Source organism: Cygnus atratus, chromosome 3, assembly GCF_013377495.2.
Source record: "Cygnus atratus isolate AKBS03 ecotype Queensland, Australia chromosome 3, CAtr_DNAZoo_HiC_assembly, whole genome shotgun sequence".
NCBI lineage: Eukaryota > Metazoa > Chordata > Aves > Anseriformes > Anatidae > Cygnus > Cygnus atratus.
This window is the reverse complement of record NC_066364.1, coordinates 60,419,200-60,563,378: the sequence shown is the minus strand read 5'-3', so window position 1 is coordinate 60,563,378 and position 144,179 is coordinate 60,419,200. Positions and strand designations below refer to the sequence as shown.

The 144,179-nt window shown below is 40.2% G+C and overlaps 2 long non-coding RNA genes across 3 annotated transcripts; one reads left to right on the top strand and one right to left on the bottom strand.

Annotated features, from left to right (window-relative positions):
- Nucleotides 1-38,005: 38,005 nt before the first annotated feature.
- On the top strand, nucleotides 38,006-132,166 carry LOC118244191 (uncharacterized). Its single transcript, XR_004777495.2, has 3 exons — nucleotides 38,006-38,303; nucleotides 85,342-85,456; nucleotides 131,405-132,166. It is a non-coding gene; the product is annotated as an uncharacterized LOC118244191 (long non-coding RNA).
- On the bottom strand, nucleotides 41,586-45,154 carry LOC118244190 (uncharacterized). Of its 2 annotated transcripts, none has more exons than XR_004777493.2 (3): nucleotides 43,992-45,154; nucleotides 43,238-43,882; nucleotides 41,586-43,040 (listed from the first exon to the last, which is right to left on the bottom strand). It is a non-coding gene; the product is annotated as an uncharacterized LOC118244190 (long non-coding RNA). The 2 variants fall into 2 exon arrangements; XR_004777494.2 differs by having other exon boundaries at nucleotides 43,403-43,882.
- Nucleotides 132,167-144,179: the final 12,013 nt, after the last annotated feature.

Below are 144,179 nucleotides of genomic sequence, written 5' to 3'. Positions count from 1 at the left end.
TTTGCAGGGAGCATTGATCTGAAGCTGTCAAATGAATGGCCAAACATGCAAACTCCATGCAAATTCTGGGACAACTCAGTTATACGTCTTCTGTTATGCAAGATGTGTCTGTTAGGTGTCATCTGGTATGTTAAAAAAAATGGCACCTGCTACCATTCATCAGGAACCTTTTATCCTAAATCTTGCTGCTGCTTTCAACACAGTGGCTAGTCACAGCTAAAAAGTGATAAACAATTTGTTTATCTTCTTTCTGAGAAACCTTCAGGCTTAATGAATTTTCTTTTGTGCTGCTCTGTGTCTGTACTATGTCAAGTGATCAGACAAGAAAGGGCTTACGTGAGATTATATGGGTACTGTGTAACATTAAGATACAATTTCTCTTAGTAAGACCTAGCAAGGTCTTCAGAAGGAAAAAAAATCTACATAATTGTATTTCAAATACATAAGACAATGACAAGACTGAAGGAGAGCATGAAGAGAACTAATTATGAGAACCTAACCTTCAGTGTGTGAGATTGGCCCGGTCTGACAATGCTCTTCTAAAATGTCATCTGTGGTATTTATCAACCTGAGTAGCTGTTAAATGACATTATAAATGGATATGATGGATTACATGGATGACCACACAACTACCTAAAGCTTGTGCTGCTGCTTCAGTGTTCACAGTAATATACCATATGGTTGTGTTGGTTTTTTTATTTGTTTGCCTTTTTTTTTTTTTTCTGCAATTTGTCCGGAAAGAGCTGCCAGTCATGGCAGAATTTTGTGGTTTAACACGTCCTGTATAGGTAATTTTTAAAGAATGAACAGTAAATTAGCTTTATTTTCTAAATCAATATTGCTTTACCATACCCAAATAATTTACACTACATGAAGAAAAGCTCTTGTAAATTTGAGACATTTAATTGCCCATCAGCATTACAAACTCATGTCAAGTGATTTATGAGTTAACAGTGATAGCTGAGTGTTGTCTTCATTTCTAGTCTGGGAGGTTATGCTTGGCAGACACCACTGTTCTGTTATGTTCAGCCAATGAATACTTACCAAACCAGTATAAGATAAAGTGGAGTAAGGAACTAATGTTTTGAAGTACGAAGTTCTGGCTAGAACTGTCTGATGTACATGGGGAGGTGAAAGAATACTTGGTCAAACTACACACTGTATCACAGACTGCTAGTTACCTCAGATTAATACAGTAGTACTTAATGATGAACACAAAGAGCAAATAACTTTCCTCAGTTCAACCACTCTGCATGAATTTCTAAACATCTACGGCAATGACCACATACACACATGGGCTCCTGTAACAACAAGCATTGAGGTTTATTTAAAAAACAAGGATGGATTCCTCAGGCCTGTGCCAAACCTCTAGTAAGGATCATATGAAAAGTTTCTAAGATACTTCACTCAGATCTTCCGGTGAAGAATTTCTAGGCAAACCTTCTCTCTGTCTTGCTTTTTGTCATGCTTCTGTTGACTTTTACTTAACCTCAAAGCCTTGATTTTCTCAAGGTATATTTGAATACCTGCTTCCATTGTTTTGTTATCCCTCGGGGATTACACACTGATGTCAAAAGAGGATTTGCAAGGTCAGACTTTTGGGAACTAAAACATGGGATCAACCAAGATATTTCGATGTACTGATCTCACTAGTTTGATATATCAAGTATAATCTTGAATGTGTGGGAACTGCGGGGCTTGTATTACTAACATGGGGCACAGCCATTTGAACTTTATTATCTCTTGGTTTTCACAAGCTGATTTTTTTGTTTGTTTGCTTAAAGGGAAGCATTATGTTTCAAGCTGGAATGTAAAACAGCAATTTCTATTCCCCGTTGGCTTCTTTTGCAACTGTTGGCATCTTTTCTACACTCTTGGCCACAGTTTGTTCATTTATAAAATAAGAGAAATGCAAAAGAATGGAACAGGCACCTGATACCATAGCTTTTATTGTTACTGTTATGTTGGGTTGGTTGTCTGTGAGCATTTCTGTGTACTGACAGGAATAATCATTAACATGTAGCATCAAACTTAACACATTCCGTAAGACTTTAAAGGTTCCAGATCCACAATTCCATTCATGACAATAGTAAAAACACAAATAAAAATAAAAACAGATTAAATCAAAATCCAGTTGAGATAAGCTTTTCTGTTTGCCACTAGGGAGGAGCCCTGAAGAAATCTGCCCCTGCTTTTACAAAACACCTGAGAAAGAGACTGTATGTTTTGGTAATCTTATTTACAGCATTTTCTTTTCAATTACAACAACAGCTAAATATACATAAAAGAAAGCTACATCTGCCAGATTTTTTTCTGGGTAAAATTTAGTACCAAGTATGCTATATTCCAAGCTCCCTGAGGTGATTCATGGGTGCTCGATTCTAGTCACACCAAAACCAACAGAGCTACAATATAACACAAAGTGAAAGCAGGATAAGAACGAAGCTGATCTGGCTTCTTCCTTCCATGCTGAGGGTTATCACCTTGTCCTTCTTCCTTGTGTTACCTTTCTCACATGGTCCTATACAGAAGATTCCCAAGACAAAGCTTTCAGTAGTTACAGTCATTGACTGAGTGTCTGTTATTTTCATAGGGTTGCTGTAGTCTTAACAAAGTATGCTTAAAAATAGTAATAATAACAATAATATTTTGTGTATGTGCCATAAACCCAAAGACATGAAAGCCCAGCACCTATTGTGCTGACTTAATGATTGTTATATAATGATTGGTATGAGAAAGAAACATCATAATTCCTTTGATAATTCAGGGAACAAAGGCAAGCTTTTCATCCCTGAGTTTACTTCCAAGACTTCAGGATGAGACGGAGCAATGCAAAGACTTGGCGGTGTCAGTCAGGAGCAGGGGGCAGGGAGGACCTATGCCTTTTATTTCCACAAATAAATTAGGCTTGTTTTTATTAATTCTTCCCTATGGATTGACCCATGTGCTGTAGCACTGTATTACTTCAGAGGATGTTGTTGCAACAGAAGAAGGTATTTTCCAACTCTTATCCACCCACAAAAGTATTACCAAGAAAGGTCCTTATAATATACATGCCTCAGGAAATAAACATTTCTGATCTCTGACGTTAGAAATGTGCCTACTAGTACTGGCAAGTTCTGCTTTCCCCTTTCTTTAGTTGGCCATTTTCCATTTTTGTTCTTCTTACAGTTACCACTGCAACCTTATACTCACACTGATCTGCTTTATCATGCCCCTTCAGCTGAACATGCAAGAGAGCTTCAAGTCTCAGCATGCTTCAGCCTTGGATTACACCAGCCTCCATTTGAATTTAGAGAGATTCACTGATGAATTAGGGCAGAGAGAATGTCACAAACTATAAAACTCCAAAAGATGTTAAAAGATGTAAGTGGAAGAAGTTGAGGGGGAGGTGGCAGGTCAGCTGTTGCAAAGAACGTAGCCAGGCTGGCTGATCAGCTTGTTTCAAAACATTGGGTTCCCCTTTCATAGTTGCAAAATAATTAGACACAGAAGTAATTTATGTTTTCTAGCAATGGGAAGGAACTGGCATATCAGTAAGTTTAGTGTTATTATTAAAGCATAATTTTTGTTATTTTGAGTAGAAGAAGTTAACTACAATATCTGTGTAGTGTTGTGTTTTTTTTTTTTTCCAAAAGACTAAGAAAAAAAACCCACATTTTAATTACAACAGTTACTTTCATATTTTACTGCATTTCTTTTTCAATTGCCTCTAGGTTTTATTCTTTACTAGTAGTTGTAGGGGATGGATGCTGGTAATTAGCCAAGTAGGTTACAAATCTATCACTGATTAAACATCTCAGAAAAAATATTATGGAGTGAAGATGCAGCATATTTTTTAATTATACTGACGTGGAATTGCTTCAATGAATCGCTAAGTGAATATACTATAGAACTTTTAAGTCAAAGCTATATAGTCATTTTCAATAGCTCTACTACACTCTCACACACAAACATCCAAATTTTTTAGAGCTTACAGTCCACCTATAACAGATTTGAATCACCTGAATATTTTGTTTACCCTCATTCAGCTGCTTATTTTAAGTCCAAGTACATCTCACTGATATTTAGTCATTAGACATGAAGGCAGCAGTTCTTCAATACGTGTCCTGAACAAGTAAAAAGACCACATTTGTTTTTACGTGTTAACTTCATAAACAAGAAGCACTAGCCATCTTCTGGTCATCAGCCAAGGTTAAGCCAATGGAACAGAGTTATTTCACAGGGGGCTGCTAGGCTGTCTATCCCTGCAAGCAGCAGTAAAAAGTATACCAGCATGTAGCTGTGTTTGTTTGTAAATTTACTTCCAAATTAGCTCACATAACTTGCATACCAATTTTCCATTTGTTTGGGTTATGGCTTCCAAAAAGCCATCACATAAATGCTATTTATTCCTAATATTTGAATGGTGATTTTTAGCATAGAGTGATTAAGGTATGACCTGTGGTATTTATTGCCATTTATGGTTACTCTTAAAAGAGAGTTATCTTTTGGACAGAAAACAATGTGAAAGAATGCTGTACCAAGACTTTTTTTCCTGCTTATCTATATTTCTAAAATTCCATGTGGCCATTCACTATAAGAGTCTGAACATGTTCATTACTGATTAAAATAATTAATATTTAATGCAAACATTTAAACTACATTCCATTTAATTTCCTGAAAAGAGGGGAGTGTAGGCTTGCAACAGACTGCTCTTTTATGTATTTATCTCTCTCTTCCATCTAGTGTTTGCTATCAAACATCTCAGAAGGAGAATGTAGAAAAAAAAGTTATGGAATAACCTGGCTGGAGACTAAACTTCTTATTAATGTTGCCTTAGAACATTTTGACATGGAATATAATGTCACAGAGTACCAGAAAGTTTTCTGCTCACCGAGAAGCGTAAATATCACTGCATATGTGAAATAGAAGTTGTGGTAAAAGATGTTGAGGAGATCTCCAGTGTCAGCAAGGCTGCACATTGATTCATTGGGCTTCTTAGCCTGTATCCACCTGACCTTGAGTTCCCAGGTAGCCCTTCATTTCCCTCCTGGATCTGTGAAATCATTTCTGCCGTCTTCTTCCTTTCCCTGTATGCTCATTTGGGGTAAGAAATAAACACTGCATTGTTCCAGAGACAGTAATTCAAAAAAAAAGCCATCCCAAATGAGATGCCTGGAGACAATTTAACACTGCAGAGTGGCCTGACAGCATCAGAAGGTGTTATTACTAACTCTCTCTCTATTACTAATGATCTCCCTGGAAGACAGGCATTTCTGTGATGACCAGTGAAGTGTATTATCAGGATGGAATCAGAAAAAGCCAGGCTGTATCTTCCACGCAGAAACTGGGGACTCCTTCCCAACCCCCACCTTTCCCTCACACTTGTCATTCCCTTTGTGCAAAGACTGATCACAATGGTGTGACGTGATACTAACCGGGAATAAAACAGAGTCTCTCCAAATGAAGGCTGGTGCTTTATTTTCCCAGTGTGTCATCGAGAGCCCACTTGCTACGAAGAAGCCCACAACAGTAATGTCAATTGCCTTCTCAGTGATGAGTAAGAGCAAAAGAGAAAACACGAAGATAAAAATGATTTGTAAGATGTAAGAGCTATGTAAAAAAGTCCAAGCCTACAGACCTTACTGAGCCAAACTCACGCAGGGTAATAAAAGCCTTATAAAAGCCTTACCATATGCTGTAAATAGCCTCCTTTTAACATTTGGAATGAATTATGAAAAAAAAAAATTATATCCATCAAATGCATAAAAATCATAACCATTTGCAAATTCTGTGGGTCAGAGAGGTTTCTCTGCTTGACATTTTGGGTTTCGCAGTTTGTGGGTTCATCTCGTGTTGACACTTGGAGCAACTAACATCGTCCGTCAGCATGGTGGGGTGCCAGGTTCCAAAGGTGCTCTGAGAGCGGCCAGGATTCAAGCATGCTGCCCGCTCATGCTGCCAGCAACTGGAGGAGTGGATCGGAGCCATCCCACTGGGAGGATTGGGGTCACTGGCTCCGGCTGTGCCTAGATGACCTCCCAAGCCTACAGTGGTCTGGGATTTGAAAGGCTAGGGGTTACTGCATGTCATGTTTGTAGTATCATGGTAACTTAGCCAAGATTTAGCCACTCAGGCAGCAATTGTGGCAGAAACACTCATAGGAGGTCATTACACTTGTAATTTGTGAGGCTTTCAGTTCAGCTTTTGCTGGGGAAAAAAAAATCTCTTGCCTTGAATATTACTGAACAAGATAAAAAACAGTGGTTGGTTAAAGATCACCCACAAGCATGGTTTATGAGATGGTTAGCAACACTGTGATATAGTTTCCATTCTAAGCTGACATTTAGTCCTGCCTGATACTGAAACAGCAAACCCCAGGAGATGAGGGTGGTGTAGCCTGACACCTCTGCTTTCCTTGTGGAATACTTTGCTTTACCTCTGCTCATTAGCACAACCCTGAACACCTTCTATTCTGCTGTTTATTGAGCTCAGAAGTGCTATCCTTATTGTTTTATGGCCTGAAATATAAAAGTATTCTCTGTCCATTCTTTTTCCACATGTTTTTTCTTCACCAGATGGAGTGATAGGTAGCAACCTGTTTACAGCCCCTCACTGCTCAGGTTTAATATTTCCAATTTATTTAATAAAAAATAACAGAACCTGCACCTACAGAAAGATGTTGACAAACTTAATGGTAGGTGACAAGAGCCACAGCTCTGAGTGGCATCACCTGGATCTGCCCCTTTTTGTTTGCAGACACCTGACAGATGAGATTTAAGAACACCCTTAAACTTAGAGCACACCAGGAGGTCACTGGGATACCTCCATCTCCATGAGACTCTGGTAGAAATAAAACCACGGGCCAGATCCTCTCCACCCTGCCAAGTAATGGAAGATATCTCTTCTATTAGGTTGCTCACCTGAGCAAATCTACCATGGTGACTCCTCCCCAAGAGCACCATCAGTGGAGGCCAGGAAGGGAGGCTAGAGAGGGACTCCACATCCCAGTATGTCCCACACCCCTACAGGACAGTGCAGGAGAAGTCTGCCCTATGCTTGGTCAGTCAGTCTGGAGAGTGGCTCCTAACATCATTCCTGATACTCCTCCCCTGTGGTCTATCATTTTTCCAACCTTTTGCATGTTGTAATGCCATCTTCCAGTGGTAGTGTCAGTTTTATAATCTACTTCCCACCTTTCCCACCATTTGTTGGGCATTGTCACCCACAAAAATGCTGGAAAAAAAGAAGGTCACAGTAGGCAGGGTGGAAGATTCCCCTGCTACTGGTAGCAGGAGGCATAGTAAGAATCTTGGCTATAACTTCTGCAGTACAGGACCTCAGCAGAGGAATACGCTGATATAGGACTGGTTTTAGTAGCCCAAGAATAGTTTGGCATGTAAGTTCATAAACTGCTTCCACACTTTTTGGTGTCGCTGAGAAGAAACTAGAGATGCACATGTGCTTTGTGTGACTTGGAGAAGATGGTGGGCACTGTGCAAGGAAGCAGCATTGGAGCTGGTGACTGCTGGAGCATGTTTGTTCTGAGGCCAGAGTTGCTGTGTTGCTCTGCTCACAAGCTGCAAACACAACCAACAGGCCTGTTCTTACAGTTATTGGGGAGGTTCAGAATATGGGTCCATTTCAGAGCTTAAAAACATTAACAATCTCCATGATGTGCTTTGGTGTTCCTGCTGACATAATCAGTTTTCAAAGGAGTGTGTATGATCACCAGATTTTGAAAATATCAGAAATTATTTCCCCAAAGTCTTCCTTTCCAAAATTGGTTGGTTAAAGTTTGTGTAAATTACAGTCCTGTTGTTTCAATAAACAGGCAATCATGGGACACTGGGATCTCACAACTAATGCTTTATACAGAGATTCAATTGATGTGTATACCACACTGTTTTACTACAAACTGAAATTATATATTTAATAGGAACATATATTGTTTTAATTAACTTGATGACACAGCCAGCTTTATAAAACTTGCTGCAGGTTCATCAACCCAGACACGGGTATAATTTATACTGGATTTATGCAGGAATATTGAAGATATAATGGCACCATTGGTAACTTTTTTTTTTTTTTGGTATGCTAAATGCAATGAAATAATCATGTAATATTTAAGACTGTCAGTAGCAGAGGACTTTCACTTTTCCAAAGTGTGTAGAGTAGTTTTGCGCACTTTCCCCTTGTCTCTGCTCAGCTCAACACCAGATAGCCTGCCTCTGCAGATGACAAGTTCACCTTCAAACCTGTTGCATGACATTCTACAGTCTTCTTTGTGAGCCTGTACAGGATTGTGATATATAGTTAAGTGCTGGGATAGTGAAGCTGGTTTAGCTAATAACCAAGAAAGACTGTTGAAACTCCATCTCTGGCAGCTCTGTGAACAGCTGGGACACCTCAGGAATGATATAAGTTGGTCTTTGGATAAGTGGTTGGGAATCCTGTCCCACTTTATATTCTGTGTTATTATAGTAATTGTATTGCTCTTGAACACCTGCTTGACTGGTAGATATGGACTGCTGAGATTTTTATTGTGGAGTCTGACGTTTTGGTGATTAATATGAGCTTGTTTAAATCTGAATGCAAACTGCAATATTCTATTAATTTACACCCGAAGTTGCGCATGTGTAGTGTTTTCTAAGGCCCTAGCTGCATTCATTAATTTTTCCAATCATCTTTTTTTTTTTTTTAATTGTTTTAATTGTAAAACCTTTACATGCAAAAGCTGCATGCAAATGTAGAGTACTGGCTGTACCCTAACTACAATATTATATAGAAATAAATCAGTGTAATCTATACTACTCTGTATCTAAAAATTTACATAGAACACCTGGAACACAATAATATAATTTCAATTTTAATGAGGCTGTAACTCAAGGGACAGATAATGAGAATAACTATAAACACAAGAGCAGAGCTTTAGTTTCCTGAATCTTAAAATAGATACGTGTCTTTAATGGATGTTCTTCTGAATATATGTCAAATAAAAGGCATGCTTGTTTTTATATTTCTTTTTGTGCCACATGCCTCATATCATTTTCTCATCCTCATCTGTTCTCTGGCTTTTGCCCTCCTTTTATGAGTTCCTCTCAAGCTCCCATATACTGGTTCAGAAAAGTTCACTCATAAAAATTTCAGTATTTATTTACCTTGAACAACATTCTTATTATACCCTCTCTGACTGTACTGTACATTTCTGATTCCTGAGTAGTACATGATGTTCAGAACACCTGGGTAACAAAGTGCATACATTTATCTGGGATTACACATAGACACTCACACACCCACAAAACAATTTATAGGATTCTTTTAACTTATTCTGACATACCAAACTGCTGAAATATTTTACCTTTTTCTTGTTTATCATAATTCTTTTAAACTAAATAAATGTGATTGTGAATAATGCCATGTTGCTTCTTATGTTCATCAGAATAATGTTTTGTAGTGAAATACTACCTTGCATTATTGCACTTGCTCATTTAAGGAATCCACTGAAGCTTTACTTGGTGATTCTCACCCTGATATTCAGCCCAGGGTATGTTACCTTGTTTTGTTCACTTACAAGTATGCTTTTTTTTTTCTTCCAGTATTTACAAAAAGGATACTTTTGTATGGTGTATGATCCTGTATGGTATATGTAGTCCTAAGTGCATTTTGGGTTTCTTCAGGATGGTGGAAGAAGAAGCAAATAAAATATGTTGCACATATCTAATATATAAGGTGTTACATATCGTAACATTTATCACAGTATCCTATGTTGTTATTAAATTAATATGCTTATAATATTATATTGCTTTTATTTCATAAATGGAGACATACCAAAAAAGTGAATAAATACATAAATAAATGCCTCATAAATTCAATGTAGTTGTGTGTCTGTAAGGTACCAGTGAGATCCTCAGTCCCTGTTGCTCTCTTCTATTGCACCAGAGATATTTTTATATCCTTTTTTGTTTGTTAGTTTGTTTTGTTGTAGGTCCAAACTTTCTTATTGTAGGTTAGAAAGAATTCTGTACTTTGTGGTATATGGCAGCAAGTGAGTTGAGGGCTCCTCTAAATGTTTACTGCCTGTGCCTGAGCAGGTGAGGACTGCTGAGGACTGGGATTTGCCTGTATCATACACTGTCATACAGATCTCTTCTAGTCCCACATCTGTCACTGGGTCACACATCTACTCCTGAGCACCATTCTCTCCAGTTCTTGATTCAGAGACATGCAAGTGATAGTTAAGCTACTGATAAAGTTCAACAACTTTACATTACACCTTTTATAACTTTTACCTTTTGTTATTTCAGGGTGTTTGGACCCCAGGCCCGAGGTCTGCATTGAAACAGACATAAATATATGATATTCCTTTGACGTTAGATTCTTCTAGTTTTGTTTTTCATCTGTTATTCTTTTGTGTGTGTATGTATTTTGTTAAACCTACTCTTTCTGTCCTCTTAAAATTCATGTGTTTCTAAAAGGTATCTGATTCACTATGGCATCACTTCAGCATAACGTCAGTGTCACTTGTACACTATAGTCAGTGTACATAGAATAGTCAGTTTTCACAGAAAAAAAAAGAAAAAAAAAGAAAAAAAAAGAAAAAAAAAAGAAAAAAAAAAGAAAAAAAAAAGAAAAAAAAAAAGGAGTAAAAGAGCCAGGAGAAAAATGAACTGTCACCTCTGTCAGACTACCTGCCTGATCTGGAGAAGGTAGGAAAGGATTTCCAGGAGTTTTTTTAAACCTAGCACAGTGGATACATCCAGATGAAAACACTTCACAATTCATTATGAAGGTCAGACCAGTTTGTCATCTTAGGTCATAAATATGATGTTGCCACTTAAAAAATCCACCTGCCAGCAACAATGAGTAATTAAATTCCTTTCCCTAGCTTCCTTGTGTGGCCTCCCTGTCATGCACTGAGGTCTGTCCATTCTCCCCTTCCATTTGCAAGGCAGTGAGAGCTTCCCCAGGGCCAGAGGCCATGAGAGCAGGCAGCAGCAGGTGGCTTGTGGTCAGAGACCAAAGGCCTGCACGATGCAGGGCACGGCAGAGGGGGCCCAAATGACACCAGTGGGATGCAGAAGCTGAGTCCCCTGACAGCTCCCCTCATCCATGTGCATCAGCCCTGGCAACATGACAGCCAGTTATTTTGCAGCTAATTCAGTTATCTCACTGCTGGCCTCCTGAACTTTGTCTCTTCCATATATCTTGGCTAGCTGATGGGGATTTAAACAATATTTGACTTGGAGGTACTACAAGGCAAATACACAAGCCATCAAAGACATGTTTTATAATCATGGGTTAACATGAGTCTTTTCTTTGGCATTTGACTGAAAGAAAAAAATAATTTAAAAAGCCTTATGATTTTAAGCATGCAGAATGTCCTGGCCTTCTATCACTGTGAATCTGTTTTCCCATGTTGAAGGGGGAAAGTTTACCAGGGAGCAAAAAGCAGGTCCCGTGGGATTGCAATGTGCTACTGCAGTCATGCACAAAGCGAGTCCGCCAGGAAAGGGATGTCAGCCAAGAGCCTGAGTTCCACACTTCAAAGGACACCTCATGGGCAACAAGCTTATTTTCTTTTTAAGAAAACGATCAGACAAGAAATTTTCTACATTGCTAATAGTGCTGCCTGGAAAGACTGTCCTATGCATGTGGAAATCCAGAGAGATGACTTGTATCTCCTCTACACATGCTGTGGTGACCCAAAAAGGTAGGTTACATCACGTAACAAATTTAAAATGACCATATGCTCTACCTCATTACCAGGCCTAATAAGCAACGAATGAGAATTGAGTTAGTGGGACACTGTCTCCTGAGGGGAGGTCATTGCTTATCTGCATCTCATCTCTTTGAGCTATTTATAGGTATTTAATCACTCAAGCACTTAGGGCAAAGCCTTCTTGAAGAAATCTAATTTGGAGTGGGTTACCTCCACATGAGGTAGGTCTTATTTAGCTTGGCAAACCTCAATAGCAGCTCTGGAGATTACCTGTGGATGGGAGGAATGCCTACAGGGATGACATGACAAACGTACCCTGCCAACCCCAATGCCTCCCCCAAACCAGGGTCACAGAGCTTACAGCGAACTTTTTGAGCTGTTTCAGAGTGCTGTATCTGCTTGGATAACTGCTCTGAATTGCTGCTCTGCCTCATGATCATTTTGCTAATCCCAATCCCAAGATCACATGTGAAAGAGTATTTTCACAGTGCATGGGCAGCAGGATGAAAGCAAGTCTGAGACTGAGTGACACAGTCTGCCCTCCTTATATGACGCTCAAGCTGAGGTGAATGCACTGACTCTGGGAGGTAGAATAGAGTTTAGTGCCTAATGCAAAGCCAACACTTCCTGATGCAAAGCAAGCAGTATGATCCCACCACAGTGGTCAGGGCTGAAATAGTTTGGCTCCTGATATAGAAAGTGTCAGCCTCACAACAGAAGCTGTAATTAACACCGGTTGGGCTGTGGCACCTCACAACTAATCTCAGAATCTGTTGTGGGTAAGGGTATAAAAAGCGTGGATCTGAGGGCATATGTGCTCAAGTGTGATCTTTATCACACTTATGTAGGACTTAGCTATACCTATAGCCACATTTCCTTCTTAGTCTTTTTCCTGCTGTTTGACAGGTATAACCCACTGGCCAAGAAATAGGACTCTGTCCTATCTACTGCTTTTTACCTTGCCCCTATCACTGTAAAACTCTATTTAAATTGTCATTGCCTACACTTTTTCATCAGAGACCCTGTGACATGGCATCCAGTTTTCTGAGCCATTGTATTACTTGGAAACCATATTCTGTTGTTTTCAATAAAAACAATTTCAAATGGGAGAATTAATTAATGTGAATCAATTAAATGATTAAATGTGATTAAATGATTAAATATTTAAAAATGGGTGGGCTTGAGCAAGTAAATCCCTTCACTGAGTAAGGCTCCAACTTTTTTGTTATTGTTGGGTTTTAAAGTTTGAAGAATCAGTAAGTCCAACATTTGAACACATTCAGCTGCTGCTTTCGTGACAATACCATGACCTGGTGACAGTTCTCCTTTCCAGTCTGAAGTGGAGAAGCCAGTGTGGGACAAACAGGTGATATATTCATCATGGTCTTGGAGCCAGGGAAAGGGAGGAAGTGGGGATTTTGCAATCCAAAGGTTACTGCATGACAACTCAAGAAAGCACACATAGGGCAACTGTGGAGTTGCCTGAAACAATGTTGCTTGAATTATTGGCAAAAAGCAACATCTTTTCATTAGAATTTGCTTGTTTCTTTACATTCTATGCTAAGCAACAACCACCCTCTGCTGCACTCCCAAAGTAGCAGGTTATCTGGCTCACAGGATGGGCTTCTAAGCTAAAACACATGCATTTACTTCCTAGCCCATGCGAACTCAGCTCACTTTCAACAGCTGAGTGCCAGCTAACACTCAGGCCTCATTACATCTTCATGCCAGCATTTCAGAAAGGTTACCACCTCAACAGCTGGTCTTGGATAGTACAGTGTATTGCTTTGTGGTTGAAAACAGGTACTACAAAGGCCATTTTTCCTATTGGTGGTTGATCTTACTCTACCCGGAGCCTTGGTTCAGCTGTTAGCAGTGTTTCCATAGTCTGACAAATGAAAATGAGTAGACAGTAAAACACTTCAGTAAAAAACATCTTCCAGTTTGGTAAACTCAATTGTTACTAAATATTTGTCTTGTGTTATACAATGCCCCTTGGATATTTTTATTTATTTATTTATTTATTTCATCTCAGAAAAGTCTTAGACCATTAGTCCCACGTATTTAGGAAAGGGACATTTTATTTTCTCATCAGAGTACATTGGCAGAGCTAGCTGGAGAAGACAGCAGACTTCTTAGATATTTCTAAGAGTATTTAAACTCTTTGTCTCAGTAATCCATTGCAGGTCCTCTTGACTGTTAAAACACAATAGATGGCTGCTGGCAGCAGGATGTTGCTCTTTAAAAGTCCCACATGCTCTGCAGTGGTAGTGATTCTCAGCCTTAGCATAACTATTATCAATGCTTTCTGCAGTGTGTGGAGCTAGGAGAACCTCCTCCTGCACACCAAAACAGGGGCTGGGGATGGGATGAGATATGCCTGGTAGTGAGAATAGGTTTAGAGAAATCTCCCAAATCCTCCTCCTCCAGTAGCAGAGCATGCCCCCCTTGAAGCATAATTGCAGCCTTGCCTTAACAGTGTGTCAGGTTAGGTGGTCCTTAGGCTGTGTGGGTAGCTCATCCCCAGTGCACAGCAGCTGTGGGCTTGAGTCCCAAGTGAGAATCCTGCAGAAACAGACTGCGCAATGCATGGAAGGAAACTTAACTGATTTATAGTGCATTATTTCCTGAAGAAGGAGTCTAGGGAACTTTCCCAGAGGGAAAAATATGAAGAGACCTCATCAAAGGCTCGGTTTTAACATTTTCATAGCTGAGCATGATTCACCATGTTTATGTCTCCACTTAAATGGGTGTGGGGTAAATGCTTACTAACCAGACAGAGGAAGCATCCAGCACACTATCTTTTCATCTTTCTTTATCAGGAGACAGTTCAAGTTAAAACAAAAATTTAACTTTCTTCCCTTAAAAAAAAAAAAGGGGGGGGGGGGGGGGGGGAATGATGCCACAGTGTGTGTTTTAAGCTGTGATCACATGTTTTGCTAGCGTTTCCAGGTGACCAAAAATGAATACAAGCCTACTTAAGTCTGAATGCCACGACCTGAGCAGCAGCTTCCCTGAATGACCCTGTGATGTAATCTATCTGACTTGGGCAGCTTACGTAAAATCATCAAGTATGTTATATTTATAGCTTGATTAGTAGTAAATGCAGAACTGGGCATTATTCAGGCCAGTTATATTGTGAACTTCACTGCTATTATACTGAAAGTTTACAAGGTGAGTTTTCTAGAGCAGTTCTCCCTTCTCTCATTGAGAGTGCTCAAGAGGGTGGAAGATGGATTATAATTTTTGTCTTGATGTAGAGCACAAAATAAGTAGTATCTTATTCCTCTGCTTTGTGGTAAATAATGCTTCTCTTTGTACTGAAAATGTTGTTCCTGAAGATATGATTGCTTCATAGAGAAAGCACTGCTGCAGTACATGCTTTAAAGCAACTTGATTTCCAGAGTTATCGCTGGGGCAGAGGGAGCAGCATGTTATAATAAGAAGTATGGTCCCCTAACTAAAGCAGAGAACTAGAATTACAAGTTCAGAGTGACATTCTTGCCTGTGCTGTAGCACCATATGAAGAAGGTTAAGTGAGCTCCTGCTGTCCTTGTTTTGCATCTACAAAATCAAGTTTATAATCTTTCTTAACTTCACAATAATAAACTAATGATGGCAACATATTTGAATAGCTAAAAGTGAGGCAATGACTTCTGAAGGGAAAGCCAGTGTTACTCAGTTTCGCTGATATGCAACATGACTGCTGGTGTTGGAGCTCCTTAGCCCCTTGCATGGATGGGGATGTGTTAAAGGGGATCTTGGCCCATTCTGCTCTGTATCATGACAGCATTCATATCTATTGATAAAGCATCGGAACATTTATTGTGACTTTATTGTTGTTGTTTTGTTTGTTTGTTTTTGTCAATTAAGTGTTCCAAGTGAGGACTGAAGGTGATTTGGAGACTTCTCTGAGTGTGCTGGTAATGACAAATTCAAAGGGAGAAGTTGAAAGATATTTATTTTGCAGAGAGAGGAGGGATTGCTCTTCCAGACAGCAGAAACACCACTGACCTGGTGAAGGACACTCTGAAGATCCCATACAGGCTTCTTGACCTTACCATAGTCTGAAATGCTTCCTCTGAGGAGAAAGACGTTAGTAGGATTCTGCTTTTCAAGTCACTCATTTCTTCTCAGATGCTCAAATCAAATCAACCTTGCTTTGTGCAAGAATGGCCTTATAGTTCCACTTGCCAAATTTTGTATTCTTTGGCATTCTCTTCTATGTTGGTCATCAAGTAGAAGGCAAACCAGGATTCACTCCCTATCTGTATTTCTTCTTGTTAGAAATATACCAGACATCTGTGGTCAAAGGGCTACTGAAATGTGAATGAGGACACATTCTAAATGTCTCTGTGAGAAAGGAGCCATACAAAAGGTATATATTCTGAATACCTCACCTTTATTCCCTAAAGAAAGTTGGAATGAATGTCCCTAGACGTACCAGGCTGACTTTCCTCTGCAGCCAATTTAGAGCAATGCCATCTTTAAAGGGTCATTTGGGGGTTATTTATCAAGAGCAGAATATGAGGCCTTACGACCTCATCTGGACTAGTCACCTCAAAATAATGCCTCACTGGGCCAATCATCCAGAATTGCTCAGAATTTCTTCAAACATTAAGAAAGCCACACTCAGCCCATCCTGGTAGATAGATATCCATCAAACAGAGAAAGCGGACAGGTTTTCTTTTGCAAAGTCAGTGGCCTTTGTAAGTGGGTATTTCAGCAAGAAAGTTCATGGAGAATGGTCTGGGGTTTTACAAACCCAGTCGAAGGAGACCAACAAAGAGCGTGGGCTGACCTGTTTGTTATTCTGGAGATAGGTGCTCCCTCGTGACTTCCTGGAGGGTATTATTAATGTTGCATGACTTGAGCACTTTGATCCAGCAGCAGAAGGCCTTGGAGCTGACAACAGCTGCCTCTAATCTTCCATCAGCGCTTCTCCAGGCTTTGGCTGTGGAGAATTTCCTTCTCAGAGGTGAAAGAAAAATGAAGTCAATGGGGGTGGGGGAAACAGCTAATTTACACCGGTCTCCAAAGCGTTGTTAGGCACTGATGTTTTAACACCTGGGAGACCTGGCTGGGAGCACATGCACGCTGACGCCTCACCTGTCCTTTTTGCTTAGCCTTGTGTCAGCGAGAAAGTGTGCTCTGCTCCCTGAGAGAAGGCTGGCTGTTCCTGGCGCAGGGACAAGTGTCTCAGACATGACTCACCTGTGCGGGAGGACCTGCCAGCAATGCTGGCACCGTCCTAGGTGGGGGCAGAAGTCCTCCCTGCAGCTCAGGCATGGGGAACCTCAGCCAGCCTTGCTCAGGTGATGCAGTGTGGTTCTCCAACAGCATGAACCTTGTAGAGCAAAGGAAGCCTAAAGGCTATGCGGGATGTCAACAAGACTTCGCAGAGCTAAGCAGACAAGATGCCTTATCCCGATTTTGCTTCAGCTCAGCAGGGCCGCCACTTCTGCAGGCTGGCTGGTTTTATCCTTGGGATAGTTTTTCTTGCTCTGCTTTGTTTTCCATGGCAGACAGTGCCACGGCCCTTGCATCCATCATGACTAGTGGGAGGCAGCTCCAGCCCATCTTCCCTGTGCAGCCCAGGGAGGGGCTGCAGAGATGAAGTATGATGTTACCCACAACAGCAGTCACAGCAGCTTCATCAGCATTCATCACCATTGCCTTCCCTGCAAAAGATGCTCAGCATAGGCCTTTCATGAGGCAGATCAAATGATCCTGGAACTCCTAGGACCAAGCTAAATACATTTACATGGGCTGGCATTTAATTCATTGAGTAGTCCCTGTAGCTGCTATGAACTGTGTAAAGAGTAAACCGTTACTCTTTGTAAGAGTTTCAGGCCTTGGCTTTTCCTGGCACAGGCTGTTGTGGTAGGTCCTTTTTCTCTGAGGTTAAAGGATTGTTTTCCCTCTTATTATTCTTCATGGATTTGCTACTTTTCTGATCTCTAATTGTCAGTCTTCACAGAGAATGTAAAATATCTAGAAACAACAATTAGATTAGAAACTGCCAATCATCTGAGGAGTACAGATGTAAGTAAATCCTTCACACTGATGTGAGATCAAGAATTATTAATATTCTTGCTTCAGATGGGATAACTGGCAACCAGAGAGATGAACTGATTTTTCTGATGTCACATGAGGAATCCCTGTCACTACTGGGGGAACAAGAATTTAGCCAAGTGAAAGCTGTAGACGTGCTTTCCTGCTTGGGATGTTGAGGGCCATGCTCACATGGTTAATATATGATCCCAGAGGAGGAAAGATTAAAGATAGCCTCTCTGTTGACCAGAGATGTCATCAGCTGATCTGAGGCTACAGTAGGTCATGTGAGGCAGTAACACTGCGTGCTGCTCTGCATGTTGTCTTTGTGATACCAGCACATCCCCCTGGGTGCTGCAAGTTGTCCCTTTGGTGTGTCACGTGTCCCTTGGCTAATGTGGCTGCCTGCTCCCAGAGCTGGAGTGATACGTGGTTCACTCCATGGTGCTGCCCAGGACTGGTGGGGAGACTAACATATGGTAGAGTGACTCTTCACAGAAGCCTCTTTGTTTTGCCTCTTTTCATTGTTCTCCACTTTCTGTGCATGTTGTATGTTGTCTTGTGCTAAGTCAAATTTTAATTTCAGGTGTAAAAAAGAAAAATCTGGTGGCAAGTTCCTCTTTGTAGGGATGTTGCTAGCCTCAGTGGTACTTCACAGGGGTAGAGTTTGGCTCCTGATCTTAGACATCAAGGGGTCTAGTTCTTGGATTTGAGTCTCTGTCAGACCAGCTTGACAGTTTTTTTCAGTGAAAGATGTGGAGGATATGGGAAAGGAAGCACACACTGTTTATCTGTATGTGAGGGATACTATGGATACAGAAGCACATTGGTAACTTAAAGAGACACCGGAGGAGCATTGTTTGTCAAACAGGATAAAAAACATGGATGATAAACTAGATGATATGTGTGATACAGCACGCAGTTAGCAATGGTGTTATATCAGAACAGGACTTGCAACAAGCAAGGCTCCCCTGAGATGAATATGCACTACTGTGAAGAAGATTATTCCGCCTAGTTATTAGCAAGCTGTGATAGCAGTGTCATTCAGCCATGGCTGAATGTGAAGCTGCTACAAGACACATCAAGTGCAGAGGCATACAAATAAGATATTATTGGATCAAAATAGTAAAGTGCTTTAAAGGAAGAAGAATGTGTATGAAATTAGATATTTAGGTAAGAAGTGTAAAATAAAAGTAAATAGCTTCATTATAGTCTTTCTCCCACTTCTGGTACAGCTTTGATGGTGGTCTAGGAAAGGCTTCAAGTCAGTGCTGCAAGAAGACTCAGATACCTGACTGGTACTGTTGGCTATTAAATCTAAAATTACATCCTCAAAACATGTTGTTGCTGTTCTTAGCCTTGTAAACCTGAAGTCCTTTGGCCCTTACACTTCCCTCTGTAACACCACTTGGGTGTCCAAGCTTACTCTATGCTCAATGCAGTCATAGGTAAAAGATCTCCAACCTGGCTTCAGATGATTGGCACACACACATGCCACAGCATGGTGCTGTGCAGAACTACCAGCCCAGATCCTAGAAGCTGCAAAGGGCTTGCTGGCATGATATTGCAGGCAGACAAACTTGCCAGGGCATGCTGCTGCACCATCATGGTTAGTAAACTGCAGATGGTCCAGAAAATTGTGCCAGATAGTTTAGATGCAACCTATGTGTCTGCTATGGGGGCTGAGCAGAGCTTACAACTGCCTTTGCAGTGCTGTGCAGCTGGGACCCCATCTCAACCCCATGCAGAAGGGCTTTCACAAGAGAAATGAATCTTTCCTGCCTTTGCTTGTCCATGAGATCTTAACTGGTAAGAATTTCCTGAAAATCATTACCAGATTAGGCTGCAGGCAAAACAAGGAAGACAATGACTATTTCCACCTGTTGAGAAATTCCTTAATGCTGTAAGCCTCCACTCATTAGGATGAGCAATCTTCAAGTCCTGTCTTGGTGGAAAGGATCCTGGACCTTAGCCAGCCTCCAGACAGTTGCCTCAAGTACAAAGTGGCAATATGTTCTGAGGCAGGGCTCCCCAGCTTCCCTGTGAAAAGTGGTGCAGCTTCTCAGGTGTAATTAAACATTCATCTATCCAGGGAGAGAATGTAAAAGGTACACTCTTGGAGCTGAAAATGCATCTCAAAATGTTTTGGACTTAATCTCTGTGCCAGAACCTAAGTCTTGATAGTGGATGTGCCACTAAAGACTATTTGGTTTAATGCTTAAGATTCCTCCTGGTATATACAGAAAACACAGAAAAGCTCTTTTATCAGACTTCCGTTCCCATGTAATTTCGAATACCTTGGATTGAGAGATGGTATAAAGGGTACTTTCAAATCCATAATTATGGATTTGCCTAACTTAATTATATGGGAAATTCTCAAATGAAGGAAAGGAAAACTGATCTTGTGACTGAAACACAGGGCTGGAATTCATGAGCTTGGTTCTCTATTCAGCTGTTCCCTGGACTTCCTGCCTGACCCTGGGCAAATCACAATCTCTCCATGCCAAAGTTTCCTCCTCTGTAATGTGCAGATAAGGGTACCTACTTCACAGGATTTGTGTGAAGATAAATTCATTATAATATTCTCATGTTTTCAGGGTTCTTTTTTTTTTTTTTTTTTTCATCTGAGTTTTGCATTCCTATTGGAAACACCAAGAATTATTTTAATTATTATTGCTAACAGTAATGATGAATGTACTTCAGTTTGGAATGTACTTGCTCTCACATGTTTGTTTATAACTCTGGAGTATAATAAATAATTCTGTAGATGCAATCTCCTCATCTTTTCCCCAGCCCTCTGCTCACCCTACATGAACCTGCAGTAACACTGGCAGTCCTAGACCAGAGCTTCAGGGTTAGCTTGGCCTGCCACATTCCCTCATGCTGTTTATTATCAGTAGGATCATCTCTAAGCCTAGCTTCCCTTAGCACAGTACTACCCTGCTGTGCTTCCTAGGCAGCAGTGTTTGAGGGGAAAGACAGGAACATGTATCTCCAGCAGGTCAGTGGTGGCCTACATAGCTCCATAAGGAACCCTTTTGCTCCAAGGCTTACAGTGGTCCTACGTCAATGATGGTAGCTTTGTCATTTCATGTTTCTGCAAGTGTGAAAAGTATTGCTCTCAGCATACTTCTGTGGTCGTGTGTCCTGATGGTCCCTCCCTTTCCCATTATATCACTCATAATTTTATGTTTCCTCCTTCTCTCTGTTTTCTCCTGTCACTCTCCCCTGTGATGTCCCAAATTATGTGGTTCATTGCTTAATTTTTCCCTTACTCTGGTGTATCATCCATCCTTTCTCCCTTCAACTTAGTGACACAGGTAGATTTGAACTCAGAAACCTGAGATTATAAGATTTTGGACTCAGAAACCTGAGATTATAAGGAATCCAAACATATTTCAAAATGTGCACATATCTTGGGTGTCCATCACCACATAAACTTAACATTTTTTAATTATTATATCATCTTTTCACTGGTCTCACAGTCTGTCACTTGATTAGTTTTGCTACCTGTTATTAATTGCACTAAGTTACTGTCCTATTTAAAACCAGAGCCCTGTTTCGTAAAAAAGTATACAACTGTTGCAGTGTTTACAGCCATCCATAGTTCGATGGTTGATTCCACCAGGGATGACTGCATCACTGCAAACACAAGCTCTGGTCCTCATTGTGTCCCTGCCTTGAAAGATCCCAGGGAAATGTGTCATGACAGTAAGTTGAGAAAGACAAGCTGCCAATATTCCCTTTAAAGGCTCTTGCAAACTATGATGGGGACAATCCAGCTGCAAGTTGGTTCTTTTTGAAAGAGGTGCACATGAAGACATGTTCACCCTCCTCTAATATGGCATGAAGGTGCACCTAGTGGGTATCAAGTGGCATAGAGTGGATGTGTCACAAGATATGAGTGACACCAGGGTCCGCAGACACTGACGTGTCCCACTAGCACAGAATTGTGTAGAGGAACATGGGAGTCATGTTTCCTATGCCACACACTTTGACTACTATATAAGAGAACTCACTGCCAAATAATTTTATTCCTCTTGGTACTTGATGAGGGTTTTGTTGTAGAGCTTTCTTAGGATGCCTGTGAGAAGAAGTGAACTATGAAGGCTGTAGCTCTCTGAAGCAGAGACAACATGAGCTAGTGAGAGTAGTAGTTAGCCTTCTCATTTTCCCTCATTAACATGGTGCCTGGAGAAAAGGAGAAATCTCTACAAAGTATGTGTGCCATGCTTTGTTATTCCTCTTCTTTTTTTAAAAATATATATAATATTTTCTACAATTTTCTCAGTGCTGAACAAGACACCATGGGGGTTGGTGTTTATTTATTTATTTATGGTTGGTTGGTTGTGTTTTTTTTGTTTGTTTGTTTCTTGAGGAAATTTGATTTCCCAGCCTTCTGTTTGAGTTGTTTAGTTATACCCATCACTATATTTTCACCCAAATCTTTCAGTTCTTCAGTTTTGTTTTTCTGCTAGTGTGTCAGCTGCTTTTAATCTCACCTTCCAACTAAAAGAATTACCTGTCCTTGAAGACCAAATCTTGGTAAATAGTTGTGAACTTTTTTGTTGTCTCAATCTGTCCTACAGCAAGTCTAGTCTTCATCTTGACTTGTCTACTTGGGAAATCCTAGAGTTGAGCTGTTATTTTGTGGACCTTTTTAAACAGCAATGTCAGCTACATTTGCTAGTTCCCTCAGTTAGCAGGACTTTGTGAAACTGACAATACTTACTTGCAAGTTAAGCAGAGACCATAGGGCAGAGAGTGCCTTCGTGTTACCCCAGTACCTATCCCCACAAACAAGATCTGCATGTTCTGGCCAGCTCAGCATGTTGGCTCCCCTTTCAAGATGCATCATAGATGGATTAAGCTTTCTTCCTCTTTTATGTAACAGTAAGGGAGCAAAGAAGCCATTTTTCAGAGCTTGTTTCAGAAGATCTCTCCTTCATTAAAGGAGCTATCTTCCTTGAACTAGCTTCATCCACAGCAATGATTTTAGGTAACTAAGTGTCTTGGAGGAACTGCACCATATATTTTCTCTCTCTTAGTTCCCTATGTACATAAATATAAAGTTTTTAAAAAAATAGCTAGTCAAATAAACAAAACTTTATTTATTTATTTAAGATCAAGAAATTTCTTAAGTGCAGCTTAGTTATCAAGTGGGAAATGTTGCTTAGACCTTAAATGTATAGTTTAAATACTTTTATTTAAAGTTTAAATACTTTTATACTGAATAAAGACAAATATATGCACTAGTAGAGCTATACTGCAAAATAAGGTGTCCATGAGTAAGTCTGTTTGCTGGCATATCTTTGAAAACAGGAAAATTTAAGTGTTAACAATGGAAAACATTAATATTGTACATTTATAACTGTGAAAGAAAAATACAGCCATAGTATTCATAATCAGTATGAAAGTAAGCACCCAATACTATAACATAGAGAAGAAACAGATTTCTAGAAAAATGTTTGGAAAGCATAGTTAACACAACTCAGTCTTAAGGTCTGATAGTAGTACTTGTATAATTCCAAACTTTCTAGTAGGTACCATGTACCTAGTTTACTTGTAAAGTACAATATTTCATCATTATAGGTAAAATGGCTTTTCCTTTTTAGCTGGAAGCAAAACTAGACATAGTATATACAAATACAATATATATTAGACACTTTATGTACTAAAATAACATTTATAATGCCTACATAACACAAGTTTTTCTTTGTAACTTTTCTAACCAGAATCAGATCTGGATATTCTGATCTTAATTTCTGTTCTGATCTTTATGTACTTCATCTGCAATACTGAAGACTTGAAACGGGTTTCCCACACTTTTCTCCACTTTTTTTTTTTTTTTTCTTTTCACATCAGGCCTTCAGATACCATTCCCTGAAGAAAAATCCCTCAAAACAGCAAGTCATCTAATCTGGGATTCACATTGTAACTGCTGCTACTGTGTAAATGACTGTTTTGAAACAGCTTGGCAGCATGTGACACTGTCATCAAAACCGAGCAAGCCTCAGCCACACAATTAGTGCCATTTCAGCATCTTCGTCTATAATAATTTGTCATGCCCTTCAGAAAAACAGAAGTCGTATTTTGAGAGTTTACATCTTATTCACAGAGGCGGTGAGTTTGTATCTTTTTCTCCTTAAGAGTACAGTTGAAACACTGTATAAGAAGACTTTGAGAAAGACCTATGCAGTTTAGGCAGCAAGGAATTCAGGCAACAGACAGTGAGGTCCTGAGTTCAGTAGTAGTAACAATGATAATAAAATAAAATTTTATTTGTTTTCACATAATTCAATTTTATAGTTTAATTTTGCAGTTATATATGTGAACTTGTGGTAAGTCCAACAGCACAAAAGCAAACTCAGTTTAATTAAGGCATATTAACACAGCAAGATCCCACTGTATAATTACACTAAGGCCTTGATAAGTAGCCAAATGAACCTGTTGCCCTTTCCCTTGTCCTTCTTTGGTGACCATCATATGTTGTGCAATTGCAGTTTTGCAAGGTGAGTGCCGTAGGCATACCCTCAGTGTTGTTCCTCAGATTTACAGCTGACTGATAGGCACTCTGTGCAGGTGACAGAAGAATACTTTGATGGTTGATGCAAAGGACAATTTATTGTATTCATTTCAGGACAGTGACTACTTTTTTTTTTTGTTTGTTTGTTTGTTAAATGCCTACATAAGGCAATTGAACCAAACAGTCCAAATAAAGGTTCTCATCATTTTCCTTCATTCACCGAGTAGATCTTACAGCAGAGCATTGGATACAATTATCTGGAGCATGCATCACCCTTGCTGTCAATTTCACTTAAAATATTTTGGGGTACTAAAAATGCTGTTATTGTTACAGTTCTCTTATTGTTTTATTGTAGTAAGTAAATCTGGGTAAAGTTTTAAAAATATTGAAGTAAGGAATTAATTCTTTCACAGCCACTGTTTGAAAAATGAAGTTCAAGATTTATGTACAAAAGGCACAAACTCCTAAATGTTCGTAATGCAAGCTGTCAGAGCCATAACTTCAAGGGGACAGCTTATTTGCTCCTAGGTTTCACATAGTGGGCTCAGCAAATTATGATTTGGTCCACACAAATAGAGGCAAAGCTGTAAGGGACTGAATTAAATAGTGACTTTTGCTGTGATCTCCTAATGCTGTGGAACACAAATAAAGAAAAGGTTAGTTTTCTTTCTTTAGTTTCTCACTTTAACTACACTGGATATTTTGAACGGTGTCTAAATCTTCATGATACTCTGCTGAAGACTATTACAAGCTTTGTATTCAACATTTATTTTTGGCTGATATTCACAGTCTTTTAGCCCTAGGTGACATGAAGATCCTGTCTTGCATAACCATTTTTTCGGAAGAGTTCAAGGATAGGTTTTGGGGATCTTACCAACCCCAGTCCTGAAGCCAGACTTTCCAGGTGCCAAAATGAAGGTCAGTAGTTAAAAGCCTACTCAAGCAAATAGTAAAATCATCCTGAACTTGAATAAATCTAAGATTTTGCATCAGGTTTTTATCTCAGTTCAGACGTAAGCTTCCTCCCAGAGACAGCTATATCTAGATTTTCCAGTTAACTTAGCACCTACTGTGGGTTAAAAATTTCTGAAATTATTTTCCACAGTTCCTTTGTAATGAAGGCATGGTCACAAGTTTGCCATTTCCCTTGTTGATACAGTGCTTTATGCAGTTTGACAGGAATATTACATTTTGCTATCTGGCAACTTCAGTTTTTATCATTTAACATTATACCGCTTTGCAATTCATTTTTAAATATCATTTTAATACAAACGTATTAAAGGTTATGTGGACAGTGATATAAACGTCTGAAACTTTAGAGAAAGCCAAAATACTCGGTCCCTTCTCAAAAGAACAGTGGGTATTCCATGAATCAATTCACAAATCTACATTCTCATCAATATCAACGTGTGCTGCTTCTTGATTTTAACCAGTTTACCTCATGATGATGTAAAGGGGATTATAAAAGACTGCAATCTCTGAGCTTGACTGATAGGGCTGAAAACCTTTTGAATTATTTGACAGAACATGTCTAAACATTTAGAGATTTAGCCCTATATCCTCATAGTCTCTTTTTTAGAGAGTTTTATAATTCCCAAGCTAAATGTAATTTTGTGGCAGAGCTTTCTCAATCTCTTCTGTCAAAGCTGCCCTGTTTTGTATCCTGCACATCAGTGCTCTTTGGAGTCATTTTAAGGACAAGGGGACTCTCCAGAGTATGCTGGTTTTTGGCAAGAAGATCAGACCACATCTGAACTTACTGACCCGGCTGCATCCCGGCTGCTGCCAGGCTGTTCACTCAAGGGCGTTGTGAAAGTTTTGGATATGGTGCAAACTTTCATCAACTTCCTATGCTAGAAGAATTATGGGTATAATGAACAAGGTGGAATTTTTCTTCGCCTTCAGTGGTAAGGTGCTGGAGGGACAAGCAACCAGAGTGGTGTTTGTTGTACCTTGTAATCAGACTGATCTGATCCAACTGAAGCATTATTTTTTTCCTTCAGTGTGCGTGTGAACACTCATATTGATATTTCATGGCATCTTCCATGTAATGTGTAAAGGATCTAAAACAGAGCATAATATTTGCCCTAAGCACTGGAAAAACAAGGCCTAAGCTCTGCAGAAACTGTATATGTATTGCCAAGAGACAGTTTCCTCTGCTTTGGTGATGGAATGTCTATGTTCATGTAAGATTTAAGGTCGCACTTCATTGTGCTGGTTGATGATTCACTGGTTGATTTTAAATATATAAAGCTCAAGAGGGTTGTAAGCTCACAGTAAGCAGAAACTCATTGACCAAGTCTTCAAAGGACATGCTTACAGTCTTCTCCTTTTTTTAGTGGCAGTCACCTGTGGCAGTCAAGTTCAGAGCTCTGACCTCTTTCCATAATTTGGAATCCATGACACATATATGCTGAGCTGCATTGGTAGATGCAGTACTTTCTAGCTGGTAGCTGTCCTAACAGAAAAATTTGTAGTAGAACTCTGTGTGTGTTTACATGTTGATATGTGCATGTAGGTTTTTAACACAACAAAGTTTTGAGAAAGTAATATTGTTTGAAACAACAGTATAGACTATGAACCATGAACATAATACTAACAAGACAGATTATTTACTTGTTGTATGTTACAAAAAGCTAGAATGGCCATCACAATTTAAAGGGCAATATAACTTTCTCTTATGTATTCTTCTTCATACTTCTTCATACTTCTTCATACTTAGCCTAAGTAAAATCTCTGGAAGAGTTCTGTGCAGATGCATGAAAGCTCTGAAACCATATTAGTACTAATTAAAAATATCTATGAAAACCCGTTGAACTTTGCAATAGGTAGTGACATGTTGTAACAAGTCTGTATGAAGTTTGTTGCCTCATTTCACCTATGCATATCACTATTAATGTAGAAAGATGACAGGTTTTAGCAATGCTCATGAAATTCTGTTGGGGATGGACTACAGTATCCCCAGGTAAAGTTAATATCTGTCTTGACACCTGTCAACAGCTGGAAGGCCACACAGATATTACTGTTGTATATGAGCTGACTGGAGAGGGTGCTTAGTAGGTTGCTGAAGAATACACTTAATAAGGCTGGCACTGATTTTGAGCTTGCTCTAGGTATGTTCAGGAATCTGTTTGTCCGTTGTGGCTCAATCCCTTTTTGCTGAGTATAAAAGGTAGTTTCTCTGCATCAGTTAATCTGGACCTGTGATAAAATATTGACCCAATTTTCACCGAGTGTTTGTAGTTTATGCAGCTTGGGCAATTGACTGTATACTGACAATGTGAGCATGACCCTGAGGGTCCTGAAAGCAAATTCTCAACCAGTGTAGTGTTGGTGGTGGTGTGTTATTTCAGTAACAGAGCTCATTGCAGCTTTATGTTTAGCTGCAGGATAATGGGAGAAAGGTCTACACTTAGAACATTTCCTCATCCTGTTCTGCAGAGACTGGGAGTGAATTACAAGAGACTTGAACTCACGGTATTGTGTTTGTGTGTAGTCTTCTACATTGGTTTGCTTCTCTTGTCTAATTAGGCTGTGAGCTCTTGCAAGTAGAAGGCGCTTTATGCTCAGTGTTTGAATAGCACATTAGGCTCCCAGACCTGACCGATGCCTCATGATGCTTTTAAAATCCCAGTGAATAGATTCATTGATATCCTTTGCATGTGAGCCATGTTCCTTAGGCTTGCTTGGCTAGGTAAGGCACATGGTTCTTTAACTGCTCCCTAACTGGATAAATGTACTCAGCTGGCCAGAGCAAATTCATTTCAGATGCAAGAAATATTCAAGGGTCTCTGTTGACCTGTTGGATTTTTTGTTTTGTTCAGCCATATGCTGTTCAATAGCCAATTTGGTTAAATAGAGATAATGCAGAAAGAAGGGAGAAAAGGTGTAGTCAAGCTGGTAAAACAGGCTTTTCTCTAGAATGTAAGCTCTTTTTATCTATCGAGAAGGTTTGAAAAGCTTGATTCTCTGATATCCTGTATCTTGTGATACTGATAACACTAAAGTAAATACCTTTTTCTAAGTTGGTAATTTTTTCCATCCATTTTGTATTCAGGAAAATACTGATCCAAGGAGCCAAGAAAAAGTCATCCTAAAAGACCATTCATAAGAGAATATAATATGACCGAAAAGGTAGGATAAAGAGGCAAAATGTACTCACCCACATGATTAATTCCTATCCCAGCTGAAAGATTATGTTTCATAATCATGTTATTTAGTGACCCCAGTTAATGTACAGTATTTCTAAACCATGGCTAGGTAAATGTCACTGCTCTCCACACATCTTTTAACCCATGATGTAAGAAAATTGCATAAAACGAGCACTGTGTGTAGGGCAAGCACACACTTCCGTTAAAATTATGCCATCAGAACTGCATCTATAGAAATTTATTTTGCTAATAACTAATCCATTTACTTAAAGCCTATGAACAGACATTTTTAAAAAGTCAGAAAACTGGGGAGAGTTCTGGCAAGAAAACAGCCAACAGTTCCATAGTTAATCTTGTTTTTCTGTTCAGGCAATGAAGAGGGCCTGGGAAAACTTTCCTGCGTTGAAATTACAGCTGTGTCACAGAAACGATGAGCACAGGAAATAGTTGCCTTATAACTGTTTGTTGGGGTCCCAGTTGACTTCAGTGACGTTTGCTGCAGCTTAAGTATGTGCATTGGGAACAGCAGAGGAATGTTCTGAAAAACAGTGCTCTTTAGGCCAGCAATGAGTTTTCTGTGCCCGATTCTGGCTTGCTATGAAGAGTCTGTTTGGAGAAAAATAATTTTACAGGGGCTCCTTTACCACTGCCTTACTCTTGCCAAAGAAAAATATCTAAAATGAGGGACACTTTCTATTGTCTTTGTCAAAGAGGAATATGAAATACTTATATCCCTTCCCAGTTAATTAGGCAATTATATAGTTTCTTGTCAAAAGAACTTCAAGTGATTAAACTGTTGAAAGTGGTAACCTCAATTATAGGAAGCCTTCAGGGACCACATTATAGCCACAATGCTAATAAATAATAGTTATCATCATTGCAATAGATAACACAGAGGCATGTTATTTCTGAGTTGTCCTAATGACTGCATAACTTGATAAGAAGAATACCATTGTTGGCAGATAAGAAACACTTGATACTTTACTAGGTCAAATTTAAATTACTCTTTTTGAAAAGGTTTTGTAGACAAAGCAATTCAGTTTACAGGTATGACAATTTTGAATGCTTCTCACTAGGAAAATGGATGTTCTGTGAATCAAGATGAGAATCACACAGGCTAAAGGAGTAACGACATTTCAATAAAAAATTACAAGTGATTCATGTACCATCAGCTCCTGTCAGAACTGATAGGAACAAACAAAGCGGTGATGTGCACAGTTTTCGTAATAACTTTGTAGTTCATTGTTAAGTCTACAATGAAAGTAAGCTCATATAAAACAGAGTAATAAAATAGACTGATATCTGTAAAGATCAGAGTATATGTATGTGCATATCTTTATTTTTCTACTTTGTTACTCTTTAAGGTTTAAGATGTTAAGAAGCGAGGTCGTTATTATCAATTCAAACATTGCAATCTCTTTTTTACTGTTACTCCTTTTATTTTTGTATTTTACTAACACTATAGCTAAACCCAAATCCCATTTTAAACATTCCACAAATAGACGGAATAAAATAATCACTTCTGAGGAATCTTAATGGACAGCTTGTGAAGCATATTGGGCAAATATAAACCAAACATCACTAGTATCTATCTTGCAAATTACTTTAATGCAAGTTTCATTTTCTTAATGATCCTGTAAGTCCTAAGCTGGCTATTAATATTTATGTGTGATAGTCTTTTCATTTCTAAATTTTGTAAGTTGGTGGCTTTTTTTTTGTTGTTTTTGGTTTGTTTGTTGGTTGTTTTTTTTTTTTTTGGTTTGTTTGTTGGTTCCTTTTTTGTGTTTGTTTGTTTTTGTTTTTGTTTTCCCAACTGCTCCAGTCTCTCTGTTTGGTAGTATGAATTCATCCTCCTGACAGCATCCTTTACAGATGGGGGACCTGAATGAGTAGGGAAGAGAACCTGCAGTACTCTCCCATCACTCTGAAGTTCAGTGGTTTCTCTGTGATAATGATGTAAAGGAATTTTAATTGACAGTTGTGTAACAGTTTGACAGCAAAATAGAAAATCATTGGAAAGTTTTTTCATCGCTCTGAACTGAGTTTCATGTCAATACTTTTTATTTCAAAGTATCCCAACCTTCCAGATGAGAAAGTTGTCACAGAGCAAAAATGGTGTCTTGTCTTTGAGGGTGCTTTCACAAACAGTTTCATCTTTGATTTTTATTATTATTGTTATTTTATTTTTTATTTTACTCTAACGAAGCTAGTTGCATGCCAGGAGTGGTGAAGCTAATGGTTTGTGGGTGGAAAGGAAAATGTAAGTGATATAGTGAGAAATAGAGAAAATGGCAGGTCCTCACTTCTTCAAACATACACACAGAAATGTTGCACTTCGCAAACACTCCATAATTATGGAGAGATTTTGTAACACAAAAATAAACCCTTTAATTATATGTAGTGCTGGCTGCAGATAATGATGGGGATTTAGCTGGGAATGGATTAAAGAGATGTGAACATATTTTTCATTCTGGCACTGGTTATTTTTCCCTGCCAAACCATTAGGATGAAGTAGGAGGCACACATGGAAAAAGAACCCTCTCAGCATCCGTCTTGAGAGTTGGGCAGATCTCTGTATCAGTCCTCTTCCCTCCCCTCTAAATGTCTTTCTCACATGACTTCTGCAGGCTGCATGTGCAGCTTGGTTTTTAGCTTTTTGATGTAAGCCTTGCCTAAACTTGCTCAGAGCAGGACAACACTATGAACAGGATCAAATGTTGGTTGTCAGTTAATCCTTGCTACCAGTGTGGTGCCTCCATTGCAAATTGTAGACCTGAAGAGGAACAATAATAATAATAATAATAATAATAATAATAATATGCCTGTACTGGCAAGAATAAATGCAATGGATAATTAGTTCTGCTGAGCCTGCAGAATAATTCATGAAGCAGAGAAGTCCATAAATACATTTTCCAGGACCCAGTGCAATCTGGAACTGCTCTTCTCCCCCTTCTATTTTTACTTCAGGATGACATAGCTGATTTCAGTGTGTAAGCATGAGCTTAACTCTCAGTTTAGTAACCAAGCTCATTCAAATATCCCCTTCAGCTGGAGATGTGTTTGAAACTGCTGAGAGCAGAGAGAACTATAACAACCTTCCTCAATGTCTGTGAAGCCACAGGTGGATTAAACACAGGACAGCGTAACTCACATCATCCCCTGAACTGCTGTGAGTCAAGCTAAGGCCAGATCCATGGCTGACACACAGAAGCTTATAAAATAATAAACCTGAAGAAACCCCCTGATGCCCACTCCCACTGCACCTCAAGCATGCTTATGCTCTTTTGTGCTCCACGTAGGTCAGGGTGGGAGGGATGAGATCTTTGCTTTATGGTAGCCTCCTTATCAAGTACCAGCCTCCTCCCATACCTTTCTAAGACTCATTTCACACACTTTACTGCTGTTGCTGTGTGCCATGGTGCTTGTCTTGCTGGCCACCTTCCACCAGAGCTGTTCCTCAGCAAGTGACCCCAGCCCTGCTGCCCTCCTCAACACAGGAGACCTGGAAAGTGAGGCTGAGGGTGTGTACTGAGGGAAAGCAAGAGCAGAAGGGCCAGGGCCTCCTGGCAGAGCAGCCACCACCACTTCCCAGCCCAGGCACCAGCACTTGTGGCAGAAAGTCTCTCCTCACAGATCTCTGCTGCAATGCTGCACCTCTTGTCTCCTTCCATTTCACTGGCAGGAGTCACACGGCCTGTGCCTCACCTCTGTCCTTGAGGTGCCACCTTTGTGCTCCTGACACGAAAATCCCTGGATCAGGCATTGCCTGGTGCCACTGCCCTCTCCTGACCCAGATCATGTCAGTGTTGAGCCAGTCTGCAAGGAGCCCCACGAGTTTTGTGTAGTACTCCACGAGCCCTGTGGAGGCCTGTTTTGACAAGGCTGTTATGACGTTAATAAAGTCTGGTCAGCCTTTTTAATCTACAGTGTAACTTAATTAGAATCACTATAATTGTGTCATTAACTTTGACTTATTTTGTCAACGACTGAATCTAGGGTTGACTCACAGTCACCAGAGGGAGAGGGCAGTCAGCAGAAATGTTCAGTTTGGACTGTTTTAACAAGCAAAATTAAGCCCTGCTTGGTTGCTGATTGAACAGTCTGTCCAGACACATTTTATACCTTCTTCTATACTATAATTCGTACTAGTATACTTCTATACTATCTTCAGTGAAGGTGATGCAGCAATTTCTACCTATATAAGCTGATAATTCACCAAAATCTAATTGCCACTTGGTGTACTTAAAATTATACAGCACCTTGTGCACTGGTACAGGTTAGAAGCATAACATAACATTATTTTATTTTGGCTAATTCCATATAGAAACTGAAAGGGTTGCTGGTTAGCCACAAACATGGTCATATTTATATGCTTGTACAGTGGCCTCTACCTGGATGCTTTTACTGCCACAGTTATTCCAATTAAAAATAAATCTCATCTCTAATCATAAGAGTTGGACCAGTAAAATGTTTGAAGTACAGAGCAGGCCTCAGTGGGTGTGCCTGTCCCTGCAGCCAATGCCAGTAAAATAGGAATGGTCAAGGCTATTTTAAACGCAGCCATTAGTTACTTTTCCTGCAACACCCCTGCTTACACATCTAGCCTGGTATGCACATAGCTCCAGAAGTGGTAGGTAGGAAGCTGACAGATTTTGTATGTGTTTAAAATTTCATAACGCCCTCATCTGATGTGCTGCAATCTCTGTGCAACTACAAAGGACTTCTCTCTCCCCACACACTGAAGAAATGGGTTCTCATTGCTTTTTCTAGAGCTAGGGATGAGAAAATGGTTTTCACTATTACTTGTCATTCTTTTTCTAACTGACCTTTGTGGACATCTTCAATTCATTGGACTGATTTTATTTCTTCTTTGAATATTACTTGGCTTATTACTTTTCTTAGCTCTCTCACACTGTCCTGGGGTCCCTATATTCACTCTGCTCTGTTCTGCTAATTCCTCCCCATTTCAGTGCCTGTTCTTGTTTCATACCTTCCTCTGGTTTTAGAATTTTTTTCAGACCTGTCCATTCCTGCAGACCAGGTTGGAGATTTGTTCTTTTGATTCCCACCTCATGCAATTTTGAATGCTCTCATGCTGAGGCATTACTTGAAGTCTCTTTTCTTTCCCCAGGAACAATTATTCCTTTCTTTGCAGTTTTGGTTAAGCAGTTCTGGAGCACATTGTTGCTGATGGAGGGAGAGCCAAGCTGGTGCTTAGTCTCTTGACAGCCCTCTGGGACACCAGGCCTCTGACTTACATACCAATTGACTTCAGCACATATTTCTCGACAACAGCGATGAGAAAGTCAGTTATCTACTTCACCCAAGTATCTTCATGTGCTGCCCATGCATGAATGAAGTATCAAAACACTTCTCTGGGCTGTGTAGGTGCACAGGAAGTGCCCAAGATGATGCACTGAATAACTATTCTAAGAAGTAAACATGAAGAATTTAAGTCACTGGCTAGCCATTTTTCCTCTTTCTGGTTCTTTCCTATGTGACCATGAACAAATGACAAATTTTCTGTGACTGAGTTTACACATCTTTAACAATGAAGTAACAATACCTAATTTCTAGGAATGCAGTGAGAGTAATTCTTCAGTCATCGTGTGGTGCTTTGAGATCATCACCTGGTAAGGTAACAGTCAACATTGAACTGTCCTCTTTTGTTTCAGTTCTCAGCCTGATGAACCTCATATAGAAGTTCACTGGCCTGGGCTCTGGTGATACACTTGTACTACCCATGTCTCAGTGAAGAAGGCAGAAAAAATAGTTTTCTGTATGAGTGTCTACACAAGGCTTCTGTATTGTAGTGTCTTCCACAGGCAATATATGTTGTGCAGTTACTAAAAGAAAAGAACCTGCAGGAACACAAAAGAGGAATTTAAGAAGTGGCTACCTGACAGCAAAATTGGAAGTCCTCTGTCTGCATTTGCAGAGATCAAGTGGCCTGCTATACAGAAATGCTGAGCAATTACCAGCGCCAAGCTATGGTAGGATGGAGTTGCAGTTTCTAATTTTATGTGAATGAGGATTTCATCTGTGATCTATATATCTGAATTCAGGGGAATCACTATTATGCCTTGGCCTGGGGTGGCTAATAAGCTTGTTCTCCACTGATGGGTGTGTGTAGATCTTGTCAGCAAGAACTGTAGTTGTATTTTGGTACCAACAGGGAAACCACACATGGTGCTTAAGCAGTGCTTCTGAAGTGAAGCGGAAAAGAGAAAGGCTGTCTATTTTATTTCTCATCTCCTTTGGGGAAGGAACTCACAGCAGCTCACTGAGGCTTAGTCAGTAAATCCCCAGCTGGGATTTGAAACTCATGACATCAGAGAACAAAGCATCTTTGCAGTGCTAATGTAGGCAGCAATGATGTGTCATTGGCTACCACGCACATGTTAGTGTATCATGAGGGTTCAGTGCTGTTTTGGTGACAAGGAGCAACCTTATACTTTGGTACTACGTAAACACTAAGTCTATTCACAGTCTCTCTCCTTCTGCAATAGTTCCCACATACAAAGTAGCAACATGCCAAAATCATTCTGCAGATGAATGAATCACTTTGATCAGTGTATTTTGTTAGTGTTCTTTCTTTAATTAGTGATAAACAAAACTTATTTTGTATCAAAGGTAGTCACAGGCCAAGAAAGAAAAAACTTGATGTGCATAAACTGTCCAAAGGAACTCACCCATGAAGGGTGAACCTTCATCCTAGAAGGTGGGGGTAGGAAGTGGCACCCAGAATATTCCTTTATGCTATAAGTATTTTTGAATGTCAAGACAAATAGAGCAGGAGCACAGAACCTGCTGCACAAGCTCATGACAGCAGTAAGCCTAGTTCTCACTTAAACGGTACCCAGCTACTGCAAGCTTAAAAATAATGGTCTTTAGGTAACAGCAACAAGAACAGCAACAAGAACCCCAGTCACTGTTGAGTACCTCCACATGCTAAATGCTAAAATGCATATACAGTTCTTATAGTCAATTACCTTTTATATGCAGGTGCCAGCTGCTCTGCAGCAACTGTGTGTTTGCACAGACAGACACAGTCACAAAGGCTCATCCCAGTTGCAGTGGGGGGAACTGGTCCACACCTCCTGTGTGCTGGCAGATGCTGCCCACCACAGAGCATCGGCTCAATAGAATCACAGAATGGTTTGGGTTGGAAGGGGCCTTAAAGCTCACCTACTTCCACTTCCCCTGCCACAGGCAGGGACACCTTCCACCAGACCAGGTTGCTCAAAGCCTCATCCAACCTGGCCTTGAACACCTCCAGGGATGGGGCATCCACAGCTTCTCTGGGCAGACTGTGCCAGTGCCTCACCACCCTCAGAGTAAAGAATTTCTTCCTTATACCACAGGCATGGAAACACACTGTGGTGTGGGCAACCTGCCTGGAAGTCCCCCTGCCTGATCTGCTGGTACAGCCACCCCCATCACCTGTGAGCTGTTTCCATCAGCGGCGTGGGAGCAATACCCTGCCTCGGCTCAGCCATGAGCCACATGCTCTGGGTCCCAGGTGACCAGTCACTGCTTATGGTTATTTCTGCTCTCCATGGAGATATGTTTACAAGTTTTTTTGAAGGCAAATATGTTGGTGTATTTTGATAGTTTAACTTGCATATGTTTTGTATTTCCTGTGTTATTGCTTCACGTGAGTTATCTCATTTCTCCACCCCCTTCTCCCCCTCCCTGTTGCCTTTGATAATTCAAAACAGACTGCATCTAAAGACTGATTTATACTCTTCTAAAAATCTTCTTACATTTTTTATGATAACTCTTAAGTATTCTTGTCATTACCCCAACTCTCCAGGAATCTGATTAACTACTTAAGGGATTTTTAAATGTCATACCATAGTCAATGTTCCAAGGGGCTTCACCTCCACAGCAGCAATTTTGAGAGTAAAGATGATCTAAGTAATCGGCAAAATTTTAATAAACTAAGTATTGAATCCTAGCAGGAAGGAATCATCTTCTTCAAAGATATAAACGAGATATAGGAAGAGAAGACAAACACAATAAGTGGTTAGAATATAGCTATTAACCCATCTGGGAAATATCTTACAGTGAAGGTGACGAAGTCAATCTGTCCATCTTTTTCAGAAAAAGTATTATGGCATATAACAATGTATGAGGGAACACTTCATCTTTAAGGAAAATAAACCCCCAAGTTAATCTTCTATTTCATCTCAAATTATTGCCATTTCATTGCCTCTTTCCTTGAGTACTTTATGTTTCAGTGCACCGCACAAATCTCCTGCATGATCATAAAGTTTTGGGGCTGCAGTATTATATATTATTAGCTATATTATTAGCTTGAAATGTGACATTGCCCTGGAACAAATTAACTTACAGAAATAATATTAAAAGAAACTAATTTTTAAACCTCAGTTAAGGATGGAGGTGATATTGACTCTGTTTCTTAGCAATTAATTTACAGATGTCCTAAGGTTGTTCTGCTCTAATTGCTTTGGTCTGTTTTGGTTTTAAACAATAAATATCATACCATTTTCTGCCATGGAGAAGAAAGAGAGGGAGGGATGGAAAGCACATTTAGAGAGGTGCAGCTCAGTCTGCAGGGCAGTCTGCTGAGTGATACTTGGGTGGTATAGCAAAGTGTCCAGGTTAAAAACCTAGTTAGAATAGGACTGCACAAATTAGTAGAGTAACATTTTCATTTTATTCTTAAAATTTTACTCATTTGTAAAAGAGAACAAAGAAGTTACAGTAACATTTCTCATAGTATTGCTAATTTTCTTTTTTTTTTATCCTTTTGCACTGAAGTGTTTAAGTACGTACATTCACTTTTTTTTTTTTTTCCCCCCGCCTCCTCATTAAAAATCAATGCCAAAGTAGTGCTGTGATATTGTTAACTGAAAGCTAGGACTACATTATTAAGAACTATTTTGCTCTGTGCCATTACTGTAGGGGCTGTAGAGAAAACTGTATAAAACCTTATTGTGGGCAGCCAAGGACTTAACAGTTTCTGGAAAACAGCAACAAATAGACTATACCCGTGCAGATATTCTGTGATGACAAAGAATACCATATTTCGAAGAAAATGTGTGGATATCTTGGTGTGGCTGTAAATATTAGACGTGAAAAATCATCCTTGAAAAGGAAAAGGTTTCTGTAGTTAAAATTTTAGGATAAATCTGAAAAAGGGACTTGAATTAAAAGCTCTGTGTAGTAGAAATAGATGCCAATATAGCAACATAATGATACAATCCCATTCGCACTTGACGTAATGCTGTAACAACAGCCACCGGGGAAAGGGTAAAAGAGCAGTGTACAAATGCCATACGTAAAAGCCTTTTGTGCTTAAGTTTCTGCCTGTCACTTGGAAACTCTGCTAACATGACAAATCACGGGTTTATAATCAAAACAACATATATATTTTTTTTAAATTATAAAAATCTATTCACAGAGGCTAAAAAACATAATTTACTTTGTGCCCTATATATAGTACACTGGTTTCACATTAAGCAGTTACTCACGCAGGATTTTCAAATGACACAGTCATCTGAGAGGGTTTTTGTGGTATCTTGCCTAATGGTAGAATGACAATCTACTCAGTAGCTAGAAATAGCCCCAAAGAAACTATTACAGAGGAATAATGTACTGGAAAAGAAAGAATCAGAGCCCATAGAACTTTGAAGAAACCTTCACATGAGTGTTTTAAAAGAGATTATTCCCAACAGAGCTGTGGATCCTGTTTGGTCATACCTTCTTCAGGAGGAATCTGAGAGGCACAGATATTCATGAATTTGGCTGGCAGCTGAGCAGCAGATTTCTGTGGAGGAGATTTCTGAGGAAACTTAAGAAGCAAAAACTATCCAAAAATCACCAAGAGAGAAATTAAGGGGTGAGTTACAAGTAATGATGGTTTATAGGTTCAAATAGTCTGTATATCCAGGCAAGTGCCCCTCTGTCTCGTGTCTCCCCACCCCACCCCACCCCCAAACCCAAAGCTGAACACAGAGCAGGGCACTGCTTGGCTTCAGAATCTTGCTAAACCTTGCTTGCTTCAGAATCAGTAGGAACCATCTTTTTTAACCAAACACACAGTTTTCAACTAACTTGACTTCTCTGTACGGTTGCATGTTAAATTACTGAGTTGTCCTAAATTTTGCGTAAACCACAGGCTGAGAAGCACAACTGCTTCATTAGCAGTAAGTGACATGAGAGACAAAGTTGTGAGACCACAATTACCAGTGAATTGAGGGGCCACCATCACATGCTGGAATCCTGGTGTTGGTATGTTAATATAGTGCTCCCATCTTCCATTCCTGAGCACCATGATAGCGGATAGGCCCTTCCTGAAATCCACATTCTTTTTTCCAGTTCCACTCAGTAAACCACATCAGCCCAAAAAGATTCACAGGGAATTCATCAAAGCTACTGAAAACTACAGGCTGGGCTATAGGTGGCATCAAACCTGCAAGGAACTAAACCTCCTTGCCTAAATGATATCAGCAGCAAGAGAAAAAGCTGTGATTTTTATAATTTGTTTAGTGTTGCTCAGGATCAGGTCTAGCCCCATGAAAGGGATTTTGAAGAATTTAGGAAAAACAGAGAAGCTGCCCAAAATGAATATTTGGCCATTTAGGACATCTGAATTGTGACGATTCAGGAATTTTGCTCAGCAGGTCTCAAAATAAACCAATGCAATGATGGCTCAAGAGTTTTTTAAGGCAAAATACTTCTTTTCATAACCTTTCCATCAGATAGGTTTAAAAGAGCAAGGTTTGTGTGTGAGTAAATAAATATTTCATAAAGGAACAATATCTAGGAACTGACGTGGCCTTGTTTCTCACTGTCTCAGAGGGCAATGACATGTGAATTCCTAGAAAAGCAAGTAGGAAAAAATATGTCAGATTTGTATTTGATTTTCATCTTCCACATAACACAGCGCAGATCAGTATTAGGCTTAAAAGCCTGAAGAAAATGTGGAGATAAGATGCACATCAGGCACAGGCACTGATGATGTGGAAAGAAGGAAAAGCCCTGAAAAGCCAAGTTAGCCAAGTTCAGGTCATTACCTAGTGCTGAACACTTCCACAACCATGAGAGGCAGACGTGAGTTTTCCAAGGTTAAAAAAAATAAATAAATTAAGAAAAAAAAGCATTATATACATAAAAGAGCACAGGAATTTTCCATGGGGGTGGGGAACAACAATAGAAAAGTGATGACCTTGGGATGGCGCCTAGAGACTGAACAGCTTGGCTATTGTATGGAAACAGCTGACTTCTGCACAGGAAGCAATCACTACTGATTAGGGACTTCAAACCCCTGCCTCTATTTTTTTCTGTCCTTTTTTTGTACGAAAAGCAAAGCTCCTGAGGCTTCTTTGGACTCTAACAACTTCACCCCCTTGCCTGCTGCTGCTGGCTGTGTGCGTCACCGGAGCGAGCTGGCAGGGACCCGGAGGGGCCGTTCTGTTCCTGCGCTGCAGCTCCCAGGGGACACAGGACTCAAGGCCACAGGGTCAGCCCAGAAGGAAATTTTGGGTTGAGGTTCACTGCTTAACAGCTTCGGAGCACCCAGAGCCTGGCTTTCTATTTCTCATTGACTCTGTGGGCTTATTCCCAGGTATCCCAGTTTAACATGGAGTTTTTATTCTTGGTGCTTTTAATGTTGATTTCCCCTCCAGCCTTTTGTTGTAGCAGTCAGGTTTTATTGATGAGTTAGATGCTAAATTAATGCTAGATGGAACATACTGTCAATCTGAGGATGAGCTCCTTAGCAAAAGCATACTGTGATGAAAAGCTTCTGCCTTTACTGACTCAAGGGTAGAGATGCAGGGAACATAATGAAGCATAAAAACAGCCTCATGGAGTGTAACAGAAATTGTAGGCTTAGTTGCACACCATCAATTTTGTTAAACCAATATACTCAGAATGCAGGGAGACAAAAAGACAAACACAAACACAACAGCCCAGTGGGAAGTGTCCGTAAATCTTGTTGAATCAGACAGGAAAACTGTCCCTTTCCAAAGATATGTGGGAGCACAGAGCAGAGGTAAAAGGGGAAGGACAGAAAGGGAGAGGACACTGAAACGCTGGTTGAAGTTTCCTCCACTACTTTCTTCCAGTGTGGCAACCGGGGGGGACAGCAAAGCTGCAGAGTCAAGTTACCTGGCTGGAAATGCTGCAGAGGAGAGCGAGACTTGCTGTGTGGTGTCTGCCTCCTCCTGGGAGCTCAGCTGTGTGCCGCTGTGCTCAGCCACACCACTCAGCAGTTTTGGCTCGTGCCCCAACGAGGAGTGATCATGCCAAATTTGGGCACCTCCAGTCCTGAACAATAGCAAAGCTAATGTTTTCAGATTTTAATGTTGGATTTGTGTGCCCATGGAGGCAGCTAGGGACTTGAGCTGCTTTAATCTATAGTTGTGCTGACACACTTCATCTAGTGACACCCCATTTGGTATTACACTGCTTCCACACTGCCTGCCTAGCCCAGGATGACTGAGAGATGCTGTGACCCCCCTGCCCCACCATGGTGCTTTACAGACCTTCTGCTACCTGATGGTCTCTGATGCAGCCGCCAGTTTCTAAAGATACTGCAGTGTGGCAAGCAGTTGAGTTCCATATCGATGAAATGTGGTCCTTAGTTACTGAATTTTACATTAAGTGACTCAGACTGATATCAGCTAAAAGAAAAGAGAGACCACGAGATAATAGTGCCTGGCTGATGAGACTTTTCTCAACATACTGTCTGACTAAAGCTGTAGGCAGTTCTCTGTGGAAAAAGAGAAAGAATACAAATAGTACCAGAAGTCGTGATATACTGTTTACTCTTTTGCTACTCTATTTGTCACTTTAGGCTTTTGGTTAATAAGCAGCTCTCATTTGTGATGGTTGTATGATTTAATTTCCACCATACTTTAAAGTATCATGTTAAGTGAAAGCAAGTAGAAACAGCTGTTGAGTCCCAGCAAGCTTGTGGGAGGGTGGCTAAAGCTGGAACTGCATAAATAAATATGACAACTGACATAAGAGGTTATGCACCTCCATATTCTCCCTTTAAATCATTCCCAGGACATCTCCCCTTACTCTGCTGACTCTCCCTCTGTTTCAGGTACTCTTAAGTGCTAGTGTAAATCTTTCAATCACTCACCTCCAGAAGAATGGAATTTGGATGTAAGCAAATGTCTCTTCAGAGATGCATTGAAAGTAATGAAAAGTCTCTGTATAGAGTCAGGAATCAAAGTATTATTAAATTAAATATCTCTGAGTTCTTCAGCTTTGTAATACATAGAGCTTTCTTTCAACACAGACAATCTGAGAAACAGCAAAAAAAATATTAGATATCTCTGGAAGTGACAAGCTGCTTTCTAACTAGTACTTAAAGATATGTACTACTTTGAAAAGACAGTCATACTAACATACTCTTTACTGCGCACTTTTTTCTGATTATCTCCCTTGATTTCTCTAGCGTGGGAGCAGTACATTTCAGCAGCACATAACTTGCAAAGGTATGTCTTAATCTAAAAAGTTTGGCAAGATAAAGGTTTGTTTTCTATTATATTCAATTCATCACAACTGTAATGTCATTTCCAATTTGATTGCTGTTCAGGTGAAAGACACTGGGGCTAGAATTTATTTCACCTAGCTTTAATTAACTAAAGTTAGGTGAATGGCTTCAGCCTCAGCCAGGATCCCTCTTCAGTCAACACAGATTAAGAGGCAAATTCACTGTCCGTTTTCAGGTCCATCAGTTCATTTTGAACCTCCCTGTGTGAGTCATTGTTGTTCTTCAATGTACCTAAGTGTCAGACATGGAAAATGTGTTGAATAGATGTCACAGTAAAGGTGACAGCATACGTAAGTCTACCTGGTAGCGGCTATCATATTTAGTTGCTCAACAAACAGTTGGTTGTTTAAGATGACTGTTATGCTGAAGCTTTGAAGGTGCTCTAGGGTAGATTTCTCTACAGCCTACGTCCTTGAACAGGCACTATGTACTTGTACAGCACTAAACACAGCATAGGCCTAACTTGACTGAAGTCTTTGGGCACCACTGTAATCCTCAGCATTATTACCAATGTTCTCACAGGCCATATTTTTTCCTAGAATTTTACCAAAGATTTCCTTTGGTCATAGGGATGAGTTGCTACAGTAAATTAATGTTGAAATAAATTGTCAGTTTTCTCATCTCTCTAATGCATATCCTGCTGCCTTTTATTTAGCACACCTGACCTGTTTCAGTAAGGACAACAAGAACAACAAAAATACAGATCATTATAAAAAATTAATTTCCCCCCTTTTTCAATAGTTTTTCGTGTTATATTCTTCAAAGTGATTTCTCTTGCAGTCTGCCTTTGCCCGAACTTCTGATTCCAGTGGTTCTTCAATATTATCATGCAGCAGGCAGTCTGCCCTCTTGCATGCCTGCTTTGCCTGCCTTGTTTGCCATGTCCCCTGCCCCAGCTCAGCCTCATGATGTCTTAGTCTGGACAGAGAAGTAATCAAGAGGGAAAAAAAAGCATTCTTCTCTCTTTCAGACTGGATGGCACTTACTCATTGGAGGCAGATGGGAGTAAGGGTCTTTTTTTAGAGTGCTTTTAAAGGTGGCACACAGGGGATCCAGCGAGAGTACCTGTAGATATGAAAATTTAAAGATAAGTTTTGTTTCCAAAGTGGACCATGAGGTGATGATGTTATTTTTTGTAATAATTTCCTCCTCCCATGCAACTCATCACCCATCCCCACATAAACACAATGAATTTTTGGTCTGGCATTTTCCTCCCTCCCTATAAGCCTCTCAGGGAGATTAAGTAGTGTACCAAAACATACTTGTGATCCATGAGCTGGGATCAGGCCTAATGCTCAGTAGTTTGTGAAAGACTGGTTATTTCCAGATTCTTCTTACCAATCTCATCTCATTTGAGCTTTCCTGAAATATTTCTGCTATGGAGATGCCAAATAAGTAAACCACATGTCTATCTCTTTCCACAGTACCTTATAGCAAAAAAGGTAAGTTATTCTATGGGATTGATGAGAACATTTACTCTTCAGAAAAGGCTACATTTTGTCCATATAATACTATACTGAATTCTCTCCTTGCCAACATGGCAGTCTCATATGATACTTGTACTTGCAACCAGCCTTGGCCTACATCTCTGCTGAAGAGCCTCTCTTCAGGTTAATTGCAAGACTTTACAGACCACCAAGAATCCTGCAAAAAGACATCCTGAAGCAGAAGTCCAATTCATAGCCATATGACGCTGTTGGGCTCTGTGGCTTGCTTTCACAGTGTCTCAGTGCATGGCTGAAGTGACAATCTCTTAGTGACAATGTCTTCAACTCTATTTCTTCTTTAGCCCAATCTCCAACAAATATGGTGAAGCATTGGTGTGTAACAATCCTTACTATACAGATCTCCAGAGTTTAAACTCTAGCATCTTAAGCGTATGTGGCCTTTTCTCATTGAAAGAAACTCTGAAAAACAAAGTGCATACCGTGTTCACTGTTAGATGTGAAATGCTTTTAAACCCTTCTATAACAAGCACGCTATTCATGCGGAGAGGGAAGGAGAAGGAGGAGGTACCTCCAAATGTCATCCACTTCCATCAGAGGCTCCTGAGGATACTGCTGTTGCTCAGGACTACAGATTTCCGACGTCCAGAATAATGCCCACCAGTTAGTACAATGTGTGTCTGCTTCAAGGTGCTGCCATCCATCCCTCTGGAACAAACAGAGGAAATGCATCAGGAGGCCTCGGCCGCAGATGGAAAGCACATCACCATGCGGCGCTTACGCTGCGAAAGCCCCCAGATGAAAGCCAATTTCAATGAGCATTGTGTTTCAAGGCCCACTTCCTCCTGGCTCTGGAAAGCTTAAGAAGGAACATCCCACTTGTGTCTGCCGACACAAAGGGCCGCTGTGGCTCGGGAGATGTTATCAGCCTTCCTGTGCCACGGCAGTCGCGTTCCAGTGGCGTCTCCCAAGAATTGCTCATTGTTCCAAGGGAGGCTTGACTCTTTTGGGTGGGATCTCGTGGCATCCAGCTCAGATGGAAGTAGGTGGTGCTGGGAGGCCAGCCAGGCTCATGACAAAGATCTCTGGTCACAGGGGAGCTACACTGGGAGACCCAGCTAACAAAGTCCTTAGTAATTACAGATGTGGAGACTGATTCACAAAATGCAGCCATTTTTTGTTGGTTGTAGTTAATAAGCACTGTTTGGAGCAATCAAGTCACTTAATCACGTGGGACTCAGCTCCTAGCTTTGGTGGAAAGAGAAACTGAGATATCCTTGTCCTTCTTTTCTGTTCATATTCACAGGCTCTCCTAATTTGTAAAAACTCTTTCCCATAACCGGCAATTTGGAACTTGATTCTGTCACAGCCACTTTAAATGGAGAAATCAGGAATGACTGATGTTTATAAAGCCCTTCATTTGAAATCCAGACCTTCAGTGAGACAAACATGACCCTTGAAAGGCTCCATTCAAGTTCAGTTTATAGAAACCTCTTGTAAGGTGGATGCATGTTCACATTATCCAAACCTCTTGTCTCTAAAATTAGAGCAGAGGTATAAAAAGCAGCTTCCCTGGGAGAATTCCTAGAACTGGTCCTTCCGGTGCCAACTGAAGATACTGGGAACAGCCATTTTTCTCACAATGGGTTGGCACCACGGCTCCCAGACGGAACCTTGAAACAGAGAAAAGGAAAAGGAAAAATGATCTGAACATTTCCGGATTTCAGTAATGCTTTAATTTGCAGTCTGGCAGGCTCACATTTGAACTGAGGTATTTATTTTTTTTTTTTTTATTTTTTTTTTCCCCCTCTCTTTCTCTTCCGTTATACCAGTAAATCCATGCCTGGCTTCTCTTCCTTTCTCTCTCTCTCTCCCTCCCTCTCTCTCTCTCTCTCTCTCTCTCTTCTTTTTTTTTTTTTTTCTTCAGGAGGTCAGTGGAAGATAAACTTCAAAGAAAAAAAATGTCTGCCGGCAGTGATTTCTTACATATAAATGAAAAAGATTGAAAACATATGTTTTGAAGAGGTACAAGAGAAAGGCAGCAGTGAGAGAAACAGATAGAGGCTTTCCAAAAAGCAAGCATTTGGACTGTCTTCCAAGCAATGGAAATTCCAATTTTAGAAATTGTGCTACAGGCTAATACCGTACAACATTGTTGGCTATGGCACATGGAAAAAAAAGAGAGAGAGAAAAAAAAAAAAAAAGCTTTTGTAATTCTGTCCCCCTTGCCAGAGGAATGACGTGAAGTCAGTCAAGCACATCGGGGGAAATGCTTATTTTCCACAAGTATAGCCTAAGAGCATTCAGCTAATATCTGTCATACATAACTATGTCCTGTGCCAGTGCTGTAGAGGTGTATCATATCATTTAGTAAAACATAAAATTGCAAATTTTCCATCAATGGCAACCCTGCAAGCTCCAGTTAGCATCCCGGCAATCAGTATGTAGGGAACCTGGTGGACTAAGGACAGAAGTTCATCGCATAGTTCTCCTAAAATAACATTGTTATTTTGTGTAGCATATGCCATAACTCCATGGCAACTCAGCCAGGGAAGATGATGACTGGATGGTGACAATGATGCTGAGTTATCTCCTGATAACCTCATTCACCCTGTTTCTGGACAAAGTGTCTTGCTAGTCAGCTGCTGATGGCATGTTTCCACCAGCCTCCACCAGTCAGAGGGAGATAGAGTTTTTGAAAGACCTGCTGACAAATGAGGCCAAATCTATGTCTGGACTAAGTCACTAATTTAGTGGCTACCTCAAGAACACATTTGGCCTACGGCTATGTTTAACCCACTTTCACAAGGATGCTGTGCTGTTTCTGTGGAGGCAGGGGAGATGATAACTTGTGACACATGGGCACAGTAATCAGTGCAGATATATCCTCTGTGGCTCCTGGAGTATACCATATGGTCATGGAGAAAGTATGGTATACTATTAACAGCTGGCATGAAGGCAACAGGATATCCTCAAAAAATGCATGGCACAGAGAAACTCAAGGTATCCCTAAATGAAATCCCCAGTTCACTTACAGGTCTGATCTACAAATGTTTGCACAGTTTAACAAGATAGAAAAGAACAAATCCATAACTGTGTTCCCTTGTTACAAACCAATTTGTGATGGGTACTTCCTAACTTATGTCAGAGCAGCCTGAAGAGCACCAATGATTATCATTTCATCGGCTATGATTGGTCAGTTCAATAGTTAGGGATTTGACAGGCAGCCCTGGATGTACCCACTAGTGCTTGGGTACACCTTCAGACAACCATAATACTCTAACAACATACAACAGTGAAAATTTCTATGGCCGGAAGAGCTGTCCTTCGTCAGAGTAGTCAGGATAGCCCATGACTGCTATTTGCACATATTGTTGAATAAAATTCCTATTTTATCCTATAATCCACTACAAAGCTGTAGTTGAAAGTGGGTTTTGAGCTTTTAATAAAGTTCAAATGAAAAAGAAATCTTTCACTTGCTAGTGGGGCAAGATTTTTAGATGCATTTAGGTGTCTTTGGAAGCACAGAAATAATAGTGTGGATAGAAGAAAATGGCAACACATAAAAACAATGAAAAGCTTAAGATGTGTGGCCAGACCCAGTACAAGATGTCACCATAATTACTATGATGGCCACTAATTTATAGCGGTCTGGTCATGCTACATCCCTGGACTGAGTTGTGTGAAGGCCAAGGGAAGGGTACAAGCAAGAGCAAATGTCTTCGCTCTGTCAGCTGTGTCACAAGGGAGCTGCTTCTGAGCATCTCTCTGAGAGCCTTGGGAAATTTGCTGCTTGCTCCTAGAGGTGGTAGCAGGCTGGAGCTTTTGAGACTTATGGGATTGTATTTAAGAACACCAAAATAGGGGTTAAGTAGAAGTTAAATATCTAAACTTTGCACCCCGAGCAGTGCTTTACTCCCACTGGTTTGTGAGCTGCACCATGAAGTGCTTTGAAGACTCCCAGTCTGTGTCTGTCTACATTCACATTTAGGTATCAGACTACATTGACATATTTAGCTGACAGTGATCAGCTTTAGCCCTGGTGCCAAAGGTGATGCTAAAGGCAAAGAGAAGCTATAATAATAATAATAATAATAATAATAATAATAATAATAATAAAAACAAGTTGGAAGCACCTCCAGGAAGGGAATTCTTTGGCTAACTACAGTAGCAAGCCCTTTTCCTAATTCTGGGAAAAGGCATTCATGTAGGCCTCCTGGAACCACCGTCAGGTGATATTAGCTGCTCACTTTGGATAATGAAGGAATGACAGCTGTGTTGCAAAAAACAAAGAGCTCCTTTGGGAGCAGTACAACTCTTCAGTCAGATGGTGATAAATATGGGTAGCTTCAGACCAGGCTGCCAGGGAAAGTGACTTGCTCAGAAAATTTATGTACTTTTGTCACTGTTCCTAGTCTGCAAGTTGAAAGTGACTTTAAGGCAATTTCAGACTAGAAAGATTCACAGAGCTGACAATAGGAGAAGATGGAAATGGTAGAAATCCTTAGTTAAAATGAGGGAAAAAAAAAAAAGGCTGAAAATCACTTGCCAAATGAGTGTGATAGCTACAAATTTCTTGGTTGTGTATTCCCTTTCTTCCCCACCCAATGGCATCCTGATGACATGAATATTTCTTATAGCTTCCTCATTCAGCATTTCTGTTGATAAACTGTAAAAGAGTTCTTTTGTCTGAATTATCTCTTTTCTGTCTCTTCTATTTGCTTCAAAGATACACATTCTGGACACTCAGCAGCTGTGAGGTTGTATGGATTGTCCTTCCCTAGTTGCCATTTGGGAACACAGTCAGTTGACAGCTACTGCTAAGGTTATTTATACTGCTTGGGCATTAAAAACATTTGAAATCTTAAAAAGATGTGTATATTCCAGGGAACAAACTAAGGTGATGTTTCCTCACAGTAAATGCCATCCATTCCTGCCTTCGAGGCACTTCACTTTGTTTCTGGACAGTTTGTGTTGTCAAGGAAAAATATGGAAGGACAGTTTGTTATTGGTGTTCCCTTAGGACAAATACAGATTCAGGAGCGCAGGAGTCTAGCTTTTCTGTTCTGATAGAAATCTATTTGGCAAAACAAAGGGGAACTGTTGTCTATATTTGGCACTGATGCCTCTCGGTTTGCTCTGACCCATGACACAGGGCAACAACTCTCTTGACCATGCACAGTGGAGATGTCAGTATCTGTCTGTAGAGATGTGCAGGAGGTCTGGCACGTATTCATTCATCTCATCTGATCAATAAATCTCCCACCAGCTCTATTTGCTCAGCTTTGTTCCCAACTGACTTGCTGCAATCATGACACCATAATTTACCTGGAAGTAAACTCCACACCTTGTTCCAAGAGTTTCTGAGAGACTGTTGCTTTCCACATGGTCAGTCAAGGCTTTCCATGATATTTTTAGAATATCACAGTATTAGAAAGTCCAGTAGTCCTAACCACTGCAAGCAAACTAAGATTAACAAGTACAAAACCAAAAAAAAAAATTAATGTCAGATTTTACAACAAAATACTGTATATAGCTTTGCAGGAGATAAGGCTAATTCAGCCTGATACTTGAAGGCATAAAGCCGTCAGCAGTGAGAGCTGGAAAGAAATGCTTCACTCCATGTGTAGCAATGCCTAATTGGGTAAGGACAGCACATTTTGTCTGTAATTCCATTTGATCACCACGTGCTACTTGTTACTACCCAGGCTGAATACCAGACAGGATTGACTAATAGCTTCACCCAGCAGGCCAAATCTATGTTCTGAAATGATAGTTATTTTTAGGAATACAATTCAGTACAGAGACCTACTGAATCGAATTCAGGCTTCTTGTCTTTTACATCAGGAAACCTTCTCAACTTTTTTATTTCTGTGATGAAATTAACTAAAAGCTCCTATCTTCTTTGTCTCATCTCTGTCAACACTTTGACCTTTGACTTCACCACCTTCTATTTACATAGCAAAAATTTGTTATTTCTTGCACGGTCTAACACACGAACTCTCTCTCTTCCCTGTAAATTCCCTTCCTGAAGCCCATATCTACTGTCAGTGTCTTAGGCAACATAAGCAGAACAACTTAGCTAAGCATTAAATTCAAAAGTTCTGTTCTTGATTCTGAGCAAGTCCATCACCCGTTTTGTATCTAATTTCCTTCATTTGTAATACTGGCTCTTTCTGACAACAGCTTTCAAATTTAGTAATGATCAGAGCACAATGAGAACTGCGTACTGCAGTGTGATGTCAAGATTGGGGTCTATTTGTCTATCACTCTATTGCAGACTAAAAGAAGTGGTTCTTAACTCAAAATACAAAAGCCGACAGAATGTCCTTCATCCATGCAGCCCTGTTCTAGTGCTCCTAGAGCAGGCTGGCTACATTCATGCTTTGTAGCTTTTGTCTCTGGGTCTCTTTGGGTCCCATGGGGATCTCTTAGGTTTTATGATATAATGATTATTATTTCTGTGTTGTTGGTGGTGGGTTTTGTTTGTTTGTTTGTTTTTCATTTCAAAATTATTGAAATAATGACAGGATTGCTTTGCAGCCCATCCAGCTGGTCTTCTTGTGTCCTCAAATTGAGGATGTACATTGCATGCAGTGGCTTGAGGCTAGAGGTCATGTGGAGTCATTGAAGGGGACCAAAGCATATTAGAGGACTATGTAATGCAGGGGGAGCCAACTCTAGAGAATCCATAAAAGTTTTGAGAGTGGTCCGTTGAGTGATCTGTCACTCAAACTGTGCTAGGAAATTGTCTTCAGGAAGGCCAGTTGCAGTGATCCAAACCACAGTAACACTTAAGCAATGTAGACACTTGATTGTGTGGCACTCAGATGGCCCTCTTCCTTGTAGCCATGTGTCTCTCACAGACACCAGTGAGTGGAGGGACTAAAGCTACAAGCAAAGGCTCAGAGCAGGAAGCTCTCCAGGTTTACAACTACAGCAAACAGGCAGAAGGAAAGCTCTGTAATATCTGCTCCCCTTTGAGGTATACCTTTGTGTCTGGTGGGTCACATACCAGCCAGTGCCAATCTGCTCCTACAACAGAAGAGCATCCAAAAATTGACTTGGGAGTAGCGTTTACTACTTCTGCAGTTACCTTCCCCTTCTGCCTCCTTATCCAGCCTTTGCCTCAACCTCTTTCAACACCAGCAGGGAGAGTATAACCTCTGAAGCTCAGGTGGGTAGCTGTACATGGGAGCTTGCAGCCTGACTATAAAGCATTTATCTTAGCTAATGTAGAGTTGAAGAAAGATGTGCTGTTCTCTCCTTAGTGTTTTCTGTTAGTTATGCCAAGAGCTGTTCATACCAGTCTGGGGACCAGACACATAATAGTTAGGAGCAGAGTGTTGCACACTAAGGCTCCTTCGTCCTTGATCCTGCCTCAGAGATCCAAGAGCCATACGTTCTTTCTGATTTACACGTATATCAACAGCAAGTATTCACACCACCCCCTTGGACCTTCTCCACTTCCCTAGCCATCTCAACAGAGACGCTGGGAGTATTAATTCCAGCTGGGCGCACGAGTTCAGAGAGCCCTTCTGAAAGAGAAGTAGCGAAACAAAAGGAAGAGAGACACTCTCTTTTGGTGCTGCTTTGTTGTGCTGCAGGAAGCAAAGAAACAGCAGTCCAGACAGCAGAGATGACAGGTCATGAAGAGGGCACTTCCTACGAGACAGGAAGCCATGCCGACCTTTATATGGAGCCCCATCTGGCTGCAGGCCTCCGTTCCCTGCTTTGTGCTTGGATTGCCATCCTCTGTGCATGGCTGAGCCAGGGGCTGCTGCAACTGGCAAGGCAACATGCTGTGGGAGAGGCTGGTCAAGAGGCTGGACACTTATTGTTGGGTGCTGCCACCAGGCAGAGAAATCCCTGGCTAGATTATGAAGAGGCTGGTGATGCCAGCTGGAGGACCTGGGGTGTAAGGCATGCAGTCATAGGATGCCAGAGACACGCGGCTGAATCTGCGTGAATGATGGTCCTGCAGAAACTTTTCAAGGAAAAAAGTAGCTCTCAATCAGCCAAACTACCTACTGTATCATTTAATATCTTAAAGGTCTAGTAAGGTTATAAATGTGATTTGTTAAGGGGTATTAGAAGAGAGTGCAACTCTTTTTTTTTTCTTTTTTTTTTTTTTTAATGAAACCAATTTTAAAAGAAATTACAACTCCACTTCCCAGAATTAGTTTGTAGGATATAGACTATATTTATTATTCTTATCATAGTTGTTTATATTTCACAAATGTGTGGAAGCTCCAGGCATGATCTGTAATAGTAGGCCATATCCAACTTAAGGCTCCTCCAAGTATTGATGAATTATGGTCGAAAGACTATGTGAGTGAGAACACATTAACAGATTGGAGAGGAAATTCTGGGCTCCTGGCGGGAAATGTTCACAAACACAATCTTATACCTATATGCTTTTATGTATATCTTGTTTGTACTGGTTGATTTGAAGGGGAAGCACAAGAGGGTCAGCTGTGACTCTGAATTAGGTGTCTCAGAAATTGAACAGATTGGCTTTCCTATTCTATGTTGGATAATGTACCTTTGCCACCTGTGCATTGCCCCAGAATGCTTCTAACTTTTAAGTCTTCTACAGGGTGGCATGACGTTACACCTACCAGCCCTTTAGAGCCAGTTTTGCTGCTGGTACAATTATCAGTGAGGGATCTCTGTCAGGCTTTTATCCTCATGAAAATGCAAGATGGTAATTTGGCTTCATATAGCACAACTCATTATAATTCAAGTGATGCTATCAGCTGCACTATCGTGATTAATGCTGTCAATACACAGACATTAATTAATACCATTAATATTTTGAAATCTGGAGTTAATTTTCTGTACCAGAACTATTAGGCTGTCTTGAGGTCAGGAACCAGATGTGGCACAGTGCTTCCAAGTTTAGGTTTTTAAATGATCTTCCCAAGACAAAATAAGCTAACATTTTGAATAACTAAAAGTGTGAAGCTAAAACATGCAAGATGATATAGGAACCCAGAGACCAAACTATGGAAGGACCCTGACCTCTTTTATCTTTCTGAAAAAGCTGAGCGGAATATGAAAAACAGGAGAGGCCAGTGAAGATCTGAAGGCCTCTACATTTTCAAACTGTTCTGAAAGTTAAGTTGTGGTAGTGCAGATAGAAGTCTGCTTTGCATTTGTGGTTTGTGCTGGAAAGTGTATAACTGTCAGGAAGAGGAAATGTGACTTAGTGAAGTGCTGAGTTACTCATACACCATTAGGAACCAGCTACCAAATGGAACAGACACTGTTTTCAGGACTATGGGAAGGAGGTGAAAACAGCACAAAGAGTTATATAAGGAAAGTACTGGAAATTGGCTAACTCCAGGAGCTGTGGAAGGTTATTTTATATGAGGATGCATGTATTCATTTATTTATTGAACTGTGCACTTCCAAATTAATGAATTTATTTTTTAAAAATCTCATCTTTATTTCATTTAAGCTGAGAGTACTGTAACAGCTTTTCTCATATTATGTTTCATGTAAATTCATCCAGTTCTGGATAAGCCCAAGGGGTACTAGATTACAAAGCAAAAGTACATAAAGGCATAAAGGTCATTCAGAATATTGTTTAAATCTGTCTAAGTTTGTTTCAAGATTTAATTGTTTCAATAAAATAAAATAAAATAACTGTCAGCAATGTTTTAGGAATTGTTTAGAAAAGTTTCTTTCTAAAAAGGTTTCACTTTATAAGTTGCTAAAAGATTTCAAATAATAAAGGATTCTTGTAATTTTTGAATTACCATAACTTTTCAAGATCTTTGCTCCTTTATTAAAAAAAAAAAAAAAAAAAAAAGAGCAAAAAGAACAACACTAATTTCTTGTATTTGGAAAAGGCTACAGAAATGCACCACTCTAATTTCATTCTGAACACAAGCACTCCGGTTCCATATCAGCTTGGCCTTTTGTAGTGTGGCAAAGTATCTAGGGAATTCCAAGTGAATTATTTCACCTTCTCCAGAACAGGAAACATATTGGAAAAATTCCTGTGACAAAGGCAAGCTGTTGTTCACTGCCCAGTCCCTGCTCTTACTGCTGCACAGAGCAAGGGGTCACCTATGGGAAAATAAAGCTTAGAAAGTCACATCCCTACATAAAAATGATCATTCTGGGTAGATCATGCTACTCCGACGAGTCACTTTTGTAACCATGTTTACCTGAGCCAAGAACATTTAAAGTGGTCACTTAAGTTCATAACTGCTTTGGGTTGCCAGACTGTCACAGAGCAGTAGGAGTAGATGGATTCATTTGATTCCAGTCAGTTGGCTTCAAAGGAAAGCTGGACGGAGTCCATCCACATGATGCTTGCATTTTAAGTGGGGTATCTGCTTCAATAAGCAATGTGCTGTGTTTGCTGAATAGGTTGAATTTCAGCTCAGGTGTCCTGGCGGAAGCGTGTTCTGAATTCAGCCCCAGTTTGGGGGAAAGGGCTGCAGCACAGAGACTGTGTTTGGGGTTGAACAGACAGTTTCTGCAAGAGATGAGACCTCTGCATTTCATCACAACAGTGATGGATCTGGTCCAAAGGTCAGTGAGGTGGGAGGAAAGGCTCCAGCTGAATTCAATAGTTCTGGAGCAGGCTAATGAATGCAATTTTTACTTCTCTCCTCCTGCCTCCCATTTTATTTTCTCAAAAACATTAGATATCCATTTTTCTGTATATAGCCACACCTTTCCTATTTCTTATTTTTTTGTTTGCATTTGATAAATATTTTAGAGCCCTTCACAGACCAGGCAAGAGTCAGACAGAGAGGAAGAGACCAAAGTTATTAGTCAGCTTTGGGGTATTTCTCAAGTACTAGGGAGCAAAAAAAGTCTAATTTGTATTTGTTGTTCCCATACTTCTGATCTATTGTCATCAAGCTAAAATATTTGCCTTTATATTGCTAAACAAGAGTCTTCAGAAGCTTTGCAAAAGTACATTTGTTAGTCACTGTTTGTTGAACTCTCTGAAAATGACAAATGTTAGCTTGTATTTGCTTGTATTAAAAGAGCAGAACTTTTTATCTCAAAAGAAGTTAAACATGTTGATTAAATTGATATTTCTGTGTTTGTCTTAAAATTGTTTCACTCGTGCCTTTCTTACTCCTCCTCACTATCTAGAATCTCTCTTCTTGGGCAAATCTAGAAATTTTCCACAGCCTTTTTAGTCTGCAAAAATGCTGTTTCCATGCCTGACAGCTGCTCTTTTTGTTGTAAAAAATATATATAAAAAAAAAGAGCATTCTCCTTTTCACCAAAACATGATGAAGAATAGATAAAATGGTGTAAAGATTGATGCTATCATGCTCTTTATCAGTCAATTATAGAAAGAATTTATGAAATATTAAACAAAATGCCAGAAACAGCAATTCAGAGAAAGCACACAGATATGAAACCCCAAAAATCTATCTGATTGTGAAAGTCAATTATTTCCTATGGCTTAAGGAAGTGGCCATCCAGAAATCAGCTTTTGCTTTGCTGTACCACTTAGCACCCTCTGAATGAGCACATTGACTCTATCTTACCATGATGACTGTGAATCCATTCAGCATTATCCAAAGATAAGGAAAGGTGTCAAATGATGAAAAGGGCAGATGTAAAATTCAGCAGCTGATGTATCCTTTTTCTTGGCTGTCCCTGTCACTGTGTAAGGTGCTGTGCTACCACATGATCATAGCAACTCCTCCACGTGGGAACAGTTTTTGCAGTCACTGGTCAGGGTCCATGTGCATGTCCACCTTGTTGGCTCTTTTGCAATGTTTTAGGGTTTGGTTTGTTCCAGTGAAGCATTGACTCACTCTGTCCTATACTTGCACACTATGTTGTCTTGGTGCACCATTCTGCCTGTGGTTTTGCATGGAGGACTCTGACCATGGAGTGCTATGCTTATACTTTGAAGGACCTGGGAATTTTGCTACAAATCTTTTTATTCTTTAGCCTTCTTGGTGTTTAGCTGAGAGATCATTTTGCTACTGTCACTTTCCCAGTTTGGGGAGATTATATTGTTTGCTGAACAAGTGCAGTAACAGAGGTCTGAAACTGGAACCATATGTAGAGTCTCCCCATCCCTTCTCATTAACATTATTTGTGGTCGGGCACAGAAGAGCCATGAGTAGAATATTGTAGGGCGGGGGAAGATGGGGTGAACAAGACAGGGAAGCTTTCTCATTCAGAAACTTCTTTTTTGCCCCAGGCTAAGAGTCTCTTTCCAACAGAGAAACAGAGAAACTGGGCATAGGTAAGATATGGAGTGCTCCTGGTTACTTTGATCCCTCCTATCTGAAGAGGTCTTATCCAACCTTTTGATGAGGAGAAAAAAAGCCTTCTGTTATCAAGGGCAGTTGCTCCCTATTAATGACCAAAAAAAAAGTAGAACTTGACAAAATAAGGGGTTTTATTTCAGTTCCTGAAACAATTATTTCTCTGTGGCGGCTGAAGATATGTGTTGCCAGAAAATGTTTTCCTTTATATGCATAAGAAATCATGATGCTTGGATAACAAAAAGACATGTTTAGCTTCCATTACATCAGATTTTCATCTACATTAAAATTTGAGTGAAAAATTACTACTATTTTCACAAATCTTGAAAAATATGAAGGAAATCAGAGTGCTTTTCTAACATAACAAACTGATTTAGTTGTGAAAGAGCATTCAAAAAAAAAAAAGAGCTTTCCTTTTAGGCTGATTTCCTCAGACAAGACAAGAATAAGAGACATCAGCATTTTAACTACCTTCAGTCCTTATCTATAACTCCACATATACGTTTCTTTTGGTTACTTGGAAATAAAACGGCAGCAATAGGAAGCAATTGCTTATTATATATAACATTTGTGGCAGTTTAATGAACAGTACAGTCTCTAATAACATTCTTGTTTAAGTGCCACTAAGAATGAATACACACGGGTACTCCTTTCACAGGCAGAGCTGCAGTCATCCATCAACAGTTGTTTAATGAGGAGGGAATAAAGCTTTTCTGAGTGTAGCTATTTAATTTTTAAACTTTCTTTTTTTCCCCCAATCAAATGAAAACACATTTCAAACTCTCTGTCTGTTTTCTTGTTATTCCCACTGGCAAGCTTAGCGCTGAATAATTCAGCAGATTGAGTAGCCTAAGCCAAGTATAACCCCAAATCTCCAGACTTACAAAACTCAATTTCAGGTTTCTCACCTTAAGCAATACATTTAATAAATTATGTATTTTTCCCCTCTAGTATACACTTTCCAATGGATTGCAAATAGCCGAGACACTATCCCCTTGATACTATTCATTTTCATATTAGAGGAAGAAAAAAAGCCGAATGTTATAAACATTCCCCTAGCTAAAAGCCTTACTGTTGGTGTGTTTTTTTTGTGTGTTGTCTTTTTTTTTTTTTTCCATTGAATCTAACCCTGGGAAAATGTGGCCATACAGAAAAATTATTCTGAGTTCCTGTAATCTGCACTAGTTACTATTACATGAAGAAAATGAGAGGTAAACATCCAATTAAATGTATAATCATCTCTTTGTGTAATTTGCCAAAGATATAATTTATTCTAAATTTGCTGAGAAAAGTACAGAAGAAGGAATAATCAGCAGAGCCTGGTAATTAGGTATGTGTCCTCTGGCACGTGGCCTGGCAGATTTCAGACCAAAAGTCGATCTGAGCTGCACATTTTTGATGCAGATCTTGACTGATTATGAACTCTCCAAAACTCAGGGTGTTTGGCATAGGGTCCTGGCAGAGCCCAGCGGAAAGGGTGCAGCTGCACCCTGCATCCTGCTCAGATTCTCACATCTGTTGACACTCAATGGGATGTCAGATTGAATTTTAGCTTCGCACTCCCATCTGTATCACCAAAAGCAATTAAGACGTTGGGCAATCTAAGACATTGTGAAGCTTCAGGGCTTGTTAAAATTGCTTGTTATTCTCCTCAGGAGAAGTGGGGAGAAAAAAAAAAAACATAAGGAGCTACTATGACCTTTCCTGACCTCTCATCTTTTGCCTCTGAAAGAGAAGAGAGAAGAAACGTACAAGTGCCTGTGTTAGTAACAGACACACGTCCTTGTAGGTGGATCAATTCATTTCTATTAGCGTCACCAGTGGAAGTGGAGCAGTGATCTAATCTACAGAGCTTATTATCAAACAGCTTTCCTTATTCTCCTCCACTGAGCTTGCTGCTTTATTCCCTTGCCAAATTAACCTTGAAGGTATAACATGACTTTCTAGACTCTACCTTATGTCTGCAGAGAAGTTGTTTTTCATTGTTAAATGCTGTAATAGCAGGAGTCAAGGACAACAGCATTTTGACATCATTAATGAAATAACACTATTATTTAGAATAACCTTCAGATAAACAAGGGCCTGATCTTTATGCTGCATGCTTTGTAGCCGTATACACAGAATGAGTAAAAATTATAATAACTAGCTTCAAGCTCCTGTACACAGTCTATAAGAGGCAGATTCTCTCACTTATTGTGAGCATTATTTACATATTGGACACAACAAGACTACTGCCAAGGCAAAATACTACATTGCATATGTCCACACCCCCATCCCAGGGATGAGAAAAGACCCCCAGTAAAGTGAGTAGGACCAGTTGTATGGGAGGTAGCTTTTGAAGGGGCAGGAGATCACAGTCCTGCCAAGTGAGAACAAAGGTTTTTGAGTCTGTCTGTTAATGGAATGGGATTGGAAATGTGCCTTTGGCAATGGGCATAAAAGAAATCTAGAATTATAGAAACTACAGAAAAAAATTGGAAGGTCTCTAATGGGGAAACATTCTCTAGAAAGACCAAGAGCAAAGCCTGCATCATATCTTCTATTTGACAGATTGACTGGGCACTAGAAACGTGTTTCAGAATTTTGCACAGTTTTAATTTTCCTTGAAAGGCATTTTATGGACTCCGACTTTTTTGTGTTTGTTCCACAGCACTAACAATTGCAACTTCGTCCCATCTGAAGAAAATAAAAAGAAAATTCTTCTCTGTCCTTTGTCTTTATTTATAATTTTCAGGTACATTTGAGAAACACTTTATGTGGCAATGGAAAATAAGTGGCCACTTATCTTTTCTGGGAAGAGCCACTCGAGTTGACTCAGCTGATTCAGTCCTGTGGAGATTAAGGAAATATGAAAGAAATCTTTCCATCCAGTGCATACAACCATGATAATTTTCTGCTTGTTTTGAAATAGCTGCTATCTTTCCTAAACTAGCTTTGTAATGTCATGAATCATTCTCTGCTCTCTTGAAAAATGAGCAAATAAACTGCAAAACAAAAGGCTGTATAAATCCCTTTTTGGTGGAAGAAACTTTATGCCTGAAATAACAAAGGTTTCCACGTCTTCAGGACAAGAAGCATTTAGAGATGGACATTAGAAGAAGAAACATTGGCGGGGGGGGGGGGGGGGGGGGGGAAGGATCAGAAATCCAAGGTTCAGAATCTACCGAGGCTTTTCCTGGCTGTACACAGTGACACAGGTCTCTGTTCCATCAGCTGGACCCTCTCTATTTTTGTCCTCTGTCAATTGCTAAGGCCCAAAAACCTGCTGAACCAAGTCCCAGTCTCAGCCAGAAGAGCTGGCTGGTTCATTCCCAGCTACATGGATGCTACTCTGAGCACCAACTCCCCTCAGGGTCTCCTGGTGCAGGTCACTCTGCCTGGGCAGGGCAGGGCACCTATGCAGCTTCTGAAGTCTGATTAGAGACATAGTCTGCTTATCCTTCTTCTTATCAACATTTTATTTTTCTTGTTTTCAGAATCAGTTAAGAGTTTTAAAAATATAAGTCTTCTCCAGGGTGCTTGTCTGTTTGGATAGAGTATTGTCTGATGTATCAGACAATAAAAGAAATGTGAAAATCTATTACAGTATTAAAAAAAAAAAAAAAAAACTGCAAGCTCAACTCTAAATAAATGTGTAGTGCATTTCTCTGGATAGAACTAAAATAGTTTTCTTTCAATTATAAAAATAAACTACAGCTAAAGAATCCATAGCAAATAGATCAATGTTAAAAAATGGTTTAAAAGGTTATTTATTTAACCACAAATAGTTAAAAAGGAAATAGGTAATGTGAAAAGGGTAAGAAAGGTAAACAGAAAACATGCTGCTCAGAAGGCTTTATTTTTTGTTTATTTTTGGAGATATATGAAACCTTCTAGGAAACTGTTGGCACTTGGAGAAGAAGTCTCGGTTGTTACACATACAACTGCTGACTTGAATAGATACCTCTGAAATTTGGAGAGCAACCTAGCTAATGAATATAGATAACCATATACAATTAGCTCTCAGGACTCAGGTGCATGTGTCTGTGAAGTCTGAAAGTGTAGGAGCAGAGAAGCTGCACTCACATTTGGATTTCCCCGAGGAGTATATTTGGGGTAAGCGGTAAAACCCTCTCTGTTCACTCTCTCTGCTACAGCAGAGTAGTGCATCCAGCCCCTGGGCAAAGCTGGTGTCTTCCCCCTGTCTCAGGTCAGTTGGGGTGGTCCAAGAACACGAGTCTTGGTGCACACCCTGATCTGCAGGGTCTGGCACAAAGAAATCATCAGTCTGTGAGTAAAAGTCAACCCCTTCTTCTCCTGTGGAGCTGTCTCTGCCCCTAGCAGTCGTGCTGTGAAAATGGTACTTGAGAAGGCTTTAAGTGTCAGGGTGGGCAGGTCAGATGCCTGGGGCTGCAACGCTTCCCTGAGATAACCAAAGCATTTGCCATGAGTGTTAAATCCATCACCAGCCTGTGGATATCACAGCAAAAGGAGGGTGGAAACCTGGTGACGTGGAGGGAGCTGGAGTGTGTAAAACAGCTTAATGAAGGTCAGAATTGATCTTTACCTGCATAAGCACTGAGCACTATGGAAACTGTACCAGAAGATAGAGGGTGTTCTTCCAGAAAGAACCTTTTTTATTTTATTTTATTTTGTTTTTTAATTAATGAAAAAAATGGAAGAAATAACTATAAAGGTAGAGAAGGGAAGATAAAAAGAAAAGGGCCAGTAGGAGGAAATCAGGAGGCATGACAAGAGAGGATTTTTCCAAGCTGCAGGAGAAGTGTGCACAGCGCGTGTGGGATGGGGCATGCACAAGGGGCACAGGTATTGCAAAGGGAAAAAACACTCCTCTGGCCAAGAGCTGGGAATGTGAATGGGCATGCTGACAGGCAACTGAAGAGGTGCCAGAGCTTATTTTCCTCTTTAAGACGACTGCGACCGCATCCGTTGTGCTCTGATTTCCCTTTCCAGTGTTTGCCTCTGTTTGTTTTCCCTTTTTGTGCGCCAAGTCTATAGTGGCATTTTACACAGCACTGATGTCCACCAGGGAAACTCAGAGAAGAGCCTCGCACAGAGCTCAAGCCCTGCCTTGCTGAAGCCTGGGTCTCTCAGCCCAGGAGAGTCTCCTTTCACAACAAAAACATAACAACCCCATGTTTCACAGTGCAACGGAAATGGTAACCCAGGTATTTCACGAACTGCTGGAAACATTTGGGGATTTCATAAAATGACTGGGTAAAAGACCAGTTACTCCCCTGAAAGCCTATCACTTTTACTCTTACCACTAACTGAATGACTGAAAAATGACCGCAAAATTAATGAAAATTGTAGTCATTTTTCAAAATGACTGATTTTGTATGCAACACATCCAGACATGCCAAGTATAGGAAATTGCACTGGGACCATTTCTGCAAAGGTGAGCTGCATGAAACATGACTTATTGATGTAGTATCTCCAATTAAACTGTGAATTAGACTGAAATAATAGCTGAAAGTAACCAAAACGCAGAGAGCACAACGATGTCTTCTTTCTCAGCTTAACATACCTCTAAGTTTGACTCCACACTTTGAAGGAGTTGTCTTCCTATGCTAGGTCTGCTATTTTGTAGTGATCTGCGGCAGCAGTGTCCTGAAATTTACCTTAATGTACTGTCAAGTACATTACCTGAGAAGGTAGGGAAGAGTCCAAAACTGCAGAGAAGGGGGAATAAAGGTGTCTCTGATATGTGACATTCTGCTTCGTCACATGAAAAAATACAAAATGCAAAACTGAAAAAATCCAAAACCTACTTTTCTCTGTATCTTGTGAGGAAATAGAAAAGCCCACTCTCAGCTGGTCTTCACCTCACTGAGGATGCACAAGAAGAAGGGTCTATGTTCCCTCTGTTTTGCTTCCTAAAATTTCTGCAAGCTCTTCCCTTGCCCAAATTTACTACCCTTTTGTCTCCAACCCTCCTGGCTCAGCATCCAGGTGAGATAAAAAGTTTTCTGATGATAGTAATTCGTGTGGCTACACCATTTCACAACACACAGAAGCTTGTCTGCTGTTCACCATGGGTCAGACATTTTGCTTTGCGTCATAAGCTTGCTTGTTATTGCAACGGATAAGAAAAAGCCACCAAATACTAAGAATATGATTAAAGAAGGGACTTACAAAGTATTACTACAGGAAGTACTTAGGTAAATATTGAAGAAAAACTGAGAACTCCTGCTTACGTCCTGTCAAATCCTGAAAGTACCTAAGCTCCTTGACAGTCTCGTTAGTCTAGTTTTCTAATGAAACAAGTCTGGAAGGTTTCACTCTCTGTCTGCTTTCTCATGATGGCCATTTGTCTTCATATTCTTGGTAGGAAGGTCAGTTAGGGCTCTTGAAGGCTGGGTTTGAATCTTTACAGTGGTATTCTGGAAGAGTGGCAACTTTATTATTAAGCCATGTTGTTTTATTATTATATTTATGGTGTTATGTATGTATCTGCATTTCTTACAAATATATACATACATGCAAAGTACACTATATACTTGTATATGTATTTAGCATACGCACACTTTTAAATATAAACTTCAGTGTTGGCTTTTTTGTTTTTGTTTCTGTTTTAATAGGTGAAGCTATTAATCACATAATTCCAGACTCTGCATGCTGTTGTGCATTAATATCAGAGGTAACTTCAAAAATGTGCAAAGTGCATTATGAATTTTCCCAGACAGATTAGGTATGTACATAAGTTTTATAAACCTAGTCTTAATCTTCTTTTTCAAATCTCCTTTTCTAGGAACTCCATTAAAGCATGAAGAACAATAGTGTGATTATAACTGCTGTAACACAAAGAGCTGAGTGATATCCTGGAGTCATGCTGTTGCTCTGAGTGAGTTCTAGAGCAGAGAATGATTTGTTGCAGAAACTTAGGGTCAAATTTTGTCAGGGGATTAGAAAGATGCCTCTAAATACATTCACTCACCTGCCACAAAGCTGATCATATGGTATGATTACCTATATATATATATATATATATTAGCCCCAAGTCTGACAGACTCTGTGCTCTACCAGAGAACTGAAACTACCTGAAAGGGAGAGGTATGTGGAAAAACAAAGGTTTACACTTAGGTTTGTCAAGTGGTAAGAATGACTTTTCCATATCGTCTCCTTTAGGGCAAAAGCCCTGAAGATCTAATTTTCTGAGGTCCTCTGGAAGGGTAAATGTGGTCATGCTGACATTAACATTGTGGCTTGGAGTAGTAACACATTGCTGCCCAAATCTCCTGGTTGCTCCCTTACTGCAATTGGATTGGTTTTGCAGTGTGGTGGACCAGGAACAAAAGAGGAGGCTTCGATTTATTGAGCCCTTCTTATTGCACAGAATTACTAGCTAATATAAATACAACCTATAAGGCCCTGGAAAGTTCCTCCTGCACACACTGACATTGCATTGCAAGACAATACCCACCCCAGATACACTGGAAAAGGATGAAGCTTTGCTTAAAAAAAGAGCTTATTTGCAAAGGGTGTGGGTAACTCTGAGATAACTGTTGTTTGAAAGGAACTGCAACCTGTCATGCATGACTTTATACTTACAATTTTCATGCTCTTTTGCTGTTCCTGTACTTCTGAATTCTTTGTGACCTAGTAAGCTATGTCTGCACTGTTGGAGAGAGACACACAGACAGGTTGTAGATGCATGGCTAGTCTGCTTAGAAGCCTGAAAAACCAGACTGCCTGAACTCTGTGCTACCATTAGTGCTTTTTGGTTGTTTTGTAGGTTAAAGAACCTTAATGCAAAGCTCATTCCAAAGTCTTGTGACTGCCCCAGTGCCTCTGCTGTCAGCGCAAGACCATGCAGAGTTCAGGGAGTGCTCTCACGTTTTGATCCTAAATGGAGCAGAACTGATCCTCTGAGGGAACAACTAAAAAATAACAGCAGACATGATGTTGCAGCAGCAGATTTCATTATTTGTGTGCAATTAAATGATGGAATGTTTACCACAGGGGGAAAAAAATATATATATTATGTAGCTCTATATCCAGTGTCACATACCTGAATTTTGCTTGCAGTTTCCCAAAAGCCTTTCATGCATTAGTGATAAATAGCTCTCCACGCCTTCAAGATCAGATTTCTCATCTGTATACACTACATAGAAATTTGGGCACAATTGTCTCATTGTCATTTGATCCAACCATTCGTATGACCTGGAACAGTACAAACAAGGGAAGACGTGTAAAATTAGTGGTAGTCACACCACAGACTGAGCACAGGCTACTTTCAATAACACTGCTAAATTGTCCTGGAACCACGGTAACAACATTATGTAGCTTACCTTACCCGATGGCTGTACATTCTGGTGATCTGTTTGTCCTAAAAATCATGGTATTTATTTGCAGTTGAGTAGGAGATACAAATCCTGGTGTGTTCTGAGAATCTATCTTCAGTGCCATTCCACCTCTGGGAACATTTTCTCCAGAGAGTCTAATGAATTCTTGGGGTAGCAGAGACTGCTAACAAGCCTACTCATCCATCTTGTTGTTAGAGAGGTTTGTGAAGGATCCTGTTTATTTTTTGAAAAAATGTGAATATTTCAAACTTTCTTTTTGGTCCCACTTGGACAAAATAACATTTCAGAGTGGCCACAAGATATCAAAAAGGCCTCATAAAATTGCTGTGCCAGAAGGTTTCACTTTGACTTCTTTCTACATAAGTTCATCAGATGCTTTGCATGTATATTTATGGATTTTTAGAGAAAGTGTCAAATATTTACTTACATTCCTGTGAAATGTTTTGATTTTGCTGAATCACCACACTGTAACAGAATAGTTTTCTAACAGAAAATTTTCAACTACTTTTACTCTTTTTTCCCAAACACTCTTAATTAGTATTTATTGGATATTCTTCTATATTCCTTTGGAAATCCCATTATTTTTCTCAATCTAGTGCTTGGTTATGATTTAGGATATTTTTCTAGCTTACATGGCTTATCAATTCAAATATTGTGAAAAATATGTTGTTCAAACCAGTCTGTACCTGTGGATTTCTAATCCTGTTAGTTGAGTGTATTGCAGTTTCTGTCTGTAAACCTCTCTCACACTTCATCTGGAAGCAAGGCAATAGTGTTCCGTTTTTGAATGATTATAAATTCATCGCATAACTGCACATACTCATTGACCAGCACTCATGAAAAAGGCCAGTTCATTTTTCAGAAAGTTATGTTGAGTAGTTAACTCAGACAGGCAGAAGAAAAACTGCTCCTGCTGTTCTGTGGTCTTTGATTTGTCCAGCCTTTGCTTTCAAGTATTTTCCAAAACCAAGTCATGGTTGTTAGGTAAAAACCAGACTTGGCTCCTTGCTAAACAGGTTGTGGTTCGTTTTTCCTTCTTTTTTTTTTTTTTTTTTTCCCTTTTCCTTTCCTTTCCTTTCCTTTCCTTTCCTTTCCTTTCCTTTCCTTTCCTTTCCTTTCCTTTCCTTTCCTTTCCTTTCCTTTCCTTTCCTTTCCTTTCCTTTCCTTTCTTTATTTTTTTTCCCTTGTCCTGCTCTGTAATTTATAATTGAATTGAAGGATAGTTTGCCAAACAATGGTCACATGTAGATGTTTTGAATGTTTCAGCTGACTTTTGTGTTCAGGAGTTTGCTAGAGATGTTGAACTGTCTACGCAAATGTGGTCTTCTGCCCAACAGTTACTAAAAGAACTAAAACCTATGCTGTTGCATTGAAAGGTGAGGCATACTGCTCATCTCTTGCTTCCTTTATGAGCATTTCTCTCCTTTCAAATCAAAAATTTGAAAGAAGAGAATTTGAAGAAGCTTTCAGCTCTGAAGTGGCCATTTGTCCCCACAAGCAGCACCACATACTGAAGCAACTGAGACCATGTAAGCACTTGGAAGTACTGGAGAGGCTGTGGGGGAAGACAGCGTCTCCTCCCCCGCACATTCCCAGCACTTGCAGTGCCAAGCCTTCCCTGTGTCCTGCTGCACTCTGCAGTCTCTGTCAGCAAGGAAACACACTGGGGTTTCTCAGTGCCAGTCACTTCTGGGCAGAATAACAGTGGCAAAACCTGGGAGGAAAGGCCTGTCACTGCCTCACTAATTAAAGCATGTAAGAAGCATCCTTTCAAAGTTTTTCAGTCTTAGTGAATTTAAAAGAAAATCAGTTCAAGAACCCCTGCCTCCTCTACAGCTTTGTGCACCTTTGTTCCTTGTTCACCTGTAGCTACCACTTATGCTGTAGCCTCACCTACATTGATTTTGAGAGCAAAGACATTGGAAAGAATGGGGCCAACAGAGCTGCATGGAATTACTTTGCCAAAAAGTGCACTCAAGGACAATGGAAACTATTTGTTAAGTTGGATCTAAACCAGTAAAAATTTTCAAGCAAACAGGCAGTTTGCATTTGAATCAATCATCTGAAGTTGAAGGGTTTGGTTACAAAATAAATACATAAATAAATAAAAACATGTTCATGGTTACATTTTCCAAGAATTTTTGAAACAGATCTGATTTTACTGGGTACAGTATCTCTCAAAAGAAAAATGATATATTTCATTTTCAACTGATTGAAGTGTCTCAACTTATCAGAAAATGAGGTTAGTCATATAATTAATTAAAACCAAGAAAACCAACCAACCAAACCAAACCAACCAAACAAACAAACATGAGAACAAAATCAGCCGCCTGAAACACCTGGGATTTTTTGGTCTTAGCATGTCTTTCCAGAGAAACACAGGCTTACATGACTGCACTGTATAACTGTATGCATCTTGCCTAAACCCCACCAACATTTCTTGTGATCACTCCCTAATTTGAAGCTGTCTTAGCGGTGGTGCAGTTAGGCCTCAAAGGTATGTAGCTTCCTGCAAATTTTGTAAATAGTGGGAGATAAGAAAAAGACCTAGACTCATCACGGCTGAAGACAGGCCATAAAAAAAGAAGCACCGTGATATTCATGACTGAAAACCAGCCTAAGGTAGTAGTGCAGATTTAATAAGGCAGTGAAGATAAGAGCTGTAAAAGCATCCACCCATCATGAGCTGTGTTGCTCCTGCCACAGTACAGTTTTCCATGCAATGTCCACACCATCTGTAACTGTCGCAGTTTCCTCACCTGTTTTTGGTAAAAGGTAACAAATTATGCTCTTACTTCCTCCAGCACAGCATGAAAATATCACTCTATGTATTATTGTGATTTATAGGTGGTAGAAAACATGCCAGAAAGAACAGGAACTCTGATGGATGTGTTTCCCCTGTAGTGACAATCCCATACCTACTTATGTGCTTTCTTGGCCAGATTTTGTTAATTCGATACAAGCTGATTTGGCTATTAGGAGAAAAGTAAAATTTCCTAATGGATACCAGTGAGAAGACAGAAATGAAAAATTCTATTAAAATATCAGTCACCTGCAAGATACAAATCCAGAGGAAAACAGACAGCTTTTGATGGCAGTCTTCAAACAGCCCTTGAACCCCCACTGTATATAAAAAAAAAAAAAATCTCCACAGCAAGCAACAGCTGAGGGTATTCTTTTTACCTGGAAAAAGAAAAAAAAAAAAAAAAAAAGTAAGCACATTGCATTCTGTACCTGTATGGAAGCGAAGCCACATATTTGCTTTCATGACAGAAAACTGTTTTCTTAATCAACATAAGCGTATTCATCATGAAACCATTGTGTTGTTTTCCATTCAAAGGAATCAAGTCATATTGACTCTATACTAACAGCTTAAAGATCAGCAGAAACAATGAAGAGAATCAACCTTACGTAATCCTCAGCTGATGCCTGGGTTTGAAGCCTTGCCCAGTGTTCTCATGCCAACTTCAGCAAAACAAGCTCTTTCAGGAGCATGTATTAGTTCTCACTTTCCAGGCATAGTTCTGAGGCAGGTGAAAGGGACTGGAGAAGGGGGACAAGGAGGATCCACTAGCGTTTTTACTGAAATAGTCTTTTACAGCTGTTCAGTTACGCCCAGCTTTATTATCATTCTATTTTTGTTCGTGGTTAAAATAAAGGGCAAAAATATTCCTCTTTTAATTCAGTTAACGTTAAACAGGAAATCTTTACATTATGTTCAGTGGAACTGCTTTTACAAACATACTGTGCTCTTTAGCTTTGAGTTTTTACTGCACTTCACAGTGCTTGCTATCATGGATTAACCAACAGAACTTCATCCGTAAAACTCTTCTCTACACTAACAGTAGGTAGATTTGGCTTAACCAACATAAAGACATCTTCCCTAAAAATTTGCAGCTCAACTGTGTTTGTTAAATGTGATTATGTCTGTATTAAGCAGTATTGAATATTCTGTGGAAGACAAGTTTTTGGGTAAAGTGCAATGCCCGTGCACTTCTGTACAGAGCAATGGGGAGATGTCTCATTGCACTCATTCAGTAGAGGAAAGAAATCAGCAACCTGGACTCTTCAGCCTGGAGCAAGAGCTACTTCTCCCTACCAGTTCTGCAGGATCCAGGTGATCCTGCAGGAATTCCTTGCCGAGACAAGTTTTGGCTACTTAGGACCATCTGAGCACCGCCAAGACCTTGGCTCCTTGCCTGTCTGCCACATTGCCTCCCAGAGTGCTTACAAAGGATGCAGCAGAATGTCTCACCTCTTGTCTTTTGCCCTGCAACCCATTAGAAAGTTCACAGCAGTTGATGTAAAGCAGGATAGCTGCAAAACCTAATGAAGAACAGCAAGAAAGCCATGGTGGGCTCATCCATTTTTCTCACTTGGGATAGAACCATCTGGATACTCACAGAATGCTGGACTACCAAAGCAAATGACCAAGTTTAGTAAGTTCTGAATTAGTACACATACAGACATGTACATTCATTTATATGTGTAGTCATTCCTTGTTTTCCAAAATATTATCCATGCTTAATTTAAGTCCAAGCCATAATACACAAGAAGATCTCTGGGGTTAAAATGGAAATGAATGACCCTTGAAAGGATGTTTTTTGCTGGGAGGGAGGTTATTCAGTTGTAGAACTTCATCTGAATCATGTAAATGCAACACTATAGATGAACAATATTAGCCTGACAACAATGGTTAGATATTTAGATCAACACTCTAATTGTTAAAGTCCATTTCATTATATTTTTATTATGTACCAAACAGAAGAACAATTGTTTACTGTAGGTGTTCTTTTATGAATCATGAAGGCCCAGTGAAAATATACTTTCATAGCAATCCTTAAATAATAAATGTAGTAATAGAAACCTACACATTCAAGTGCTTTGCATGTCATATCTTCTATTCTTGTTACTTAACAGAGACATTTTACAACTTGTGGCAAAAATATTGTCTCCTCTTTAAAATAAAGCAAGTTTATGCCTGCTTTATTTCAAGGTGCTTAGTGAAATACAACCTTTTACTGAAAATATCAAGAGTGCCCAGAGCACTTAAGAATTTCAGTCTTCTGCTAGGCTGAAGAGACTATTATGATGATGACATCTTACCTTCTAAATAACAGGGACTTAAAAATGGCCAGGGAAAAACCTAATCAACCAAAATGATTAGTTTTATTCTATGGTAAACCAAAGGTACAGGTGCCAAGACAAGGAGGACTTACTACCTTGTTTTCACATCTAAAGCAATGGAAATTAATCTGCTGAAACTTGCAATGCAACTTTTACTGAAGATACTTTATGTTCATGTATGTATATGTATCTATACATATATTCCTATGTATATTGTATAACAGCAGATTCTGACCTGCTTTATAAGACTAGGATATCTGAAAGCATGTCTATCATTCATTTACTGTTCTTTTCCTTATATATGAAAATTTAGGGCTTGCTTATTCTGAGTACTCAGAAATTTCAACTTTAATGTTAACAAAGCTAACTTAAAAAATCTACTGTTATACTTCGTCTAGTTTGTATTTCACTTCATGATACAAATAGACATAGGCTCATGGATAGCCCTTCCAATCAGGCTAGATAGAAGTCAGTAGTCATTGTACAATGTTTCACTTAGTTAAATATCAAATCTAGGTCCTTTTGAAAGATGGCAATTTACTTATTTAAATATCTACCACAATTTAAATTTACTGTGATTTATGTCCATTATCACCTTTTCTCAGTAGAAGCAATCATTACTCTGGTAATTGAATTTAGAACTAAAAACAGTCAAAAATGTAAGTAAAGTGAAACAATACATGACTCTTTAAAAATGTTTCTATTTACAAACATTTGAAAAAAAAACTTTACTGAGAAAATTGTAAAAATAGACAACACATACTTTCTTATATACTGACTGTATTTGGTATTTTTCTACTTATTCAATGGCATTGATTTTTAAATAAAAATAGCTAATATTCTCAGCTGTGCATATTTCCATGCCTCCTATGACCAAGCAAAAGAACACAGCTGATAAAATACTGGAAAATGAGTTATGTGAAATATATCACAACATATTTATTTGTGAAATCCACTTACTTTTGAGGCATTGTGGTGGAAATTAATCTACTTCTATTCACTTTAGTAAATCTGAGCATAACTAAAAGCACAGTCTGTGTATCATGTGGCAGTCCATATATCATGTGGAAATATGAAGTATATGCGATTATAGTACTTTTACTATGAATAAAATGAACAAGTACTTTCACCACACTGACAGAGTCTAGACTATTAATATATTTGTAAGATGTTGAAATGTACTGCAGCTGTCATGAGTAGTGGCTGTAACAAATGGCCCATTTCTATTGTCTGAGCTCAAAATTTCTTACATTTAAAATGAGGAACCTTGTGATCTCCCCAAATTTACTTGCTGTAGCACTACAGAGCAGAACATTTGCTAATACATTAGATACTGTCATGATGAAACTCAAACTATAATCTGCTAAGAACAAAGGTTGCTAGGTCAAGCTTCTGATCTGACGGCTGATTTGCCTCAATACAGCAATGGAAAATATGCAAATTCAAAGGGTGACTAATTACCCCTTGGGAAAACTTATGCAACTGGTCTGAACTGTCCTGTAATTAAAACCATCTAGATAATGTAAATAATTGTCTTACAAACATTTCGTATTGGAAAATTTCTGCAACTACTTATTCCACGGCCTGGCTTTGTATTTGCCAAACTCCTCAATACATTTTAAGCTCATTAAGGTTTAGCTCCTGCCAAGGACTTTCTGTCCCAAGTCACCCTACCCTCACAGGTGGCATTCCTGGCTGAAGGCTTGAACTATAACAGCACTAACTATTCATAGCTGGGGTGGCACGACATCACACGTCTGTGTTCCCCAGCATCAGCAAAACTGACGGAGAGAGGGAGGCAGTCTGAGTTTTCAGAACCACCTGAAACTTCAAGTGAAAATACTGAGACATTGAAATGTAGTAAAGGGGGGAAATAAATATGGGGAAGGGTGGGGTCTTGGGATGCATGATTATGAAAAGCAAAGGTACTACACGTAAAATCAGTTCCTTGTTATTTTGTCTTCTAAAAACTTCTGTTTTCTTTTCTTGCCACATTTTTATTCAAAAATGTTCTTCAACATACTACTAGCTCCAGTTAGACTTCTCATCTAAAGAGTAACAAACTCTGTTTGTGTGAAGAAAACACTGTAAATATGTACTTTCATCACATAAAATGACTTCGGTGACTCCAGTTCTTTGGTAAGTAGGCTCAGTGATGCTGGGCAAATCACTTTTCCTAAAGATTTCCTAAGAAACATGCTTTGAATATGTCATCTGGATATCTGTTACTGGGCACTGAAATATGAAAGTCCAAGTTTTTTCACTCTGAATTACCTAGCTCTTATTCTTCTGCTATGAGAATAAGCTCACTAGTGCCTGCAGAGGCTCTCAGATCTGGTGATGCCTTGCAGAGAAAAGTTCACAAGTTAATAAATAATATTGCCCTCAGAAGAGGATTTGGCACGTGCAGAACAAAAGCCACTAGATGGATTGAATGTAGTGTTCAGAGGCTGCTCATCAAGTAATCATCATATATTTCAGTCCCTGAGTGAGGCCAGGGCCAGTGCAATCTGTAGTTTTAATCAAAAAGTCTTTGCCATTAGGTGTACACCTAGGAAAGCTGAAATAAGAAAAGGCAGAAAACAATTCCAGAATTTCCTATTGGTTTTTGGTTTTGAACACTTGAGTTCACAGCCTTGAGGATGCTGTTAGCACATATTCTGTATGCATGCATGCATGCGTGCATGTGTTTTGTACCACAAACTGATCACAAGAGAGCAGTGAATCACAATTCCAATTGCATGGGAGTTCAGACAGATCTATATTAAATAATTACATTGAATCTTTGTAACAGATGAACAGCTACACTGAAAGACCTGTGGTGGTCAGGATTTGCTTGTGAACACGAATGGATCTGAGTTATGGAGCTCCATTTTGTCTCACATATGGAGTAAATGCTGTTTCAGGAAGTCATTGGTTGCTGGTTGAGAAGTTTAGTCCTTTACCGACTCACAGAAAAGGTACAGGAGAGGCCAGCACACAGATTTCCTTGTGCATTATGCTGAGGTATCACCTTCTCCAAAACTGCTAGGTAGTTTGGCTAGTTAGTTGGACATCTCCAAGGAAAAAATAAATAAATAAAAAGAACGTTGGGTAAGATCAGTCTGTGTGATCTGCTTTAGTTCCCAGCGTTCTTGGACAAAGTCTCAGCAGAGTTTTTGTTGTTGTTGTTGTTGTTTGTAGTTTCGTTGGTTTTTAAGTTTGAAATGTTTTTGGCTGGGAGTTCTTTTGCTGAGGCTCAAAACACAAAACTTACTGTAGTCTTTGTAACTTACTGCAGTACTTTCTGACTTTCCAGTCAGAACTGCAAAATGGAGCAGAGGGACTTTTTTTTTTTTTTTTTTCTCCATACTATAACAGTTCATATTGATATTTCTTCTGTCTCAGTGTCTCAGTATTGGGAATAGTTTACTGTGTATAGTCACAGAAGATAAAGTAGCATCTCACCACAACTCAAGATGTTACAACGACCCTCTTATCACATCCTAGCAAGGGATGAATCATAAAGTCACAGAATGGTTTGGGCTGGAAGGCACCTTAAAGACCATCTAATTCCAACCCATTCCAAGCCCCATCCAGCCTGGCCTCGAACACCTCCAGGGGTGGGGCATCCACAGCTTCTCTGGGCAACCTGTGCCAGGGCATCACCATTCTCAAAGAAGTTCTTCCGAATATCTAAACGAAATCTACTCGCTTTTAATTTAAAGCCATTACTCCCTGAAAAAGAGTCTCTCCCCAGCTTTCCAGCAGACCCTTGTTAGGCACTGGAAGGCAGCTGCTATAAGGTGTTCCTGAAGCCTTCTCTTCCGCAGGCTGAAACCACCCCAACTCCCTAAGCTTGTCTTCACAAGAGATGTGCTCCAGCCCTCTGATCATCCTCATGGCCCTCCTCTGGACTCATTCTAATACATCCATGTCTTTCTTGTGCTGGGGACACCAGAGCTGAATACAGCACTCCAGGCCATATCTCATGAAAGCGAAGGAGAGGGGGAGAATCGCCTCCCTCGGCCTGCTGGCCACACTGCTTTGATGTAGCTCAGGATGTGGTTGGCTTTCTGGGCTGCAAGCATACCTTACTGGCACATGTTGAGCTTCTCATCAACCAACATCCCCAGGTCGTTTTCCTCAGGTTCTATGATCCATTCTCCCCCCAGCCTGTATTCGTGCTTGGGATTGCTCCAGCCCAGATACAGGACCTTGCACTTGGCCTTGTTGAACTTCATGAGGTTTGCATGGGCCCACCTCTCCAGCCTGTCCAGGTCCAGGTCCCTCTGGATGACATCCCTTCCCTCCACCATGTCTCAGAAGTGGACATTAAAACTCCAGCTCCATTTCTGTTGTAATCCATAACTTTTTGTATGCTAGATCTTAAGCTTACTCTTTTGTGTCCCTCTCAGGAATTTTCATTTAGAACTACTTTTACTGAACATAATCTCTACAGCAACAGTTATTTTCTTTTCAAGTTGATAAAAGCTAAGGACGCCTGTTTGCAGAATTTGTGAACCAGAGGTGGGCCTGAGACAAACCATGGAGAACAGCCACCAAGCACATTACACTCTCAAAGGGCACAGGAGCTTGTACGCCTCCAGCCCCTCCTAAAACAGGTGGGGGACACTGAAGTCCTTTCAGTTCCACTTCTGTATCTGCATTTGGCTAAAAAAAAGAAACAGTAGAAGTAAAGCAGAGGAAGTGGTTGCAGTTTGGGCTACCAGAGCTATGTATAAAGGACATTCGTTAGCATTAGATACTTTTCCAGTCCAAAGCACAGAGAAAAGATGTAAATGTCTTAGAAGAAACTCACTTTCTATTCCTCTGTCTCTCCTGCTGGTCGTCAAGTGTTGTGGAAGTCTGCCTGAGGCTCTGTAACACTCACAGAACCATTATCTATCTAAATCTGGGGCAGCTGATGTTGCATTCACATGTTCATCAGAGTTATTCTGGTAATAGAAAATGAAGATTCTGAGGTAAGATTACATCAAAGATGAGTCCCTTTTCATTCTAAGAATGCTGTTAAGGTTATATCGACACCGCAGGTTGCTTGTCCTCCTGTTAAATTAAACCAGGGAGAGCTGCATGCTATGACAATTAAATACCTCCCAGTATCCTACCTGTTTCACTTAAAACCATCTGGCTAATCTACTCTGCACTCTCTGCCTGTGGAAGTCCTTATAGCAGAAAAAGAGCAGACTCTGGCTGTGCTGCAGAAATTCTGGAATGCTGGCTACCACCTAGAGCGTAGAAAAAAGAGCCTGTTAAAACTCATCTCTCTCTCTCTCTCTTTTTTTTTTTTTTTTTTTTTGTGTGGGGAGGCTGCATAAGTACTGCAGGAACAGCTAAATAACTACGATAGTGTTGAAGAATAATACAATACCATACTTCAAAAGTCATTCTTCATACATCCAGAAAACTATACCTTCTTCCTCTCAGCTATATTTTTCCAGATGGAAAGGAATCACGTTTCTGAATATTTGTAATGTAAAGCTTGTTCTTCTTTTTTTTTTTTCCCTTCATTTTCTTTTTTTTGCCATATGTCTTGCTACCATGTTTTGAAATTATATTCTTCATAATTTTCATTAGCATGAAGTTTGGAAACTCAGGAAAAAGATCAAGCCTCCTCAGTGTCAGTCATTATAATAATGCAGAACAAAATAAAGGTGGATATACTGGCTGAAGTACTGACCAGTATGTCGGGGACAATTGTTTCAGCACACCAACAGCTTAGACATTGCCACTTTCATTAAAAAAAAAAAAAGGGAATCTTAAGAGCAATTTCTGTGATTGTTCATAGAGAACATCCTAGTACTGACTACCTAAGGCAAAGATTAACATGAAGAAGATAATAAAAGTTCTTGTTTCCAAGCAAAAGCAAATCAAAGAGGAAGGACCTGGGTAGGCAATGGGTAACAAGAATATCAAGAAGGGAAGATAAGGAGTCATATAGGAGAGGGAGGGGGGAAAACTGGAGAGGGTAGAATATAAGAGGAGAAGCTGCTTATTACAGACTGGGGAGTGTGAGAGAAGAAACAAGAACCAGAAAGACTGTCAGGTGGGTCCAGGTGTTTAGCATAGCCAGCAGCTGAAGAGAGCATATCATGACGAGATCAGAGGTTCCATGGAGATCATGGAAGAAATGAAGCTGATTCTCAAGAAACAAAGCAAGAGTGCAATAGACAAGAGGTGACGAAGGTATTAAGGGGATCATATATAAGAGATGGAGTGTGGAAGGCTAGGGAGAAGCCAGGGCTGGTGATAAGGAGAAGAGAGGTCTTGCCATGAGAGAGCAGGTGGACAGGGGCATGGGATCTGCATTTGGCTTTACAAGAGAGAGGGATATATTGCAATGGAAAGTGCAAAATAGAATTAGAGCCACAAAGATATGAACCCAAAGGTGAAAGAAGGAAGAGAAATTGGAGAAATGAGAATGGGAGAAGAAAGGAATGGTGACAACTGGTGCAAATGGCAGACAGGCAAGGAAAGGGAACACGCTACAACTCTTTCAGCAGACACATCTGAGAAAGTTGATACAGGGTATATTCTGTGACATTAGCAGTTTCTTGGGTTTTCTTGTTTCTAGCTACCTTATTTGAATGACCCATGTAAAATTGGAGTGCTCTCCATCACCAGTGTTCTCTGGTAAAATATTTTAATTTATTTTATGTGTGTAAATAAGATGTGACTAAGAAAAAATAGTTTTAAGAAGGAAATGGCATTAATTGTATTCAGCCCATGCTATTTGTCTAGATATTTGGTATTTCAGAGGTTGGGTCTATTGGAAGAAACAGCCTTTTGTTTGGTACAGGGATGTCATATTGAATGTTGCATGGAAAATATTTTCCCTCATAAACACAGTAGGAACTTGCACAATAACTCCTAAGGATTTCATATTTGTAAATGAATAAAACCACAGGCTCTTATTCACCACCATACTGCTTCAGTATTCCACCATATAGGACCTATTGGAACAAGCAGACTTATGTTATCATTACACTGGAGTAATGCAGGAGAGATTCCTACCTTCTAATTGCATTTATGGGGCATTTGCTACTGTATAAACTTGTGCCATTTGGAATTCTTTAAGGGGTATCTGGGAACAGTAAGTTTATATATGGCTTCTGCATTTTAAAAAAAAAACAAACACTTCAGAGGTTAGAAGAACCAAACTAGAGTGGAGCAAAAACTGGAATGTGCAGATTTAGATCCACACTTTGCCAAAGGTTTTGGTTTTGGCTCATTATAGGCAAATGTGAAGCCACAAAACCTAAATGCAAATCAACACCATTAATAAGCAGAACCTAGAATCCCAACCCTTGGCCAAAAATGACATTGTGAAGAAGAAAAACAAAATTCTAGGAAGACATCTGAAGACACTGTACACTTTTTTCTTTCAAAAAAATAATTTAGTCATCAAGAGCACGGTCAGCTCAAGCACACTCAAAACTGCTGTGCTACACGAATCCAGAAAAAGAGGTATGATAGCATGACAAGACCTCACTGCAGCTGTTAATCAGTATGTCACAAACTTCAGTAGAGTTCACTTTGTCCACTTTGAGGAGCAGTGGACAAATGAGTCTTTCACTACTGTTTGTTTAGCCTGGCATGTCATGTCTAAGACTAAGAAGGAGAATGACAGTTTTTCTGAGACGAAACCTGCTCTTAGACCAGGCGCTCATTCATCTGCTTTAGGAAGCCATTTGTTACAAGCCTACCCTCTACATATATCATGGGGCTGACCTTTCACCATTTTGCTCCTTTGCAAGATGTGATATATCATTATATAAGCTTCCTGTTAATAACACCTGCCTTTTAGGTGTGCTGGGATAGAACACCACCATTAAGGAGAGGGGTTGCTATGTTGTGTTTGTAAATGCTGCTGTGGTGCTTTCGTGGCTTATTATTATATCTGAATACATGATTAATGTTGGGCAAAGAGGAACACACAGCACACCAGTGCCAAAACAAGAACTGAAACCTCACTCACCGCACCCACCAAGATACGTGATTTAAAATCACATGATTTTAAAGAATAGCCATGTTGAGAGGTTGTGGGTTTTGTTGTTGTTGTTTGCAAGTTTAAAAAGTAATAATAATAATAATTGAGGATTCACATATTTTGGACAGTGGTGTCTAAAACCTCCTGCCTTTCCCTTAAATGAAAGCTGAGGTTTCTCAGTAATCATCAGACTTCTGAGGAAGCCTTTAAGAACAATAAATTGTAAGGCTAACTCTAAAGCCAGCAGAAATAATTACAATACAGAAATACCCTAAAGAGCTCCAGTCCAGTTTAGAGACAAGTTCTGTTCCAAGCCATAGTGGTGTAAGCGTAGAGTAGCAGACATGTAGATTTAATCCACAAAAACTGCAAGCATGTATATACAGAGGTGATAAGATCCAGATATATTTGTATGTTTTTGACTGTGTTGCTAATTTTAAAAGCATATATAGACATTTTGTAATAAATAATGCTGTTTTGTAAAAATAATAATAATAATAATAAAATACAATTTTCCATTTAAAAATGGATTGAGTTATTAACTGATGATCCTGTCTAGACAAATATCATAAGCTCAAATGTAGCCTTGAGACAGTACTTGTTGGTACATCAGTCTGCTCAGGGCTTGTTCATCCCCTGAAATTCAGTATACTGAAGAGACCGAAGCCAGTAAATTCCACGTTATGCAGCCCAGTCTAACAGGATTCATTAGCTGTAGTATGCCATGTGCCAGCACTTGGCTGAAGCTTGTTTTCTACATAGTGAAAGACCTGGCACTTCTGGTTCTGGACCTGTTGCAAAGGGTATGAGCTTGGATGTGCCTGCATCTCCCATACCTTAAATGTCTGGCTCACATTTCATGCATCTAAGCCAAATTCAGCTAACAGTCTCTCCTCGCTGTCCTTCACTTCTGTTGGCTGGATCAGCAGGATCTGCAGGCCATGGCTCCATACCCCTCTTTATCCTCTTAGGGAAAACCAAAGCTGGTGGGAGCCAACCTTTCCAATACTTATGAGTAGATGCCGTGGCTAGCTTCTTTGCCAAGGATGCAGTAAGCAAAGAAAAAATCTGGTGTCTATTATTCTTACTCACATAATGCTAGCTATAAATTTAACCCAAAATGTGTTCAATATATAGGCTTTTGATTCTATTGTTGTCAATGGTTTTATAATTGGATATATTTTTATAATGTGAGTTATATGTTCTCTCTTTCTACATGAAAATCATCACTGCCCACCATAACCTAATAATATAACTGAGTCACAGTAGACACACTGTTGTTTGTTAACCATGACACCTCTCCAGAACAGCACAGATAGAGCAGGGAAAAAAAACACCTGAAAGAGGTTGTGGTTGAGTAACAAAAGAAATGCCCAGGCATGGAAGATGAATGTTCATTAAAGAATAAGTGGAGCTATAAGTGGTTATTTAGAAACCCCAAGGACTGCAGGCTGCCAGTTGTCAGTGCTGAAAACATGTATTGGATGGGACATGCGGAGTCAGCGAATGCTGTGCCAGCACTCCGCGAACAAGGAACTTGAGCACTGGTAGGTATGTGGCTGGAGGACTGATGGAGTCTGTTTGTCTTCTACAGGCTGCCTCATAGCTCACTGATATTTTTTTCCCTTATACTTATCACTTAATCTCTGTCTGCAGAGCTGCTTCCTTTGCACGCGATCCTGTATTTATATACCTCTGTAGCCAGGATGATTATAGCAATGGAAGTGGAATATCTGGCCCTTGGTCCCTCCCAACTGTGCTGCTGCTCTAGGGTGAGGGCAGGGCTGGGTACTCATCCCTTGCAGAGAGGTTGCTAGCTTCAGCCTCTTCCCAGGTCTTCTTCAAATACATACTTCAAACAGTCTACATAAACCAGACTGTCTCTGTGCTTACTGTTCAGCCTGGAGCTGAGATTGTTTTTCCATTTTTATTTACTGAAAGCTGCAATTGGACACACCAGCCAGCCAAAATGATAAAGTCTTTACGTCATTCCTTTGGATATATATATATATATTTCATTTTCTGAGGAATAGCTAGGCACTACCAGCTTTGTCAGGGGAGGTGAATTACAGAGGCAACTCATTTTCTCCCTTCCTTCCTTTCCCTTCCTCTCCTCAAAAATGAGAAATGAAATGATTCCTATTAAGGTAACAACAGATAAAACAGACCCAATTGCTTTACAGCACTGGCTCAAACCACGCTGCTCTGCATAGAAATTACCTGTCTTATAGCGGTTTACCTCATATTCAGGGAGAGGAGAAAGATCTTTAGAATAAGGTCTTATAAAAACATGGACTTCTATGGCAGAGCTGAGCTGTAAGCTGCCTTCTAAAAGTCATATATAAGTGAGCCCCATGACAGTTCACATTACAGTTATAAATACAAAGGAGATAGAAGAGGACTGACCTGGCACCATGGCTAGTCTTTGCAAGTGTTATTTTGCATTCCTGCAAGTCAAGTGAAAATCCTCAGACACTGGCCGGGGTCCAGTGATATTTCCCCGTGCTCTGGCCCACGTCCTCATCCAGGTTTGAAGTATGACGGTGCTTGTGGATTGGTGGTTTTTCTGAGACCAGCCGGCCAGCCCGTGTAGCCAGGGAGCACAGCCGGCGAGAGCACTGAGCCAGGGCCTTTCTGCAAGGCTCTTGGCAGCCCTGGAAAAACAGGCCTGCGGCACCCTGCTGCGCACCAAAGCCAGCCGGTACACACTGGGTGAGCTGCATGTTGAGGAAATGGTGTCGCATGAGCAGGTGTCAATCGCACTTGGGCACCACGCAGGAATCGGGCAGGGGTAAGAGAGCATCTTGGCACTGATATGCCGAGGCAGCTTTGCCTGTTCTGGGAGAGGTTTGCTTCTTACTTCAATGTGACCTTCTGTATCTGCTTCCGAATTGTTTGCAGCACAGCATCGGGTGTTTCTGCATCTATGGGACTTAAGTATCATACAGAAAAATGAGTTAGGGCTACAGGAGTGAGAGGAGGAAGTCATATAATGGTAAAAGCATATAGCAGGGAGTCCAGGAGGACATCTGTAATGGCAGGTACCTGATATTACTGACACCTCCGTGCCTCTCAGTTCCCTGGTAGGGTTTCCATAGACTTTGACGGACATATTCATCTTGTGGCTTCTTTGGAAAACTCCTTAGGGAACCACAGAGCAAGGCCGTCTTTGACATATTCTGAGTATCACCTCAATGTGGCAACGTTCAGAGCAGCACAGGCCAGTGGTAAGGTGTCTGCATGTGCCACTACTGCAACCCAGAGAACAAAATCAAGCCATAGACCATTATCTGAAGCCCTTTTTCAACGATCTCCTTCCTCTTACCACAGCTGTTGGTTTGCTTCACATCCCTTTCACCCAGACAAACATTGGAGCTTTCTATTAATTTCAAGATGTTGTGAGAATCCCAGGTGGCAGCAGTCTTATCACATTCTCCTGAGCCCCATGGACACACTCTGCAGTGTGGTATTTCCTCTAACTCTTGTCACACAGACTCAGTAAAGTGTTATCTCAAAGCAAGTTTGCTTTTTATAGTTTTATTTATGGACTGTAAGATCTCTACTCCACATCAGGCCCAGAAGATGAGAAATGCTGTGGCTGTGAGGTTGGAAAATGTTCTTCCCTTGAACATATTCCATGAAAATTAAAAAAATAAAATAAAATAAAGCCTCCTCAGTGACTCAATAACAGCTTCATTGAGAAGAAAGGGGAACAGCACGCCTCTGTATGGGTGACTGAGCACTGGCACAGGTTACCCAGAGAGGTTTTGGAACCTCCCTCCTTGGAGATCTCCAAAAGCCACCCAAACGTGGTCCTGGGCAACTGGCTCTTGGTGTCCCTTCTTGAGCTGGGGGTTGGACCAGATGGCCTCCAGAGGTTCCTGCCAATGTCAACCATTCTGTGATTTTGTGTGTGATTCAGCATTGTCTGGGATTTCCTAGGAAACTTCTGTTACCACAGCAGCCAGGACTTCTTGAGAAAGTTTTTCTGTGCCACAGGAAGAAGAGTATAACAATTTGTAATTAAGGTCATGTTAAGCATCCAGGCCAAAAGTTCTTGGTTTATGACTAAGAAAACAAGGAGATATGAATTGGAAAGGAAAGGAAAGGAAAGGAAAGGAAAGGGAAGGGAAAAGGAAAAAGAACAGAACAGAAAAGAGAAAAGAAAAGAAAAGAAAAGAAAAGAAAAGAAAAGAAAAGAAAAGAAAAGAAAAGAAAAGAAAAGAAAATTAGGGTTTTCTTCATGCTCTATAGTCCAGTTTCACATAGGAGACTCGGTGAGGCACAGTGTAATTGTAGCTTGTGAGTGACAGAATTAAGATAACTTGATTAAACCTGCACCACAGACACGAGCTGGAGGGGAAGGAGAAATGAATAGGATATTTTGATAGACATGGGGCAACTGTGTCCTGTGCTTCTACTCAGGAGCTATTTTAGTTTGCCTGTAGAGCAAACAACGCAGTTTCTCTGAGCCAAAAAACTCTTTTCCTCTTCCTTCAAAATCAAAAGCTTGAAATGTTTCAGAAAAGAGTGGAAAGCAACACTAGCATCTGCATAGGTGAGCCACTCTTTTTTTGATAGAAAATATTAAACAAGAAGTGTTAGTTTTAGGATTAAGGAGTCGAAGTGCGTGTGAGCTGGCATACAGACCATTTCTGGGAATACCTGAGCTGGAAGAAAGTCTTTGCTCACATCTGTGAGCTTTCACAAGAGTGCAGAGAGCACCCAGCTTCCTGCAGGCCCCCCCCAGCACGGTGTAGCACTGCATGGTCTGCTGCCAGCAGCAGCACCCCAGGGGTTGGCTAACGGGGCTGTGATCACCAGCCACCCTCACGCCCGCAGAGGCACCTGCGAGACGCCAGTGGGGTCTGCTGGCAGCTGGCGGCGTAAGCAGCAGTTCAGCCGGGGCTGACGCTGTTGTAAGCTGTACTTGCTGCTTCCCAGCTGCCCGTTTCCTACGATTCTTATCTAAAAGGGCCCTGCGTCAGCAGGGACATCGTGGGTTCGTTGTGGCTAGGAAGTGCATACAGCCTCTGTCCCCCAGCTGCGTGGGTTCTCAGCCAGCGGTGAGGCCAGGTCAGCACTTCTGGAGTCTCATGTGGCTCTGGAGACAGGAGCAAACTTTGTCACCTCACCTGCTGACTCAGGATACTTCAACATGTCGATCTCACGTCCCTTTTCTCTGATCCTCTCTCCCCACTTTTCAGGAAGCAGCTGTTTACTTCTTCTGCTTGTCAGCTGGTTAGCTGGACGTATTGCTGCTTTCAAAAAGAAAGGCATCACTGGTTGTGCTCTGCCACAGACGCACTCACTGACTTTCCAATACTTTCTCAGCATGAGGGCCACCCCAGATTACAATCAAGAGAGCCAGTCCGGAATGACACTCCTGTTCCATGAGAATCCACACTGATCTGACATTTGCTTTCATTCTGAACTGGGATGAAACCTCACCACACTGAAACTTTCCATGTCACTGAAATTCTTAGCATTTCTTTGAGGAGAAAGTTTTTTTTTTTCTTTTTTTTTTTTTTTCCTGAAATGCTAATGTGTTTGCCAAGGTAACAATAATTCCTGTCAGTAATGCTGGAATGTTGCTGTACAGTGTCAGGTAAAGTTTATGAAATATTAACATGTTAAATTCAATTTAGCGATTCATTCAGATATATTGACTTCATAATGGAACATGAAAACATACTCAAATGAGGTATTCAAAATATTGTGAGCACATCAAATATAATTGTGAAAATAAAGACAGCCTATTTTAACCTGATTTTCAAAATGTAGTTGAATTTTTTTTTTCCAGTGGTACCTTTCTAACAAAATACAATTTTCTGTCTTCTGTCCCCAGACTGTGGCTGCTTCTAATAATCACATGATAGCTTGATTCAGCTAAATTGAGTATCCAACCCAACTCTTCAGTGCAACAGCTTTAGCTTCCCTTCAGCTACTTGTTCTTGTGCCCGTGGCTTTCCAGAACTGTATCTGGGTGAGGGACGCTGTTCACTATTCTTCTGCAAGACCTGTAGACCTTTGCAGCTCCCTATTGCAACATGCTGTCATATCCACTAAGGAAGGGCTCCCAAATGGCCTGTTGTGCCAGCTATTTCACAGGGTTGTACAAGCACTGCTCCACAGCCAAGCAACTCATACTGCTCTCCTGGGCTCACCTACAAGCGGTTTTGCTGCTTCTCCTTTTCATGCTGTTGGTGAAGTTAGTATTTTAAGGAAACCTTTGGGAGCTCGTGTGGCAAGATACATGTTGGGACCATTCAGGCACTGTAATTAGTGCAGAATATGTCTGATTTCAGACCCTTGGTTCAGGAAAAAGAGCATATTAGGCCAGCATTCAGCACTAACCTGCACTGATTTCTAATTAGTTTCTGTTCTGGGCTTAAAATGCTATCTTCTAACACTACAGCATTGAATAGTGTGGGCCCAGAGACTGCTTTGCTTTCCTTGAGACGCTGCAGTTGGCTACAGAGAAATGGCTCAGGCAAGCTTTTTATGGGTAAAAGGAGACTGTGTCTTAGTGGCAAGAAAAGAAAATTCAAATGTCATGTGAGTCACTTTCTGATGGTACCTAGACTGGCTGTCTTTCTGGAAATCCTGCAAGGTTCATCCATCCTCTTGAACTCTGGGGAAGAAATTTCTCAGACATGGTTAAAGAAGAGGATTTCATAAAGTGACTGTAGGGCATTAGCACTGCATGCTTTGCTGTGTGAATATTAAAGCTCATGAAAGTACCCAGACTTTCACACAAATTAGTCTTAAAAGGAGATTAGGAACTGATTCAAATATGTGCGCTTCTGTTTCCTCAGCAGTGGGGTGCCAGACTTATGAAAGGTTTCATATATGGTCTCTCATGATGGATCTCTTACTGTTTGTGGCTTCTTGCTTGCCAAATTGTTTAAAAGATAGAACAAAGATGCTTGGTTTTTTTTGTTTGGTTGTTTGTTTTTTTTTTTGCCATGGAGGTAATACTACTTTATGGTGTTAAGAAGCAGGATATTATCGGAAGAATATGAGATCAATACACTGATGTCAACAATATGCAAAAGAAGGAAAAGCTGAGACTAGTTTAGGATTATGCCAGAGCTCAGAGAAAAACTTATCCAAGTATGAAAGGGAGCATCCCAAGTTTTGCATTCATGATAGGATATGAATAAATGCAGGCTAATTCCAACTCCAAGAAGATTTTGAGGCCTTGTGAATAAAATGAGCATCTTTGCATCTGCCTCATTAGTGAGGTAGTTACGCTCCTTCAGATTGCTCGCTCCTTGTGAGCTTGCTCTTTCCTAGTGCCTAGTCTTGGACAAGAGACCCTTCACCTTACCACTCTTCTTGCCATAGACCATCCTCTGAGGATGTGGAAGTTGACACCCTGCTCCCCTCTGCCTCAGGAGGGGACTTGACTCTGTCCCCTAGATGACTGCTTTAACCACTAGTATTTTGCTAAAGGAGGAGCAATGACATCTCCTCATCCAGGCTATGGTGTTGCGTGTCCAGTCTTTCCATCTCTAAACTCCCTGTTTGCTGCACTGGGAAAATAAGCGTCACAGGAAAGGCTGGGAATTCCACTCCCATAGCCAGGACCTTCAAAATTAGAAGGTAACAGTGCTTGGTATCATCATGGCCACGTCCTTGTAGTTCTAACTTAGAAGTGGAAAAATAGCTTCCAGATACAAATGTTATCATAAAACAGGTGTGGGAGTGGTAACTTATTTTTTCACTGCTGACCAGCATATCTCAAGCTGTCAATTTAATTAAGTCAAAAATACCACAAATATTTGGGCACGATGATAAAGGGAAGACACTTTAAACACACCAAAACCCAAGAAACAGTCATGAGCCTCTGTCTCCTGTGCAGTGGTTTCTCTCCCAGAATTAAAAAAGAAAGAAATTCAAAGGAATGAACCCACCCTTTGTCTCTTTACATCTTTCAGATGGTAAGCTTTTTGTGACGTGGACTATCTCTTTGATACTTTGGTACAAAGTGAGCAGAGCTGAATCCCTAGAGCAGAACATTAAAAGGTACAGCTTTAACTTTCATATAAATGTTTACTAATTCTCAGGATAAATTCTGTGTGGGAGTGGCCATTTACTGGACCCTAAATGCCTTATCAACTGGCATCAATTGACAAATTGAAGTCTTTTACAGCAGGGCTTTATTTTTCCCCTCTTTTCTATTTCCCTCCTCCTTTGAAATGCTTCATTTTGCACGTTTCTCTTTGCTAGGCATTTTTAAAGTGCTTCTGGCAGAAACATTTTACAAGAGAGGATGCCCTGGGCTTCTTCCTGGAAGCTAGAAGACTCTGTGTGTGGGGAGGCTGACGCCAGCCATGCAAAGCCGGTAGGTCTGCAAAGTATTTTTACTTTGAATAAACAATTGAAATCCATTATTTACTGCATGTATTGTAAACATCTGTTGTAGAGAAGTCTTCTTATTGTATATCTGTAGTGAGTAGGGCAAGCCCAGCACAGGAAGAAGGAAGGACCAACCCGTTTAGCAGAATGAGTTACTTGAATTCATTTTAAAGCCACCAACAAACAGCTGGTGGATTATCTTATGCAGGACATAAAAAAGAAATATTCAGGACACCTATATGACACTCTGACTCCGACAATATGAGTGGGAGATTTGACACTAGCATTATAGAGTCCAGGCAGAGTTTTAATCTTTTTTTTTTTTCTTTTTTTTTTTTCCCTTAAAATAAACTCCTTCTCCATTTGATTGCAAAGCAAGTGGTAAAGCTGCTAATTGTCTGATTGATTGAGGTACTAGACACACATCTCTTAGGAACATCCAGGATAGATAGCTATGGAAAAAGTGAAAAAAAATACTGTGTTAACTCTAAAAAAGGAAATCCTGTGATAACATTAAGGACCTTGTCAAAGGACATTTCCACAGTGCTACTGGCTGACTGAACTCAGTTCTTTCAACTAGTCATTAGTGCTTTTCAGTTCAGTTGTTGTCATGGCCTTACAACTACAATTTGTTAAAAAATAGGTAAGTGAGAAATTCTATTCTCTGCCGCACTGCACTGAAGAGTCTTCATGAGGGAAAAAACAAAAACAAACAAACAAACAAAAAAACACATTTATTTTTGAAAATACTTTATTTCTACAAGAAAAAGATTTAAAAAAAAAAAAAACTACCTCAGCTGTTGAAAGTAGTCAGAATGAGAGTTGAGGTTTGGTTCTCTCTTGTTATAAATTCTGTTTTCTCACAGTTGATCAGATACAATAATCTGCTTTACACACTTGTACCATCAAACCTTTTCCCTATTTTAGGTTACCTGCTATAGCAAATCTCTTTTCAGACAAAGTAATAGTTTACATCTCTGTCTTTCTCTTCTTTGACCATATTGATGCTCCCACTCTCTTAAGGCTGGCCTTGAACACAAAACACTTCAAGAAGATGAAAAAATCTGAATACGGCCCTGTAGAATTCAATCCCAACTAATGTTTTTTGGTGATGTCATAATATTACAGTTGAAACTACTAAAGAAAAGCTTACCTTTCCCAATGTTAAAGAGAAACAATTCACAGAATGTAGAGTAAATGATATTTCTTATATGCTAATATCCCACATGTCAGTAGAAAGCTTGTAGAAGGCAGTGGGAGGTTAGCCTTCAAGAACAGTATGTTGCAAACTACTCAATTTTGCCTCAGCCAGAAAAAAAAAATAATAATAATAATTAAAAAAATGTTTGTGATACCTTCTATATCAGATGGAAGATATATGATGGTGTATAATCATTGGATAAAATTATTGTTTTAAACAATTTTATACTTTAAAAAATGAATAAAAAATAAAACTAACATTGGACACAGTTTTTCATTTAAATGAGACAAAAATTTGTTCAATTTGAACATTTTTGTTGGGTCAGGGAGGGAATTTTTGGTGTTCCTTTTATCATTTTCATGCTTTGCTCTCCTGCTTTTTCATGAAAACGCAAAGGGGTAAATTAGAGAGTAAAGAGCTAAAAAACCTCCGTGTTACTTTCACTTTGATTAGCACATAATAAAATTGGAATGAAATTCTTCATTTGAAGCTCAAAAATTAGAAACTTTTAAACATCAGTGAATACCTTTGGATAAGCTAAGAATCAGTTTCATATACTTTTTTTTTTTTTTTCCTAAATTGCCCTCTTTCATTCAGACAGGGGTAGATCACTGTGATATCAACCAGGATGTCACAAAAAGCCTTAACTACAGCAGCAGAAGTGATGTGTATAGAGTTAAAAATCATGGATTTTACTACACATAACAAGATGTACACTGTATTATGCTGTACAACTGTCTAAATCTAGGAATAACACAGGAACCTGTGATATTTATTTGACTAGCTTCTACTTTGGTTTTCCTTTCTTGCTGATTTTTTAAAGCAAAGATCTTTTGTCATATTGAGCAGGGTGGCTTGATTTGCTAAGCACAGGTTATTATTACACAGACATATTGCACAAGTGAACACATGCCATTAATCTCTGTAGTACTTCTGTCACTCCAGCTGTGGATCTTGCCAGGAGCTGTTAGTCAAGAACAATCTCTCCAGCAAAAGAGAGTTTCTAGTGACTTTCATAATGGACAAATCATCCTAATTGTACAAGCTAAAAACTGGTCAAGACATGGACTCTGACAACCTAACTTTACAGCCCATTTTGCTGTGGGCTTCTATTCACAGTCTAACAGGCTGCAGCAATGTATTGCTGTTATTCAACCTACAGTTCACTTTTCAAGTGTAAATCATGATTCTCAAGGCACCCCAGTAACTCTGTCTCCTCTCAGCTGATATAGATCATGGACCTTCTGAGACAACACCATTCAAACCTACAGCATTGCTGCTAGGCAGGCTATGTGCATTTAGTGCTTCCCAGCAGACCAAAGGTCAGTGTCACCAAATATGAATGAAAAGGAGAGAAAAATATATAGTTAAAGAATCTTAGCCTGTATCCATATTCTTAAGGGCATTAAAATATTACCTCTGTGGCCCGCAGTAACATTTATATGTCTGTTAGCTCAGCTCTGGTTATAGTCAGACAGACATTGGCTGACTGAAAACTGTCCAAGTATCAGCAGAAAAGGCCAACAGATAGCCATGGCAATGTCAGCTCCTGCTTTCACTTGCAGAGTTCACAGCCGGTGACCTTTGCTCTGTGCCTAATCCCAAAGGTCCAATTTCCCTAAGCATTTATTTTTAAAATATTGACTTAAAGGGAAGTGAGAAAAAAAAATGTGGAATGTGTCCTGAACACCCATAGGAAAGGAAATGGTTTAGAGACTGATGCTGCTGCCAGCAGATTTGGAGCACTGGATTTGAAAGGCTCATTAATATAAAGACCAGTCCAGATCTCTGACTGCAAGCAAAAAGATAACATGCTTTGGCATAGACAGTAACAATGCTGTCCAAAACAGTTGGAGTGTAGTGGTGGCAGAGTATGAAGCAACATGCAATGAAAGGCTCACTTTCCCAGCACCAAAGGGTAGGACTCCACCTCTGAAGGTGAAGCCACCCCAAAATGGGATCCTTCAGTAACAGGTTGGAAGCTGAGGTGGCAGGCTATGCATCAAAGAGCAGCTTTGTGCCCTTCACTATTCGGGAACCTCCTTAAAGAGCCCTCAGAAGAAACAATTGTTTCTTGTCAGCTTTCCAGCAGAATAAATGTGGAACACAGAAAGTTCAGTGGGTGAAATAGTTTTTTCTCATTTATTTCCTCAGAGTAGTTTCGAAAAGTACAGAAAATAGCCAAATACTGTTCATGTTAATGATGGAGAGCTTTAGGTTCCTGTGGCAATTCATATTTAATTGTCTTAATGGAAAGAGAACAAGAAAAGTTTTAACTTTTTACAAAAATACAGTGATTTTTTTCATCGTTATAGCAGGAATCACTTATAGGCTAATTGCTCATAAATTATGCATACCTTCTTCAAATATTAATACTAGTATATAATATCATGAACTTTATGTGAAAACTGAGGAAGGTGATGGGGCATTCTACAAATGTGAATTTCTCACCTTAAAAAAAAAAAAAAAAAACTAATGATGATAATTTTAGCATAGTTTAATCCCCTGTGTAAACAAGTGACCAGGGCTTTGAAGAGAACCTAGAGCGCTTGGCTGGGTCTAGCCTAGCAGTCCTGGAAAGGCAATGTACATGTAAAGTCAACTGTCAAGAAGTACCTGGTTAATGCCAGGCTTGTTAGGAAATATAAGGATGACAGATGACCTCAGGTCTGAAGTGAAGAAAGGAACGGTGGACTTAGCTGAGTGTTTTGATATAGATCCCTCAGAAAAAGCAGAAGGCATCGCCTCAGGTATGAAGATTCTGCAGGTGGAGAAGAAATGAGTTTGTCTAGGTTCAGATAAAACTAATTAGTGGCGTGGGCTACTATGACAACCATAAATCTAAGCTTTAGTCTGGCTTAGAAATACTAGTGATTAACAGAGGAGAAACTGAGGTAGCTAGGGGGAAAAAGAGCAGACTGCTGAAGTCAATGCTGTAACATGTAGCTCTGTTTCTCATGTTGTAAATGTTTCTATTATATTTGTGAAAAGCTTGATTATACTGTCATTGAGTTCGAGGAAACTTTGACACAGACTTTCTCTGGCAGATGCACTGTAGTTTTAAACAAGACAAAGCCATGTTCACTTGAAGCTGAAAACCTGGATGACAGGTTCATATTTACTATTGAAAACCAGTTTAACCAAAACAAAAATCAGTCCGATTGTGAGGTCCAATGAGGAAGACATAAGAAGTCCACATCCTGAAAAAGACAGAGAGCAATGGAATTGGTGTCCCGCCTGATTTTTCACAAAGCTTTCAGCTCAGAGCTGATGGAAAATGTCATTCTTCTGTTTTTCGTTATTGCCTAAGTACATACATTTTTCACAACCCTTTCCTGCAGATGATTCACATCCTAGCTGCTTAGTTTTGATCCTTAATATCAGATTCATAATAACATTATTAATAACATTAATTGATTGTTCTACAGAAGTAAATTTTAATCCAGTACAAGTAACCCGGGGAGGCATATGGCAAGTAGCCTGCAGCGAACTAATCTACCACTAACACAACCCCTCCCACCCTCTAAATGCTTTAACTTTGCCAATGCTTTTGTTTTTTATCCAGTACTTGCATACATCATTTGCATTGCATGTATTTAGGGCAGGATTAGCTTCTGTTGGAATATTTTCTCTGAAATTAAATCCCACTGCTTTCATTCTGCAACTGAAAATCCCTTCCAGAAATTCTTTCCAGCCTCTCAGTGCTCTTTATAGGTACCCTGTGGCTGCTACCCCTTCATAACACAAACCTCATGCGTTTGCACTCAGCTGTCCAAACACGTGGATGACCTGGACAGTTACAATCATTCAATGCTTTTGTCTGTCCTGCTTTAGCTTTTTGGAAACAACTCTTCATTTTCTCCATATTTGTATCAGTGTAACCTCAAATCAGCAGCTCTTCATCACAGTACAGTACCTTTAGGAAACACACTAACAATTGTTAAAATTAAGGGTACAAAGAAAGTGAGCAAGCATATGTTGACAGGTGCACATAATCCAACAGTTTGATGTTACCATGCGGAACATAGATTCCCAAATAAGGGAGGAAAGAGCAGATATTTTTTCTTCAAGTTGTTCCAGTCCTAGAATTTCCCAAGGGACAAATTTGCTTTAGAGCAGATGTATTTCTTTTGGATTTTGAGCCCACCTGCAAATGATTTGGAATGTGTTTCAAAATTTGAAATCTATAAAGATTTCTTCATCCTTTGACTGCAAAATATAAAGAATGTTTCAAATACAGGCTATTGAAAAATGTGTCACTGTAGACTTGCACACAGACTGATCATTCATTTCACTTAATATTTTTTACAAAGGCAGCCAGGGATGAAATGAGAAATACCATAGCAAGATTAACAGGACAGTTGAAACAGAACTTGCTCAGAAATTAAATTTTATACTGGAGACACAAGAAAGAAAGAAAAAAAGAAAAAAGCAAATACTTAATGACCTTTTCTAGACAAAATGCCAACATAGGCAACTAATTCAGATTTCAAAAATAATGGAGGTCATGCTTTTCACCTTGCTTTGCAGCACGTCTTTGTTGTCATCTACTGCCTGGAGCTTCATGAACTGGAAGGACATGCTATCATAATATAATTTTGCTTTGTACTGCTTAATTGCAGTCACATTTCTCCCCACATGTGGTTGCTTTTCAGTGGTTGGTAAAAGCAATTCCTGCACACAGAGGTTAAAACTACACAATGTTTTCTGCCAAAAAGCGCCACTTAAAGCCAAGCTATTCATAATATCTGTGTTATTAGAAGCGTAAGGTCACTTTTTCCAGTCAGATGGTGCCTGATCTAACGTCCATGCAAGCTGATGGAAAGGTTCCCATTTATTTAGTGGATACTGGATTAGCTCAAAATTCACAACAAAAGGAAGCAAAGAAAGGCCAGATCTTTAGTGAGTGGAGTTTGCTCTCATTGCTTTATAGGAATGGAGTTATCATCGTTTTTTCTGGTGTTGGTGTTTTTTCCTTAGCTATCAAGGATCCAACATATGATGAATTGAGGGAGCTGGGTCTGTAATTCAGTGGTGCCCTGTCTGCTAGGCGGATATAACCACTGGGTAGGGACACAGATTCTCCCTCAAGCCCTGAGGTACTGCAGTGATGCCTTCGCCATGGCCTAGCTGCAAGAGGAAGGTGGGAAGATATAATCTTCTGAACTAGATGAAATCTTGTGACTAGGGCACCTCCTTGGATTGTAGAAGAGAAAGTTTCGATCAGAGCCCAAAGCCTTGCATTTCCTTGGCAAGAAAATGTGGAGAAAGCACATACCATGGCTAATTTTGGAAGGCAGGGAGAGCTTGGACACAATTCACAAGCCACATCCCAGATAAAGGATCAAAACATGTGTAAGAGCCTGAAGCCCTCCCCCCTCTTCCCCCATTCCAAGGGATATATCAGGCTAGGGAGGATACCAATGAAAACAGGCACCTGCACAATACAGGAAACTGCCCAATGCCTAGCTGCATGCTAGGCTTGTAAGCCTGGGGTTTGGTAAAAATGCTCTCATCCTAGATGTGACCTTCTTCTAAATCCAATGTTCTCATAAGAGTTGTCCAAACTAAGTAGCCTGCCCTGGTGTTTTGTGTTCCTGGTCAAACCTTTGAATGATTCTCAAAAGGCAAACTATAGACAGGTCTTATACAATGTGGATTTAGTGTGCTCATGCACATCTCCAGCCCCACCCCACCCCCTCCCCCCAAGCAGCAAGTTTAGCCTTGGTGATCCACCAGACTGTTCATTAGACAGTTTCCCTCTTAAGAGCTCACAGGTGCATTTACATGGGTATCTTGTGCTAACAGGAGGTGATATTTAATGATAGAAGTGGTCTCAGCCAAGCCTTGTATTAATCCTTTATACAGATTCTCCATTCATAAATGTTATTTCCATCTGCCTAGGGAAATTCTCTGTGCCTATTTCCAAAGGCTGTGATTTCACCATCACTCAGTCATTCTTAACATCTATATTTTGTGCATACATTGCTCAGAGGTTGCTGCAGCCAGGAAAATGACTGGATAAAAAAAGCACTTTTTTTTTTTCCTCTTATCAAAATAGCCCAAATGGTATTTAGTGTTGATTGTGATGTTACTAAAGGGAATAATGAAAAATATGCAAAAGGGCTATAATACCATAGCCAAGTATCTACAGACATAGGTGTCCCTCACTTCATCCGATGCAAAACTTTCAGAAAGTACTCCTAACTAGATTTTATCTTGTGCAAGCTGCTGTGAAGATTGCCTAAGTTGTGCTTGAAGCTATGATCTGAGCACAGTGATGCCACATTCCGAGGAACAGTGACAAAGTTTTAAGATGACAAATTTGCATACTAGTATCTGAAGGCAGAATCTGGCTTACACTATCTTGATCACAGGTGACAAAGCATCATTATAGCCTCAGTTGCCCATTGTGAATTTATGTGCCTGTTAAGAAGGAGCCTCATCCTTTCGTCTGTCACCAAAAGCGATTTGATATGGAACTAAGGCTGGAATTCCATAGTGCCATAGTCACAGTTATTCACATGGACTTAAATGTCTATTATCATAGTAAGCATCACCTAAACACCAAGCGTCCAGTCTTAATGGATTGATTTATTAACCTGTATCTGCCTGCTACTACTGGCTTAGCCCTGTACAGTGTGTACTCTGTCCCACTGAAAGTGAATTTGAAGTAATTACCAGGTATCCATAACTACTATTTTAAAAACTCTCCTCAAAAATTCAGAACATTTCTTGAAACATACATTTTTTAATTGGTTAAGAAAAAATCCTCCTATTTTAAAAGTAAGTGTTTAGAGTCAGATCCTCCATTACTGTGATCTCCTCTCAGACTTTTGAGATGACAAATTTGTAATGTATAAATTACTTTAGAATCATGTGAAGAGCCTTTTACACCAGTGGACCAACACAAAGTTGATTCAGTGGAAATGAAAACCACACTCTAAGCATTTCCAAAAAAAATGCATTCCTTTAAAAATACCAATGAGCATTTAACACAATGAGAAGTACTCTTCTAATTGAAATGGGGGCTTTGGTCCCCACACCAAAAGTCCCCCCATGACTTCAACCACAGTAACAGGGTCTGCAATTCTTGTAGAGGTGGATGACTTGAAACCAGCACATATAAAAAAGCAAATCAATCCACAGGTGCTGCCCAGATATTCCAAACTCTTCTGGCTGACATACGTGCAGTTCCTGTCCAAGTTTCAGAGAATAAATCGGCACTTACTACCCCAAAGCCAAATCAGGACACAACACAGGACACGTTCTTCTTTTGAGTTTCCTCAGCTCCCTGTACAGTCCCAGTCTGTCTGTCTCGGCTCTTCCTCTTCCTGATTCACACAGCTCTTCTGAGTTCCAAACAAAGGATGCTCAATGCAAATAAAAAGATAGGGTATTCTAAATATTTGGTATGGGTGGGATTTTCCCCACTTGCTGACGTAGGAAAAAAAACAGATAAGGCACATTGCCTAAACTAAATGTCCCTAGCAGCCAGCTTGGAAATGCATGCCAGTCAGCAGAAATACTCTGATTAAAGCATCAAAAGACAATAAAAGTAGTCAAAATGGGGATGAGTAAAAAGCAGCCCCTGCCAATAGCCACTGGTTTTGACCTTGGATCATGTATCCTGGACCTACTTTCCCTGTTGTAACAGCTCCAAGAAATGACTTTCAGTGCTTTAAGGATCGTCCAAGTGGCATGTAATTGCTAAGAGGACACAGGAGGGAGGGAACTGAAGGATGGGGAAAGGAACAGAAAGAAGAAATATGTGGAAAGCCCAAATACTTATCTCACAGTATAATCATAGACAGCATGAATCCCTGGACCTTTTGAATCACCCACAATTGCTAGATATTAAATGCCTCTGGAAGCCCTGGAGTACAGTGTTGTTTTTGTTTTGCCTAATTAAAGGAAGTTTGCATTCTAATACCTTCATCTGTGTTGGTGTCACAAACCACTGAAACTCTAGGAGCAAATTATGCAAAATGAAGGCGTGACACAGCTTCCTGATTGGGTCATTTTGTGCTTATAACCTCTAGCAAGTCTCTTGATGTTACACATTCAGTCATATATGAGGAACCACCTCAGGCTGGAATGTCATCCTCAATAATAACTTGCTTAATCAGCCAATTGAAGTCATCCCATGTGTTTGACCCCAAACTTCCTCAATCATTCCCACCATCGATCAGAAGGAAGTAGTCACAGATACAGGAAATGACAATACTACCAACACAAAATCACCTTACAATTTGACAGTCCCGGAGGTTATTTATGCCACACAACACCGAGAAATAATAGTAAAGGCACATTGATGGAAGAAATTCAGACCATTAAGTCTGAATTATTTTTGATTCTCTATTTAAAATAGACCCATTGCGTCTTCATGTTACTGTCTGTCTTCATCCAAATAGCTAGCTTCCTGAAGTTGGTTATGCTGCCATTTTTTCTCCAGGGGGCTGAGTTAGAACAAATTGAAGCAGCTAGTGAAGTCATCACAGTGTACAGCCCACTGAGTGGTTAACAACTGAAGAGCCTCTATTTGTCTGGGTCCTAAAGCACTCTAGGAACTGCATTGAAAGCAAGCTCTTAACAGGATGATGCTGAATTTGCCCACTGGATTGCCTAATTTGTCTGGGTTAGAACTGCACAATCCAATACTGTGGAAGCTGATACATACAGTCTCATTTCCTGTCCCTTGCTTTCTCCCTTTGTAGTCTGCATGTAATAATACAATTTAATGGTCAAGCTAGATAGCCTTGTGGATCTTGCTGTACTCACAGTAATTGTATTAGAGCCTTATTGTAGGTTTTTTTTTTCAGATTTCCATGGTGGAAAGCTGAGGATATCCAGCTGGAGAAACTCAGCTTCAAGTAGGAGAGGTCAAGAATAAAAAAAATACCTAAAAATACAGTGTCTAAATACATATTCAAACTGAGAAATTAGGAGTGTTTGTCATGTATTCTCTCTAGTTAGTCCTGTGCCCTCTTAGAAGAGGTTTCTCCATTTAGCATTAAGACTTCCATTGGACACTGCAAAATTCATATCCGAGCCAGTGGGAAATCTGAGGTTGGATTTGATGAGACCACAGCCATACAAACACCCCAATTAACAGACACAATTAAAACATGAAGAATAAACTGGGAGTTAAAAGAGCTGCTGCTTGCTTGGCTTTGTCCTAATTACTTTTCTGGCAACAGTCAGTCACAACCTCCACTTGTACTTCTGTGCCTCTCCAGCCCATGGTGACCCAAAAGCTGCTTTTCTTTAGGAAACTGGGAATAGTTAGGAATAACTGGGTTATTCCATGGAAAATCATCCTGTGGCTTCACCCTCCTGTGCTGCTGCCAAGGGCTGAGCGGTCAAGGGAGCAGTCAGAAGGCAGGAAGTGGGGAAGCCAAAATGCCCCAGGAGCAGTTCAACTGCCTGCTCACAGGCATCCGAGGTGACTTTTGGCCATGTCATTTGACCTCCTGCTGCTGCTCCAAAGGGGTCTGTTGTTGGACATGTCAGTGTTTATGTCCATGATACCCTCCTCTGGGCACCTGGATTGCTCTGCTTGTGTCATGGTAGTTCCATGTGGGTAAAATCATCCTTCTCACTGACCTTTGTCCTGTATCTGGACTATTTCATAAATAAACCTAATCCAACCCAAGGATCAAAACCCTGATCCTTGTACCCTGTCATCTTCATTGCCTTCAAAGGTTATCCTCATCCCACAAAAACCCTCATGACCAGCATGGGATTTACAGTATCTTCTTTATGTTTAAATTTTACACTCAGCAGAAGAGGAACAGCTGTTTCTGTTTCTTGATGATGTATCTTACATATGTTTGGAGTATCAAAATGATAAACAAATAAACAAAGCTTATCAATTACGTGAAAAGCTTGCTTGCTTAAAACGCAGGACAGGAGGGCAGCAGTTTAGCACAAGAATATTTGTATTCTGATGAAACATCCATTTTATGGGAAGAAAGATGCAAACAAATTGGTCTTTGCAAATGGACATTGAGAAACAAAAACATTTTCATTTGATTTCAACTCACAATGTTAATTTATTATTTAAAGAACACATTGTAACAGCATTCCTTTGGTCTAGACAAAACAGTTCTCTTTGTTTCTCTTCTAGCTCCTCCACTTCACAGTTATCTCTATCATTTGTCTAAAATCCAAATTTCTAAAAACATTAACAACATTAACAGCATAAAATTTATTGGGCAGCCAAGGGAGCTATTCTGGATTTTGTTCACATTCCACCTTAACTCTGTCTGAAGCTGATGGGAATTTAACTAGTAATCTCAACAGGAACAGGATCATGTACTTTCGGTGGAAATGTCATGACCTTCTTCCATAAACTTGCACATGTAGGATTTGTTTTCTTTCAGACTGTGTATGCATATGAAAGCTGTTGCAAGAAAGAGATGGATCAGGAGGGCTTACTTCTTTTCTTTTCAAGAAATGACCATCTAATGTGTCTCTATAAACTAATGTGGGCTGTAATTCACTTAGGTTTCCAGGCCCTGTGGCCTGAAATCTGAACCACAGCATCAACTTTCTTAGCACTAATAAGTACAGAGAAAATAATGGTTCCAGTTTTGCAGTCTACACAGATGAACATATAAACATGAACATAGAAAAAGAACAAGCAGAAGAGGAGTTTACATCAAAGGCACACAAAAAATTAAGGGCATTTTCCACATGTAAATCTTTAAAACACATTCATAATTCCTGAGAAGTTTAGAAAAGGGATTTGCCGGTCAGATTTTCCACCATGTGACAAGCCATAACAAGTTAGTTTGAGCATTGCTTCAAAACCTTGATTTAATTGCTGTGAAAGTGTGCTATTGATAATATAGTTGAGTTTCCTGCATGTGAGAAGCAGAAAGACAGGTGCTACTTACCTCTTCTCTTTTCATGGTAGTGAATTATGGCTGGGAGATGTTCCTGCTTACAATGCCAGCCACGGGTACCTGTTCTGTTCACACTGCACTATTCAGAATGCCAGTTTTGACCTCAAAATCTTACTTTTTGTGTGGAGGAAGAGATGTTTCAGATGTTATAGCTGATATTTCTCTGTGTAAACATTAGGTAGTTTGAGACACTCTGGAGTCTTAAGGCTGGCTATGTCCCTAGTGTAAACGCAAAGGCACGGGATCTAAGAAGGGCATGCTGAAGGTAGGCAGAAGACAAGCAGGACCTTAAAGAAACCCTGGCTTTTAGATGGAATAAATTCAACTAACTGAAAGATGAAGGAGGAAGATTTAGTATGTATACCCATGTGTACAGTTCTTCATGGCCTCATATGCTCCAGGTGCTACCTGAATGGTGACTCACAAACCTCTCTCTTCACTTCTGACCTTTTGCCTACTACCCAGTCTCATATTTCTGATTGTCATTCCAACATGTTGCTACAATTCTCCAATACTCAAAAACAACAAACAAACAAATCCATTCCTTTTTACTCCAAACAAAATCTAGATGTTTTTCCAATTACATTTCTAGCTGCTTTACTTCTCTTCTTGCAGCTTCAGGCAGGAGTGTCCTAGTCTAGGTGTCTTACCATGCAATTTCCTTGTAGTGGGTGCTACATCCACTTTCTCATACACTAAGCTTTTTTTCCTTTTATTGTTTAGATAGCTCTTTAAAACATTTTTCTTCTCCCCGTGCAACACTTGCACTTTTCAAAGGAACTCCTACTCTGTCTGCCTACCTGTCTGACTTTTATTGCAAATGCATTCAGGCAACTTTAAGTGCAAGAGTACATTTGCAAATTTGAAGTTGTACAGTGCCAGCTCTATTTTTCTGCACCGACAACAAGTGTTTGCTACTGAAATGCAAGACTTTTTCTCTGTGACTCACCATTTCATATCTTACTGCTTTCCCAGAGATTCTGTGAGTTCGGGGATCAGAAGTTTTCCCTTCAATCAGGTATAAGCTTCAGGAGAAAAAGAACAGTTTTCTTTAAGATATGGAAGTGTTTGGTTCAGTACCTCATTAAGTGGCATGGGTAGGTGTATAATCTATGCTGTTCTATGAACAATAATGCATTAGTCACAGAAGACATCAGCGGTAACTTGGGGCAACACATTTCCTTGGACTTCTTTAACACTAGCCCCTCCCTACATATTTTGTAACTATTTCCTGTTCCTTTACAGGGTGATTGACCCTTTGTACATTTTAGGTATTGTCATTAAGAACATTATTGAGCCCATATCTTAAATAATGTTAGAACAAAAGACTTCCCAAGAGATTCCCAACTGTTCTGGCACGGAGCACGTGACACTAAGTGATTCTGCACTCACAGCTTGGAGCCTGTGCACCATGCAAATGTCCTGCTGGCACTTGTCAGAGTGAGGTATCAGAGCTTCAAATCCACATGCGTGAAGTCTCCCCTTCAGTTTCACTGAGATTAAATATCATTTTTAAGTTCTAATTCTAGAAAACTGTTGTGAATCTCAGTGCATTTGGTTCTTGGGTTGTTCTTGTCTGTGTAGGAGCCTCAGTTGCTGACTCGAACTGTGCCCCCTTTACGGTGGGCGCCTTTCTACATTCTCACAGAGGAAGCTTGGGGCTAAGTGAGGGAATACTCCAGGACTATGCAAAATAAGTATGGCGTTAACCTTTGTGAAAGGGTAAAAATTACCTTTCTTCGCAATACTGAGGATTTTGTCAGCTGAAGCCTGATCAATGATGTGTGGTAACAGCAACAAGAGTTCCCCTAAACACAGACACAGAACAATAGCTATTTAAGTATTTGTAGGGAGTATAAAACAACTCAGAAAAAGTGTGTATGTAAAACCAGCTTTCAAAGATGCACTTATTCACATTTCTACCACCACGTTTGATGTTGCTCTTCCTTCTGCCCTGTTGTATCAGTCTTTCTGTGCAGCTATATGGTCAGCAATCTTTGCAATTGTGGAACATTTAGTGCATCTGGAATACTGTCAAAATATTTGATCATGGTAGTAGATAAATGAAAATAAATCAAGGATTAACCTGTGTACTCCACTCCCCACTTCCCATCCTCCTGTTCAGACCACACCTGCCATAAGCAAAATGTAAATAGTACTAGTATTAATTTATAACAGTAATAACACTGACTAAAAAATGGATGTCATGGGTGTCAAATAAGGTTGTCTCTGTGTGCATAGAAAAGGAATCTTCTGAATGCAAAGTTAGAAATCTCCTTTCCTCAAAGACCATTCTTGTCTTCAAAACATTGCTTCTTAATGAATATTTGCTACTATGAGAAATATTTCCTCAATGCAAATACAAAGCAAGCAGATCACCCGCACTTGACTGTGGTAGATAAGGACCAAGTAAGAATATCCTCCCTGGCAATGAACTTTACTCAATGCCTATCCAAAGCCATCTCTTCTATAAAGAGATTACCTGTGTGTACATTTGCACCTCTGCCTAGATCAGGAGTATGCTTTGGAAATGGATCTCACAGTCATCTCCACAGACTGCATGCTCTCATACTGCAAACCATACTGGGTTCCATGAATCCCAAGACTCCTGAAGATGAGCTCTGGTGGCTGGTGGATGTCCTCTCCCTGGGACCAAACTGGAAGCAATATATAGTGAAAACCTTGAATGTTTACAGTGTAGATGCTGGGTCCTCATTTTGACTGCTATGGGTGTCTAAAATAAGACAGTGATTTGCCCGCTGGAAGCTCCTGTTCTCCTCAACTGACTGTGCAGACAGCCAAAGTTGTCTAGCTCAGATAGAGATGACTGACTTGACAGACATATAAAGCTAGACAAGACAAATCCTACCCTAGGCATCTAACTCTAGACAACATGAGATGCTCTTTGTTCTTTTCAGTACAGTCACCATATCAGACAGGCTTAATATATCTTTCTGTTTCCCTTTTTGCCCTCGCAATGCAGAACATACTGTTGACAACACCTGAAATAATGACAGTTACACAACTGTTATCAAGGGGACGTGGCTGAGTTCCCTTTGGCTCCCAGAGAGCTCAGTGGTTGTCTCCCTCCTCAGGTCTCCCCTCACAGGAAAAATCACTTCTCAGAAAGGTGACCGCTCAGAAAGTGGCCACTAGTACAGTTGGCAAGGTTCACATTTACAGAAGTTGTATATTTTTTACATCAGGATGTGACTACGGATAATACTTGGACTGCCAACAGCTGGCATTGCTCTCATGTTGCCAGCCCTGACCTTTGTTCAGTTTGCTTTGTTATACAAACCTGTGGACTCAAAGCTTTCCTATCAGCAGCAAACCAAAGTGCAACACTGTCATAAAGCACCTCGCCGTTAAAAAAAAAAAAAAAAAAAAAAAAGGTATAACAATCAAGCCTCTCAATGGTTAAACAAAAAGTCCATCAGGGTGCAGGCCTGGCCACTGAGGAGTGCACACAAGTTCATTGATCCTGCTGGCACCCTGACAAGGCTCTGCAGGCTCTTTGGGGCAATCAGCTGGTCAATGCTGGCAGCTGCAGGGCCAGTCCGACTAATTAGCTCTTGTAGCTCTTGTTCTCCATTTTGTCTTTCCAAGAGCTTATCTCTGCCCACCCTGCAAGTTCTTCACTGCTCTCACTCCCTTATACTATGCTATTTTTAATCAGTTTCTGTTATTGGTATGCAGGCCCAGAAATATGGTTATCAAAAAGAACAGCCAAGGCCAAAGATATTGCTTGGGAGTTTTTTTAGCACATCCCTCAGATCAGATGAGCTTTTGGTCAACCTGTCACTGCAATTGTTCCAATACTGTAATTTCTCTTCTTTCCTACTTCCTACAATGCTACTTTTATCCTGTGGCTACCACTTACAGTCATAACATTTCATTATATGAGGAAAGAAAATAGGGAAGGGAAGGGAAGGGAAGGGAAGGGAAGGGAAGGGAAGGGAAGGGAAGGGAAGGGAAGGGAAGGGAAGGGAAGGGAAGGGAAGGGAAGGGAAGGGAAGGGAAAGAAAAAAAGAAGCTGCAGTTTCTAAAATCTGTTTGTTTTCCTACATTTTTATTTGACATTGAAAAAAAACATGTCCCTATTATTTGAAAGTCTTCCAGTCATGGGAACATCAGTTCTGTAACAGGAATCTTGGTCAAAATCACAGTAAAGATTTCCTGCTGTGGTGTGCCACATAAAAGTAATAATGCATCCATCAGGCAAACTTGCAGTAATCTCCAACGCACTGTGCTCCAAAGTTCTTGGAACAAATAAGGTGTAAGTGTATTTGCAATGCTGAGTTCAAGCCTCTGTTTGCTTCTAATTTTCTAATGAATCTGAGGAATATTTTCCTAGTTCAACTCGGGGATTTTCCATGCATTGATGAAATCTGGGTCATGGCACAAATGTGTTCAGTGGTTGGACTTGTTTTATTGTTTCATGTTATGCTGCCTCCGGGGCTCACCTGTACTAACCTCAGCCATGACTAGGAATTAAGTTCAAAAAACACATGGAGGGGAGACAGAGTTCAGCTGTCTCAATTCTTCGCAGGAAAGTGAAGAAACTTCTCCCACCCAGTCCAGAAATTCTCCTCCTTTTTCAGGAAAGGGAGAGAGAGAATGAGTTGTACTGTTCACCAGAACAGGAGTGCCCATCCAGTTTGTTGGTTTTGTTTGTTTGTTTTTGTATGTGTCAGCACCCTCACTTATTACAGACAACCTCTTTATACACAGCAGCTCCCTTCTCTCCTGAAGAGATATCACCTGATGGGTATATTATTGAGTCCCTTACCTCTCTTTTATGTTTTTTGTCCACTATGTTTCATAGCTTTTATTGCTCAAGGAGCATGAGTAAAGGTAATGCCCTGCTTTTGACTTGGAAAAATTGAATAGTCCTGTGGTGAATGCAAAAGTTGCAACACTGCAGAGGTTACTTATCCTTCTGGCATCTGGTGGGGCCAAGACAGCATGGCAGGGGCTGAGTGGAGGTAAAGGGAAAAAAAAAGGGGAGAAACATGGGAGGTTTATGCTACCAAAACACCTGTTCACCTTGAGGACCTCTAGCCACCACAGACAGCTGTAATTCTACCCCTTCATTGGCATTACACCATTTAAATTTAGCTGCATGTTTTCCTGAGTAAGAGAGTTCCCTATTCATGATGTTCATAAATGCATCTTGTGAATTTTCTGGTAAAATTAAATGATAGGAAGTATGCTTTAGCTTTCAGCTGACATAAAGGCTGCCATTGCCAGTAAACACAAAGTCTGATTCATGGTCATTCACAAGCAGAAACAAGGCAAATTAAGAGCATGCAGTTACAAACAAAAGGATTGGTATCTCACTCCATATGATTAGCTTTTGTCTCTTGTTGCCTGTGCATCCTCAGAGTTTATGGTCCAAATGATAATTAAATGCTTACAATGAAGCCTGGTCATTAGAACTGTGCTTAAAATGTGATTTTGATCATTATACACAGCTCTGCTCTAAGTAACCTCTAAGTTGTTTTTGCAGCTCTTCTAGGTAGGTATTTGTTTTCTGACTGCTCATTTGGCCATGCAGTAAATTCAGCTTTTATTGTGATGGTTCATCTGTGGTGTGGATTTTTGGCAGTATGAGAATTACATAAGTGGTTGTTTTTTCCAGTGCTGAAACGCAAATGGTGTGGCAGCTCTTACCTGCTGAGGCATCTGAGCCAGTTAGGTGTACACAGCTCATGAGCAGCAGTTCTTAGACAAAAGAAAACGAGTAAGGAAAGAAATCACTGCTTTTGTGATGACATTTGCTTTGACTGATCAGCAGGATTTAAACCCATGACCTTCAGTGTCATAACAGAGATCACTTAAGCAGTGCCATTAGTTAGTGGCAGAAGGAGGGTGTTACACTATAGGGAGACTGACAAGGAACACGTGTGTTTTATACACAGATTATTGGGATGTCCTGAAAAGACACTGACAGTTTCATTAGAGTGCTGTTTTACGTTTATATAATGGAAGTTTTAATGTATCTTGGGGTTGAGGGGAAAAAGGAAGAATGAGGTGTTTCCCTAATAGGGAATAAGGTTTCTTTTTTCCTCATATGGTCCCATTGCTAGAGGAAAAGTGTCTGGCAGGAAGTAATCCTGGACAGAGTCCGAGGGAAAGTCAGCATTATGCAAGACTTGCAGGGAATGTGGAATTCCCACAAGAGCAGCATCCAGGTGCCCTCCCATACTGATGTCTGGCTGTGATCCTCTGGTCATTATAATGACTCAGGCAAAGACAAGCATGCAGAGACTCCAAAAAAAGAACACCAAAGTGCAGAGGGGTATCACCCCCTTTCCCTCAAGCTGGGCTGGTAAGACTTTCTGAAATTGCAGACTGTGGGCATCAAAGAAAAAAACCTGATTCCTGCTGCCAAATGTTGGCACTGTTTATGTAAATTCCCATTAGCAATTGACTTCTAGTGCTGTGAAGTCCCAGGAGATTTTTTTCCATGGAGATTTATGGCACAGGGAATGGAGATGAAGCAGAAATTTTCTACCTCAGTTATCATTAATGAACAAAGGTACCATAATGCATCCTCTGATAAAGGCTTTTTTTGGCCAGAGCAGGGCTCAAAAGAGAAGCAAAAAACACGCAGCTGTTAGGTACATTGCTGCTCTGTGCACAGCAGGGATTGAATTGAAGGAAATACACAACCTAGCCAGCCTGAGATAACAGCTTCCACCTAAGCCCCAGCCAACCATCCCCAAACTCCAAGCCCTCACTGGGGATTTTGGAAGCTGACTGATAGGTTCGCAGGATCCATCTTACATTTCTGAACATTTCAGGGGGATTCAGGCTGTTATCCCCCAAGGAGGCTCTTTAGTGGTTTAACAGTCTGTTCCCAAAGGAAAAACAGTGTACGTGTGAGAGACAGAATTGCACCTGCAATAAAGGGTATTAAAACTGGAAACTACAGGCAAATGTGTCAATTGAAAACTCTCAAGAAAAGAGTTCATAAACCACAGCAGCTGATGCAAAATGCAGAACAAAACAGCTATATAAAGAAGAAAGCTGGCTTACGTAATTGACAGAAAGCCGTTCTCATTGATGGAGTCTGCCAACAACAGGTGATGTAAGAGCTGGCAATGAACAAAGCTGTGGATGCGAATATGGTGTCTGGCAGTATTTCTTGAGAGATGTTCACAGCATAGCAGTTGGAGACTTGCAGAACTCCATTACAAAGAGATATCTGAGGATAAACCTGTGCAATTTGACTCCTATGGCCAACGGGAAACATCTCAGTCACCTTTTGTTCCTATCTTCTCTACATCTGGATTGGGCTGGATTGAACATTTCATGTGCAGTGAACCAAGTCACCAGATTCTAACCCTGACCCCTCAGTTTGCCCCATCTCTCTGTCAGTGTCCCACAGTAAGGTAGCAAAAGGTGGCATGAAGTAAGGCAGGGAAAACAAAGTGTGCCTGTGCCTCAAGCGATCTCTGTGCATGGCCAGTCATGTAAGCACAAATGTTCTGTCATCAGTACTATGAACTGTAGCAGCTGCAGGGTGAATGTACATCACCTGCTGCGATCCCCGCTGTGACCTGGAGGAGCTGCTCAGAGAGCAGAAGGTATCACATCACGGCTGATGGAGCCTGCCCCAGTGCCACCAGAGTGCCTGTGGACACCAGTAACCCAGCTGTGTCACCTGTGGCTAGGGTGAGAGCACTGCACCTTCACTCGCTTGTGCTGTAGGCCTCCACCATCCAGAGTCATGTGAACCTCTGCCCTGTGCAGACTTCATCCCTTTCTGTTGCCTGAAATGCTGGGGTTGCAGTTTCTCTGCCAGCTCCCTGCTCAGACTAGCATATCTACATCCGACTGGGAGGGCCTGTTGTCATCCTTTCCCCTCATTGGCATGCCCCATATCTTGTTCGTTGCTTGGCAGCTCTGCTGGCTCTTCTGGCCGCGTTGCTTGCGAACAGTGCTGGGCAAGGCCTGCAATTCCCAGCAACCCCGAGCAGCATGGGCAGGCCCTGGCTGCAGTTGAGTGAACTGCCCAAAGTGCCCCAGTGGGGGCTGTGGGGCTGCAAGTGGTGCAGGGGCACCTCTCGGTCAGCTGCTTGAAGCTTTGTCACCTGTGCTGTTTGCGAGGAGTGACAGGAACGGCACCAAACAGCAGTTCAGGGACTGGCAGCCTGCTTTTCTGGAAATTGGGCTTTTGCTCTCAGCAGTGTAATCCTGGCCTTATTGCCCAGCCAAATGGGAAAGGAAACCAATATTTAGAAGTTTTCAGGGGAAGCAGAAAATGTCTCAAGAGTTAAGTGAACTAAAGGATAAGGTGTCTCAGTCAGTGAGTGAGGCAGTGTATCCTTAAACTCCAGTTTAATGCCTAAGAACCTGCTGGGTTGTATGAAATGAGATCTTGGTTTGTCCCTGTTTTGAGAAAGCACATTCACATACTGAAAAATAGCAAAGACCAAACTAATGTGCATTACTTGGCTAGTGCAGCAGACAAGCCAGATGGATATCCAGTGTGCAGCCATCCAAATGGCAGCCTGGATGAAGCTCTGCAGCTGGGCAGGAAGAGTAGGAGTGTGGGCAAATTCTTGCCAGGCATACACTTAGCAACTGCTGCATGTCTCCCACAGCAAAACACACATTCCCATGTGCCCACCCCAGTAAGACACCGTGGCAGCAGCCCTGGCTAGGGAACAGGCTGCTGCCCTGTGGCTTCAGAGCGTGGCATGTGTGACTTCATGCATGCCTGCGAAATGCCCCATTTTCCTACAATGGTACAGTTCTAGATTATGAATAATTTAGATAACACAGCAATTAGGGTCATATAAATATCAGTACAGAAGATGAATTCTCTCCGTCTGAGAAAGCTCCCTTTGGACTGAGTCACATTGCCAGCACATTGGAACTGGAACAGCTCGTGGGTGTACATGTGTTCCCATGTCCCTCTGAAGGAGGGACTTCAGTCCCTCAGCTGTTGAATTGGCATCTTTCAGTAGCACTAAGTTCACTTTGAAAACAGGCTGATAAGTTATCAGGAAAAAACCCTTCTGCAGACAGAATAATAATCAGAGAGTCCTGTCTGCATAGAGCAGTATCTTAGGAGAGGCCTTTACCTAAAAGATTACAAATCAATGACACACTTGCTGGCAGCCCAGATTTTTTCATTTATTTTCTTATTTGACTTTTGCATCTCATGTCAAGACCTTGTCAGTCAAATCCGGGTTAGTAAAATGCTTTATTTTTAGGCACAGAAGCAGGAACATGCGAGCTGTTTGTAAATGCTTTAAACACCTGGGGGCATTTCTCTACTGGGAGGAACTCTCACTGTATCTGGTGTGGATAAGGACACTGCAGGTTAAAGTCCTGTTGTCTCCCTCTAACAAATCCACCTGCCAGGGAAGCAAAAATCAGCTTCTGTAGTTCTTTAGCATGAGTGCCCACCCTCTTGCACTAACTTAGGGAAGTCACATGCATCACTGCAGAAAAACTTGCACTGTCTAAAAGCATCTTAAAGGCAGCTGAAACAAAGAATAGGACAGAAGAATATAGATTCCCTTAGGATGTCTGTCTCTAACGCCATGCTGAAGACTTCTCCAGAATCCTTTATGCAGCACCAGCCACAGATTTCTATCAGGATGTGGTGGAAATGAAGGAGTTTGTAGACAGATGATGGGAAAGAGCAAAGGCTCAGAAAAAGCTTTCATACATCAAATAAATTGAAAAGGTTAGAATTGATCATCTTAGAAAAGAGAATAATAAGAAGGGACACAATACAAGTCTGTGGGATAATGAAAGATCTGGAAATGATAGATATGAAGCATCACTCCTGCAGAGCAGCAAGGGAGCATTCAGTGAATGAACAGGCAGTAAATTCAAAACTGGCAAAGGATGTTTTTTGTTTTTTTTTTTTTGTTTGTTTGTTTTTCCACCATGCATGACTGGACCATAGAATCAAAGTTGTCAAGAACCCACAGAAAATGAAAAAGGAGTGAGCGTTTTTATAAGTATCAGGAATATGCTTTGCCTCTACTGGCATAGTGTAGAACCACTCCACTACCCAATGCAGTTAAAAATTAAATGAAACAAAAATCTACAAGGACTCTTCAAAAACACCAGGTCCCACTTCACTTTGGTGTGTTTATACTCTTTAGGATTTAATAACTGTAATTTGAAGCATACTATTTGCATTGCTGTGGGGAAGAAATTTCTTCAGATGAGGATGAGAAAACGTGGCCCTGTGCATACTCGGTGGCATAGCGCAAGGTCTCCTCTTTGGGTCTGAATTAAATTAATTTTGATACTCTGTCAATGCACTGCAATTCTCTTAGGAAGGTGTTATTCCTTCAAAAATAGTTTTATTTCTCTGAATATTCACTGAAGAAAATGTATAGAAAGGGAAGACAATTCACTCAACAGCATAATTACTACACCAGCAATTCTTTTTTTTTTTTAAAAAAAAAAAAAAAAAGGGAAAGGAAGAGAGATAATGATGAACTTGGAAAGCAATCCTTGTGCTTTTTTTTTTTTTTTTTTTAATTGGATACTTAGCAATAAATGGTGATCTCTGCCTTGATTGGGGGACTGTGGAGCATTCTGATGGCACTGTCAGATGGCAGAGTCTGTCATCCTCTTTAATAATTTGAGACATCCCATATTTTTTGGAAAGTAGCATACCAGCATGACATCAGAGTCAGAAGAATTTTTATGCACAGTGATATCTAGAAGGTGGCCCAGAATATTTCACAGAATAAAAGAAGTCTTTACAAGGGCTATGCAGGGGAACTGGAGTAAAGTGAGACTGCGAGCTTCACCAAGAAATTAAAATCTAGCATGACTGAGAAAGATTTTGCATTTATTCTTTGTTCTGATAGAGCATATCTTGTAGAAACACAGTAAGACAAGAGCCTAATTGTACTTGGTGTTACAGAGACCCGAAGAAAGACTTTCATTGCCCTGGAGAGTTTATATGCCAACTAGATGAAACTGACACAGGATGGTGAAGAAAATATGTTATTATCTGACTTTTACAGGTTAGGGACCGAGGCACACGAAGATTAATTGAACAGCTGAAAACTTGTGCTTGAGCCAAGAGCTGAACCCAGATCTCCAGAGCCCCATTAACCACAAGACTAACATTCATAACCTCAAACTGTGTTGTCAATGTAATGATCACAGCTAAACAGAAAACTTAATTCCAGGTCTCCAAAGAGCAATGTTAAAGTATCCTTTTACATGTTATTCCAGCAGTGGTCAGAGACCCTGCTTCAGGTTGAGGACTCTGCTCTGCTGGACGGCAGATAAACTTAGCAAAAAAGATGCTCTCATCCACCAAGCAAGTGTGGTACAATGGTTACTTCAGATTTAATTACATATAATAAGGGAGTTCAGTTCTTTAATAGTTATGAACAAGGATTGCCTGTAGCCTGTATGCAGATCAGTTCTTTAGTATTTTGTTCCTGTAGCCTGTATAATCCAATCCAAAGCATACTGACGTTTTCGGGATTCTTTTTCCTGTTTTCTGGCCATTTCAGATTTCATGCTGTAAAAAGTTGCTCAATCATATTGTGCTTGTATTGACAAAAATCAACCAACATCATTTCAAAGTTTTTCAAGTGGCACATGTGTTCAGCTCTCCTTTTACTTTTTCATCTTGTGCTCTAAAAGGTAGGGGTTAGTATGCTCTTGTGTAAATATGATTTGCTTCAGTTTGTAAGTCTGGGTCTAAACAGTGACTGATAGGCATAAAGTCAAAAGATAAATAATGTTTGAATTATTTTGCTATGATCGTGTCAGAAATTTTATCCTATTTGGAAAAAAAAAATGTATTTTAATGACGATCCAGCAAAGGTTATCAGTGATACTAATGGGTGTTCCTGCTTTAACAAGTACTTAGATAGGTGAAGATTAGACTAAAGCATTGCATTTTCCTAGTCTTATTGCTTTTATATAATATAGCATACTGTAATAGCATATATAGGGATGTCCATAGTTATAAAACACTTGTGGGTACAATTCAGCCAAAAAAAAAAAAAAAAAAAGACGACTATTCTGAGTCAACTGCTTGATTCCCCTTTGTACTTCCCTCTTAATGCCTGAAACACAGTAGCAACATATTACCTCAGCCACACGCTTCTTTACACAGTGAGCTACAGAATTGTGCTTAGAAAAGTCATTTTTATTTTCCCAGTTCCTGGGAACTGATGACTTTGAGGATGCACACACTGCAAGTTTGCGGTCAGGAGGCTTTGCTGCAGCATTTGGCTTACAGGCATTTGTTTCTTCTCTCTGAAGTTATCTTGGTAAGACATGAGTGGGCCTTCCAGACGTGCCCATGTGGGCATACACAGAGCAGATTTACAGGGGATGACAGAGTTGGAGCATGTGGAGCATGGTGCAGAAGGTCTGCTTTTTGCCCCACCAACAGGAAGGCAATTTTCATCCCACTCAGTCCTAACTACTTTAAAGCAGACAAAATGGGTAAACAGGCTTTCAGAGTCAAGACCCTTGGTACACAACTGTGGCTGCTCTTGAGCATCTGGCTGCTTACAGCACTGCTCAGCAGAGCCAGCAAAGTGATAAAAACAGATCCCCAGGAAGAAAACAAAGCTGCCCTGAGCATCTCCTTGAAAAGGTCTGTACCCAAGGATGCTGCCCCTTGTGCACAGCTGAGTACACAGCAGCAGTCTGAGCACCAGAATGGCTTGAAGGCCTCTGTGGCCATCAGAAAGCTCCTGCCTGAATGGCTGGAAGCCCACCTGGCACCCACTGGTGTTCATGGGGCAACTACAGACCCCACTGCTTCTGCTCTAGATGCATCTGGGCACACCATCTGTCTGAAATGAGCTAGCCTCACAGCAGCACTGGACATCTGCAAACCTTTGAAGGCAGATCTACCAGACTCTGGAGCGTCAGGAATTACAAAAAGCCCCAAAGCCGCAAGTACTTCTGGGAATGCAGTAAAGGGTATTTTAAAGAGACATTAATGCCAAACCCGCCTTAAGAAGACCCTCTACCCAGGGACCTGTGATCTTTTTTATGTTGTGAGGGTGAAATAAAGGAGTTGCAACACCATAGGGAGCAAGACCTATTATCCTTTGTTGCATGCTATGAGAAAATGCATCCACAGCAGTCTCCAGCGGTCAGATTTCCCCAGAGCCTAGCTATTTACCTCTTCTCTAATTCTGAAGCTCTGTGTTTCTTAGAACTGTGTTTAGATTTTGCATCTTCAAAACATGCTTGCTATATACTTCAGCTTCAGCGCAGCAAGAACTTTGCACCCCAGCCCCCATGCAGGCTGCCTAATGGCAAAATTGTTCCTGAGTGGGTGAAAAATTCCATTCAGGTCACTGGAGCTTCCCGCAGCACCATATGCTACTAACAATATGTAATGAAAATTCATCTCAGGTTGTGAAACATATTGAACTGCTAAAATCAACAAAATGCTGGCAGGGAATGTTCTTTGAGGTTATCTTTAGATTGAATCTGCTTGGACTTTTGACACCTACTCAGCAATGTCTCTTGGCACGCAAGAAACATCTTATCAAAATGCTGAAAATGTTTAGTCAGTAACTAATTTATTCCCTAGTAAATGTCTTTGCTTCCCGAATTCTCTTCCTCTCTCTCTCTTTTATTTAGTGTTTGGATGCTCAACTATAATCATGTAACAGGCAGGAGGTGATATTTTTGGGAAAGAGATGCAATTTGTGACCTGAAGAAGAGCTTATCTCTCTGTGGAAAGGACAAAGGTTTCCATTTAAATAATCTTTCAGGAAGTTCTATGCCTTCAGTGTATTAAGTTGTCAGTTGTTACTACTGTAACATTATATGCCTTTATTTTACACAAATATGACCTGTAGTTTTGCCTACTGATGGGAAAACCAGTAGTTTTTTTTCTTGGCAGTGGTGGTGTGGGTTTTTTTAAAGAAACAATACACATATGCATTATATGCATATACAGTAGTCTGTTATTCAAAATACTCAGTGTCACAACAGTACATGCTCATGCCTCAGTTATTTTTCTCTGCCTATTTTGCAACAATTACACAAGCAACACATACGCATCTGTGCTTGTATAGATAAATATTTTTATAAGTGCCGATGTCAAAACATATGTATGTATACATATCCAACTGTTACAAAGTAATCAGTATGTATATATATGCCAAAGGTGAATACGTATTAGCAAACAGAGTAGTACCATACAAGATGTCAGCTTTGCAACTCTCTCTTTACATCTACTCGTGTTCATACAAAGCTAGGCAATGTGTTTCACGGAAAATTGTAGAAGTTGAAGCCATTTCATATTGTAAGTCATAGCACATGACTGCCTAAAGCATGTAACCTCTCACAAAAGCTTACAATCTTACATTTAGTTTGGAATTTAAGAGTATATATATAAAAATAAAATAAAATAAAATAAAATAAAATAAAATAAAATAAAATAAATAAAATAAAATAAAAGGAAACAAAAGGTGGTACACAAAAACAAATGGCACATCTCATGTGTATGAGGTATCTAAATAAAGCCTGCTGTGTGGGAGCACAAATCCACATACAGACACATACACAGATTTAGCACACATATTAATGAGAATATGCAGACTCACACCTACAAATAGTATAATAATCTCAGCTGCAAACTGATGACTCTTTTTCCAGAACATTATTTATTACCTACTTAGTCATTACCATTTTGCTTTAATATTTGTGATTAGATACCATCACAAAATGCAATCATACATTTTCTCCAAATCTCCAATCTGTCTTGCCTTCTGGCTTTATTTCTGCAATCACTTGTTTCATGTATTTCTTAAAGTCTAATACTCTGATCCTCCCTACTCAGTCCTTGAACTGTTTTAAGACAAAACAACACAAAACTAAATTCTAAACAAAAGATAGTACAACTCAAGTACACAAAATATTTCAAAAGTAAAAAGACAACAGAAATGTATCTTTTCTGGCTGTAAAATCCCAGCGGGAAACCCAAGTTAGGGTTTTAGCAGAGCAGCCAAAATATTTAAACTTCAATATGAAGGTGTGAGCATACAGACATATTTTCAAGGAGGAAAGTGAGACTCTGCATTCTGAGCTCCTGGGACCTGCTACACAAACAGGTCAAAACAAATTGGAAAAATCTCATTACATATATAAATATATTTCTGCTAATCAAGAGAAAAACAAGAATGCTGTGAAAGTTATAAAGGAAAGTATAGTGGAGACTTTCCTCTTCCATATCTGGTAAGCTTACTGTCATAGAAGGAATCCACAACAGAAGGGTATTTACAGCAATCAAGACTATACTTTTTATTGGGAATAATTATAGTTGTAGACCTCACCTAAAAAGTAATAATGCTAGAGAATAAGAGATGAACTCGTGAAAAGTTTTAGACCTCATCATAAGCCACATGTGAGTTGAAAAGTTTTAGACCTCATCATAAGCCACATGTGAGTTTAGTAACATTCTCATGTAAAAGGACTAAAACAGTACAAAGCATTTTGGTGCACAGGGTTGAAACAAAAAAGACAAGTCTTTAAACTAAGTGAATGGCTTTATGTGATACTTCCTTCTTTAGTCCAGCCAGCAATACTGTAAGTAGTATTGTGCCTGAGCCTTATTCTCCCCAGACCGGTTCATTTGCAGGCAGTAGGCAGGAGGAACCTTACTGTGCTGAGGCAGAGTGGAAGAGGAAATGAAGGAGCATAGTGGAATTTTTATTGAGTTGCACTCTGTATTCCTTGTCCTTGAAAAACATGGTGCTATTTCCACCTGATTTCATCAGGAGGGTCTGAGGCCAAAGAACCGCTCAACATGTGCTGACCTAGACCCTCGCCCCTCCTAGCCATGGTGCAGACAGCTCTTTGCTCCTGTGCGGTGTTGCTTTTGTTCCTGGTGTTTGGCTCATGTGGTTCCCCATGCAGGAATAACACCTGAGGATTTTTCTCCAGTTGTGTTAGCCCATGTGGTCTGAAGGACAGTGAGATTTTAAAGGCAAAGCCAAAAAGTTTCTATGTGTAAAAAATTTATTGCCAGAATGGGTTTACTGAGCAGCAAATACATGATTATTTCATTGTAGTGGCTTTCTCTCCACCTTCCTACTCCATTGTAGTCAGGTTCCCTATAACTGTTTTGATTTCAATATTTCTTGTTCTTCTCTGTTTTCCTCTTATTTTAATTGTTTTTCCTCCTTCCTGTTTCCTTCCCTAACAGAGCAGGGACACACTGGTATTTTACTTTGTATGAAACTTCCAAATACATTCTCTTTGCAAAGGTTCCTCTTTAGTAGGAAGAGGGAAGTCAGCCTTCCTTATTATGGCTTCCATTAATTGTGCTTCAGCAGGCCACAGGAAAGCTCATGATATGTGCACAAAGTTGACTCTATAAATCATAAGTAATGGAGATGAAATCTTTTGGAGTCTCCAAGAGGGAAGTGATTACAGCCGTAAAATATCATCTTTGCAAGAAAAATTGTGTAATAATAACTTTGTGGGATTTCATATTACTGCTGTAACTTAGAGGTAAGCGCTCGGGTGCATCAAGAGCTCTAATAATGTATGTGTAGGTGGCAAATTACTCATAAAGAATCTACTGACTTGTGGATAATATTCATTTTATATTCCCAAAGATAACTTAAGCCTTTGGGTAGATGTCATTTCATGCCCCATACTCATGACATCTAGCAGGAATATTGAAAGTAGAGTGTGCTGACCACTTCCCTGAGTAAAAGCACTCCTTCTCCCTGCAAGATATTTCCTATGGAATTCCTATGAAGGCAGGGGATGAAGCACATATATTGTAGGCATTTTGGTACAAAATAAACTAACCTACTTATCAAGGGCCTGCATAAGTCTACTATCTAGCATTTCTGTACTGTAAATTAGAGAAAACTTTATACTGGAGTCACTTTAGTGTCTGGCAAATTGGAAACAATACAAAACACGTAAATGAAAAGCAGGACATCTTAAAAATTACCCATGCAATGGGCTGTTACAGCTTTTGTTTTTAAATTAGAGCAGGCTAGTCCCTTGTATTAATAGAAAACAAATCACGCTGAGCTATCAATAAAGGGAAATCTCTCCTTCTCTCTCTCAAACATCCCCAAGCCTCAGATAGAACTGTACTCACCCTTTCATTGATTCGGGGCCAAGATTTTTATGTAATCGCCTGACACAAATACTTTGTTCTATCTGATGTGATTTTGGAAAAGACACAGTGTCCAAATGTGGCAAGACAGAAAGATATCAGCCTTTTACATAAGTTGCAGACATGTACACACCTTGAACTTCTGTCTCTTTCATTTCCTTGAAGCTTGCCTCCTCAGGTAATCCCTTGCCTCTTCCTGCTGGGGTTCCTACTCACTGAAGTTTGAACCAGATCTTTCCCTGCTTTTGGCTGCTGGGCTCCTTACAGCAGTGGCATCCTTTTTGTCAAACAGAAAAGGAGCTACTAGAAACAAAAATCTGTTACAGAGCATGAGGCTGCAAACCCACTGCATTACTTGTAAACAAGTCAGCCATGTCTTTTGATCCACCTTCCCTTTTGTTGCTGCATAACTGTAAATGTAACATCAACTCGGTCAATTGTTATAGATGCAAACTGAGATGGAGAGTAAGCTCAAGTCTGAAGTCAAACTAACCACAGCTATGCTGGGTAGGCAGGTCTGCCTGGTAGTTTGTATACTGGCCTTAAACCTACACTGTTAAAAGAAGAATAGCATATATTCTCAGGCTAGAAGTATACATACATACATACGTACATATATATATATATATATATATACACACATACATTTGGCTAATTTTAAGTAGCAGAACCAAAAATCTGTCGACAGATTATTCTTTTCTGGATCTGTTCATAGTACTTCACAGTACAAAACAACTTTTTCTTATACTAAAAGGAAAGATATTTGTGACAATCTTTGAAATAATAACTCATATGCTAGCTATTTTTCTTGGGATTATCATTCTGAATATTTTATATGTGGAGAAACAATATGCAAATTTGTACTTCTGAATAACTATACAACATACTGGGAGAAAAAGAACACATTTTATTTGGCTTTTTCTATTTGTTTCTTTGTGGTGTGCACCAGGAAACCCTGGAATATATTACTTAGATCTTTCAATGCAAGTCCTTAAATGCACTAGAGGATCATTACAAAAGATATTCCCAATAGTTCTAAATCCATGTTTGCACCACGTACAGCAAATCCAATATAGTAAGTAAGTTACTAAATATAATGAACTTAGGGGCTTGCCAAGCCTTTTGTGCTCCATGTTTGGCAGGCAGGTTTTGTCCTTGCTTGCTGCTATGGACCTTAGTGTGTTTATTGATCTCAGTTTGTCACCCTGAGGTCAAATTACAGATACGTGGAGCTGCACCTTCAAGCCACTCTGAAATTATAGCTAAGGCAATGCAGCAGGACACAGTCTGTATCTCTGAGCTGTGTTTTCCACAAAGATCTCAGAAACTCCACAGTTCTGACTACCAGCTAGCCAACTCCCAGCTGAACCTCAAGCTATTCTTTAATTTAGCTGCTACAGGGACTACTGCTTTCCACAGGTGTTTCTGTTACAATCACATGATATTCAGCCTGGCAGCAGCCTTCCTCTAAAGTGTTTTGGGACTGGCCACCAGGCAGAGTTGGTCAGTTTGCTCTGGACCTCTCCTTGCTGATTCAACAACTAGATCTAGAGAAAGGCAGATCTCCAGAAGTCATTTGCTCTTTTAAGTAGGCTGCTGAGAGCAAAATCGAATTAGAATCAGGAAGGGTTTTTCTTAAGATATCTTCATTTTATGGTGGATATGCTTTTAAAGGTGAGTTTTAAAAACTTGAGCATGGAACTGTCTAAGGTACAGGGATAAGAAAACAAATATAACCTCAAGTAGACCTGATCTAGTGTCCCTTGAGGGCAGTGTCTATAATTTCACTAATGACAAGAACTTTTGTATTTCCCTTTACCTATCTGATTTCAAAACCAATAGAAGGAAATATTCTTGCCTAAAATATGCAATCAGACTTGCAAAGCGCAGAGCATCTGCTAGTTCCTTTGAGCTGGAAAGACCACCAGAAATATCCATGCTTGCAGTTGTCCATGACCTTAGGAGTTACTAGATGTAAATAGGGTTTTGTGCTTTTGTAGAGTCCTGAGAAATATCTAAAAATATAATAATCCATGCCAACGTCAGTTGTAGAAGTGAAAATATCTCTTGTTCAGAACTTCCTTGTGCAGGATTTGACTTGTATGCATTGAAAGGACCAGAAGGAGACCTGTTCAGAGTCCTCAGTGGTCTTAACGTATCTGCCTCGCGCTCTGCTTTTCTTCTGTTGCTCTGAGTTTGTTTGTTTGTTTGTGGTTTGGTTTGTTTTTTTTTTTCACATGCAGCTTCTAGCTTCAGCTTGAAGCTGCCTGAAAGCATTACCTCTCCTGTCTTCCTGTCATTGACCCCCTGCCAGAGGTGACTTTCTGTCCCACCTGGAGGGTTCAGCTCCAGCCAGCCCTGGTGGCAGCAATCTCCTCTGGATGGGGACGGAATGAGGTAGAAGCCACCTCTCCAGCAGGACCATCCTCTTCAGAAAAACATCTTTGATGGTAACTGACAGCTTGGGGAAAAGGTGCTAAACTGGTAAACTAGGAAATGAAACAATCTTCTGATTGGAAACTGAAGAGTGCCCACATGTATTTTCAAGTGGGGATTTAATAATCTATTCTATACTAGTAGGGATTTTGCTTGCACAAGAAAATATGCAGCATCAGAACCAAGTGCTCACATGAACGGAAAACACAAATTGACACATATATTATTTCACTGCATTATTAAAAGCCACACAGGCACTGTTTTACAGACTAAACTGCTATCTCTGTTGACCTTTGAGCTGCAGACAATGAACAAGAATGGACTGTTGGTTTGTTTATAAAAGAAATTGTCATTTTCCTGCTACTTTCTGTAGAGATTCATCAAAAGGTTACAATGGTGAAAAAATAAATACATTTTTATAGCAAAATTTTCATCAATTTTGGCCGTTATTTTCAAGAAGATCCATAGTTCAGAAATTGCACAGCTTGTGAAGTGATTGAGGATTTCCTCAGTGATCATTTTCTGATTTAAAGTTCTAAAAAGAAATGTTATTTTGTCCAAAATAGACCTTTTTTTTTTTTTTTTCTTTTCCAGTTATCTACATGTGCTTTGGCAGTTTTAAAATGGAAAAAACTTTGTTTTTTTAAAAATTGTTTCCTTTCCATTTCCAGTTTTTATTACTCCTCTATCTGGATTGATTTTCATGCATGAATAGTAATTGCTTTAAAAATACTAGCTTGAGATAAAAATGTTCTTTTCCATTTTCTGCATGCTCAAATGTCTTTTGTATCCTAAACTTTACAATGGTAGTGTTATGATTAAATAGATTTTAAAAAAAGAGCATGCACCTGGCTGTATATAATAAGAAGGTGATTGAATGGTGTTGATGATGTACACTCAGAAGGGAAGCTGTTACGTGCATTAGAGCATATTATTCCCTGCCTATTGGCTGTGTTTTATTTCACCTGCAAATAAGTAAACATGGCACGAGATACATCTTGCCCAGCTCCTGAACTGAACATCTTACTAGGCTTGGCTTGTGAAGCATGCAGTGTCCCTGTGCTGACTTTGCTTCACACAGGCTGTCAGGAGTGAGATGCTGGATGTGAGTGAGAGATGCTGGATGGAGAGCTGATTTGAAGCCCAGGGGCCTATCCCTGCCTACTTGTCCTGCAAAGAGATGTCTTTTCTTAGCTCCTTGTATTGCTATTCTCAAAGGTGAAGTCAGCAGGAAGAATTAAATCCAGCATCTCCTACAGGCTCTGAACTACAGGGCACCACTAACCACTTCTGTCCCATGCCATGAGGCTGAACCACATGGGGATGAGCTGCCATCACCCAACACATAGAGGTGAACATCTGAGGTCAGATGTGCGAGGAACTGACCTCAGCATTCGTACCATGGCCAAAGCAAACCTGTCAGGAAATATCGTGTATGTTCAAAATTTAGCATTTTGAAAAGAAAAAAAAATCTCATGCTGGGAAGTTTCCTCTGCCTCAGTATTTTCGGATTCTAAGCCAAAGTGACAAATTGCTTTTGGGTTTCTTTTGTTGTATTTTAGGGAAGAGAGAGCAAAAATATGCAGGTTGCACAAGAAAATGAGTTCCCATGAAAGGTGTTTTTTTCAGTTTTTCAGGTCAGTGTGTTCCTTATGGTTAAGTGACATTTCACTAAAAATCTAGATTCTTGACTGGCATCTGTTTGAAATAAAACTGCAAACCCAGCCATCACTGATGTGAACCGTGATGCTGGTTCTTATTCCATCCAGAACGCATATGAGTATGACATCATCAAATATCTAAAAGCACTGACGTCATCACAAAATTACATTCTACCTTCTACTGTAAAAATACATCATCATTATTTCTGTGTTCTCTAAAGAAAAAATGATTCTTTTTGTGCCTAGTCTGGATGCTGCAATGCTTTTATGCCTATAGCAGCTGATTGCTTTGACCCTGAAAGTCTTTCTTGCAGTGCTGCTGACTTGCTGAATCACAGAGTTCATTCACAGCCTCTTGCCAGAGAATAATATGCTGAATGCAAAACTTGCTACAGCAGCAATAAAAAAAAATGAAATCAGATAATACAAAAATAAAAATAAATAAAATAATAAAAAGACAAAATACTAATAAAAGACTTGTCGAGTTCAAGCAGATGAATGGCAGTGTGACTTCATATGCCACAAATTTTAAGTATTAAACTTCATCCCTGAAGTGTTCACATGAAAGCTTACTTTGACTTCCCCTGATGTTTCAGTGATAATAAGGACACTGAAAGCAAGGAATTCAAGTAAGATTCTTGCATTGTCCTTAATTACTCCCATGGGGTGTGAAAACTTCGGAATAGTATAAAATGGCACCAAGGGCAAGAGCTACAAAAGGATGGAGGTTCCTGAATCTCTCCTAATTCCATCTTCAGAGATGCAACCTCTGCATGGCTGTGACTTGATCTTGAAGGTATCCAAAGGCATTTTAGGTGCTATAACATCGAAGTTCTTGAAGTATCATAAATTTATTTTCTGAAAAAGAAAAATAACACTAAAAACCATGATGCTACCAATGAAGCAATTTGGACTTAATTCCTAGCTAGATGCCTATGCACACCAGTGCAGATGAATCTCCACCCTTCCTCTACAAGTGCATCTGCTGCCCTGGCTTTGCCATCATCTATCCAGCATCCAATGCACTTGGTAGCTGGGATCACACAACAGGAGAGGGGATGTCTCCTGCTGCAATTTAACATCAAAGGAACATTTTGGCCGTGCTGGATGATTTGTTGTGCCCAGGATTCATCTGACTTGTGACTGGGTAGATTTGTACACTCTTTACTGCCTTGTGTCCAGCAGTTAAGACTTCTGTACTAGAAATCTGAGGGATCTGCATGCTCTAAGCTGACTTACTTGCCACATCTGTCACCTGAAGGAGTCATCCTGACCTGCTTACTTAGAGCACATTCAATGCATCTGACCCTGCACAAATCCAGCCAGCAGCTAACCTCCACCCAGGTGGATTAAGTCATCCTTGAACTCTGTGGGAGTCTTTCATATAACAAAGTATCAATTTAAAAAAAAAAAAAAAGTTAGGAAAAAAAGCCTAGGTAGCTGAGGAGGGATGTCTCATGAAAAGGCAGCTACATTTTAGCCCTGTTCTATCAGATCTTCAAACTAGGATGGAAATCACTTTTTTTTTTTTTCCCCTTTTCTTTTCTTCCTGCTGTGTTATGCTGCCAAAAACAGTGTTTTCTTATGATACTGCAGTGAATAAAACCTAAAACTAGAGAAGTGTGAAAACTCAGCAGGAGAAATAAAGTAGAGGGACAATTCTTTCCAGCTATAGCTGAAATGGAGGCTTATTGGGTTTCCAAGGCATTCTGGCCTTCAGACTCTAAATAAATCTTTATTGTTTTTATTATATGGCTGAAAGAAAAGAGACTGCTGAGTAATAACAAAGAATTTGAGGACCTGTTTGTACAACCTGAATCCCTTATTTAGGGAAGTTTAATGGGTGATCAAGAACTCTTGGGAGAAGAGGTGATGCAGTCCTCTTTCACCTCCTGGACTGCTCAGAGCTTCCCATAATATGGTTATGATGCCGTCACTTCACATACGTACAAAACAGTGATGTGCAAAAAAGAGTAGGGCTTTGGTATACAGCCAAATATTTTGAGATGCAATGAGATCATTTAAGGCAATTTTTTGCCAAAAATAGCACTCCTACCACACCAGATCATAACAGGGACCCATACCCATCCAACTCCTTCTATATATCAAGTCAGTTAATGCCTTATAAGCTTACAACCTCTTTGAGATGGTCTGCATTGCTAATGCTTTTGAAACTGCTAGAGAGGAGTTGAAGTCTGCCATGCCTCAATGCTCAGCAATCAAAATACTTATGGAAACCCTCCCCCCAGAAAAGAACAAACAAAAATCTTCCCTTCCCTTCCCTTCCCTTCCCTTCCCTTCCCTTCCCTTCCCTTCCCTTCCCTTCCCTTCCCTTCCCTTCCCTTCCCTTCCCTTCCCTTCCCTTCCCTTCCCTTCCCTTCCCTTCCCTTCCCTTCCCTTCCCTTCCCTTCCCTTCCCTTCAAGACAGCTCTACACTGACACTAGACAGCATTTGTGAACATAGTATAAAATAGAACCGAGCTTTTGGTGTTATTCCATCTCTGTTTCTGATGTTACAAAACATACATTATGCCTAGTTTTAGGGCAATTTTTGGGGAGTCTTACACAGCTCCATTTCAGCCAGTGCTCATGTCAGCTTCCATGAGCTTCAGGATTTCATCTTTCTCTTGCACATCATGTGATCTCAGATGAAACAAGGTTCCTTGACAGTCGTGTTCAATATCCTATTTTAGGAGGAGGAGGCTTTATTTTTCTTTTTGGGAAGGGAAGAAATAGAAGGAAAGGTGAAAGGGAGAACACCATGCTAATCTCGGATTTAGTATCACAGCAAGTAAGCAGTGTTATTTTAGGAAGCTGTTCAGGCACAGGATTCCCTTAGTCTGTTAATTCATTTGAATAAAGCATAAGCTAACCCCTCTCTTGACGTGGCAGTCACAGTGGACAATCCTCTTCTTCTCTGCACACACATGCAGGCAGTGACACCGAGCTGCAATGAAAGCCACCCCAATGTTTGGAAGTATAGCTAGGTAGAAATGACTCGCTAAGCCTTTAATACTTCCGTCCACAGTGAGGCTTATGTCTAAATGACAATGACATGATCCTTTTTTGAAATGCAAGGAATAAGTCCTTCTTTACTGCTCCCCCCATCCATGTTGTTGTTGTTGTTCTTGACTTCTGAATAAAATGGTGGCTGTGGAGGGGCAAAGTAAGGGTTAGAAACCCTTTAATTTATTTCAGATGTGTCTAATGAGACTCCTCCTCTCCCCACATGACCTCACATCTATGATAACTGGTGTCAGTGCATTGATCACCTGAGGCAGCTGGAGTAAAATCAGGCTTCTACCACACATGGAAAATCTGATGCTGATGTTTGCAGAGGATCTGGGCTCTGTGGGAGCCCACAAAGCTGAGTTATGCCCTATGGAAGTGCAGCATTTTTTCCCCATCCCATGCAGGGGGTGCATGGCTAACATCCTCCCACTGTGGGAGAGGGAAAAGGGACATGCTCTAGGCTTGCTAGTTTTGCTGTGATACTGAGGAAAATAAATCAGACAAAGTAGCAACATAGCCCCTGTGAATGGCAATGCTGAAAGAGCCCTGCTCTGCCTGAGCTGACTTGACCATGGTCCCACATAAACATCAGAACTAGTGTGCTGGGAAAAGAGAGTTCCCGGTCATCTAATAAAGATGACAGCACAGATGAAATCTAGCATGTCCGGGCTGGCATTTAACCATGTTACCAAAGCAACCTGCAGCCTGTAAACATCAGGAAACAAATTTACTTAAGGTTCCTGCTGACTTCTGCCAATGGGGAAGCTGCGGGGCAGCAGAGCCTGCCTGGAGGAGCCCAGCAGGGTGGTGGGCACCCATCTTCCCTGGCAGCAACCTGCCTGGGAGGAGCACAGCCCTGGGGCAGGGGAGGGCTTCTGTGGTACAGCCAGGGGATGCGCTGATTCGGGGTCACCCCTCGACCCATTCCAGCCCATCAGTGGGGCTGCCACACAGCAGAAATTTCAACAAAGGTCTAACAGCACTGTGGTACTACTTCTGTGAAGAGTGACTATGCCTTGAGTGCATGAAGGTGAGATTAGCTACAGCTCTCTACCCTGCTATTAGGGCATGTGACACCAGACCTGTAACATACTATAGCAATGTGTTGAGATTCCAGAAGTACTTCATTGTGTGACTCAAACGTAGCTAGTGTGTATATTCAGCGCATCTCAGAAGAGAGGCTCATTCCTTTGGAGGTTCCTGTGTTGACATTTTTAGTAGATGATGTAAGAATTCAAGGGCAGTCCGTCATCAGATCACAAAGGCTTTATGCTTTCCTTATGCTTTACAGGTAAAGAGAGATCAAGGTTTTCCTTTTTAAAGATAATTATTTTTATTATTATAAGATTAGCATGTTCCTGTTTGTTTGTCAGATTTTTGATTAGAGTTGTAGGGTGTTTAGAAAAGTCACCCTACCACCATTAAATATCACATCACCTTGATAAATGTTATTGTCTTGTCAAGTCAATATGAATTTATACAGCTTGAGACTCCAAGATTCTTCAGAAACTCAATCTACATGTCATGCCAACACTACCTGAGTGGTCTAAAATACTTAGATTTAGATCAAAGATAACATGCCAATTCAGATCCTATTGGAGACCATAGAGTTTAGTTCATTTTCTTAAAGAAGCATAATTAGAAATATTTGACATTACACAATATTTCAAAGTATTCACTCAAAATAGGAATAAAAAAAAATAAAGATCATAATAATACATTTGCTTTGAAATCTACACTTATACAGCACCTTTTACGTAAAGACTAACTCAAGACTGCAGAGTGCTATGATTTAACAAGCAAGAATCACTCTTCCCACAACTTCAGCATAGTCACACATACGCAGTGGAAGGGAGGATCTTTAACACCACATCAGAATACTATGAGGTTGGATGTAAACTACAGTGTCTCTGAAAGTGTGGGGGAATTCAGACGAAAGGAAGTTATTAAGCCAAAATAGAATTTGGTCAGGAAATGAGGCTGACTCACTCTCCCAACAATTATATCATCTTCTTCTAACTTTTCCTGAAAAAGATTAAAATCTACTGTTTTACAAGACATTGGTTTTCATTGTCACGATATGCGCCCACCAAACAGGGAAGCTGGCATTTTAAAAAACTCTCAAACAGAAATAAAAATAAAATTAAAATAAAATTTCCCTGAAAAATTCTGAAGTTTCTGTTGTGTCTGTGCCTAATATCTCAAGATTAATCCTACCTCCACTTGATACAATGGCAAAACCAACCCTGATGACAACACTGTAGTGTTGGGCCTTGAAGCTCCTACTCTAGTTTTCTGCTGTCAGAAGTACCCTCTTGAATGCTTCTGTAAATGGATATGCACAAAACTACAGATGACAATGGCAAACAAAAAGGTGATTATGTCATAAATCTTCTTTCAAAAATCATGAATGGCACGGAGATATATAATCTTCAAAACTGTTTCCAATACAGCACTCTTTCCATATGCCTGTGCATAATGGCTGAAATCTTCCAAGCATTGTCATTACAAGGGAATCTTTATGAACAGTAATTCAGTAGGTGAATGGCTAATACAGCATTTTTGCTCTCTAATAGCATCCACATTGATGCTGAAAATAGCAACCTGAAAACATGTTATCTTGGAACCCATATCTGAATCAATGAGGTGATCCAATTTGTTTGGAGCAGCTTGGTCACTGAGCTGTGAAGCTCTGGCTCCAGCTTCTGACATGTTTCTGACATTTTAATTGGAAATCCTTTTAATCTGCTGGCCTATATACAATTAACTTCCTCTGGTAATATTTTCACCTTTTAACTAAAATCATTGTGTATAACTAGAAGGAACTGCTATATCTTCATTATGCATAACAGTCAACAAAATGAAGAAATCATAACACTTTACACAGTGTTTTCATTAAGATGATTAATGGAATAAGTTAAGATCATTTGGATGCATATCCTCCAAAGTAATGCTGTCACTAAATTGTTCTTCTAACATAGAAGGCTTTGTAGATGTAGACACTAAGACCACTTACAGCAGGAGGACTCTTAACCTTAGATTTATTAACCTGGTTGGATTATCTGAGAGGAAATTGCTAATCGCTGCTTGTGAGGCTCTAGAAATAGCCTGGATCTGATGTAACTAGTGCTTAAAAATAAAACCATTTGCACTGTTAGCAGAGAAATCAAATTATCCCTAGGAAAAGGGGATCACCTCTGAAGCATCCCCTCCATTCTGCACCTGGGCTGATAGAGTGATTCCCTATGCAGAGAGCGAAAAGGAGATGGTATTTGGTCCAGCTCGGCTACTCCCAAGAAACAAACAATGTAAGAACTGGCTGAATAAAAATCACATCAATTAGAGAAGACTATTTCTGTGCAGAATTTTTCTTGGAATTTATACAGAAATATATCAGTTCCTTGCACACTTGCTGCAGAGGCTTGTTTGATAGCACATACTTCTCTCCCAAGGCCATTACCAGAAAAGTCAGCTACTCACGTGATGTCCTTTCACGTCATTTTTAATCTATTATTTAGTTAAGCCAAATATTTAATTAGACATTTCAATATAAAAGCAATTTGCAAGCTTCCTATGTACTCAGCAATAATTATGTATCAGCTTAGTAATAGAAGAATGACTAACATTTAGTTGAAATTCTCTCTAAAGACTACTGTGATATGTTTCAAATTGTTGATTTCTTTTTGTCTTACCAGACCTGGTAAGAAACAAAGACTTTTTAAATCTCTTTTTTTTTTTTTTTTTCTTCTTGCTTTGCAATTGCCAGCGTATCATTTTGCAGCACAGTGACATCACAACAGAGCAGTATGTGGAGATTGCACTGCGTGCCCACACCATAACATAGCAAAATAAAGTTTCTGTGAGCAAGAAAATAGTTTCCAGGGCATTAAGGTGCAATTGCAGGCTCCAGGATGTGGACTCGCCTTGGTAAAACCAGACTGATCCTATGAAAGCTGAGGCTTCAGCCAAAGCACTTGTTTGTAGCAGGATACTTTGTAAAAACAGAACCAGACAAACAGGAAACACTCTCTCTGTCATCTAAATAATAAGCACCTTACCAGACTTCTATTCATGCAGAAGAAGTCTAGTAATTAATGGATTTATGATTACAGGGTTCAGGTCCTAGCTGAGAGGTAAGAACCACTTGGTCCGACCACTGAGAGTTAAAAGTTTGTGGAGGAAACGAGGGATGGGCCGCAGGAGGATGGAGCAGACGAAGGAGGGAGAAGCAGCAGCAGGGTGAGGGAGTGGTGGCTCGGGTGCAGGACCTGTGAGCCCTGCATGCCTGTGGCTTCTTGTGTCACTGGAACTGCGTAGTGAAGAAGTAGGTAAGGAATTCAGCTGTGCGTCATTTACTTTATATCCGGTAGCATCTCAGAAAACTCTCCCCTCGGAAGCAATTTCAAAAAACACTTACAGCACTTGAACGCAATACCTTAAAGCAATTACAAATACCAGCTAGTAAAAGAGTTGGCAAACACAATCTTTCAAAAATCAGAGATAAGGAAATGCTGTCTATCTTTGTTTCTGCCTCCAAAAATTAGCTTCTCCAAGCATCACACATTTGTCCAGTCTGCCAGCTATCCTACTCCTATTTTCAAATTCATTTTAGCCAAGGGATAGCAAAGAGAGGGAGCAGCCATTTTGTTTCCTTCACAGCTAAAGCAGGAAAATCTTACGTGAGTCAAAATTATTCAAGGGTGCCCATGTGATTGGTGACAAGGGAGGCAGATAGAGGCTGGGTCCTGTACTGCAAGCCTCTCCCATGCTGTATTCCCTTCCCCCACTCCCTCCTTCTCTCCTGCTGCCAAAACTTGGGCATCCTTGGCAAAATCTGAGAAATGTTCTCCAACACAGTGCTGAAGTATGTAAGATCATCAAACTCCCTTTATCTTCTTAGACATTACCACTCATGGATATGAAACCTGGTTAGGGTAGAGAAAGGTCTTCCTTTCATGTACTCTACCCAGTTTTCCCACAGGTAATAGTTAGTCTCCCAGATGACATTGTAAGTGGATTTCTAGAGAAGTTATAGACAAAACTCTACATCTGTCCTTGAGGGGTAATATTCTTGATGCTTTAAAATAAGAAACTACCAGCACCGTCCATCCTCTGACGTTTTTCATTATCACCTTTGTGGTAGGGAGCTAGTTAAAACTGAATGTAGGCAAAATTAAGCAGGTGCAGGCAGAAGAGACTCATTTGTATGCCGAACGCTCATGTATCTAACGTTTCCTTTATTTGCATGGTGTTCTTCAATGGAGTCTTTGGTCTACTAAAGCAGAAAACAGCCTTTTGTTCTGGCATTGAGAGAGGTATGCTTGAACAGAGAAGTGGGTTGCTTATAGCCATAACTTTATTTTCACTTTGGTGCTTTAAATAATCTGAAAGTCTGTGAAGAAGGAAAAAATAAATACAAAAAATTGTAGCATATTTTATCACACAAAGAACTGGTTACAGCATGTGTTCATTCCTAGGTAACAAGCTTAAGTAAGCTTCATTTTGTTTAGAAGCAAGACCAAATACCCTGGAAAAGGCAGCAGGTATTTGCTTTATGAAACAGGGCTCCTTTCACAGCTTGGGCTTCTGTGTCAGGGCAAGTTGGTATGGTTTTCTAATAAAAAATAAATAAATAAATAACTCACTTAGAAATCCCTCCTGTACACTGGGGAGAGGACAAGTCATAGGGTTTGGATGCATCGTAAAGCGCAAATCAGCCTTTCTACCTTCAGTGCTAAGTACAATGCTGATCTCTGATTTGTCTTCCTTAAAGAGTTATGGCAACAAACCAGAAACAAAGACTCCTAAGGAAGAAAATGGACTTTTTTTTTTTTTTTTGGAAAACTCTTAACTCACAGGAAAGATGCACTGACTATTATACTAAGCAAGGGACTATGACAACCAGTACTGTCAAGTAAGTGAGCATACTCAGTATGAATGAGAAGACTGAGAAGAACTGAGTTGGAAAACCCACACACTTTAATGTTGTGTTTAATGGAGAGCAACCTACTGCCTAACCATCACTTTTAGGAAAGTCTGCAACTTCTTCAGGAGAAGAAGAATAGTGATGCAGGATCAGGCACTGCTTCCATTAATCTTAATGGCAACATATTTAATTATTTCAGTGGGGAAAGGATCAGGCCTGTAGATAAAAGCATGAAAATTTATCTCCATACTAATGAACCAGCATCAGCAGGAAAGAAAGCCTGTTGTGTGAAAACAGCTAAATATAAATGCAAGTCTAAAAGTAATTTTGCATTTACGTTTGCAAAAAGACAGGCAAGACATGAAAAACAAACCTTTCAGCCAAGAAAAATGGATATTAATTCAGTTCCCCAGCTAGAGCACCTGTGCAAACAATACCATCCCGAGGCAGTTAAAACAGAGAACACCATAGCTAATAGGGTAATGTTGATTAACACCTGACCACTTCACAGGCAGTGAAGAATAGATTTGGCAGATTAGCAAAATGAAACTATGTCACCTAAAAAGCCATTTCACACTCGGTGCTTCTACAAGAACGTTCAAGGTTTGAGCAGTTTTTCTTAGCCAAAACTGGTATGTTTGACTATTTTTGTGAGGTTAGAAAAAAAGTTATGATTTGGTAAATCTTAATATTCCATGTAGATCATTTTTAAACTAACTTTGCTTTTAACTGTTTAAAAAGTTGGAGCATTTTTGCTGTAGACCAAGTTCATTTTTCAGCTATGAAAATATTTTGACACAAATGGGTATTTTAACAGTTTAAGAACATTTTCCTAATGTTTCTCGAAACTAGGAATTTAATTAAACCAACTGATGGTCACGAGTAATTTCAATATAAACTATTTTTAATGCTTTTAATGTTCAGTAGAAAGATTTCTAATCAGATCAACTCTGGTCCCAGACAAGAGGATTTTGACAAAATTCTGAGAAAATCAGTTACAGCACCTGGAGACCTCGCTGCAGCATGTTACATCATGCCAAGATCTTGCAGGCATGATTAGCTTCTTCTTTGGAAGACTAAATTTGAAAGTGGCCCTTAGAAACACGTAGAAAAGTGAGACTGTCTTTTTTTTTTTTTTTCTCCTGCACTTTATTTATTTATTTATTTATTTATTTTTAAGGACAGCGACTTCCCTTGCCCAGGAGCTTTTAGTTTGTAGAAAATGTGCTTCATCTGTGTTCACATTTAGCTCTGGTGGTTCCACTTTGGGAGGGAAATGAACACCATGCGTTGAACACTGATATAAAAAAATAATAAATCCAGAATCTAAAAAAAATAGCCTAAGAGATCTGGTTTTATCCCATTGCTAGGAAGACTGGAGATTTATGGGACCAGAATAGTTTCTATTTTATATTAAGGTCTGTAACTAGATTGACAGGAGTTGAAGTAATCAGAACCCTTTAGATATTTTCAGCATCGTGCACATACGTCGTCTACGTAGCCTCAGACTGACCTCAGTTTAAGGTTAACTTGGAGTTTGTTGCAAGTTAATTTAAAAGAAAAAAAAAAAGAAAAAAGAAAAAAGAAAAGAAAAAAAAAAGAAACACAACAGTTAGGTAACTGCCAACAGCTGAGCAGGGCAGAATCCCGTCATGCAGACTGGGGCTTTTCTGAGCCTCCAACAGCCAGCTCAAGCCATTCCTCGGCTGCTCAAAGGAGCCTATTCACAGTCCAGTAAAACACAGATGGTTTTTATTTACAGCTTGCCAGTATCATCCAGGCTAGCAGCTAATTGAGACTGTACTATTTTCATGCTTGATCTTTGCTGAGCTATAAATGATGAGCCTTGAAAAAATATTTTCCCTCATACACTTATACAGTGCACCTTATATTTGCCCTCCTCAAATTTCCAAGAAGTTACCAAGCAGTGCCAAAAGCTCCTTAAAGATTATGGATGGCTGAATCATCACAGAATGATTTTTGAGTGACCTAGGAAAGCGTTTTATATAAGAGGCTTCATGGATTGAGAGGGGAAAATGTAAGCAAGCCCTGCTAGCATAGGTTGGGAACTGAGTGTAGGACATTAGGATTAAAGCTTGGAAACTGTTCATTTCGATTTTTTCCAATCCCAGCTTTGCTGGTGAGTCTGAGAAATTCTGGCAAACAGCTGTGAGAGAGACTGCCCTCACAGGAGATAAGGAACCACTGCAGGATGCACAGAATACCTCTATCACCATTGTTTCATCACTGCTTAAAAAGAAACTGCGGCCCAGGAGCTTTTATACATGCTGAGTTCTTGCAGGACTCTACAGTTAATTAGGTTTGCAGCAGGATAGAAAACAGAATTTATATAAGGCTGTGGATATGGAGATTGGTAAATTTTAAGTTGGTCTGCAGGAAAATGGAAAGAAAAATAAGAGTAAGGATTTATTGTGCGAGAGAGACTGCTATCTAGAGTCATGTAAGGCTGCCAGTGGAAGATAAAAATACAAAACACGCTTGAAGTAAAATAAGCATGCAAGAATCTCACTACAGAATGACAATTATTTTCTTCATATAGGGAGAATTTTTTAGGCAAACGTGCTTCTTCACTATCTCCTAACTAGGTAAATACATAAAACTCTCTTGTCCATTTTATTTACATGCTTATCGTTATTGCTGTTAAGAATGAACCAGAAACAGATATCTACAATCCTAGGCACTGTGGGGATGAAGAGAAGGAGGCAGTCCACACCCTGAATTGCTTACACTCAAAACAGACAAGACAGCCAAAAATTAGAGAAAGGAGATAAAACATAAAAAAAATCTATGGCAGCAAACACTATGGTATTTTCACAGTTGTACTGTCTTCCGAAGCCCTGGTTGCACTGGGGGTAGGGGCAGGAACATGATAAGACACACACACATACACACACACAAAAGAGGGAGAAGCAAAGGAGAGAGTGAGAGAAGGAGGGAGGAGGCTTCAACCATCAGGGACAAATCCAGGGAAACAACAGTGAAGAGGCTTGGTTGAGGCGAGCGCCACAGTAAACAGCTGCTTGGCACCAACTTGCCAAAACTATAGCTAATATTATCAGTGTCCATGAGTCCCAGCTCATTTTGTCTGTGGCTGTTGGCACAAACGCCCAGTTACACCTCCAAAGGCCACACATTTGGAATGACAGGAGCTCCTAATCCTGCAGACAGATATGATTTTTTCCTTACACTTTTCTAAATATGGAAAGAATTTGAAACATTTTTCTCTGAGAATCTTATTCTCCAAAAAATGTTTGGGGGTTAGACAAAATTACACAGAAATCCATGGCAAATTCATGACATTTTTTCAGCTAAGGGAAAGGAATGTGTTTATTTAAGTTCAAATGCTTTACTTTGACATTTTTAAACACAAAAATTACCTGTATTTATTTTTAAATTAATTAGATTAAGTTTTACCTTCATTTCATTGGGCCTCATATGAATTTGTAAAATACTGACAACACCTGAAAAATCATTATGCAGTGTCCTGGATGCAACATGAGCCTTGTACTATTTGCCAGCAAACAGAGGAGTGCAATGAAACGTTTGCAGTCGTGCTAAGCACAGCAATCAGAATTTATCTTCAGTGCTACCTTTCAACATGCATTTTACATAATATGTTGCTTTTCTGTTCTTTTTTTCAAGGTGATCTGGACAAATGTACACCTGATCAGCTGATCTGGAAAATTCTCCTCATTCATCACCCAGTATGCTTGCTTACCCCAAAACATGCACACACAATGTACTTTCAGCATTTCAGAAAGCGGGCATTTTCCCTCAAATACTGGAGAAAATAGAAGTGGCTGCCTATTACTCCACAGGTTGCCAGATTCAAGGTGAGAGGAGAGGGCGCTCTGAAGATGAGCTCTTTCTATGGAGTGTACCTTTCCAGAAATATTTTTGCACAGAAAATAGAGGGTTCCTAAGAAGCATGTGAGCGGTTCTTTATTTCCATGGTCTCACACAAGCAAAGGGGCAGGCTTTAAGGAGCCATTTCCATATTAAGTTTAAGTTTACTGGTCAAAGATAATACCCTAAGTTACACCCAGGAATGAAATCCAAACAGGTGAGCACTGAGTGCTTCCTGCAAGAATGCCTGGTCAGCAAGCCAGCAGTGACATGCCACTCCAGCTGTAAGTAATCCTAACCTGGGGCCAAATTATGCAGGGTCTGAACTGTGCTCTGCACTTGGCACAGAGTAAATTGGCAATCTAACAGGCAAAGAGTTTGCTGTCTAAATTTAGATGTGTTGCTACAATGAGAACAACCAATATGGTGATTATGGACAAAGGGAATATAGGAATCACAGCCTTCTCCTCAAAACTGCTTGGATCTGGCACATGTCATGTTTTGATGATGTTTCTATTAATTTTAAAGATATCGTTCAATAAAATTGGGCCTCACCATGACAGAAGCGAGCTTTAATGGGTGGTGGAAGGAGAGTGGGACAATATCTCTGTAAGATTTCAAGAACCCTTCTACTGTGAACAGATTAGAGATGAGAAGAGGTCACCCATGCTCAGATCAACAATGTAGTCATCGAGACGTAACTGTGAACTAATACAAGAGGCACTTGAAGTTGCAGTCTAGAGAGTTGCAGAAAGTCTTTCAAACATATACAAGGAGTCTGCATGTGATACATGGTTGTTAGGAAACCAATGAAGGATTCAAAGGGAAAGAGAGGTTTGGATGAAAATCATTCCCCCCACCCCCCCACCCCCCCTTTTTTTTTTGGACAAACCAAGAGGAAATAATGAAGAACACCATAGAGGAAACCACCCAACCACTGGTGAATTCCTGCACCATATCTAGAGTCTAATCAGGGAGGCTCCATGGCAAACATGACTTTCCAAACCTGGACCTAGGGCAGGAATTTAATGCCTGTTGTTATGCTTGCCACACAGAGACAGCAAACAGGAAAAAGAAAAAAGAAAAAAAGAAAAAAAGAAAAAAGAAAGGAAGAAAGAAGAAAGAAGAAAGGAGAAAGGAGAAAGAAGAGAAGAGAAAAAGAAAGAAAAAAAGTTTTGCCTTGCTGAGAGAATTTTAACAAATTTTGTCATTATGTGCTGCATGAAGGGAGGAATCCAATGAAGTGACAAAAAGAGATGTCTGATGCTACCCAAGCTTCAGACATGGTTTTCTGATGGCTTTCCGTAGTTGCTGCCTACATTCGTATACATCTATGTATAACTCACTTTTCAGATGCAAACACACTCTTCTGCCCACCCACTTACAAAATAAAAGGTATGCAGATCAGTGTTAAATGCAAGTGAAGGTGAAAAAATATTGGAGAAAGTGAACATATTATGTACAGATTCATTCATTATATTTTGATTCACATTTAACTCAGATAAAACGTTATTGGTTTAGCTACTTCACAATGGGCTAATGTTCAAAATGGCACTTGAGAATGAAGTAATTTATTAAATTTAAAATTAAAATTAAGGGAAGAATAAATCCAAGATATAAACCAAATACTTACTACTCACTGGCAGAAATCAATTTATTTATTTATTTTGAGACAGGTTTTCATAAAATACACAGCATTCCATTAAAATAATATAAAAAATAAAAGAGAGATTGATTACTTCCTCAGGTAGTGCACAGTGATATAGCTGTGGTCATTTTTCAATCATGCACAGTGAGAAAAAAAAATGTTTCTAATTATAAGGAAGAGGTTTCAGAAAAAACAAAGGAAAAAAAAAAGCTACACTCACAAGTAAATTACACTCAGAAAATATTTGGTGGGGTTTACACAAGCTCATAAATGTGTAGAGGTTAACCATGAAGAATAAGCAACTAAGAAGTCTTTTCCAAACAAACTAGCATCTTTTGACTTTTTATCTGTCAATCCTCAGAAGTAGACATTCTGAGTTAACCTGCCATTGGTGGAGTTCAGGTTTTTCAGAGGAGTCTCTCATCTACCTTGCTTCTAGCTGTTTGTTTTTGTTTTTGGTTTTGTTTTCACTCTTTCCTTAGGACTAGATTATGTCTGTCCTACAGACATAGCAGGCAATGTCTGACCTAATCGTCATTTAGTGGGCAATATTGGTGGTAGGTGGACAGTTGGACTAGATGATCTCAGAGGTCTTTTCCAACCTTAATGATTCTATGACTCTATGACCTGCATCTGATTCAGTTGTTTCACCTCAATCTGATTCAGTTGTTTTACCTCACCTCGTATTTAGTGTTGAGGAATGGTCACTTCCACAACCTGATTCCTCTCATCCACATGTAGATTTCTGAAAGTGTCCAGATGCATTGTGTTCAAAAGGGCAGAAAAGAAAAGGGCTCCTTTCTGGCCAGTGACTGGAAAGGGGAGGCCAGGGAGATCAGCTAAGAGACATGAGACAAGAAAACAGTTAAGAGACTAGATGCTTAAATTGCAGGTACATGAAAGAGGAACATTGTCTTGAAAATACAATTTTCTTCAGTGTTTCAGAAGCAAACATATTTTGTCCCTGGCACTGTGTAGCTATTTTTCATTTCTGCTATAACGCCATAATATTAAAAGGTAAGACTTTATTCTTCTTCTCAAAGGCAACAATTTTCTGGATTTCAAAATCGAGAGGAAGAGGTATCACTCAAATGGAACAAATCTGGAATAAAAAGATTTTCTAATGACACAGTTGTGCTGACTTAGAGAACATTTAATGACAATCAAAACCACTTATACAGCACTTTGCTCATATACCTGCTAGGCAGAGAAAAAAAAAAAGAAAAAAAAAAGTACAGAATCTGTTCCCCAAGAAGAACAAAAGAATTATTTTCCGTCACCTGAAAATTAGGTTAGAGTCTTGGTGTTCACAACAAGACATCCAGTTTATTAGAATATCATCTACTGAAAGAAGAAACATGATGGCAACATATGTACAATAAGTAAAACTGAAAGGTTTTTTCCCCTCCATTTCAGCCTCAGGCTTCAGCCTCAGGGTCTTCACTTTTAATAACATATCTACAAGCGACTGGAAGTCTCCAGGCAACCACCATGTTGCAATTGGTCACTCAATAAAATTATCAGATGACAGAAGAGAAGAAAAAAAGATAACCTGAGTGAATGACAAACCCCCGTTCATTTGTCATGATTCAGAGGATACATTTCTTTAAGTTGGACTTTGTACATACTTATCAAGTATCTTAATGCAGTTATTAAGTACAAGGTCATGACGGTATTAAATATGAATTGCTGTGGTACCACACCCAGATGATATATCTGACATGTAAAGGTCTAGAAATAATCTGATGCTTATCAGAGCTTTGATCAGGGTCAAACACTGATCTGAATGGGGTGGGGGGAGACCTGTAGACATGCAGGATGTTTTCTGTGACCGCAAGAAATCCACATTGGTCACCTCAGGCAGTGCTACTTAGAAGGGAGCTACGAATTCTGCGCTGAAGTACAGCCTAATAATCTGCAATCAGGGTTGTTACAGTGTGGTGGTGGTGTGATGTTTTCTCAACATTAATGAATGTAGTAATTGTTGTAAAGCTCTCATTTTGTGTATTAATTTTAAAATTTTGGAGGGTACTGTTCTACTCAGGGGCCAAAGGCCTCTCCAGAAGGACATTTACTTCCAGTTATTCAGACAGTCTCTGCTTCCAACCTATTATAGTTTGATATTTAGAATGAGTGAGTGCATATGGAAAGAGCAAATGTTTATATCACCATTCTTAACTGAATCGCTTTCAGGATATGGTTCAGTTCAGACTCGAGCAGGGTGAATTTTGTATGGTGTTTTATACAGTTTTGTATGGGTCGTTCATTCTTATTTCTGGTTTAAAAGAAGCAATCTTATGAGATCCTGTCTTCAGCTCAAGTCATATACCATTCATGTTTTGAATAATACATAATACTAAGACACAGGGACAAGTTCTTAGCATCACAATGATTTATATTGCTACACATCACTGTCTTGGCAAGTTAAAATCCACAGCACACAAAATGTGAAGGTTCTTTCACATACTGATAATTACTTTTAAACTCTGTAAGATAGTCAAGGAAGTGTAAGAAGTCATAAGGCTACATTTTCTTCACAGGATATGAACAGTTCTTTCTTTCTCTCTCTCTCTCTTTCCTGAATGGTCTGTCCCTGGAGAAATACTTCTGTAAATAAATGCTTGATGGAGAAGCGAGAAATGAGTGAGAGAGTTTCAGAAGTTTTCATATTTCCTGCAGATTTTCCCTATCCAGAAGCCACAAATCTGCTGTTCTACATCATCAGGCTTGCAGCAGGTGTGAAAGGCCGTCTGTAGCAAATATGCCGTCTTACCTAATGCTCTTTTTCTTCTAAGAGGAGACATTGAATGATTTGTGGGAATTTTCCTAAATTCCTATTGCTCATATCCTTTATGATTTTTCCAGATGAAATAAGTTATAAAATGACTAGTGCTCATTTTGGATGTATGACTAGCATTGGCAGAGGTTTATACCCTCACCTCAATATACCTCCCTAGGCAGAAATCACTGAAGTCAGGGTATTTGATAGCCTTGTGAAACAACAAGTTGTGCTGAGCAAACACTCTACTTGAAAGCCCATCTTCAAAGTGGATGCTAGAGCCCAGATGCTCAAGTGCGTTGAGGTGCCTAACTGCACCAGGCTGAGGATTAGGGTCTAAGCGTTTATCCTGGCAGGCATTTCTAGCCGTAAGCCAGGACTGGGTGCAGATGGAGAATTAGCTTCTTTTCCACTTTTAGAAATAAGCATTTGAGCTGAGCACAGAAGCACTCTGAAAGTTTCTAAGGCATTCTTCTGCACAGCTTAAGGATTTATCTTTCTGTTATGGAGAGACTAATACATTTCACTATGTTCACAGCAAAGCACGGTCTTGGCTCTGACCTTGTTGTGTACTTTGGGAGCCCACGGCTTCATTTTTTCAAGCTCAATGATCTGTCTGTATCTCTACCTCAGGCTTCTGATGTGCCTCTGATAAGCTACAATTACAGGTGAACAGGTAAAACAAGAATTCAAGGGCACTGCTAAAATGCTGGGCTCAGCATCCCTCACTCCCCCATCTATCACCACTTTTGTTTTCCTACATTTAGAACATAACAGCAGCTGAGAAAGAAATAAAGAAAAAGTCGTAGAGAAATCATAGAACCATGCCGTTCTCTGCCTACTTGTCTGGAACTCAGAGAATCTGATTACTTTCCATTTTAATGAGAAAAAAAAAAAAAAGTAATGTTCAGGTCGACAAAGTAAGATGTATTCGGATACTACAGTAATGATAGAGATGGATGTATCCTTGTAAGGAAATAAGTTCTGAGTAGTAAAGATAGAAAGCTCCAATAATAAGCTTTGTTTTTCCACTCTCCTCCTCCCTCTTTCCATAAACTTAGTTTGGAAAGTGGAATTATATGCATGTTCCTGAAATTACTCAAAGGCCATGGCTTTAATGGTCATTTTGAGCGAGAAATGTGCCAGAAAGATGCACCTTCACATTCAGTTTCTTGTTACCACTTTTTCTCCCTTCTGCTGCACCTGCACCCATTCAGTATACAGAAAACCACCACACAGGTGGTATGGACAACAACTAATGTGGTGGGAAAAAAAAAAAAAAGGTTGTGAATCTGCCTTCCCACTCCATCCTCCTGGTCTAGTTGTGCTTAGACACACAGTGATTTTGCTAGCACAGAATGAGAGGTAGTAGTGGGGAATCACAAGGCAGAGGACAGACAGGGAATAATGATTCTTTGAGCTATCTGCCTGCATATCTACCTATGGCAGGAGCCAGGGAGGGGCCAGGCATAATCCCCACACTAAAGGGGACTCTTCCTGCTCCACCAGACCTCTGCAATTCTTTTCCTTATAAAGCTAAAATATTCCTTGGTTTCTTTGTGTAGCTGTATGCATATGCTTATGTGTGATAGCAGAAAAATGCATGTAGCTAACTGTAAAGGAGACCCCGTATTTAATATGAAACTAAACATTGTGACCTCTAACAGGTGAGAAGTTAATTCCAGCATCTCATCAGGGTCATTTGAGAGATTAACTAGTCATTGCTGGGGTATGAGGGCCATTGCCAACTGCTTTGAAAGTAGATGCTTTCTGCAGGAAAGCTGGGGTCATCATGATACCAGATGGCACGATGCTGATCTATACACAAACATGAGGGCTCTTGTCCTTCTCTGCCACCAGCCCCTCCCTGCTTCGCACACATATTCTCTGCCATATGATGCAGCAGTCTTGTGACTGTGCAGCCTTTCTTCTCCCCCACATCCACGCTCAGGTTTCAGCCAGCTCTGTAATTTCCATCTCTACCAAGTCTCAAAAAGTGGGGAAAAAAATGCATTTACAGCTGCAATGGTATGTCCCAGGCCAGCTCATTTACAAAATAGCATAAAATGGGAGCCCTGCAGAACTCGGTACATTCTATCTCATAAATCCCCCAAAATAGTCATTAAAAGGACTGCTTGGGTTCATTTTTTTGTCATCTTTTGTATTTTTCTATTCAAGCCTGGAGTTTAGTTGATTTCTGATAACTCCAAACACAATCAATGGGCAGGCAATTCCTTCCAGAGGAAGATACCAACGTCATTGCAGAGGCCTGCCTTACATGCACTAATCCTTTGAAAACAAAGTATACCTGTATGCAAACAACAGGGCTGAAAAGCCCAATGATGCTAGTTAATTGCTTTCCATGTGATCCCAAGCAGGGTGTCCTGGTAGCACTTATTCACTTATTATTGCCATGGTAAATCAGCAAAGAAAAATAGAAAAAGCCTACATTAATAGCCTGTGTCTCCACTTAAAGTAATGAGAGGTTTGAAATGTATTCCTGCTGACAGATAGAAATAGTAAGAGATTATCTGGCCAAAAATGTTCATTCAGTGACATGAAACTCATACAAAATTCTTATTACTACCTTTCTGGCTAGGCTGATAGACCATGTGAATAGGCAGGCAGCTTGAAAGAGTAGATGTAGACATACATATTTATATACACATCTAAACTTTGATTTTACTGTAAACAGAGCTAAATAAATCTTTTGTAGTAAGTGCTTTTCGACAAGTATTATTCTTATCTTCTGTTACCTGTGCTTTTGCCATATGTTTCCCAGATTCTTCAGGTTTTAGACAAATGAGGGCTATTCAACACTTGAGTTGTGCTACTTCCTTGTAGCTGCTTGGACAAACTACCAGTTCATCCTCTGAATCAAGTAAGAGTGAGCCAGAGAAATCACCAGGACTCCAGAGGGTAACACGTCACTTCTTCAATGGGGAGGGCAGGGAGCAGTAGTAAACTGATGCTAAACTGAAGCCATCTTTCTATTGAACCCCCTACTCATTTTCTTTCTCCAGTCCAAAATCAGGGAAGATATCCTCCACTTTGAGACATGAGGAATCAGCCAAATAGCGTCTCTCAATCCTTGTTGCTAGGTGCACTGGTGTTAAAGATGAAGACTGTGAGAAAGAGGAAATGCAATCTATGTATTTTAAGAAATCAAACAATGACAACTGAAGAAATCGTTTGGATTGTTTCTTCAGTTCTGTTTTCAAGTGCAGCCTCACTGATGGACTTGGTTACAACACAAGCCACTCCCTGTTTCCTCAAAGAGGGTTAGGTCATTGCTTCAGCAGTAGTGCAAGAGCTTCCTGAAGTAGTTTCCACAGCAATCTCATTCTCTGATCACCATGTCAGCTACATTTCCAGAACTCAGGAGGCTGTAGAAACTGCCCAAATGTACGGTTGGATACTGCATGATTAATCCATGACACTGAGATGACCTAAGTCAAATACAGCTTGTGATCCTTACAGAACCTTGTCTTGCAAGGAACAGAAAGAAAAACTGACAGTATTTATGGTCAGAGAAATGGTCCCCAGATGCTGCTTTACAGCTGACCCTGCAAGCCAGCAAGTTTTTCGTATAGTCCTCAATTTATTTCCACCCAGCCAGCTTTGCATCTTGCATCTCACAGCCCCAGAGACTCCCACCAAACCTCTCTCCCAACCCCAGGTGTGGTCCACAGTGCACCTCTGATGAGTCTGCCACCTTCTCACACAGCCCTACAATCAGCTTTGTCCAAACCCCTGAACAACCGTACAACTCACCTCTCCCACCTTTTGAATATTTATATATTCATATCCCCCTACCCTCAGCATATTTCCCCTTCAATACATGCACAAATCTCCACAAAACTCTGCACCCTGTCTCCCCACGTCCTACCTCCTTCACTGTCTACTTGTCAGTCATACCATTGCCAGAGCAATAGCTAGGTGCTAGGGTCTTGGGACCTCTATATTTCTGGTGCTTTTTTGAAGCCCATGACTCCTAGATACTTGGTTTGAGTGTTGCTAATTCTACAAGCCTCCAGCAAGTGCTCTGGGGCAGGTCAAACAATGCATTTAAAGGCAAAGGTAACTTTAAGAGCAGAAGTGATGGCATGAAAAGCAAAACAACTGTTCACGCACTCATAAATAACCATTTACCCCAGTGCTTTGCCAGACTCAGGTCGATTTCATTCAAAAATCAGCCTTTCAGATGAAGACCTTCATGTCTGAACCTTTCTCCTGCTGTTTTTAATAAGAAACTCTCTTCATTTAGAAACAGGTCTTTCCCATGCACTCCACAGGGGAAAGTAATTATATGTGATAGAAGTCATGACTTCTAAGAGAAGATATAAGGTATCTGTTTCACTGCCTTCTTTATAGACTTGTGCTTAGATCATTGCTGGTTTAATTAACTCTTAAATGTTAATTATTCTGTGGACTATAGATTTAAATAAAAGACTTGATGAACAAAATCTAGCTTTTAGATCAACATAGCAAAACTATTTTTAGCCTAAGAAGGAGAAATTGCTCAATGTAACTAGCTGTTCTCAAATCCCCCTAGCCTGCTTTCACCACCTAATTTTATTTAAAGCCAGAGCAGCTCCCAGTGAAGCAAGTGACTTGCACAGGATTAAGGGGAGATGTATGACTCTCTTGGTCTTTCCTGCAGCACCTGTATCATCACATTCAGTCCCTACACAATCATGCTGCTAAGAGCTATCAGGTTTTACATGCTGAATGTGAGACTTGGAAAGTAGGTGTTGGTTATTTTGCCATTTCTTCCCTTTTCCCCTCCCTTCCCTTCTCCCAAATGTCCTGTATCTCAACAGCTGCAGAGCAGCAGCCTGCTGCTCTGATCCCACCCGTTGGTCAGCAGATCACAGATCAGGCTGACCATCTGCCTATAGCATGGGGAGCTGCGGTGTGTGGGAGAAGCCTTGGCAGCTGGGGATTTTCCATCTGAGAGACCATGTGTCCCCAGGACCTTGAAGGAAGTGGCACTTGCCAGCTGCCACTTGTGCATGATGTGACATGGCATCACCACACTGAGGTGGCCCAGGGAGCCAGCTGCTTTCCCCTTCAGGGTTCTGTAGAGTGGAGCAGTCCTGGGCTCCTTGGGATGATGATATTGGCTTGACTCACCTTTCACACCAGTGTCCAGCAGAGCATAAAAACCACAGAAGCAAGCTGCAGTAAAAACTATTGTCTTCTGCCCTGTACATTTATCCTGTTTGTATTTGCTCCTAAGCAGAATGAATTAAATAGAAATAATTTAACACCCTGTACTAAATACATCTAGGAATTTAGCAACCTAAATTGTAAGTCCAGTGAGATTCTGTGGTAGCAAAAGTGTAAAGATTTTGACATAACTGCCTTGAGACCCTATGGAAAAAGCTAAAACTACATTTTTTAAAAAAGTTTGAAAAGAAGAGGAAATATGTTTAAAAGTTTGTTTTCTTAAATGGGTATCTAGAGCCATGTGAGGAAGAAGAGACTACTTCAGCTGAAATGTGAGTGGCAGTAGCAGGTACACTTGTGAGGTGGTGGAGGCGAGAGGCACGAGGCTGCTTTTGGTGATGATACACTCAGTGGGGAAAACAAGCAGGTGCAAGTGGGTTTAAAGTAGAAAACTAGTGTGACTTCCTCCACACCTGGTATGCAGGGGGTGTGCAAAACCAGGACAGCTTGTGCATCTAGGGGCAGGGAGGTCAGAGAAAAAGCATTCAACAGGACAGAAAAACAGCTTGCTACACACACTGGAATCCTCTTTTACTGTGCCCAGCACCCCTGATGGCATCTTCCACCATACAGAGGGACGTGGTGCTACACAGCATTAAGCCTTGCTGAGGGCTGCAGGCTGCTGTGCCTGCCCACAGCAGCCGTGCCTGCACAGGCAACCTGAACACAGGCCCGATGCTGATGCTAGGCTTTTTTTTTACTAGCTGCCTCTCTCCAGCAATGGTGCCCTTGGTCAAGTTTTGATGAGTTCACCAGAATCTGGGAGTGCTCATTACTAATATAAATACTTCCGCTTTTGTTGTGGAGACCAAATTTGAATGTAAATGTCCTTGTTGAAGAAGGAACTCTGCTTAAAGACATTCGTAAGATACAGCTGCCTGTTCCATAAATCATTTTGCTGGCCTGGTTCAGCTGACCTGTTAAGAAAGAAGGTTAGGGCTGGGCTCCATCTTTGCAGATGGAACCACATGCCTCTGCACCCAAGGTGGTCCTTTGGACATGCCATGTCCACAACGTGCCAGCAGAGGAGCCAGGGCCATGTCTGCAGGGGCCCAGACAGAGCAGCTGGGGTGCAGGAGCTCAGCCCCTCGGCTGTCACTCGCCGCTATCTCCCTCCAGATCACAGCAGTAGTGAATTTACCTGATGAGAGAGGCCAGGCTGTGGAGGTGACACCCAGTTGCCAAAATGGCTGCAAGGAGCCATCTCCAGCCACCTCCACTCTCCCTCACCACTGCCCCTGCACACTATCTGTCCCCACAGTACCTCCCATCCCCACACCTGCCCTGTCCCCTGAGCAGCATCCAGGAGGGAGCCTGAAAAAGCCAGACCCACGCCGGGTTTCATCCCAGTGTCCTGGGTGCACTGTGCTGCCCTCCAGACAGTGCCTGATGGCCCTCCACAGCCCTGCAGGGTGGTGAGACTGCTGATGGTCCTTTAGCTGCTGCTCATGTCCCTCACACAAATGTTTGGTTTCAATAGCTGAAATGGTTGAATGCTAGCTAAAATCCTGACCAAAGACAGGGATAAACTGACAAGCTATCAAGTGATTAAATTCAGGAGGCAAAAGTGGGGCCACAGCCACCTGGGATAAATCACCAGGGTCCAACAAGGAACTTGTTTTCTGCTGGTGGCACTGGCATTAGCCCCACCACGCCACATGCCATGCACTCCCCAAAACAGCCCCTGACCTGGGGTCACGGTTTCGGGCTGATATTTCCATAGGGGCTTCTCTTTGCTTTACCCTGCTGCTTCTCCATCTCCATCCCACAGCTGCACCTCACCACCAGGTGTAACAGCTTGTGCACCCCACCTGCCAGCCCCGGCACTTCCCACACTGCCCACAGCCAGCACTGTTATTCACTTTTGGCAAGCTCCAGCTTTTCAGCTTTGCAACATTATTAGCTGTGTCTACTGGAGAGGCTTGTGATCAGTAAAAGGAGCAGGTTTTATTATAGTTGTCTGTCCTTTCCTCATAAAAAACACTGCCTTTTCATCTTCTGGCAACACTGCTTGTCAAGCTGCTGGTCAGGAAGTGAAGAAAATGGCTATTCGTTTAGACATCAGGGAAGGTGACATGGCTGTCAAACATGCCAGCAATTCAGCGTCATGGGGAGCTGTGGGCCGGCTGCAAAGACAGAGGGAAACGTGGATGTATTGTTCCAAAAGTAATATCCCAGCAGTGAAGAGATTTAAATGTTAAATTGAGTTAATTTACATTGAGTTAATCACTGTAGAACTGCCACATGCACTCACCTGTCTTTGTCCTTGGTCCCAATCCTCATGTGTTGCTGCACACTGAGGATCTACACTGGGGTCAGGGATTTCCCAGACAGAAATGCAAGCATTGCAGAGAATCTGTGCAGGGTCACATCCATCTGCTGTGTTTGCGCACTTGCTCTACGTACTTGCTCTACTGTGAGTCAGACCTAAGCAGTAAATCCAACATGCCGGCATATACACAACTACTGTGCGTGCAGAGATTATCTGTGCTGCATGTGTGCACTTGCAGTGATATATAATCTGGATGATGAAAACATACAGATGTTCCTGACCAATATTCAGATATCTAGATTATAATTACATAGCTCAGAAAGCATGAAGGGACCTGGATGAAAGGATATGAGAAAAATATACTCAGTTAAAGTCTCTTTTTCCATGCCTTAGCTGTGTAGAAAGGACTTTGGAAATACAAATAGGGCCTGCAGAAATTTTCTTGGTAGAAGTCTAATCACACATTGCAATCAGACACACAGTTACTCCTGAGCAAATGCTTCATGCCTTAGCTGACATGTGGCACTGAGCTAATACAAGTTGTGCAATTACCCACCAAATGAACCGATATCACTGAACCAATAGCTTGTACAGTAACAGCTTTCATGGCTAATAATGGATAACAGAATCAGAGACCCTT